The 143,675-nt window shown below is 51.6% G+C and overlaps 1 protein-coding gene across 1 annotated transcript; it reads right to left on the reverse strand.

Annotated features, from left to right (window-relative positions):
- Positions 1-40,943: 40,943 nt before the first annotated feature.
- On the reverse strand, positions 40,944-108,512 carry WNT7A (Wnt family member 7A). The gene is made up of 4 exons (XM_057554042.1): positions 108,190-108,512; positions 103,239-103,465; positions 85,509-85,780; positions 40,944-42,865 (listed from the first exon to the last, which is right to left on the reverse strand). The coding sequence occupies exons 1-4, from the start codon at positions 108,258-108,260 to the stop codon at positions 42,386-42,388; spliced, it is 1,050 nt and encodes a 349-aa protein (XP_057410025.1). The 5' UTR covers positions 108,261-108,512; the 3' UTR covers positions 40,944-42,385.
- Between the last annotated feature and the right edge of the window lie 35,163 nt (positions 108,513-143,675).

The following is a 143,675-nucleotide window of genomic DNA, read 5'->3' on the forward strand; positions in this document are numbered from 1 at the left end:
CACTAAGTAACCTTGGCAACCTGGAAGACCAGCCCCAGGGAGCCAGGTGCCTCTGCCTGTCCTGTCCGCTCCGTATCCCCATGGCCTGCAGCAGGGCTCCCAGGGCAGGCGCTCCTGCTCGTGGAATGAAAGAGGCAAGAAGTACCATGTGGAGAGGCGGGGAGATGGACCAGACCAGGGAGGAGGAGGCCTCGCCCACCATCTAAGGCTTGGCCATCAGAGGCTGGGCAGTCCCTGCAGGGTCGGGGGCCAGGGTGGAGTGGAGGGGCTTCCTGGCAGCCACCCAGCCATCATCGCAGAGGAAGTGGAGGCTACCAAGTCAGAATGCCTGAGGGCAGCCTGGCTTTGGAGCCGTTTATCACCTGCAGCAATTCCAAGAATGCGGAGCCAGAGGAGGGAGGGAGGCTGGGGGAGCGGGGATGCCCCGCCTTTCTCCAAGAAGCAGAGAACCCAGACCCTTGGCATCTGGAGAAGGCAAGTCTCGCCCGAAGACTCAGACTCACAGAGCAGTGGGGGACGCTGGCTTTTAGGGGGTGCCCACCGCATGCCAGGCACTGTCGTGACCCTTACGGCACTAAGTGCTGCCACAAGACCCGAAGGTCACACCCCTGGGGCCTGGCAGAGCCAGGACTCACACCCAGAGCTCACACATTGATGGAGAGTGCTCCGCTGGAACCCAAGCCAGGCAGGGCCTGCTGTCTGCTCAACTCCCTGCATGGCTCCCACCTGCTCAGAGGAGAAGCCAAAGCCCTCACAGTGGCCACGGCGCCCATGTGCTGCCTCAGGGCCTTTGCACTTTCTGGCCCCACTGCCTGGGATGCTCCTCTCCTGTTACCGGCTTGGCTCACTCCCTCTCCTCCAGATCCCTGCTCAGAAATCACCTCCTCCAAGAAGCCTTCCTTGACCACCGTGATGTGACCTGCTCTCAGACAGCAGCCACCAGTTACTTAAAATGTGCGACTCAGAATCCAGGCGTGTCCTGAGTGTCAAATAGGCACCTGATTTCCAAGACCTGGTGTTTAAAAAAAAATGTAAAACAAATCACTAATAATTTTTTGTATTGATTACATATTGCCATGATACTGTTTTGGATCTATTGGATTAAATTAAATATACTATTAGTATTAATTTTGTCTTTCTTTTCACTTTTTTCCAAGTGGCTGTGAGAAAATTGAGAATGACGTGGCGCTGCCTTCACTCTGACCTCTTTTCTCCCAGCGCTCACCCGCCTGCCCGTTACAGGTGCCCCTGCCTGTCTATCTACGATCTGCGCCTTCCAGGAGGAGGACAGATCTGCTCCTGTTCCCTCGGCTGTAGCCCAGCACACGGGGCAGTAGCTGTCGCTGAACGAGGTGCCTGCTCTGTGTCTGGCGTTGCCCTGGGCTTTGTTCCTGAGCATCTGAACTTGGGGTAGGGGTGGAAAGTCACGGGAGGAGGGCTGGGGTCCACAGGGGTGGGGGGACAGAGCACAACGGGGATTGGGGTCCAAGCAGTGCCTCTGGCTCGCTTTGTCCCTCTGCATTTTGCTGTCTGTCCTCTGAGGCCCTCGTTCTGCGCAGAGGTTCTGATGGGCTCCATGGGGTTGTGCCGTGAGCTCCGGTGGGCCAGAGGGGCTGGGGAAGCTGCCGTCTCTGCTGATTTGCACCTGAACCGGGCTGCATGGTTGAGTGAACCGTGCCCCGGGGCACTGCCACCTTTACCGTGGCCCCGCAGCGGGCAGTGGCAATGGAGGAGCCGGCGATTTGGGCAGGAGGTCCCCGCACCTTCTGGGATGGGGGCAGGGGCCAGACAGAGGGGCCTGGGGACACACACAGTGGGACATGGCCTGGTCCTCCTCCTTGACAGGGGTCTCGAGAATTCCAAAGAAGTGAGGCAAGGGCAGGGGGTCCGCAGAGAGGGGCTGCGGGATTCCAGAGGCGAGTGTGGCCTCTGCCTGGCTTGAGCAGAGGATTCCCAGAGGAAGTGACGTTTCCCCTGGGAGGGGAAGGCTGGTGGCACCTGAGGGCAGCTGAGCAAAGCATGGAGGGGCATGGGGTGGGCAAGGAGGTGGTGACACTGGAGCCGCGGCCCCCGGTGGTGGTGGGAGCCCGGCCAGAGGGGTTGTCAGGGGCCCGGGTGCCCTCGAGGGTACCCCGGCCTGCCCTGGGGCTCCGTGGCAGCTGCTGCTCGGGGTCTGCTGAGAGCCGACCAGAGGGCCCAGGCATCCCTGCTGAGAGGGTGCTGGGAAGTCGGCCAGCCCGCAGTTTGTCTCTGGTACCCAGATGCCTGTCCAGCCACAGCTCGCACACCTCCACTCCCTCCAGGGCGGCCCATGGCTGGGAGAAACGTCTCCTCGGGCGTTTTAGGGGGATCTCAGGGGGAGGGGAGAATGCTTAGACTCCGTACAACTTCTCAGTGTCTTGATTTTTAAAGAACCGTTCAAACCCTAGAGTGTTCAGATGCCTTAGACCAGGGTTTTTCAAACGTCTCCTTTGTCTCTACCAGTTTGGTATTGTTCTTTGGTCTTTGGTCATTTATATTTTGTTTTATGTTGTGAAAGAATGCCCATCAGTTATTTTGTTGACGGACCTTCAGCGTGAATCTGTCTGGTGTTTTCTCATGATTAGAAGGAGGTGACGCATTATTGGCAAAGATGCTGCAGACATGCTTCTTGGAGCATCTTATCAGGGGTCTCCACCTCTGCTGTCATTTGTATTTTTATCGAAATGGATCCCCTTTTTAAATTCACTGCCTGACTTAATCTAACCATAAGAAACACTGTCCCCCGAATTATGATGGGTTTGATATGCGATAGCTGTTGAAATGGAAAAGCTTTTTTCCTGTTCCACCTAAAATCAACTCGATGCCCTCCAGGGCGATGTGCACCACTTTTTTAAAGTATTTTTTTTTTAATATTTTATTTATTTATTTATTTATTTATGGCTGTGTTGGGTCTTGGTTTCTGTGTGAGGGCTTTCTCCAGTTGCGGCAAGTGGGGACCATTCTTCATCGCAGTGCGCGGGCCTCTCACTATCGCGGCCTCTCTTGTTGCGGAGCACAGGCTCCAGATGCGCAGGCTCAGTAATTGTGGCTCACGGGCCCAGTCGCTCTGCGGCATGTGGGATCTTCCCAGACCAGGGCTCGAACCCGTGTCCCCTGCATTGGCAGGCAGATTCTCAACCACTGCGCCACCAGGGAAGCCCTGTGCACCACTTTTGACAAATGTTGCTGTAGATTGTGTAGGATCTTTGGAACTGCGCAATGTTGCTCTGGTTTATTTTGTTATTATTGTTTTCAAAGAGTCCTCATAGCCGTCAGAACTTTTGCCTCCTTGGTCCCTCTAAGATTCAGTGTGTTGACTTTTAGGAGTTCAGGCCCGAGTCCTCTGTCTCTGCTCCCACCCGGCCTCCTCAGCTTCCCAGTTGCCTGGAGGGGCGTGGCTTGTTTAAACTGCACATTTCTTGACCCTGAGAAACCTTGGCCAGTGTAGTAGCTTTGAGGTGAGGCCCTGGACTCTTGATCAAGCCCCCACCCACGGGGGTGAGATTCCCACACTGCCCCTTCAGCACCCCGCAGAGGCATTTATCACACCTTGGCTGGTATAGAAATTCCAATCAGGAAAAGCAGAGAAGTCTGGGGAGCTCTGAGGTCTGGCTTCCCAGAGTCAACCACGCACGACCCGGGAGCTTGTCTGGATGTCTGTGGAAGCTGCCACGTGAGCCCAGGCCACGCCAGAGCCATGTCCACTCTGCCACCCTGTCTCATGGGAATTCCGCTCCCAGGAAACTCTTCCTCCAACGGGACGGGGAAGGGACCCTGGGAAACGCTGTTCCCAGGCTGTGTGGGGTGTGAGGCTGGGCGACAGCCATGTTTCGTCCCGTCAGCTTCCCTAGACGTGCGTAACGTGTTCCCTTATGTTTAGCGATGTGACAGCACCATGCTTATACCTACCCTTCCACCAGTGGAAGGCAAAGTGCCCCCCACCCCCAAAGAGGAAGCGTGGCATCTGTCACTGGGTCTCTTCCAGGCGAGCCACGAGTCCTTTGACACTGCGACTTGAATGCTGAGATTCGTGTGCCTTGTATCTCGACAGATGGAGTTGGGGGGGCGGGGAGGAGAAAAATCATGGGTTAATATATACAAGGATATTCATATGAAAGCAAGAAAAATGCACATAAATCCTAGTCCTCGTTTCTGCCATTAGCCCTGTGGCCTCGGCCGCGTCCGGAGCTTCCTTTTGCCCTCGCCGTCCCGTGTCCCGTTGGTTCTCATCTGAGCATGGCTCCTGGCCTCGTGGCTGTGTCCCTGAGGGGGCTGTGCCGTTCGTGCTCCTGCCTGTGCTGGCTGGGCTGCTGTAGTTTCCTCTTAACCACAGGGCACGGGTGTACCTACAGGTGGCCCTGCGTCCAGGGGCCTGCCCTGTCGCTCTGCTGCCAGCACCCCACAAACCTCCGCTTTAGGAGTGCCAGGCTGCCCCCCTGCTGAGCCCCGTGACTAGGAAGGGGGGTTCAGTGGGGAGCAGAAGACGGGGCATGTCCTGGTGGGTGCTGGACAGCAGCCCAGCTGCCCCCCCCCCCCCCGGTGCCAGGTTTGAGCCCAGCTGCTCCAGGCGCTTCAGGAGGTGGCCTGGGGCCTCTGGGGACTCGCTTGGGCCTCTTTTATCTTGCCCTGCCCCTGAGCCCTGCCGTCTGCCACCCAGGAAGCCGGGCCAGTTCTGGGCTTGGAGTGTGGGGAGGGCAGCCTGGCAGGGCCGCCGGAGATGTTCTATCTCTCGGGGATGTGGAAGGATGCACCGTGGGGTTCGGGCGGAGCCAGGGCGCGAGCAGTGCAGGCCGCGGTGGGTTCATAAAGCGCCCTTTCACTGTCTTGTGGCGTGATGGCAACTCGGGGGATCCCTCAGCAGCCTTGGGGTGCGGGGAAGCCAGTTCCCAGGAGACAGCTTGAGGCCCATGTGGCATGACATCTCGGTGGGTGACACTCCTCCAAGATGCGCACACACAGAGCCTGAAGCCCAGGCCTCAGGAAGACTTCCTCTGGGCACCACGTCTGAAACTTCTCACCATCTTCCAGGACATGTTGCATCTTCCTTCCCAGGTTCGTTGTCACTCTTTAGCCTTTTTTTGTGCTCTAACGCACCAGACACCCCAATTACATTACTCATCTTCATGGTTACTGTTTGTCCACAAGGACAGGGGTTTTTTTGTTTGTTTTTTATCCAATACATCCACTGCCATAACTTCAGCAGCTGGTGAGTGCTTTGCACGTAGAAGGTTCTCAGTAAAGACTTACGGAAGGAACACATGCTGTGTGCTTAGAGTAGGGATGTGGGAAGCTGTCTCTGTCCTCAAGGAGCTGACATTCTTGTGGTGACAACAGATGCAGGGACTGGTGACTGCCATCTGGGAGGTGGCAGAGCCTCTGGCTAAAGCCAGCCCAGGGCTCAGAAGAGCTGAAGGGGGCGCTGGGCCCCTGGCTGGCAGGGGAAGGACATCGGAGTCGGGGGAGGAGCAGAACACGGAAATTTAACATTAATACCGCAGGACCTAATTCATGAAAACATCTAATTACAGGATGCCGGTGTTTAATTGTCATTTTGGCAATGACCTGCAACTGCATACAGATTATACGGTAATCAACTCAAACGTGCTTACAGTTGCTGTAAATGCCATTTAATCTAACGTGGGGTGCAGACAAGGGCAGGGTGCTAGGGACGTCCTCCATTTGGCTTGTAACGTCACAGCCAAGGAGGTGACTAGCATGGTGCTGGGCTGCAAATGCCAGCTGCCGTGCATTCCCCCCCTCCCCCGTGCATGAAGAGTGGCCTGCACATAGGCCCCAGTTGAAACTGCAGCGAGAGAGACTTAGGTCAAACCCAGGCTGATCCGGAAGGGCTTGGAGGAAGAGGAGGAAGGTCGGCCTGCTGGTTGGTTTGGGCAGGTGGGAGCCAGGAGACAGGGGCTTGGCCGGGTTGGCTTTTTTCGTACTCGGAAGGGGTGGACCAGTTAGAGGTTGCAAACCAGTGGCCGCGGAGGTGTTTTATTTGGGCTGCGCAGCGTTCTGAAGGAGCGGATCTGAGAGCCTTGGACGGGGCGCCCGCTCTCTTGTAACCGCATCCCATCTTGCCCCCTGTGGTCACCCTGCAGCCCACTGTCTTTCACCCTCACTTGCACCTTTACTGCCTGGGCCCTGGAGGCACTGAATCGCCCACACGCTTCCAGAGGCAGAGACTCTGGTAAGAGGAACATGGGCTTTGGGGCTGGACACCCAACGATTGAAATCCACACTCTGCCCCTTGCCGGCTGAGTGGCATTGGGCAAGGAAAGGGATCTATGAGCCTCTCCGTGTGTGAGAGAGATTATGCACATGTATAAAATGCCCAGCTTTCAGGGTCAGCCAACACGTTCTCCAGCTGCAAGAGGCAGTCTAGCGTCGTGGATAAGAGTGTGGGCTCTGGTGCCGGCTACCCGGGTTCCCATCCCAGCCCTGGCACTTGTGGGCTTTCCAAACTTGCATACCCTTGGACACCCTCATTTCTCTATCTGTAAAATGGGGATGGTTGTAAAGACTGCTGCCTAGCTCAGAGGGTTTATGGAATGAGTTCATGAACAGGAAGGGCTTAAAATAGTGCCTGGCACACAGTAGGCACTCAAGAAATGTTAGCCGTGAATACCTGCCGTGTGCGGGGAGCTGTGGGTAAAGTGGAAGACAGGATAGCTCAAGTTCCTGCACGGGCGCATGAGTCTCCACTCCCTCTCCTTGAAAACTTTCCCTGGCTGATCTGCCTGGAGAACTTTTATTCATCCCTCAACACCCAGCTGTTTTTTCCCTCGTCTGTCCAGTCTTGGCTGCTCCCCTCCTCCTCTGGGGTAATATCTGTTGGATGCTGGCTGCTCTGGTGGCATCCAGTTCAGGGGGCCATTTGCTTGTCTCTGTCTCCGAGTGGAAGTGTTCGGGAGCGTTTTGGCGGCTGGCATCATAACCACACTGGGCGCGACACCCAGGAGAGCTTGCTAAGTGTTGGTTGAACTGGTCCTATTGAATTAGCAAGCAAGGAGGCCCCTCAGAGGACTCAGTGCCAGGGTAGATGCTTTTTTTTTTTTTTTAATTATTTATTTATGGCTGTGTTGGGTCTTTGTTTCTGTGCGAGGGCTTTCTCTAGTTGCGGCAAGCGGGGGCCACTCTTCATCGCGGTGCGCGGGCCTCTCACTATCGCGGCCTCTCTCGTTGCGGAGCACAGGCTCCAGACGCGCAGGCTCAGTAGTTGTGGCTCACGGGCCCAGTTGCTCCGCGGCATGTGGGATCTTCCCAGACCGGGGCTCGAACCCGTGTCCCCTGCATTGGCAGGCGGATTCTCAACCACTGCGCCACCAGGGAAGCCCTAGATGCTTTTTAATTAACTTTTTTTTTTTAAAGGAAACATGTTTGTAAGGAAAAATGTATGTATTAACAGTAACTAATTATATAGGGTAAAAGTAAAACTTCTCAACCTCTTGAATTCTCTAGAGGCGGCCAATGTTTATAGTTTCTAGTACTTCACTGCAGACGTTTTCTATACATCTACACGCCGTGTATATTTCTCTACAAATGGACCCTCAAAACACACGTGTCTGCATCTCCTGTTTCCACTTGCTAATATTTCTTGACCATCCTTCAATTTCAGATTTCACAGACCACCCCCATTTGTTTTAGTGGTGCGTGGAGTTCCAAGGTACGGATGCCTCATGATTTATTTAGCTGGCCCCCTGTTCACAGACATTGGGCTGTTTCTGATTTTTGCTCCCCCAAGCCAGGCTGCACAGGCGTCTCTGTACATACCCCTCGGCATGCGGATCTGCTGGTGGTGAAGCAGTGGACAGTGGTGAGGTCTCCTGACTGGCCCGGGCTGCCCCCCACTGCTCGGCCTTGCCGTTGCTTTCTGTCCTTTGCTGTTTCACGGGTCTTTTAGCGGCTTAGTGCTCATTCTGCACTGCTTTAGAAAGAGCCTTATTCCCGCCACCGTTCAGGAGCTCCGAGGTTCTGATGGGAAACACCCTCGAGGGTGAGAAGATGGACAGACAGGTACATCTCTGCCATCTCCGTCCCCTATCACCACCAGCCAACTGGGGCGACTCTGCTTTGCCCAGTTTTATGTGGATTTTTTTTTACTATAAATGTGGAGTTTCTCAGCTACGGAACCATGTCCAAAGGCTCTTCTCTCTCCATGTTTTAGACCCAGGGAAACTGAGGCCCAGGGAGAGGGGCATGGAGGCTGAGGCCCTGCTCGGGCCTGGGGCGGGGGGGTTAGGGGCCCTTTGCCGGCACAGCCCCCCGTGGGGGCCCTGCAGCCCTGTCCCCCGCCTAATCCCGTTTTCTGCCCAGCTGAACAGCGGAGAGGGCTTATTTCTCATCCCATTTTAATGCAAAGGAGGCTGCCAGGCCTGGCTTGTTCTGAGCTCGGTGACAGTGGCCGTGAATGGGGACCCCAGTAACCGGGACAAAAATGTGACAGGGCCCTCCATCATGGCATTGTCCGACAATCAGGACATTATAGTTGCTCCTGGAACCCTCTCCGGGAAGGGCGGGGGCCTCCGCCTCGTATGCTAAGCAGACAGGGGCCGGCCCGCCTTGGGCCACCCGGCCTTGGCCTGGTCAGTACTTCCATTGTGTCAGGAGCTTGGACCTGAGCAATTCAAAGGGTCCCCCAGCTAGCCCCTCCCTCCCTCCCTCCTCCCGCCACGAGGCCTGGACGTGTGCGTGTGGTGGAGGGGATCCCAGACCGCCACCCCGGAGAGGCTGCGACTCCCCCTGCCCTGCTGCCCGACGGCAGGACAGGTGCTCCCCTCTCTGGGCCTCAGCGACAACAATAACGATCACCACCCAACAGCCAGCGTTTCTGAGTGGCATGGAGGGGCGCGGGAGGCGTGGCTGGGGGGCCCCCAGACTGCGGGGTGCCAAGCGGGGGCAGTGCTGTCCAGCAGAAAAGGGGCCCAGACCACACGTCATCTCAGACTTCCGGGTAGTCACGTTAAAAGAAAGTAAAAAGAAACAGGCAAGATGAATTTTAATAGTATAGTTTATGGAACTCCACCCAAAATAGCATTTCAGCACGTAATCTATATTGAAAATACCGTTAACAAGACATTTCACACAACTTTTTTCATACCGAGCCTTTGAAATCTGGTGGGTATTGGACCCACACTGCACATCTCAGTCCCTTGCAAGTGCCCAGGGTCCACACGTGGCTGCTGGCTGTCGTGCTGGACGGCTCAGCTCTAAAGGGGACCAGCGGGCACGCCCACACTCTGCCAGGGCTGCTCACCTACTCTGTGACCCCGGGCAGGGCGCTCCGCCTCTCTCGGGATCAGTTCCCCCTCTGGAGCTCCCTTCACAGCCGGGTGATAGAGAGGAGCAAGGCCATCCCCGGGGCCCTGGCTCGTGGCACCTCGTGCGTAGGCCCTCTGCCAGGCCCTCTCTGGGCCCCCTGATCATTCTGCAGCCACGCCCCCCCACCACGGGCCTTCCCCCCAGACCCTCTCCTCTCTGGGCACCAGCAGAGCCCACGCAGCTTCTGTCCCACTCCTCTGGGGGGCTGGGGTGGGAGCGCTGGGGTATTGCAGGTTGGGGTGAACTAGATGGGTATCTCCTAAGCCAGGCGGCAGTCCCAAGATGGTTTCTCTTTGCTAAACCTCCCCTTACTGAACCCATTTTGCAGATGTGGAAACAGAGGCCCACTCGCACAGAGACACAGGGGGAGGGCGTGGCTGAGCCACTCTTTGACCTGCCTCTTGCAGACGTTTAGCTAGGACAGCCGTCCCCACTCCAGTTTCTTCAACGATTGGTGAACCTCCTTCACTTACAGATGCAAATGCCACTACTGCCCAGGGTGAAAACCCAGGGTGGGGCAACTGGGAGGGGCCTGCGATCAGGAATCAGGCGGCCTCCAGTGTGTGTGATCAACAACTGTAGGTAAGTCATCGCCCGCCCCACCCGGTTTCCCACGGGCAAGTCCAGGGTCTTTGCATCCAGGGCAGGGGGGGCAACGTTTGCAAGCTGTGATGGGCAGTTCCCACGCCAGGGGTGGGAGGGCAAAGGGAGCAGGTGTGGACACAGCACCTCTCTCTCCTCCCCCACCACCCTCGCCAGACCCCATTGATCGCAGGAGGCTCCTGTCCTCAGAACCACAGGCTCGCCTGCTCTCGGCTCCCTTCCATTTGCGACTGGACAACTTCCAGGGCCGGAGTGGGGCAGGCAGTAATGGACCACAGAGTGAGTTATGCAGCCATGGGGGGGGGGCACCTCGGAGGAGGTGATGGGGGCTGGGGGCACTCAGGTGTGAAATGCCTGCGCCCTCCGCCTCCCTGCCTGGCTCCTCCTCGACGCCCCAGTCTCCTCTGAGCCTCTCGCCCGTCCTCTCCCCCCTCCACCCCAGGTGGGCTGGGCGGCTCCGTTATCCAGAATTGGAGACTGAGGCCTGGAAGAGGGGAGGGGCTTGTCCAAGGTCACAGAATAAGTGACCTCTAGAGTCTGAGGTCCTTTGTCCTGGTGCAGAGGTGCCTGGGGACCCTCCCAGCAGCCTGAGCCGTGAGCCCTCCCCCTACCTGCTCCAGTGGTGCGGGGTCCAGCCTTGAGGCTCCCAAGTCTGCTCTGTCCCTGGCCTTGGATTGGGTCTGCATGCTGGAGGGTGCTGGGCCCACTGCTTCACCTTTACGTGCTGTGCGACATTAACCAAATCACTTCTCACGTGAGTCTTTCCTCATGTGTAAAATGGAGAATGATTTTTACACCTGGTCACAGAGCAATTGGGGACAATGTGAGAAAGCCTATTAGGGCCTCTGCCCTTTGGGGCACGCTTGCCTGAGCCTTGACACTTGGCGTGCTGGATCCTGGAGCCCAGATTCAAGCGGGGGTCCTGACAGCCCTGGGGTAGCCCCGAGAAGGGTGGACCTCTGTCCCCCCTGCCCCCCTGGAGCTTCTGGGGCCCAGACCCTGGAGTTGCCCCCTGACCACAGAGGAGGCCTGGGCTCTGCTGGTGCCTGAAGGGAGGAGAGGATGCCCAGACACAGTCTGGGGGAAAGGCCCCAGATGGGGTGCTGCAGAGTGATCCGGGGTCCCAGGGAAGCCTGCCCAGGGTCACTGAGTGGCTGAGCAGCCCAGGCGGAGCGTGCGTGTGTCCCTAGGTCCTGAAGCTGGTGGTCCGTCACCTGCCTGCAGCGCACGGTGGGCACATGGGGGCCACGCACTCATTCCTGGAGCATTTATTGAGCACTTGCTGTGTACTGAGCACCAGGTGTTGTAGACCAGTCCCAGCCCCCAGGAGCTCCCAGCCCACTGGGGACCCCATCAACCGAGTAGGGACAAAGGAACAAACGAAAACCTGTACCGGTGATGGAGGAAATGAGAAAGTCATCGGTGGGGAGCCGGGGGCTCAAGGAGCGCCCTCCGAGAGGAGACTGGAGCTGAGGCTGGACAGCAGAGCTGGGAGAAGGACATCCTGGGCAGAGGGACCGCACGTGCCAGGGGCCTGAGTGGGAGCAGAGCCCAGGAACAGAAAGGGCCTGTGTGGCTGGGAGCAGGGGGGAGGGGAGGGGCAGGAGTCAGTGCCAGAGACAGGCCACGGTGAGGAGTCACTTTGCTCCCAGTGGGGTGGGGAGCCCTGGGCTGTTGTAAGCAGGGCCATAACCTGGACGAGAGATGATGGTGGTGCGTCCATGTGGCAGTGGACGGGGAGGGAGAAGTAGATGGATTCCAGATCTGTTAGGAGCGGGGAAGGGCAGGCTCAAGGGTCAGACGTGGGAGCTGAGGGAGAAGTGAGGAACAATGCTGAAGTTGGTCTGAGCAGGAAGATCTGGGGGGTAATCAGCATTTCCACACTGGCCTCATCAGGTTGCCTGTGAGACCTTCAAATGGACAGGACACGCAGGCAGTGGGAGGCCTGATCTCACTGGGGTGGGTGTCTCACAGCAGTGGATGAGATCACTTGGAAACAAACACGGAGCGAGCAGGGAGGATGGGCTCTTAGCCGGGCCAACTTGAGCTCGGGTCCCATTAATCAAGGTCTATACCTAGAATGAGGGAGGTGTAGTTGTGCTTTAGGCTGCTCAGACCCCTCCTGGATCCTGTGCCTGGGGCTGGTTGAGAGGAACCAACCAGCTTTGGGAGGAGTCTGCAGGCACCATTCTATGAGTGGGGCTGGGGAGATGCCGAGCTCCGTCTGGAGTCTCTGCCGGCTGCCCCAGGCCGGGGAGGAGGTGGGCCGTGGGCCCAGAGGGCCAAGCTGGGCTCCAGCGGCCAGAGCACAGAGAGTCAGGCTCCAGCTTGGTGTGAAGGAGAGCGTCAGACCAGGCAGACTCAGCAGGGATGGGGCGGGCTGACCAGTAAGGGGTCAGTTCCCTGTTCAGGGAGCCTCACCTGGAGGGTGATGAAAGTGGTCTCCAGCATTGGGTGGGGGCTGGACTCCGGGATCCGCAGGGCCCCTCCTGCCCAAAGATGCGGCCGCCAGCGGGGAACAATGTTCCCAGGAAGCAGCAGGAACCACCACTGATTACAAATTGCCCTGTGATTTTTCTCCCGTTACCAGGGCGACAGCAGGCTGAGCATCTTAAGCAGCAGTGGGATCTTTTAAAGCCATAGATGATTTCTCTTCAGGGTTCTACACCTCCTTTCTCCACTTCCCAGCCTCCCCTTCCCCTTGTACCACCCTGTCTCCTTAACACTGTTCGCTCCCTCCCTCCCTCCCTCCCTCTTTCCCTCTCTCCCTCCCTCTCACCAACCCTGTACTTGGCAGTAGGGATCATACCTGTTCCCTACTCACCTTCTAAATACTGTGCCTTCTCTCTGCAATTCATGCCAAGGCTTCTTGCTCTCAGATTCTCTGGGCCTCAGTTTCTCCATCTTTAGAACGGGAAGGGCATGAGCCTGGGCGACCCTCCCCGTCCCCACATGTGCAAATCAGCTCACCCTGCATATCCAGCGCCAATACTTCCTCCTACAGGAAGTCTCTTGAGTGTCCTAGCCTGAAGCAAACACCCATTCATTCATTCATTCATTCATGTTTGCAGGCATTCATTAGCCTGCACTGTCCAGTGAAGTAGCTACGGGCCACATGTGGCTACTGAGTCCTTAAAATGTGGCTGGTACCATGTTTTGAACTAATATTGAGTTAAATAACATATATTATTAGAGTTACTTGCATTGGTTTCTTTTCACTTTTTATTTTATTTATCTTTTTTAACGTCTTTATTGGAGTATAATTGCTTTACAATGTTGTGTTAGTTTCTGTTGTTTAACAAAGTGAATCAGTTATACGTATACATATGTCCCCATATCCCCTCCCTCTTTTCACTTTTTAGAAAATTTTAAACGAACTATGTGGCTTGCCTTGTATTTCTACTGGAAATGACATTAAACTAACATGTGTGACCACAGAGTAGCAAGGACAGTAGCAGCTGCTGTGGACAGAGCATGGGGACTCATTTCAGCCGACAAAACCCCGTGACATGATGTCTATACCGTTAGTCTGACTGACAGGGAGAAGGAGACTCGGAGGAGGGAGGGGCTTGCTGAAGGCGCCCTGCTGGGTGGTTGTGCTAGGACCCCATCTCGGTGCGGGGGCTCTGGAAAACAAAGCCCCCAGACGCGGGGGTTTAAGGCAGAGACCAGGAGCCGTCAGAGCTGGGTGGAGGCTTCAGAGCTGGGTTGCAGCTTCAGGGCGTTCAGGTTGGTAGCAATGCCAGTGGCCACCCCTGTCTCCAGGATGTCAGGTCGTGGTAAGCCCCAAGGGGGTCCTCACCAAGCTTGGAGCCCCTCCTCAACCTCATCGCCCTGAAACTCTGGCATCATCACCTCATCCGGTTGGATCTAACACCCAGGTCCCACCTGCTGTTCTGTCCTGGCCCCGCACGTGTGCAGCTTTGTAGCAGCTTGTGTGATACCCTCGTCCGTGAGTAAGCTTGGTATATACAAGCTTGTGTATATGCACACATGTACGCACACGCATATACACATACATATATCCAGTGTGTGTGCGCATATATGTACGCACATGTGCATATAATCCTATACATATGTGGTGTATATGTGCACGTATATACATATACACATATGTACACATTCACATAATACGTGTATACATGTATATACATATGTATGTATGTACGTGTATAAAATTTGTAAAAGTCATTTAAAAATGCCATGTAAGTGTCCAGACTGTGCCCTGCAGATGCCAGTTGGATGCCTGGGTGAGCCGGCTTCCATCCTTGGATGGAGGATGGAATGCTTTCTGCCGCCTCCACGGCTTACCTGGTTCACTCTGTGTCCAGCTAGCATCTGGCTCGGTGCCTCCAGTCCCCTGGACAGAAAGGAACGGAGACACCATATTCCTGGGACTTTGCGTCATCTCTGTGGCCAGTGCCAGGGCTGAGCACTGGTGAGGCGAGCTGGGGACCAATGGCAAGCGTGCGTGTGGGCAGGTGCTTGCGCCCTGCGGGGGCCCAAGCTCTGGCCTTCGCCAGCTCTGTGGAGACAGCTGGGCTGGCTATTCCCCATCAGCCCCTCCAGACCCCCTCGCGTCCTGGGGCTGGCCCTGGGGCTGTCCACAGCCTCCCAGCTGCCGGTCAGAGTGTGAGTGGGGCTCCCTGGCCCTCCTGCAGGGCGGCAGGTGGCTGCGTCCACCAAGGCCCGTGGCTCCTGCCCGGCAGCCCACTCCTCTGCTGCCTCTGGTCCCAGGAGCAGCTTTTCTGCGCCTCAGGCCTCGAGGGAACAGCTCCCCGCTGCTGCCAGCCCCCAGGTGCCTCACCATCCCTGCTGATTTCTCTAGCCACTGCCCACGCCTCTGTAACTGTCCCCTGTGTTAATTACCCACTTGACAGTGCTGTCTGTTTCCTGCCAAGACCTTGCCTGGTGCACCGGGCACACCCCTTCCCATAGCTGAGTCTTGTTTTCTGTAAAATGGGAGTGATCACAGGAGCTACACCTGGTTGAACAGGTTAAGTGAGAAAATTCATCCAGCGGCGTGGCCAGCCCATCACCAGTGCACGGTAAATGGCTGTTATTTAACTGGGCTATGGGGGTGGGGAGGGTACAGCAGTGGTCAATAACATGGACTCTGGAGCCAGACGGTCTGGACTCAAATTCCATCTCGGCCATGTCACAGCCGTGTGACCTTGGGCAAATGACTCAGCTTCTCTGCGCCTCACCTGTAAAATGGGGGTGGTAATTATTAGAACACCTATCACATGAGGACTAAGCACGCTTACAAATGGGCTGTGACTGCCATTCCCTAGTGGCCATGGATGCCCATGTGTGCTGGTGAGAGGCTGAGTGCCCGTGGTCTGTGGGGTGCAGTGGGCGCCTGCTTTCATTTACACCGTAGAAGCTGACAAACACGGCACATGGGGCCTCTTCCATTTCCCCAGATTCTCCTCGACTTCCTCTTCCACGCTGATGGTCGGGTGGATGTGGCCATGCGGTCCTGGAGGGTGTGTTCATGTCCTCTCCTCTCTGGGTGAGGGGTCTTGGGTGAGGGCTCTGTGGCCTCGAGGCTCTCCCCCTTCCCTCCCCCGCGTGGATGTGCGGGGCCTCCCGCAGGGCCAGCAGCACCGCGGCCCCTCCTGGGGCGGGCGCCCCCCTCCCCTGTCCCGGCCGTGTAACCGGAGCCGCAGCCCGGGGAGCCAGTCCCGCACCGGATCGCACAGGTATCAGCTGACCACCTGTGTCCCGTTTTCCTTCACATGAGGGCAGCTAACAATGGCTGACAGTCCTCACGGGGGGCCCGGCCCCCCCAGGGAGAGGCCCCTGCGAGCTATCGGGCCACACGATCTCGCCCCTTAGAAGGCCAGCCCTCCCTGCTGACACGGTGCACAAACGGGGCCTTCACCGGCTGCCAGCGCCCGGGGAGCGGCCGGAACCCGGGCCCCCGTGCCAGCCGGGCCCGCACGGCGGCCTCTTCCCCTCCATGTGAACCTGCCTCTCCACACACCTGACCATTCTTCTCCCCTCGGCCTGGATTACACCCCGTGAAAGCCCTTTGTTCCCGGCCCTGGATGAAACAGGGCCCAGCCCGGTGAGGGCCCGCCCTGCCTCTGCCCGTGGAGCCTCCTGCCCCCCGCGGCCCTCGGGCTGTGACCGGCTCGGTGGGACACCAGGCCCAGGCCCAGGAGGCAGGTCGGGGGGCGGCGGTGAGGCAGGGTGCTGCGGTCGCCTCAGGTGGCCCTGATGTTGTCTCTTTCCTGCCCCCAAGATGCTGGGCTCCTTTGCTGGAGGAATTTCTCCGCAGCAGCACCTGGGAGACTGGGATTTGCGATCCAGCGGGGCCCAGCTCTCCTGGATGAACGGGGGAAGCCTCCGGCCCTCGCTGGACCCTCTCTTCTTCACCTACAGGTCGGTGATGATGGCGGCTGCCTGCCTCATGGCTGCAGGCCTGCCTGTTCACGCCCGCGCACAGTAGGCCCTCAGCTCACACTGGCAGCGGCGGCCACAGGCCCGGCAGCCGCACAGTCACGTGTGAGGGTGTTCACACGGGGCAGAGAGAAGGCCAAGCTCAGCTCCAAGCACTGGGCTTGAGACCTTCAAAGCCACACCTTTCAGGGCAGTGGGGAGGGTGGCCTGAAGAGCCCCAGTTTCAGGCCAGGACTGGGGTTTCTTGAGAGAATTCAGCCTAAGCGGTGGTGGCCTGTCCCCGAAACAGGCTCTCAGTCTGTGGGAGAGCCAGGTCCTGGGAGAGCCAGACCATCCAATGCAGGAGCTGCTTGTCACGCGCGGCTACTCACATTTAAGAAAGATAAAATAAAAACTAGTTCCTCACTTGCACTGGCCACATCGCAAGAGCTCAGCAGCCAGGCATGGTTGTCGCTGGCACCCTGGACACTGCAGAACATTCTCTGGGGTGGCGCTGCTTTAGAGCCTGCGGAGAGTGAACCAACACACACTTGCTGGGCACCTGCCGTGTGCCAGGCCCCAGCCAGGCTGTCCGTGAGCTGGCCGGTCACAGGCGCCCTCCAGCCTCGCGGCTGCTCTTCCCACGCGCACGTGTGGGGCACGCACTGTGCTAGCACCGGAGGGAGGGGATGCCGGCTGGGCCCTGGGCAGGCTCGCAGCAGGCAGCGGATGCATGTGGGGTAACATGGCCCTGGGGTGTGATGATCCCTGAGGGAGGTGCCGGCCGAGGGCTGGGGGCCTGGTGGGGAGGAGTCACCCCCACTGGGGCAAAAGGGATGCTTCAGTTTCTCCATCCCGAAATGTGCAGGATGGGCTGAGAGTGAGTTCCAAGGTTTCAGGTCTGAGTTAAGCACCCATGACTCCCACCACCAGGGTTCTGAGTGGGCCTAAGATGTGCTTCCATACCTCCGGGGACGGGGAGATCACTACCTTAACTTTGGCAAGACACAGCCCAACCTAGCTGTGGGAGACAGGATAACGGCCCCCCAAAAACTCCTGTGTCCCAATACCTGGACCCGAATATGTTACCTTGTATGGCAAAAGGACTTTGAATATGTGAATAGATTAAGGGTCTTGAGATGCGGGGGGGTTGACCCTCAACTGCACAGGTGGGCCTGATGTTATCTTAATGGCTTTCTGAGGAAGGCAGGGAGTGATGTGCTCTGAAGACAGAGGAAGGAGCCAGGAGCCAAGAAATGCAAGCGGCCACTAGAAGCTGAAAAAGCAAGGGAATGGATTCTCTTCTCAGAACCTCCAGAAGGAACCAGCCCAGCTGGCGCCTTGCCTTCAGCCCAGTAAAAGTGATTCCAGACTTCTGACCTCCAGAGCTGTAAGGGGGTAAGTCTGTGTTGTTTTAAACCGCTAAGTTTGTGGTCATTTGTTAACAGCAGCAAGAGGAAACTAATACACTAGCATAGTGGTCGGTATCATGGGTTTTGGCGCTGGACAGAAATAGGTTTGAATACAGCTACTACCTTTTTTTTTCTTTTTTAAAAATATTTATTTATTTATTTGGCTGCACTGGGTCTCAGTTGCGGCACGCGGGACCTTCGTTGCGGCACGTGAGATCTTTAGTTGCAGTACGTGGGATCTAGTTCCCTGACCAGGGATCGAACCTGGGCCCCCTGCATTGGGAGCATGGAATCTTAACCGCTGGACCTCCAGGGAAGTCCCCCAGCTACTAAGTGGATACTCTTGGGCAAGTGGCTCCATTTCTCTGTTCCTCAGTTTACTGTAGCTGGAAAATGGGTCTCATAACGATACCCACCTAATAGGGTATCGTGCAAGCAGACTATTCGGAAAATGCCCCCTGTTGGCATCATTCTCATTATCTCTTGAAAGGCAATATGTGGTTTCTTGAGCGTGTAGTGCCCAGAACTGGACCATCTGGGCTGTAAAATTACTCATAAGGATTTCTTTATCTGTAAAATTGCACTGGTGATGGGATGTTATTAAGATTAAATGAGGGACTTCCCTGGTGGCACAGTGGTTAGGAATCCACCTGCCAATGTGGGGGACACGGGTCCGATCCCTGGTCTGGGAAGATCCCACATGCCGTGGAGCAACTAAGCCCGCATGCCACAACTACTGAGCCCGCGTGCCACAACTACTGAAGCCCGTGTGCCTAGAGCCCGTGCTCTGCAACAAGAGAAGCCACCGCAATGAGAAGCCCGTGCACCACAACAAAGACCCAGTGCAGCCAAAAATAAATAAATAAAAATAAATAAACTAAAAAAAAAAAAGATTAAATGAAATACTCTGCATACCTCACTAAGAATAGTGCCTGGCCCCTGGTTAGCATTAAATCAACGCTAATTATTATTATTGATGTTATTGTATTCCCAGCCCCAGCACCCCATCCTGGGGGCTCCGTGGGCGTAGCTGAGCGTGCGGCCAGGAAAGCTGCTGGGCAGTGCCCTGCCCGGCGGACAGGCAGGGTGAGGGTCTGGCCGGGCCTGGCTCTCTGCATCTCTGCTTGCTCTGCCCCGCGCGCCTCAAGCTGTCCAAACACGGGCCGGGCGCCCGAGGAGGACTCCCAAGGAGCAGCCCTGGGAAAGGCTGGCTGTCCACAGTGCACGGCTGGAGGAAGTGGCCCTTGTTTGCTTTCCTGCAGCCCCGGGAGCTTCCTTCCCTCTGCGTGTTTGCTTTACTTCCCAGCAGCTGTCTGCTGTGGAGGGCTGGCCACCCAGTGGACCCGGGCCCTGGAGCCCCAGATGCTTCCAGAGCCGCAGAGGCCGCTCAGGACAGCTCAGCCCCTGGTCTCAGCTCCCAGACTCGGCTCTTGGATTCCTGGCCATTGAGACGAGTTGTAAAGCAGCTGAAGCCAGCATTGCCGAGCACCCACTGTGTGCCAGGCCCCCTTTGCAGCGGTCCACGTAGGTGAGCTCCTTGAACCCTCCCTGGGACACTTTGAGCTGGTACCTTCTGTCCCCATCGACAAGCCAGGAAACCGAGGCATAGAGCCACCAGGCAGAGCACCCAAGTTCTCACCACCCCTGGGAGTTGGATGTGATCTCCAGGAACCTCGACCCAAAGCCGCCCGCTCTGTGTGGCCCCCCTGGAGCTTTCACGTAGACTCAGAGGCTCAGAATGACGTTCTCAGAGCATTTTAAAGCAGTGTCGTAAGATACAGGAATCCGATGATGGAAATCCTCAATGGTATTACAAGATCTTGTAGTAAAATCAGAGATCCTTATTCACAGGCTCCTTACATCTCACTACCGGGAGCCCCTGAGTGTCCTGCGGTCCCCCTCCTGCTCAGTCCCTCCTAGGATGCATTTTCTTGCACGGCCCCACTGTGAGGCTCTCCCACCTCCACAGCCCGCATGTCCTCCTAGCAGCCTCCCTCCCATCTCCCCTTCCTACTTGCCTGCATAAATTAGCACCCCTGCCTCTGAACATCTGGTGACAAACAGTGGCACGGATTCTACAAGGCTGTGCATTTCTTGTGTGGATTTCACAGGGCCGTCCCCGGGGAGGATGGGGGAGTGTCATCCTGAGGCCTGAGGCTTCTCTAGTTCCCTCAGCAGACCCCACCCCCCCTTCAGATCATGGCTGTGAAGGAACCTCATGCAGGTCTCAGCCAGGATCAGCCTGCAGTAGGTTGGTACAAAAATAAAAGCTGCTAGTGGGGACACATGAAAGGTCGTCCAGGGCAACTCAGACGTTGATGGAGGAGGCCCCGGCTGCGGCACCCTGTCGAGTGGCGGTTTAAAAATCCCTTGAATCCCTCCAGCAAAGGAAAGCTCACTACCTCAGGGGCTCTCCAGGGCTGATCCAGGGTCATCAACCCCCTTCCTAGGGGATGATCAACCCCCTTCCTGGGAGGTCCATCAAAATGTAAAAGCCACCACCATTTGACCCAGAAACCCCACTTCTAGGAGGCAGCCTTACAGCAAGGCTCACACCAGCGTAGAAAGGTAAACGTTCAGGGGTCTTTGTCACCGTGTTGTTTGAGATGGTGGAGAAGTGCACCGAGCCCTTTCCCGTGTCCATCATCAGGCAGCTGATGAAATCATTTGGGTCCCTCCGTGCCGTGAGATACTCTACGACTGGTAAAAAGAAGGAGGTAAGTCTACGTACGTGGATGGTGCAGTTAGCGGAACAGCCTGGGAAACGGGCCCGGGGCGGAGATGAGGGTGTGCACGTCCGTGTTCACAGAGACACGGTGCGGTCCTGGGGCTTCCCTCCCGGGAGTAGGATTTTGGAGGAGATATGCATATTTCCACCTTTCACTTTAGACACCTCTGTGGGGTTTTAAACCAGGGGACAAGTATTAACTTTTGTTACTGAAGATGTAAAGAAAGAGGGCGTCCCTCCTGTGCCTGGAGCGAGCACAGGAGAGGGAAGGGCTGCTCGATTCATCCCATCTGTCAGTGCTGTCACCAGACTTAGGGCCAGGCCTCAAGCTGCTGAGATGGACACGGCCCCAGTCCCGCTGTTCCAGCTGGTCATTCCTGCTGCTCTAATAGCGAAACCTCGGCATCTTGGTGGCTTCATGCAGTCGAGGCCAGCCCCTTGCTTTTCCGAAGTCTGCAGAGGGCACATGTTGGGGTGGGTGGGGGGCGCCTCTGGGAACAGGGACCTGGCTGGAGGGGAGGACGGACAGAGTCCCCAGAGTAGGAATGAGCGTGGCAGGTCAAACCCAGCCTGGAAGCCCCGGCTTGGGCCGCCAGCAGGCCGTTCAGGAGAGGTGGGCTGCAGCAGGAGCCAGGTCCCGGGGCCCCTTCGGCCACGGTAAGGAGTTTGAATTTATTCCAGTTGTGGTGGGAAACCAGTGGATGAATGAATGAGGCAGAAGAGCAGACGGGTGAGAAGGCAGCGTGGTCTGTCCCCGGCGGGGAGAGGGCAAGCGCAGGACACCACCCGAGTCCAGAAGCCCCCCAGACATGAGGAGACGACACTGGGGAGTTGGGAGGTTGGCCAGGCCGGGAGCTCAGGAATGTTTGCTCAGGCAGTGGCCCTGGTGGGCAACGAGGCCAAGGGTGTAAGCAAAGCCATTCACGGCAGAGGAGACAGAAAAGGCCCCAAAGCACGTGCAGAGATGGACAAACTCACCAGTCTCACTTTCATCCACTAGACTGGGAAGGGCAGGGCTGGGTGCTGCCAGGTGCGGGCATGGGTGTGGGCGTGGAGGACCCCTGGTGCCCTGCGCGGGAACAGCAGCTCCTGGAGCCAATCACGAGAGCCAGCTCTGGGGCTCATGCAAATGAAGTGCCCCCGTCCTGGGATTCAGCAATTCTGCTCCTGGACACTTGTCCCAAGACTCCCTCACAGGTCCCTATGGCGCCCTGTGGTGCTGTCTGGGCCAGCGGGCATTGCAGGTACCTGAGTGCCCATCACTCGTGACTTGCAGGCACTGTGCTGTGCACTTGACCTCAGGATTCCACTGCAGAAAGAATCTCTGTTGTGCCCATTGTACTGCTGAGGAGACTGAGGCTCAGCAGGTGGGACCCCTGGCCCAAGGCACTGCCATGTCCGGAGCTAAGGTCTGACCCAGAGTCAGCTGTCCCGGTGGCTTCAGCTCCTGACCTGCTCCCCATCACAGGGGCAGCTCCTGCAGGGACGGTGGCTGTGAGGTGGGCAGGAGGTGGTCTTGCGCCCTGGCCACCGTCAGGAGCCTGGTGTGAGTCGTGGCCCTGCTACTCAGCAGCCCCACAACTTCAGACAAGTTGCCCCTTTGCTGGGCATCCTCAGGCTTCCCACCTGTCAGGTGGGCACAGGGGGACCCACCTCAGAGGCCTTAGTGGGTTTCTTTTTTTTTTTTTTTTTTTACTTATTTATTTTGACTTATTTTTTTTTGGCTGTGTTGGGTCTTCGTTGCTGTGCACGGGTTTTCTCTAGTTGTGGGGAGTGGGGGCTACTCTTCGTTGCGGTATGCGGGCTTCTCATTGCAGTGGCTTCTCTTGTTGTGGAGCACGGGCTCTAGGCACGCAGGCTTCAGTAGTTGCGGCACCCAGGCTCAGTAGTTGTGGCGCACGGGCTTAGTTGCTCCGCCACATGTGGGATCTTCCCGGACCAGGAGTTGAACCTGTGTTCCCTGCATTGGCAGACGGATTCTTAAGCACTGTGCCACCAGGGAAGTCCCTTTAGTGGGTTTCTTATATCCAGCCCCTGACACAACTGATGTGTCTTCCCCTTCTCCCCAACTCCCCATGCACACGGGGGAAGTCTCCCATCACCACCCCAAATTTCAATAAGGAAGGCTTCTCAGCCGGGGAATCATAGAAACTGGTTTTGCAGAAGTTGAATCCAGGCTGACTCAGCTGTGAGGCCTTCACTCTCGGGCCTCCATCCCCCCAGTATTAGGCCAGATGGTCCAGGGGAGCTGACACTCTCTGACCCAAGCAATGCTTCCTGTTGGGGGCCAGGAACTCTGGGTGCTCTTGATGAAAGAGCCCGGGGTGGGGAGAGGGAGACTCCCCAAGGGAGTGTGGACTAACCTGCACACCGACGTGGGGGCATGTTGAGGGGTTCACAGCAGCCAGAGGCCCCAGCCGTTTTCTCACCAGCAGAGCCTCACCCACATAACTGCCTTAGCAGAGACCCTTGGACCTGACACCCATTGCACTCTGCCTGGGCCCAAACAGAACAGAGAGGCCAGACACTGAGCTGCCAGCCTTCCTTGGGGGGCAAGCTGGCCACCGGGCTGGGGTGGCTGGAACCTTCAGACCGTCAGGGAAGAAACAGGAAGCAGCGGAGGGTGGCTCACGGTGAAGAGTCCAGGCACTGGGGCCAGACGGCCTGGTTCGCGGCCCGCCCATCTCCCGCGGCTCCCTGGGCAAGTGTGTCGCCTGCCTGTGCCACCACAGGGACAGCAGCGGGGCCTAGTCACTGGGTTGCTGTGACCACGCAGCAGGGCAGTTGTTGCGTTAGGCACACGACACAGGTAAGCCGCTGTCATTGTGATTCTTGCACGTCCACCAAGCCCTCTGGCGAACACGTGGGCCACGGCATCCCATTCATCAGGCCTGTCAGTCAGGAGAGGCTAAGTTATGCTGCGGTAACAAAAGCCCAAATCCCGGGGGCTTAATACAACAAAAGTTTATCTTTCACTCATTCAGCACGCCCCAAATGGCTCAGCTGTGGCTTTGCTCCGTCATCGAGTCAGGCTGACGGGGCAGCCAGCGTCAGGAACACTGCCAATTGCTGCGGCAGAGAGACGGGAGCAGTGGCTGGTGCTGGCTCTTAGAGCGTCTGCCTGGACGTAAGACACATCACTTCTCCTTCAGACTGACCAGTGCAGGTCACATGGCCAGTCCCAAGGGAGGAGCACGGCCCTGGATGCACCTGGAGGATAGAGAGGCAGCTTAGGTATGAGCAGCGCCAGTGACTGCCCGCCCCGCCCACCTCCTGAATCACCGTCATCACTATTAGTCTAAACGTTGGGCTCAGAGGGACCCAGGAGCCGGCCCCAGACCACAGGGCAGTCACCGGCAGAACAAGAGCCGTTCCCTTGGTTGACGATTCTTTATTGAACAGCTACTGTGTGCTAGACCCTGTCTTAGGCATTGGAGAAATCACACAGAACAGGGAGCCAAAAAGCTCTGTGTTTAAGACAAACTTTATTTTTTTCTGGTGGTCGTGGGAACAGAGACATAAGCAGTCAACATAATAAGTGAGTGAGGGATAGCCTCGGTGAGAAGGTGGAAACAAGAGTCAGGGAGGGGAGGTTGGCATCCTGGACGGAAGGAGGCCCTTCAGTTTTAAGTACGGTGGTCAGGCCTCATTGAGAAGGTGACATTTGAGCAAAGACTGAAGAAGGTGTGGGGGTGAACCATGGGGGTGTCTGGGAAGAGCATTCCAGACGCTGGGAGCAGCACGTGCAAAGGCCCATTCTGTCACTCAGTCGACAAGCACTTACTAGGCCCTACTCGGGCTGGGCACGGCACACAAAGCCAAATGAAATAATCCCTAACTCTGAAGACTTCAGAGCCCAGTGGGGAAGAAAGGAAAGGCCTGGTCATTAATGAATTAATCATCCATCCATCCACTAAGCATTTATTTAGTGCCCACAGAGTACCCTGCTCTGTGTGGGGTACGGGGGCTTTGGCACAGGTGTCTGTGCCAGCCTGGCAGGGAAGGCAGTTGCTATCCAGTGTGAGAGAGAAGCACAGAGGTCAGAGCTGCCCAGAGAGGGGCCTGGGGCTTGGAGAGCTCTGAGACCTGGGCCACAGTCCCAGGGAAAGATGACGAAGGCTGACTATAACAGTGGGGCTGGAGGGGAGGGATTTAGGAGGTGGAATCAGCAGGACCTGGTGACTGATTGGATTTGGAGGCTGGGAGAAGGGATAACCCAGGGTGACTTTGCGGGTCCCACCTGGGGTAACTGGGAAGCTTGAGAAGGGAAGATTAAGAACGTGGGATGCAAGATGAACAACACAGTCCTACCGGACAGCACAGGGAACTGTGTTCAATATCCTGTGATAGACCACAGTGGAAAAGAAAAAAAAAAAAAAAAAGGTGGGATGCAGAAACATCTTGGCAGAAAATGATGAGTATAGACTTGACCACATGGTGTCTGGTGGGACGTTGTGCTGCTTCATCAGAGGCCTGCGGGGTTCGAACCTGGGTCTGCCCTTGCCTGGCTGCACGGTCTGGGACAAGTCAGAAGCCAGTCCTTCTCTGAGCCTTATTTTGTCACTTGTAACCTGGGAATGAATATTATGTACTTTGCAAAGTTCTGGCATGGGCGGCGGGGGGTGGGGGGGGGGTGGTGGTGGTTAAGTGATGTCACCTATGTGCCGCATTGGTGGCCCTCAGCCTCAGCTGCTCACAAGAATACCAGGGAGCTCTGAGAAAACCCCACGCCCCAGCGGCTCCCCAGCCCCACTCAATCGCAGGGCGGGGGCGAGGCATTGTCCTTCCAGAGCTTGGCAGATGAGGCCAAGTGCAGCCAAAGTTGGGGACCACTGCGCCACCTGCTCTGCCTGGCACACTGGGGAGCTTTTCATTTTCAGGTTCGATGCTGTTATTTTCTGTACCACTATTTAGGTGGCGACATCCAGAAGGCAGCTGGAGAGCTAACTCTGGAGGGAGGTCCTACCTGGTGCTGCAGACCCTGGTCTCTGGCCATGTGGGTCAGAACACTTCCCAGTGGGAGTCGCTGCCTTGGGCCTTCCTAAAAGGGGACCTTGTGGGGATCGACTTCAAAAAATGGGTAAGAAAGGAAGCTGATTGTGAAAACAGTTCCCACACGCCCATGTAACCGGGAGCTTTATTCCTCTCAAAGTAATTGAAAGTTTTTACACCAAATCGGCATAAAGGAGAATTACAAAATACAGGTAAGGAAAAAGAACACAAAATGCCTAAGTCCACCACCTGGGGGAAAATCACTGTGAATAACCTTACAGGCAAATCACAGGTAAATATATTAATTATACACATATAGATTCATATATATGTATGTATATACAAGTATTCATAACTATAATACTTTTATTTCCACCAAAAATAAAACCAAACCCTTAAGCTTCAAGCAGACCTGGAGTCACACCTGCCTTCACCTGTTAGGCAGGTAACTTAACCTTTCTCTGCCACGTGCTCCTTGTCTAAATGATAACTCCCACAATAGATGCGTCGTTGCTTGTGTTTAAACAGTTATTTTGAAAGACATTTAAATACTGCAAAATATCATCTTTTACATTTCCCCATGGAGTCACCATTTCCAGTGCAATCTGTTCCTTTGTGTAAATCCAAGTTTCCATCTGGTGTCATTTTCCTTCCTCCGAAAAGACTAAATGCTAATTCTTCAGCATTTCTTGTAGTCTTTGTTTGCTGGTGATGAAATAGTTTAGTTTTTGTGTGTCTGAAAAAGTAGCATGTTTTTTTCCTCTGCCTTCTTTTAAGATTTTCTCTTTATCACTGCTTTTGAGCAGTTTGATATGATGTGACTTACTGTGATTGTCTTTGTGTTTCCTTTGCTTGGGGTTGGTTGGGTTCTTAGACCTATTGGTTTATAAATTTTCATGACATTTGGAAAGTTTCCAACCATTACTTCTTCAAGTATTTTTTCTGCCTCCCTCCCCGCCTTCTCCTTCCCAGACTCCAATGACTTGTATGTTAGGTGGCTGAAAGTGGTCTCACAGCTCACAGGTGCACTTTTCAGTTTTTTAAAATTTTTTCTCTGTGTCTCTCATGTCAGATAGTTTCTGATGCTGTGTCTTCCAGTTTCTAATCTTTTCTTCTGCAGCGTCTAATCTGCCTTTATCCCTGTCTAGACCTCATAGTTCTTATCTTGAGAAGGTGTTTTTAATATCTTCCACATTTAAAATTCCTGAACCCGTGACACCCAGTTACAGTAACTATTTTAACATCCTTCTCTGCTAATTCTAGTGTCTATGTCAGTTCTGGTTTGGTTTTGATTAGTTGATTTTTTTCCTCTTCATCATGGTTGTGTTTTCCTGCTTCTTTGCCCCCTGGTGATCTTTGGATGCCAGACATTGTAAATCTGACCTGGTTAGGTGCTGGTATGTTTGTGTCCTGTGAATCTTCTTGAGCTTTATTCAGAGATGCAGTCAAGTCACTTGGAAATGGTTTGGTTCTTTCAGGTCTTGCTTTTATGACGTGGTCGGTGGGTCTGGAGCAAGGCTCAGTCTATGGCTAGTCATGCCCGGCTCCTGAGGCCAGGCCTTCCTGAGTGTTCCACTTACTGCCCTGTGAAATGGGAGACTTTTGGTCTGGCTGGCGGACACAGGCACCATTCCCAGTCCTGTGTGATACCAGGCCACCGTCTCTCTGATCCTTTCAGCTGGCTCTTCCCCGGCCTCAGATAGCATCCTCACACGCCTGCACAGGTTACCTGCGGGTGCTCAAGGGGGCCCCTCCTTGGATCGGCAGGTTCTCCCTCTGGGCACTCTCTCCTCCTGTGCTCTGCCCTTGAACCATGGCTGCTGTAGTCTCCGTGTACCCCAGGAGTTCTCTGAGCCCTGTGAGCTCCCCTTCCCCACGACCCAGCCTGGAAGGTCTCAAGGCAGCAAGGTGGGTAATCATGAGAGCCCACCGTGTTCATTTCCTGTGTTGCAGCGATCATGGTTCTTTGTGGCCTGAAGCCAGTGTCTTGATAATCGCTGAGTCATGTATTTTATCTGTTTGGTTGGTTTGTTTCAGGTGATAAATCGGTCCCTGTGACTCCATCTTGGCCAGAGCAGACAACCCCCAGTGATTCTGGGCCTCTGCACCTGAATTAAACTTGTTTCTTCTCTCTCCTCCCTCTGCCAGCCAAGGCTGATGTGCATCCTGGGTCAGACCTTCTGCCACCCCTGAGGGAGGCCACATGGAGGCCCAGAGAGCCTTGGGCCTGGAGAGGTCCCAGCGCCTGGGGAGAAGGAGGGGTCACAGTCAGCATGGTCCAGGCACCCGGCAACACGTGTCATCCACCCCACCTCTCCCAGGTGAGAAAGCTGAGGCCCAGAGAGGTGGAGCCCCCCCCCAAGGTCACACAGCATGAGAAGTCAGGGCAGGATCTGAACCCAGGCCTGGCAGACCATACTATTAATAGCTAACATTTGTTCAGTACTTACTCTGTGCCAGGCACTGTTTGAAATGCCTTCTGTGGCTCATGATGTTTAATCCCCAGCACAGCCCTGTCAGGCAGAAGTGGTTGGCTCAGTATTGAACCAGCAGTGCCGCTGAGGGTTCGAGAGAGAGAGGGCGTCTGGAATCTGGGTTTGAATCCTGCTTCTAGCTTTTAAAGCATGTGTGATCTTGGACCAGTCACTTAAACTGAGCCTCAGTTTTCTCGCCTGTAGCTAAGTGTTATAGGTTGAATTTCCCCCCCCCCCCAAATTCATATGTTGGCATCCTAGCCCCCAGAACTTCAGAATGTGACCTTATTTGGAATGAGGATCAATGAAGATGTAATTAAACTGGGATGAAGCCATTAGGGTGGGCCCTAATCCAGTATGACTGGAGTCCTTATAAAAAGAGGAAATTTGGGTGCAGAGGCATGCATTGAAGGCAGACAGTGTGCAGATACTCGGGTTGAAGAGTGTCATGTGCGAGCCAAGGAGAGAGGCCTGGAACAGATGCTCCCTCACAGCCCTCACAAGGAACCAGCCTTCTGATGCCTTGATTTTGGATTTCCAGCCTCCAGAACTGTGAGGAAAGAAGTTTCTGTTGTTTAAGCCACCCAGTCTGTGGTACTATGTTACAGCAGCCTTGGTAAACCCATATGTCAAGGCTGATAACAGTACCTATCTCACATGGAGAGGATTATACGAGAGCAGATGTGTGAAAGTGCTTAGAAAAGGGCCTGGCCCACACCAACACGCAATAATTGATGAGGTAGCTTAGGCCCAGAGAGGTTAAGCAATTTGCCCAGGATCACACAGCTCCTGTGCTCCTGATCTCTTGATCACCCTACTGAACTCCAATCTAAGTTCTCTCCAAGTATGCTTTGTGGGGTTCCTGCCACCCTGAGCCTTCTTTGCCTGTAGTTGGTGCTTAACCACACCAATCGATCATCCTTTCAGAGGTCAAAGGAAAAAACTGAAACAGCAGAGAAGGGGGCCAGGCTGGCGGAGGAAGGATCTTACTCAAGGAAGTAATTATATATTAAGTGGAAAAGTCCACCAGTGTGTTCAGTGATTCAGCACTGCCATGTCCCTGTCAGATGTGCAGCCCTGGCTGCCTTCCAGGGACTAGAGCTGTGTCAGAGTGTCTGCTGTAAGTCACCTCTCTGACACCATCCAGGTGTGCTGGCTTGTGGGGGCTGGCAGGTGGGCTGGAGGCTGCTCTGGGCAGAAGTTCCCGTGGAGAGGAGGGCGTGGCGTTTCAGGATGCAGCGGCCTGGCGCCTAATTAAGTGCTAAATCACAGGCCCTGGGAGCCGAGCCTCAGTTTCCTTGTCTGTAAAATGGGTGTCACTGTGATGGGGAAGCCCCAGGACCTGTGGACGTTCAAGAGCCTGTTGCCGGGTGGCACCTCCCCAGCCATGCCCTGCTGGAGGCCAGAGAGAGAGTCAAAGCAAGGCTGCAGAGGACACAGTCCTTCCCAGTCATTCAGGGCTGGGGAGAGGGTGGGAGAGCAGATTGCAGCAGCTGTGGGACAACCTCTCCAAGTAGACCTGACTGGCTATAGCGTGTGGGGTACAGGGGCGGGTGTGTAGGGTGGGTGAGTGGATGTTGTGGACCCTGAATTTTAGGGAAAATGTTACTAGAATGAAATGTGCCCACAATCACCACAACTCTGCTCCCGCCACCCCCTCATCTCTGCTCTGGGGAGAGGGACTATCATGCAGATCAGAGAGGTGGAGGGACTGGCCCTGGGGTGCACAGCCAGAAAGTGGTCAGGTCGTGCTGCTGAGGACAGATGTCCAGAGGGCAGGGGCCCTGAGCACCCAGGGCAGGCCTGGCACAGCTGGGGTCACCAGATTTAGCAAATAAAAATAGAGGACACCAGTTCAATTTGAATTTCAGATAAACAGTGCATTAGTATAAGTATGTCCCATGTAATGCTTGGTACATACTTGTACTAAAGTTTTTTGCTTATCTGAAATTCAAACCTAACTGGGCATCTTGTATCTTATTTGGAATCTTAAGCACAGGGAGGGGTAGAAGATGGTGGGGTTTCGGGTGGGAGACTCTCAAGCCAGACTGCCTGAGTTTCAGTCCTGACTCTGCCACTTACTGGGCCCACGGTCAGTCCCCTCGGGTTACTGGAAGCTCAGCCTGGGTTTCCTCCTCGTCTTCAGGTCACCTTCCTCATAGGACTGGTGTGAGGATTCCCTGAGATGACCCTTCTAAAGCCCTCAGATGGGGCCTGGCCACAGTAAGGACTCAATACATGCTCCCTATTATTCACTGAATTTGGGTGCACAGAGGAACTATAATCAATCATTAGCCCTGTGTCTAAGGCAGCAGGTCTCAAACATTGGGGGTCTTAGGACCCCTTAGCTTTTAAAAAAATTATTGCAGACCCAGAGCTGTTGTGTATGTGTATATCTATCAATATTTACAGTGATAGAAATTAAAGCTGAGAAAAAATATAAATATTTATGCATTCATTTTAAATGACAATGAACCCACTGTGTTTACAGAAATAATACATTTTTAATGAAAAATAGCTCTTTTAAAACCAATGAAATACAATAAAACTTAGCGAAAAGAGTGGCACTGTTTTTCACTTTTGCAAATCTCTTGCACGTGTGGTTAATAGAAGTCAGCTGGATTCTCACAGCAGCCACTGCTTTCCACCTCTCGCGATATCACACCTCACGTAGCCTCTAGAAAACTCCACAGTACGCCTGTGAGTTGTGAGCGTGTGAGTGTGAAAAACCCAAGTATCCGAGTTATTACCATGAAAATAGTTTGAGCTTTTGATCTTCTGATCCCCTGAGAGAGGCGCCAGGACCTGGCTTGGAGAATCACTGTCTGAGGCTCGTTTGGGACAAAGACCCCCCACGCCCCGCCCGCCCGCCCGCACGCACGGCCCCTGAACGCACCCGGCCACAATGGCAGTGGGGCTGAGCCGGGCCTGCGGCATCGAGGTGGCCCGGGCACTGCTGCTGACTGCCCTGCTAGCAACGGGGAGCCCCGCCTGGCATCATCCGTGTACCCCATCTCTCCAGGTAAGAGGGGGCGAGCTGTGCTTGGAACCCTGCGTCTGGGGCTGAGAGCAGGGGCTTGGGGCGGGGGGCACACTGCTCTGTGGGGGGCAGGTCTCAGCCTCAGGGCTTGTCTCTCTTTACACACACACACGCACACACGCTCACACGCTCGCTGCGGGCCTGCTGCACAGCAGGTCCCAGGGACCACAGGTGAATGGCGGGCGAGGTCAGGCCGTGGCCTCCCAGGTGATGCAGGTTGCTTAGTCCGCGTCTGGCTTCTGGGTGGGCGTGCATCTTGTGAGTGACCCTGTGCCCCTTGGGGAGGCCTGTGCGCGTCTCAGGGCCTCTTGCGGGGGTCTGTCTGGGGCTCTGGTCAGGGCGGATGTGTGTCTGCCCTTCCCATGTGGGTGTCTGGCCGCTCCCTGGGCGTGAGGCCCTCTGGGTGTGTGCAGGTCCCTCTGGGTGTCTTGTTCAGTCCGCCTGTGACCGTGGGTCCGTGTGTGCCTGCACGTGAGCCTGTGGTGTGACACTTGCTCTGGGTCAGAGGTGGCTTGCCATCTTGGAGGCTAAGCTGGGGGTGGCTGCAGAGTTCTCCCATTGTCTTCAACACATTCTTCTGGGGCCAGGAGCGTCGTCATGGCAACCAGTGGCCACCTTGTCAATGGAACAGATGTGCTTGTGACCACGTCCAGGGGGCTTGAGCTGTCTCTACACTCCCAGCCACTCCCTGAGCAGGCAGGCAACCCTCGGGACAGGCCACCTCTTGTCCCCCAGCTCCTGGGCTCCAGAAGCCTGCCCGAGCCCACTGCCCCCCAGCCTGGATCTGGGCAGGGGCTGGGCAAGTCTGGGAACAGATCCAGGTCTTCATTCTTTCTTTTTTTTCCCTGTTTTTATTTTTATTAAAAATGTTTTATTTTATTGAGATAAAGCTGATGTACAATATTATATAAGTTACGGATGTACAACACGGTGATTCACAATTTTTAAAGGCTATGGTCCACTTATAGTTATTGTAAAATACTGGCTGTATTCCTTGTGTCTATAGTATAGCCTTGTAGCTCATTTATTTTATACACAATAGTCTGTACCTCTTAATCCGCAACCCCTGTCTTGCCCCTCCCCACTTCCCTCTCCCCACTAGTAACCACTCGTTTGTTCTCTATATCTGTGAGTTTGTTTCCTTTTTGTTATATTCACTAGTTTTATTTTTTAGATTCCACATGTAAGTGATATCATACAGTATTTGTCTTTCTCTGACTTACTTCACTTAGCATAATGCCCTCCAATTCCATCCATGTTGTTGCAAATGGCAAAATTTCATTCCTTTTTATGGCTGAGTAGTATTCCTTTGTGTGTGTGTGTGTGTGTGTGTGTGTGTGTGTGTGTGTGTACACCATACCTTCTTTATCCATTCATCTATTAATGGACACTTAGGTTGCTTCCATATCTTGGCAATTGTAAATAGTGCTGCTATGAACATGGGAGTGCATGTATCTTTTCACATTAGTGTTTTCATTTTTTTAGATATATACCCAGGAGTGGAATTGCTAGGTCATATGGTAGTTCTGTTTTTAGTGTTTTGAGAAACCACCGTACTATTTTCCACAGTGGCTGCACAAATTTACATTCCCACCAACAGTGTACAAGGGTTCCATTTTCTCTGAGGTAATAGGTCATTGTGATTTTTGCATTTCTCTGATGATTAATGATGTTGAGCATCTTTTCATGTGCCTGTTGGCTATCTGTACGTCTTCATTGGAAAAATGTCTGTTCAGGTCTTCTGCCTATTTTTTTAATTGGGTTGTTTGTTTTTTTGATGTTGAGTTGTATGAGCTGTTTATATATTTTGGATATTAACCCCTTATCGGTCATATCATTTGCAAATGTTTTCTCCTATTCAGTAGGTTGTTTTTTCATTTTGTTTCCTTTGCTGTACAAAAGCTTTTAAGTCTAACTAGGTCCCATTTGTTTTATTTTTGCTTTTATTTCCTTTGTTTTAGGAGATGGATCCAAAAAAAATATTGCTACCATTTATATCGAAGAGTGTTCTGCCTATATTTTCTTCTAAGAGTTTTAGTTTTGGTCTTACATTTAAGTCTTTTAATCCATTTTGAGTTTATTTTGTATATTTCATTCTTTTACATGTAGCTGTCCAGTTTTCCCAGTACCACTTGTTGAAGAGACCATCTTTTCTGCATTGTATATTCTTGCCTCCTTTGTCATAGATTAATTGACCATAAGTGTGTGGGTTTATTTCTGGGCTTTCTATTCTGTTCCATTGATCTAGGTGTCTGTTTTTGTGCCAGTACCAGACAATTTTGATTACTGTAGCTTTGTAGTATAGTCTGAAGTCAAGGAGCATGATTCCTCCAGTTCTGTTCTTCTTTCTTAAGATTGTTTTGGCTATTTGTGGTCTTTCGTGTTTCCATACAAATTTTAAAATTGTTTGTTCTAGTTCTGTGAAAAATGCCCTTGGTATTTTGGTAGGGATTGCACTGAATCTGTAGATTGCCTTGAGTAGTATGGTCACTTTGACAATATATTTTTTTAATATTTTAATTTTATCGGAGTATAGTTGATTTACAATGTGTTAATTTCAGGTGTACAGCAAAGTGATTCACTTATACACATATACATTCACTTTTTTTTAGATTCTTTTCCCATATAGGTTATCACAGAATATCGAGTAGAGTTCCCTGTGCTATACAGTAGGTCCTTGTTGGTTATCTATCTTATATATAGTAGTGTGTGTATATTCATCCCAAGCTCCTGATTTATCCCTCCCCCCAACGTTTCCCCTTTGGTAACCATAAGTTTGTTTTCAATATCTGTAAGTCTATTTCTGTTTTGTAAGTAAGTTCATTTGTATCTTTTTTTTAAAGTTAGATTCCACATACGAGTGATATCATATCACACTTTAACAGTATTAATTCTTCCAGTCCATGAACATGGTATATCTTTCCATCTGGTTGTGTCGTCTTCAATTTCTTTCATCAGTGTGTTATAGTTTTCTGAGTACAGGTCTTTTACCTCCTTAGGTAGATTTATTCCTAGGTATTTTATTCTTTTTGATGCAATTGTAAATGGGATTGTTTCCTTAAATTTTTCTGATAGTTTGTTGGTAGTGTTTAGAAATGCAACAGATTCTTGTGTATTAATTTTGTATCCTGCAGCTTTACTGAATTCATTGATAAGCTCTAATAGTTTTCTGGTGGCATCTTTAGGATTTTCTGTGTATACTATCATGTCATCTGCAAACAGTGACAGCTTTACTTCTTAATGGAGCTCTTTTTTTTTTTTCTTCTCTGATTACTGTGTCTAGGACTTCCAAAACTATGTTAAATAAAAGTGGCAAGAGTGGGCATCCTTGTCTTGTCCCTGGTCTTAGAGGAAATGCTTTCAGCTTTTCACCATTGAGTATGATGTTGGCTGTGGATTTGTCGTATATGGCCTTTATTATGTTGAGATCTGCTCCCTCTGAAGAGTTTTTATCATAAATGGATGTTGAATCTTGTCAAAAGCTTTTTCCACATCTATTGAGATGATCATATGATTTTTATTCTTCAGTTTGTTAATGTGATGAATGCATTGATTGATTTACAGATATTGAAAAAGCCTTGCATTCCTGGGATAAATCCTACTTAATAATGGTGTATGATCCTTTTAATGTATTGTTGGATTCGGTTTGCCAATATTTTGTTGAGGATTTTTGCATCTATGTTCATCAGTGATATTGGCCTGTAATTTTCTTTTTTGCAATATCTTTGTCTGGTTTTGGTATCAGGGTGATGCTGGCCTCCTAGAATGAGTTTGGAAGTGTTCCTTCCTCTGCAATTTTTGGGAATAGTTTGAGATGGATAGGTGTTAGCTCTTCTCTAAATGTTTGGTAGAATTCACCTTGAAGCTGTCTGGTCCTGTACTTTTGTTTTTTGGGAGTTTTTAAATTACTGATTCAGTTTCATTACTGGTAATTTGTCTGTTCATATTTTCTATTTCTTCCTGGTTCAGTCTTGGGAGATTGTACATTTCTAGAAATTTATCCATTTCTTCTAGGTTGTCCCTTTTATTGTCATTCATTCTTAGTCAACCAATATTAACCCCCAGCTGTGTGCTGGGCACTGGAGACCCAGTGGCTGCAAAGAGAAACAAAGTCCTGCCCCCAGGAAATTTAAACATGTTAATTAAACCTCACACTTCCTCAGTTCTTATAGTGTACTAGGCACTGTGTTTTGCAATTTACATGTGTTAGTTCATTTAATCACTATGATAATTCTATTACTGGTCCCATTTTACAAATAGGGACATACCGGCACAGAGAGGTTATGTTACTTGCCCTAAACCACACAGCAGTAAATAGCAGAGGCAGACTTGAACATAGAGTATCTGGCTCCAGAGTGCATGCTCTTAACCACCTATACTGCACAACCTCTAGTAAATGAGAGATAACATTTCAGATAGTGGTAAATGCCACAGAGAGACAAAAATAGTGGATGAGGGGTGCTGGAAGCCAGGGTGGTAGAGGTATATACTTGAAGTGTTGGCATTTGAGCTGAGTCTCATTAACCAGAAAGAGCCAGCCATGCAGAGGTCATAGGGGATAGCACATGCAAAGGCCCAGAGGCAGGGTGGAACATGGCATGTTGGAAAAACAGAAGGAAGGCCTCTGAGGCTGGAGCCTAGTGAGGGAGGGGCTCTGTGCTGTCACAGATGAACTCCAAAATCTCAGGGCTCCCCACAACAGACATGTATTTCTTGCCCTTGGGTGTTCCTGATCAGCAGGTGGCTCTCCTCCAGGTGGCCATTCAGGGACCCAGGACTCTTCCTTCTGGGCTCCACTGCCCACACCTCATGGCCCCCTGTGTCAAGCTAGTGGAAGGGAAAGAGTGTGTGGGGTGTCGATGGGCCCAGAGTGGAGCACACCACCCCTACATCACGGTCCAGAACCTAGTCCCATGGCCACTTCCAAGTGCACGGGAGATGGGAAGTGTGGTCCAGCAGTGTCACCTGGAGGAAGAGGGCCTGTGTGGCGGGAATTCAGCCAGATCCAGCCACACCAGTGGATGATGGGTTTGCAGACAGAGAGTAGTCCTGTGGGATTTGCTGATGGCTGGGGGAGCGGAGGAAGACAAAACCCATGACTGACTCTAGGACCAAGCAGCTGGTGGAGGTGGCTGAGGCTCTGGGGTGGGAGTGGGGGTCCATCAAACAGAGTGGCTGTGTCCCTGCCACATGGTCAGTGCTAAGACTGTCTTCTGCTCAGGACAGCATGTGCCAGTGTCTTCACAGGGGTCCTGTCTCAAGTCCCCTCCCGGTGCCACACCCATTGTTGTGTGGCTGGGCAGCTGCTCTCATTAAGAGACAGAGTCTCCTTCCCAACGCCTGGAACCTGGGCTGGCCCTGTGGCTTGCTTTGGCGCTTAGCATGTAGCGGAATTAACGCAGTGCCAGTGTTGGGCCTGGCCTCAAGGAGCCTGGCCACTTCTGCTCCTGTTTCTGGAATCCTTCTTCTCTGATGTGAATGAGGCCTGCTGGAGGATGAGATCATGTGGAAGAGGACCCAGCCATCCTAGCTAAAGTTCTAGATCAGCCTATAGCCGCCAAGTCTGAAATACAGATTCTCACCTGTACGTGGGAGTGAACAGCCTCCTAGGGGCTCAGGAAACATGTCACGGACTTGCCTGAAGCTGGCAGGGGACGGCTGCACCTCAGGTGGAGAAAACTTTGTCCCAGGACTCTCCTGACCTGGGTCTTGCTGAGGGAGTCCCTTGAGTGGAGGGGCATGGGGCAGGGAGCGTGGGAAGATTGGGGGGGGGTGGTCCCAGGCCTTCTGCCGGGGCACCCCCTGCTGAGTGGTGCAGGGCACAGCCCATCCCTGCGGGGCCGTGGGAAGGCTCAGATCCCTCCCTGGGGAGCCTTGAGCTGATTTTAAACTTTAGTCCAGGGGGCATGTGAGAGTGTGCACACGCACACGTACTCACATATGTATGTCTGAACAACAGATTGGCCTTGGTCATCCCTCTACTGTGCTTGCTGTGTGGTCTGGGGTAGAATCCTGCCTCACTCTGGGCCTCAGTTTCTCTGTCTCTAAAACAAGAGATTTGGTCCGAGTCTGAGGCTGCATGCCGCCGACACAAATGCCAAGTTCAGCTTGCAGTCATGTTTTGCTCCAGCCTCATGGTGTTTGTCAACATACAGAAAAAGTAGATTTTACTTTAGAAACCTGAACGTTCAGCCCTTCTTGAAAAACTCAACTGCGGGCTCACTTCCCGCCGTTTTGTGACACCTGGGCCCCGGCATCTGAGTGTTCAGCACCACAGTCCTGGGGGGCTTTCTAATTTTTGATTCAGCCTCTTATGATTTTGGCCTTTTTAAAGTCAGTTTTCTTGAAAAGCCACTTTAGGAATAAACCAAAGAGGGGAAAAATACCTTTGCCCAACACAGAGCCAAATATTTATTACCATAAGCCATGTTTGAAGAATCTCATCATTATGGGAAGAATATAGTAACAGTAGTAGTGATAATTAATAATACTAATATTTAGCATTGATCCATTGCTCCGCCACTCAAAGGGCCGTGCAGTCATTGCCGGGAGGGAGGACCCTCACAACAGCCCTGCGAGGGAGAGATTATTCTCCCCCTTTGCAGATGGAGAAGCTGAGTCTCAGAGCACAGCTGAGCTGGGCACCTTGAGAGAGAAGGCAGGCCCCAGGCTTGGGAACAAACAGTATTCTAAGGGGCCATGGGAAGCCTGGCAGCGACCTGGTCATTCTTCTCAAAGGCCTGGGTTGCCCTCATGCCACGCTCGCTCCTCACCCAGATTGAAGGGGAATCATGGGGTGATTTCTGATATCATGTTATGTGATTAGCATTAAATGGTCATCTGGGGAATCTGGTCAGAAACTCCCCCATTCTCAGGGGCCATGAGACCAGGAGCGGAAGGACCACAGGATTGGGAAGTCTCTGCTCATGGCAGACACTGTAGGTTTTCCAAGGCAGAGGTAAACTGAGATATGGGGTGGGGGGCTTCAAGAAACTTCTGTATGTTTTCTCCTCCCTTATCAATCCACCCATCCACCGACCCACCCACCTACCCACCCACCCATCCTTTATCCATCCATCTATCCATCAACTTATCCATCCACCCATCAACTCATCCATCTATCCACCTACCCATTCATCCATCCACCCATCCACCCATCCAACCACTTATCCACCAACCCACCCACCTACCCACACACCTAGCCACCCATCCATTATCCATCCATCCACTTATCTATCCATCCATCCATCCACCCACCCACCCATCCATCCATCCACCCACCCACCCATCCATCCATCCACCCACCCACCCATCCATCCACCTACCCATTCATCCATCCATCCATCCATCCATATACCCACCCCAATCATCCATCCATCCATCTACCCATCCACCAACTCACCCACTTACCCACCCGTTATCCATCCATCCATCCATCTACCCACCCATTCATCCATCCATCCATCCATCCACCCACCCACCCATTCATCCATCCATCCATCCATCTACCCATCCACCAACCCACCCACTTACCCACCCATCCATTATCCATCCATCTATCCATCCACTTATCTATCCACCCATCCACTCACTTATCCATCCATCCATCCATCCATCCACCCATCCATCCACCCACCCATTCATCCATCCATCTACCCATCCACCGACCCACCCACTTACCCACCCATCCATTATCCATCCATCAGTCCATCTACCCACCCATTCATCCATCCATCCATCCACCCATCCACCCACCCATTCATCCGTCCATCCATCTACCCATCCACCGACCCACCCACTTACCCACCCATCCATTATCCATCCATCCATCCATCTACCCACCCATTCATCCATCCATCTACCCATCCACCGACCCACCCACCTACCCACCCATCCATTATCCATCCATCTATCCATCCATTTATCTATCCACCCATCCACTCACTTTTCCATCCATCCATCCATCCATCCATCTACCCATTCACTGACCCACCCACTTACCCACCCATCCATTATCCATCCATCTACCCACCCACTCATTCATCCATCCATCCATCTACCCACCCATTCATCCATCCATCTACCCATCCACCGACCCACCCACCTACCCACCCATCCATTATCCATCCATCTACCGACTCATTCATCCATCCATCCATCTACCCACCCATTCATCCATCCATCTACCCATCCACTGACCCACCCATTATCCATCCATCCACTGACCCATCCACTGACCCATCCACTTACCCACCCATTCATTATCCATCCATCCACTCACTCATCCATCCATCCATCTACCCACCCACCCATCCATCCATCCACCATCCACTGACCCACCCACTTACCCACTCATCCATTATCCATCCATCCATCCACTTATCTATCCACCCATCCACTCACTCATCCATCCATCCAGCCACCCATCCATCCGTCCATCCATCCATCCATCCATCTATCCATCTATCCATCCATCTACCCACCCATTCATCCATCTATCCATCTACCCATCCACCGACTCACCCACCTACCCACCCATCCATCTACCCATCCAGCAACCCATCCACTTACCCACCCATTAATTATCCATCCATCCATTCACGCACCCATTCATCCATCCATCCATCTACCCAACCACTGACCTACCCACCTACCCACCCATCCTTTATCCATCAAATTATCCATCCACCCATCAACTCATCCATCCATCCACCTATCCATTCATCCATCCACACATCCATCTACCCATCTACCAACCCACCCACTTACCCATCCATCCATTATCCAACCATCTATCTATCCACTTATCCATCCATGCTCTCATCCATGTATCCATCCATCCATCCATCCATCTACCATCCACTGACCCACGCACTTACCCACTCATGCATTACCCATCCATCTATCCAACCACCCATCCACTAACTCATCCATCCATCTACCTATCCATTCATCCATCAACCCATCCACTTGCCCACCCATTCATTATCCATCCATCCATCCACCCATCCATTCATCCACCCACCCATTCATCCACCCACCCATTCATCCACCCACCCATTCATCCATCCACTGACCCACACACCTACCTACCCATCCATAATCCATCCACTATCCATCCACTTACCCATCCACCATCTACTCACTCGTCCATCCATCCGTCTACCCACGCACCCATCCATCCATCTATCTACCCATCCACTGACTCATCCACTTACCCACCCATTCATTATCCATCCATTGACCCACACACCTACCCACCCATCCATTATCCATCCACTCACTCATCTGTCCACTCATCCATCCACTCACTCATCCATCCATCCATCCGTCCGTCCGTCCATCCGTCCATCCGTCCATCCATCCATCCATCCATCCATCCACCGACCCACCCGTCATTATCCATCCATCCATCCACTCACTCATTCATCCATCCACTCATCCCTTTACATGCCTACCCATCCTGACATCCATGTAAAGAAGGAAAAAATGGTCCAAGGCAAGTAGTCAACCAACTGTCCAGCCATTTTATTTGTCCATGCTGTGATCCAGGCCCAGTGCTAACATTGGGGAGTCCAACACAGCTTAGACACTGAGGGGCTCCCAGTGTGTGGGGCCATGGGGCTGTGGTCTCAGGTATCTGAGTTTCATCAGTGTCTATGGGCACGTAGTTCAGAGGTGCCATCTCTTGGTGGCTCAACACAATCACCAGAGGTCCCCGCTGTCTGTTCACACCACAAGCCCTCAACCGCAAGCAGAGACAACCCGGGACCAGCAGATGCACGGGCACACAGCAACCTCAATCTCCCAGGCACATGGAGAGAGATACACAGGTAGCTGTGTACATGCAGGAGCACGCAAGACGTACACACATCAGCACCCGGGAGGTGCTCGAGGGTGCCGTCACGTGGCAACCCCGAGGATCCTTAAAGTCTCTCTCTCACACACACACGCGCGCGCACGCGCACACACACACACACACACACACACACACACACACACACACAGGGAAATGCAAACGGACACACATTAGGACACCACACCCTCCTGGAGGAGAGCTTTCCAGATTGAGAGGCACTGGATGTAGTTGGACCCAGTGTAGAGAGGCCTCATCCACACCTCTCTCTGCCCTGGAACCGTGACACCAACCACCCATCCACTAACTCACTGCTGCTCGAGGGACCCCTCACCCCAGCTCTGCTGCCCCATAACTGAGGATACACGGCAAAGGCAGGGCATCCTGGTGAGGAGCTGGCTTCTGCTGAGTGACGATGACCTGTCCCTGTGGTGGTCACGTGATACCGAGGGCAGGAGCCTGCCGCTACATGGCTCAACTCGAGGCCACCGCTCAGGGGCCCTGCTCGAAAGGCCTGAGCTCAACAGGCTGTGGCCAGGGGCCTGCTTCCTTCCTGGGGGTACCGATGACACTGCAGCCCAGGCATCTGGGGCCGCTTCTGCCCACGTGGCCAACAGAACTTGAGAACCCGGCCATGTGAGGGTCCCCGTGGGGCTGACCCCACACCCAGGCCTCGCCCCCCTCACCCCAAAGCGAGTACTGGAATTAAGAAGAAGCACAAGCCGTGGAATGATACAGGCAGACTCAATATAAATAAAATATTCATATAAAAATAGTCTCTTACAAAATATTCTCTCTTATCCAGTGGCTCACTTTCCAAAAGATGGAAACTGCTGGGAGTTTTAGTATTACCTTTCCTCTCTCTATATATTCCAAACTGGACTTTTCTAATGGTGACGTTTGAGCTGGGGAGGACTACAGGATGGGAAACGTATCCTGGAAAACGTCTCCATTTCTGGACCAGCTTAAATCTCTGGAGAATTAGCAGCAAACAGCAAAAAAATATGTGTGTGTGTATATGTCTACATAGGTATACAGGATGTCTGCCCTTGCACTTAAACATCTAGTGCGGCAAGGGGGTACTTGCGAAATCAACTAGTAGAAGTATCTGCAGAAAGAATCATTATGTACAGTTCTACTCAGCTCCTTGTCCTAGCGACAGAATTATCCCACAGGAAAGCAAGCGGTCCACTTTGATTGCAGAAACGGATCCCGACGAGGTGGAAGGGTTCTTTTTAATTAAATAAATTAATATTATTTTTTATCAGAATAAATTGTTAAATATTGCTCTCTTGAGGCCCCGGAGTCCAGAGTTCCTGGTGCGAAGGCTCTGCTCCGGCCGAGGAGGCCCCAGGCGGCGTCTGGGGCCGAGGGAGCGGCGCTGGGTGTGGCGTGGACAACTCGGGGCCTTGGAGGGGTCCCCCGCAGGGGACCCCACAGCAGACAAGACAAGCTCAGCGCGGCTGCAGAGGTCTGGGCCGTGCCCGCGGCGTGGAGAGCGTCCGGTCCTCGCCGCCCCGCGTGCGGCCCGTGGGGCCGCCGCCCCGCCGCTCACTTGCACGTGTAGACCTCGGTGCGCTCGCTGCACGTGTTGCACTTGACGTAGCAGCACCAGTGGAACTTGCAGTTGCACTGCCACACGCGGGCGTACTGGTGGGTGTTGTAGCCGCGGCCGCAGCACATGAGGTCGCAGCCGCTGGCCTGGGGGGCCGTCTTGTTGCAGGCACGGCCCTGCGTGCCCACGCTGCCCGTCACCGGGTCCTCCTCGCAGTAGTTGGGCGACTTCTCGATGTACACCAGGTCGGTGTCCATGGGCTTGCGGTAGGACAGCGGCTTCTTGATCTTCAGGAAGGTGGGCCGCTTGTTGCGGCTGGCGCGCACGGGCTCCACGTGAACAGCCTCGTTGTACTTGTCCTTGAGCACGTAGCCCAGCTCGCGGAACTGCGGCAGCGTCGTCCAGCAGGTCTTGGTGGTGCATGAGCCCGACACGCCGTGGCACTTACACTCCAGCTTCATGTTCTCCTCCAGGATCTGCGGGGGTGGCAGGGAGAGTACAGCGCGTTACTGCGTGGCCGGCCGAATGGGGCCCCTGGCCCGCCCGCCCCCTGCCCCGCCTGGCTGGGTTTGGCGTGTGTTTTTCTTTCTGGTGCAGGAAACTGAGACCTGGATTCGAACCGCTCTCACCTGCAGCCTGTGTGCTGTGCCTTCCCCAGGACTCGCCTCCCCTCCCTGCCAGCCCACCCTGAGTGGCCCTCATGCCGGCGCGTAGATCAGTTCAGGCCAGTCCAGACCACACATAGGTTCTCTCGGGGCTGCACAGGCTTAAAATCATTTTTGAACCAACATTTAAAAACCAGGAGACTTTCAAAGACAGACTGCCAGGTTTGTTGGCAAACAGAAAGGGCATCTGGCAACTCTGGAGTGATACTCAAATTATTTCATAACCAGTGCAGCTGGGCACTGACCTGCTGGCCACAGAGGCCAGCACGGCAGTCCTGCTGCTTCTGGCCCTCCTCAGCCAGCGTCATCGCATGGCATGATACCTGGAGTTTTATCAGCACCTGCCTCCCTCACGGGTCGGCATCCCTCAACTCGCCACAGTCCTTACCACTCCCTATCGCTTCCCTGACCGCCAGCTATGCTTTTTCAGAAGTCATCTGCTTTGATCACTTGTGACAGCTGCCAGGCCCTATGGACATCTGAGTCTGGGAACCCTGACTCTGATTTCACCTTCCCTGACTCCCAGCCTGGATGATGTTTTCCTTCCTCTAAGTTCCCAGCACCTCTCAGGCATCATCACAGCATGAGGGCCAGCATTGTACAGGGAGTGAAAAGCAGAGATGTGGACCCTGGGTTTAAATCCCAGATCTAACATGAACCTGCTGTGTGCCCTCAGGCAACTTGCTTCAGCAGAGCTGCAGTTTCCCCACGTGCAGAACGGGGAGGATGATAGTACTTCATTATAATCATACAATGAGATGCTGGACAGAAATGAGGATGAACTTCTAATACCCATAAGAAGCTCCGATGTCTAAGATGTAATGTTGCATGAGAGAAGTTGGAAGCAAAAGAGAACATACTGTGTGATTCCACTGATAGGAAGTTCAAGGACAGGCAAAGCTAATGACTGGTTTTCACTTAATCTTTATTTACATGTATAGGCAGTGGGCCAGAGATGGTCCACGTGCTGGATTTTGCTGGCCCCTGCTTTGGAATATCCCAGCAATAAAAGAAGACACCATTTACCAAACCCCCCATAGTACAAAATATTTATATTGCTTTCAGGTTTGTTTTTTTTTTTTTTCCAATTTTTCTCTTCCCTCCTTTCTTTCTGTTTTTTTAAAAACTATATGTAATGTGTAAGGTGGCACTTTTGGAACTAAAGCTTCTCCTACTTCCTCCTCATCTTCAGCCTGATTTCACCCTAATGGACACTTGCTGTTGTGTGCCAGGCACTGGGATGGGGATGTATTAGTGAACATGGTTTCTGGGTCATTTTCCTGGTTCTTCATCCAGACTGCCAAATTGCCTTTGCCTGTTACATAGTGAAAGAATAAGTGAATGAGTGAGTAAATGACTAGACATCTATTTGTCACCTGTGCACACCACACACTGGGTCCATGCTTTTATACGTGGCGTCTCATTTAACTCCATGGAGTTAGTGTGACTCCAATCAAGGCAAAAACCGAGGCTCGGCTAACTCCTAGAGCTGGTCTATGAGGTGTTCGGGAACGAGGGTCTTACTGCCAAGGGGTGCGAATCAAGTGCTTGATGGCTGCTTACTTGCTGTGTGACCTTGAGATTGTCACACCCCCTCTCTGGGCCTCAGCTGCCTTCAGTGAACACGGAGTGAAGGCAATTCCATCTTTTCTGACAAAAGTTAGAGGGCTGGAACAAAATCAGATATCCCCAAAATAGCCATTAGTTCTGCCTGTGGGTCTGGGCCTATGCTGGTGCTGGGGACACAGAGGTGACAAGATAAGATTCCCATCTCCAAGGATGGGCCCATGTCCAGGGTCCTCCCAACCCTAGATGCTCAGCTTCCAGGAGGAGGTGACCAGTGCTGGTCAGTATACTCAACAGAAGGGTAGACCACAGTGTCTGCACTCAAACAAGCCAGCGAGGCCGGGGCATCCAGAGTGTTCGGGGACAGGGATGGATTCTGGTCGGCTGAATGTCTGGTTCCAGGACACCTAGAGCGACAGAGCACGTACTGTCCTGCAACCTCCGCACACGTGCAGCTGGTGGTGGGTGAGCAGCCCCCAAATCACACAGATGTCCCTTTTGGTCATCAGTGAGGAGATAGTTCCCAAATGTCACCTTTCCGTGTTGGCCTAGAAAGCGTGGGGAAGAGCGAGATGCAGAGGTGTGGTGTGTGCTGGGGGCAGAGTTGGGCAGGCGTTTCTGAGGCCTCCCGGCCTGGCTGGTAGATCTTAGCGCGTCAGAGACTCCAACGCGGATGCCTGGAGGCAGGGGGCATTGAGAACAGATTCTGACACTGAGTGTGGGTGAGGCCACAGAGCACCTGGAAAGCTGAGACGCACAGAGCTGTGACTCGGAAGTGTCCCTTCCGAGATGTATGCCCTAGAGGATCATATGCTTGTGTGCACAGGAAACAGGTCCAAGGGTGTTCAGAGCGTCAGCGTTCATTGTGGCTCCAACCTGGGCGTGATCTGACGTCCGTCCACAGTAAAATGGACAAGTGAGGGGTGTGGGCTCGACGGGACGTGCGAGGGCAGTGACCATGACCGGCCACGGTGGCAGAGGTCAACCTCAGAAATACAGTGGGGAGGGAAAGAGGCAATCGTGGACGATTTCCACAGAACGATTTCATGTGTATCAAGTTCAAAGGCGGCAAAACTGGACTGTGTTGTTTAGGGGCACATACAGAGGCGGTGAGTGCAATGGAGAGTAAAGAAATGAGGGTCATAAATATCAAGGCAGTGGTTGTCCGTCGGGTAGGAGGTGAGGGGCTGTGGTGGGTGAGGATCACCCAGGGGGCTCCTGGGGTCCTGGCAATATTCTGTTCCTTGATATGAGTGCTTTATAATTATTTTTTTAAATCCAAATGGATGATCTGAGCGCTTTTTTGCATGTAAGCTATACTTGCAATTTATAAAAATGCAGTGGGTACAGTAGCCCATGAGCACATGAAAAGATGCTCAACATCATTAGCTCCAGGGAAATGCAAATCGGCACCACAATGAGACACCAGTTCACACCCACTGGGATGGCTACAAGAGGAAATACAGGTAGAACAGTTGTTAGCGAGGATGTGGAGAAAAGGGAAAGAACCCTCAAACACTGCTGGTGGGAATGTGAAATGGTGCAGCCCCTGTGGAAGTGGCCTGGCAGTTCCTCAAAGTGTTAAACCTACAGTTACCAAATGACCCAGGATTATGGTCGCAATGTCTGGGTCTCCCCCTCCCCACCCCTCAACTCATACATTGAAATCCTAACCCCCAAAGTGATGGTATTTGGTGGGGCCTTTGGGAGGTTCTTAAATCACAAGGGTGAAGCCCTCATGAATGGGATTAGTGCCTCATAAAAGAGGCTCCAGAGAGACCCCAGCCCCTTCCAACTCGTGAGGACCAAGTGAGAAGGCCCCAGTTATGAACCAGGAAGTGGGTCCTCATCAGGACTCAACCCTCATCTCAGGCTCCCAGCCTCCAGAACTGGGAGAAATCAATTTCTGTTGTTTCTCTGCCACCCAGTCTGGGGCATTTTGTTGTAGCCACTCGGGCACACTAAGACACCCAGCAGTTCCACTCCTGGCCATATACCCAGGGGAAATGAAAACACACATCCACATAAAAAACTGATAAAACAAAGTTTATAGCAGCATTCTTTAAAAGAGCCCCAAAGTGGAAACAACCCAAATGACCACTGATGAACAGATCAATGAAGTCCATCCATTTAGCAGAATATTATTCAGCCATAAAAAGGGATGAAGTGCCGACACCTGCTACACCATGGATGGACCTTGAAAACATGCTGCTCAGGGAAAGAAGCCAGACACACAAGACCACGTATTGTATAACTGCATTTATAGGCAATGTCCAGAAGAGGCAAATCTGTGGAGACAGAAGGTAGACTAGTGGGCTGGGAGGAGGTTGGAGAAATGGGGAGAGATGGCTGAAGAGGGTGTAGGTCTCTTTTTGAGGTAAATTGATTGTGGTGATGGTTGCGCATATCTGTGACTATATTAGTGTTGAACTGTACACTTTGAGTGAGGGCATGGTACAGTATATGAATTAGACTAATTAAGTTGGCTTTTTTAAAAAAAGTCCCTGGTAGGATGTCGTGAAGAAGCGTTGGGTTGTATTTGTGCGTCTGTGATGCTGAATGTGTCCTCGGTGGTGGCCCCTGGGTAACGAGCCCCAGAGCCAGGGCCAGGTGCCCGAGCTGGGCAGGCAGCTGCCTTCCTCTTCCTCTGTGGCCACCCATGACCTGAGGCCGTGGTGGCATTTGTGTGGGCCCCTAATCAGACGACACGCAGCCCCTTAACGCTGCAAACTCTGCATTTTGAGAGCCTCAGTGATCGCATTATGTCCGCGTTAAGCTGGGCATAATCACAGCCGCCCTGGCCAGGGCTGGTCACGCAGACGGGCACCGAGCCCTTTGCCCAAAGCAGGGGACAACAGCAGAGGAGGTGTGTGGGACAAAGCCACGCTGTGCTCCCACCGTGAGGCCAGCCTGGCTCCCAGCTTCCAAGCTGCCCAGGGGGACTTCCGGGGCACCCCCCTTACACTTGAAGAGCTTGGGTTGTGATTCTGTGTCAGGCGGTTGAGGGTTTGCAGGTTCTGAGAGGACACGGCTCCGTGCACCTTCCCAGGTGCCGGGCACATGGCGGGTGCTCTCAGGAAATGCCCAGAGAGAAATCAGCAATGGAGTGCCTTCAAACCCTGGCACAACTGATACCTCCAGCCCAAGCATCCAGCCTGAATGTCCAGGGTCCTGGAAGCCCTGCCTGGCTGAGCAGCGGCCCTGCATTGCCGGATGGAGGGCAAGTCGGAGGACCTGGGGAGGGGCTGCGCGGGGAGAGGGGCAATGGGGGGCTTGGAGCCGCTGGTGTGGACCGATGTCAGTGGTTGCACCGGTGGGTCCTGGCTTAAAGACTGGGCACCTGGGACTGCTCGGGCGCTGCTGTTTCACCATCCTTGATGCAAAGGAGCCTCAGTGCAAAAGGAAAGCCAATGAGAAAACAGATGGTGAGGCCGGGAGCCGGCATCTGGCCTCGGTACACACCCAGTTCTCCTTCCGCCTCTCGCCTCCATCTGTCGCTGCTGGTTGGTCACGGCAGGGCAGGGAACTGGCCTCCACAGGAGCCAGGGACACGCCGAGCACCTCCTGTGTGCCAGCACCGTGCAAGGACTGCGGTCTCGGTAAAGTTAAGGCCACGAAGCTGCCGCCCGTGTAAAGAAGACACGCTGCGGGGAGAGGGGAGCAGGCGGCCACTTCAGATAACAGAGTAAGTGAGAATAAGGAGAAGGTGGGACAGGATCTGGGCTGGAGAGCGCGGGAGGAGGCAGGGGCAGCTACGCGACACTGACGGGAGGGGGACACCCGAGCGGAGGGCAGCACAGACCTGTTCCCTCGTTTCCTCTCCACTTGAAAGACGGACTGAGGCAGGGCCAAGGGCCTGAGGGCAAAGGGCCCGAGGCTTCTGCACAGTAGGGCCAAGGCCTTGCGGTGGCCGGGCTACAGTGCAGGTACCCAGGTGGCACAGGTAGGGGGGCCCATCCCAGAGGCTCTACCAACCATGTTAAGGAGGTACGATTTTTTTATTATTCAGTGTTTTTTTATTGAACTTGTTTTTAGTTTTACATTTACGGAAAAATTGTGAAAATAGTACAGAGGATTCCCATGCATCCTGTATGCGGTTTTGCCTATGACTAACATCTGACATTAGTGTGGTAAATTAATTAATTAGCTAATATTAATTTATTATTATGAACTGAAGTCCATACTTTATTCAGATTCCCTTGGTTGATACCTTATGTCCCCTTTCTGTTCCGGGATCCCATCCAGGCCACCACATGGCATTTAGTCATCCTGTCTCCTTGGGCCAGGAGATGGGATTTTAGTGTGTGTGTGTGTGTGTGTGTGTGTGTGTGTGTGTGTGTGTGTGTGTGTGTGTGTGTGTGTGTGTGTGTGTGTGTGTGTGTGTGTGTGTGTGTGTGTGTGTGTGTGTGTGTGTAGGGTAATATAGGAAAGCTCTCTACCTTCTCCTCAATTTTGCTGTGAACCTAAAACTTTTCTGAAAAAATAGTCATTTAAAAAAAAAATCCTAAGAGAGGAGGGAGTTTTTCTGGAGTCAAGATTTGGCTGTTTCTGCAGCTGCCCGGCTGGATGTCCTCGCTGGGCCTGGGTTTCCCCATTTTGAACTCAAGGGTTTGAACTAAATGATTTCCGAGGCTGCTTCTGACTCTCTCCGAGAATCCTGACCTCGTATCCACACTGCTTTTTAACCCAGACAAAGCGTTTTCAGAGCTCTGATGGCATCTGGTAGTCTGACACCTGCTGAGAGATGGGCATATCCATCCCATTTCACAGGTGAGGAAACTGAGTCTCAGAGAAAGGAAGGGACTTACTTAAGACCACAGAGCGGGCTGGATCTCCTCCATACGTCTCTCCAGAGCACTCCCCACCCTTCCCCAGGAGGCTGGACCAGAGGGTGGCACCCCTGAGCTTGATCTAGTTCCCTGACGGTTATCGGTGAGTGGCCTGGCCCAGGGCACACCGGCCGAATGCAGCCGCGCCCCTTCCAGGTGGGTCTGGCCAGTGGAAGGCGCTGGCGGGAGCCCTGAGGGCAGAGCAGAGTCCTGGTTGGTATTCCTCCCTGCTGGCCCGCAGGGTGGCTGCGTTCCTCTAGCAGAGGTCACGGCTCCCACATGCTCTCTGTGAGTCCCCCTGGGTTCTAGCAGCCCGACCTCCCTAAGGAGTAACGGGACCCCTGGTACCAGCCCCAGGGTGCTGCACCATCCCCCTTGGTTCCTTTAACTTTGTCCTTTGTTTTATTAGCAACCTCTCCTTTACAAAACAGCTTGGTTGCAATATAATTCACATACCATACGATTCACTGTCCTAAAGTACACGATTCAGTGGTTTTTAGTATATGCAGAGCTGTGCAACCATCACCACTAAGTGTAGAACATTTTCATCACCCCAAAAGAAACCCCATGCCCATCAGTAGTCGCTCCTGTTTCTCCCTTCCTCTCAGTCCCTGGCAACCACTAATCTACTTCCTGTCTTTAGAGATTTGCCTGTTCTAGACGTTTCATATAAATGGACTCATACAATATGTGGCCTATTGTGTGTCCAGTTTCCTTCACTCAGCATCATGCTTTCAAAGCTCATCCATGGTGTAGCAGGTGTCAGCACTTCATTCCTTTTTATGGCTGAATAATATTCCATTGTAGGGGTATGCTGCACTCTATCCACCCATTCATCAGTTGTTGGCCTGCAGTCTCTGTTTAAAACTCTCCCGAATTTCCTAGTCTGAATGTGCCCGTTGCGTGGGCCCTGACCCCGGCGCTGCACACCATTCCTCGTGGCAGAGCCAAGCACGAGCCCACCCCGGGACTCCCAGCCTGTCCTCTTTCCCCTTCGTCCACCTCTGGGCTCTGCACCTGCCGGCCCTTATCTGGAAGGCCAATCTTTACTGCCATTATAGAGGCTCAACCCAACAATTCCACCACAGAATATGTACCCTCCGGGGAGGCTCATGCATGTGTAAAATGACAGCCTCAGAGAGGCATTATCTGAAATATCAAAAGGCCGAAAGGATCTAAAGGTCCACCAATGGGGACTGGTTCTACAAATCATGGTGCACCGATAAACTGGAATGTCCTGCAGCTGCCAGAGAGAATGAGGCGGCCCTGTACTTTCTAGTGAGGTACATGGTGGAGGGAACAGAGGTGCAGGAAAGTATGCAGAGCAGGAGCTGTTTGTACGAGACAGAAAAGACCTGTGCGTGCGTGTTCCTAAGAACACAGAAAAACATCCCTGGAGGAATACGTGAGACACCGGCAGGAGTAGCTGCCTCCGGGGAGGATGCCAGGTATCAGGGGCCTTACTTTTCATAGGATTGTTCTTTGTACCATTTGAATATTCTACGCTGTCAGAAAAAAAGTCACCTCCTCCACAAAGCCTTCCCTGATTGCCAGGTTAGTCGTTGAATCCCTCATGGTTTCCATAACTGTCCTGGGCTGTTGGGTAATTTTCACTTTGTTCCTGTAATGACTATCTACCTGTTAGCTTCCCCCATCAGGCCAGCAGCTCTCTGTGGTGGACATGGAGATATACCACCCAAACCCCCTTCAAGGGAGGTCTTGCTTCACAGCTACATGTAGAAATGTGCTGGTGAACAGGCTCTCAAAAAAAAAAAAAAAAAAAAGCCCTGTTTTGTAGTGTTTGCCAATTCCTGTGGGATAAATGCTCCCACCATGGCCAATTTTAAGCTACCGGTGGTTTCCCAATCAGCTTGCAAATCTCTAATATTTAATACTGGGTCTTGCGAGTGATAAGCCCCGGCACCAGCACACCACGGGACAGGGCAGCCTCCAGCTGTCAGATCCTGCAGGGTCTGTCCCAGCTCCAGATCCCTGCAGCCCTCCCGGCAGCCCGGGACAGAGAGAGGTGGGGGTCCCAAGGTCCGGCCACTCCCACCGCGGCTCCAGAGCTCCCACCGCGGCTTTGCAGGCCAGCATCACAGCTGCACTTCTGCTCTGTCCTGCTCCGTCCTGCTCCTCCCGCCCTCTTCACTGACCCCTAATAAACAGCTTAGACCGAACTCCATCTCAGCCTCTCCTCCTGGAGAACCCTACCTGTGACACTCCTGGGGGGCTGGGGCCAGGACATTCCCCTCCACCTCCTAGCCTCGGGCACAGGGCCTGGCGTGGAACAGGTGCCGGCCAGCTGCGAGGGGAAAGAAGGACCTACTGTGTGTCTGCTCTGATGTGGATTCATTCAGTCGCTCACTCATTTTGCATTGAGCACCTACTGTGTGCTGCTGGCATCACTCCTGCTGTGGAGGCCCTGGGAGGGCCATGATACAAGCAGATGCTGCCCCTGCCTTCTCTGAGCCTGCAGACCCACACCAGAAGCAGCCATGGAATTAATGCTCCCCCCAAATCTAATTACAAGTTGGTGAGTGCTGTGAAGGAGTGACACACAGAGCAAAGAAAACTTGACCCAGGGGGAGCTGCGCTGTTTGCAGCAAGGGCCAGATACCAGGAAGGACACGTTAGAATCAGCCAAACTCAAGACCATACAATGGAGAAAAGACAGTCTCTTCAATAAACGGTGCTGGGAAAACTGGACGGCTACATGTGAAAGAATGAAATTAGAACACTCTTTAACACCATGCACAAAAGTAAACTCACAATGGATTAAAGATGTAAATGTAAGACTGGATACTATAAAACTCTTAGAGGAAAACATAGGCAGAACACTCTAGGACATAAATCCCAGCAAGATCCTTTTTGACCCACCTTCTAGAGAAATGGAAATAAAAACAAAAATAAACAAATGGGACCTAATTAAACTCAAAAGCTCTTGCACAGCAAAGGAAACCATAAACAAGACGAAAAGACAACCCACAGAATGGAAGAAAATATTTGCAAACGATGTGACCGACAATGGATTAATCTCCAAAATTTATAAACAGCTTATGCGGCTCAATATCAAAAAAAAAACCTAATCGGGCTTCCCTGGTGGCGCAGTGGTTGAGAATCTGCCTGCCAATGCAGGGGACACGGGTTCGAGCCCTGGTCTGGGAAGATCCCACATGCCGCGGGGCAACTAGGCCCGTGAGCCACAACTACTGAGCCTGCGCGACTGGAGCCTGTGCTCCGCAACAAGAGAGGCCGCAATAGTGAGAGGCCCGCGCACCGCGATGAAGAGTGGCCGCCACTTGCTGCAACTAGAGAAAGCCCTCGCACAGAAACGAAGACCCAACACAGCCATAAATAAATAAATAAATAAATAAATAAAATTTAAAAAAAAAAAAAAAAACCTAATCAAAAAATGGGCAGAAGACCTAAATAGACATTTCACCAAAGAAGACATACAGATGGCCAAGAAGCACATGAAAAGATGCTCAACATCACTAATTATTAGAGAAATGCAAATCAAAACTCCAGTGAGTTATCACCTCACACCAGTCAGAATGGGCATCATTAAAAAGTCTACAAACAAATGCTGGAGAGGGGGTGGAGAAAAGGGAACCCTCTTGCACTGTTAGTGGGAATGTAAACTGGTGTAGCCGGTATGGAGAACAGTATGGAGGTTCCTTAAAAAACTAAAAATAGACCTACCACATGATCCAGCAGTTCCGCTCCTGGGCATATATCCGTAGAAAAACATGGTTCGAAAGGATACATGCACCCCAAAGTTCACAGCAACACTATTTACAATAGCCAAGACCTGGAAGCAACCTAAATGCCCATCGACAGATGAATGGATAAACAAGATGTGGTACGTATATACGATGGAATATTAGCCATAAAAAAGAATGAAATAATGCCATTTGCAGCAACATGGATGGACCTGGAGATTATCATACTAAGTGAAATAAGTCAGACAAAGACAAATATCATATGATATCACTTATATCTGGAATCTAAAATGATACAAATGAACTTACAAAACAGCAACAGACTCACAGATTAGAGAATGAATTTATGGTTACCAGGGGGTAAGGCAGTGGGGAAGGATAGATTGGGATTTTGGGATTGACATGTACACACTGCTATATTTAAAATAGATAATCAACAAGGACCTACTGTACAGCACAGGGAACTCTGCTCAATATTCTGTAATAACGTAAATGGGAAAAGAATTTGAAAAAGAACAGATACATGTATATGTATAACTGAATCACTTTGCTGTACACCTGAAACTAACACAACATTGTTAATCAACTATACTCCAATATAAAATAAAAAATTTTTTTTAAATTCGAACTTGGAGTAATATTTTTAAAAAAATTTCTATGGAACCTGAGGAAAGTGAATAAACGTAAAAATATAAAGGAAAAGAAACTAAAATCTTTCTAAATAAATACCTGACATTAAAAAAATAAAATAAAATAGATAACCAACAAGGACCTACTGTATAGCACAGGGAACTCTGCTCAATATTCTGTAATAACCTAAGTGGGAAGAGAGTTTGAAAAAGGATACATGTACATGTATACGTATAACTGAACCACTTTGCTGAAACTAATGCAACATTATTAATCAACTATACTCCAGTATAAAATAAAAATTAAAAAAAAAAGAAAGAACCAGCCAAACTTGGGATGGGGCAACGGCAATTCAAACCAGGAAAGAGCACACGCCAAGGCCCAGAGGCGGGAGGGATGCAGCCCGACCCCGAGAGGAACGGAGGAGACACGGCTGGGGCCGCGTGAAAAGAAATGGAGCAGGGAGGCGGCGGGGCTGGATGCTCAGGGCAGGGATGCACCTGGAGTACCTGTGAGCCAAGGGGCTTTCGTGCAGGGAGTGATGAGGTCTGACTGACACTTCGAAAGATCATGCCAAAGAGAGTGGAAATGAGGTCAGAGAGTCAGAGTGGCAGGATGGAGATCCAGAGGGAATGTCCCCATCACCCAGGCCAGAGATGATGGCAGCTCCGACGAAGAGGGTGCAGTGGAGGGAAGAGAAGGCAGTACTCGGTGGGGGAGGATTGTGGGGCCCAGGGGTGACTCATGGGCCTCTGATGGACACGGAGGCCGTGCACTGAGACAAGGGACCGGAGGAGGGGCCAGGCTTGGGGAAGGGCATGTGTTGAGGGTGTGAGGAGAAAATTTGGGGCACAGTGAGTGGCCAGGAAGAGGGGCCTCTTGGGGAGCGGAAGGGTCTTTTGGTGCCACTGAAATCTGGCCCCAGCCAGCTTGGGTGTCCACAGTGGATAATCCCAGTCAGGATTCAGTCACTTCCAAAGACTAAATAAAACGTGTGGTTGAAAACAGCCAAAAGCAGGACGAACACCTATAATTTTTGGTATTAAAAAAACAAGATTGCAGAAGCACAAGATAGGAGAGACTGAGAAAGATGGAAAGCTTTAGCTGACCACCAGAGCACTATGAACTAAGAGGCTGCTAAAACGCCAACCATCTGAAGCCGTATTAACAGAGGCCTGGCGCTCACAATTCGAGAGGAGATGGTCTTGCTCTATCATTTTCAGAACTGGGCTACGCCCCAGCAGATGGACAGAACCAGAGTGCACGTGGAGAGGAAGGGGCTGGAGAGCCCAGGCTAAAGGAGCTGGAGCTGCCCCGCCTAGAGAAGGCAGTTTCTGGGGTCCTGGTCACCGCCCCATACATTCTGCAGGCCTGTCCTGGGGCAGGGTGAATGGGAGGGACTGGGTGTCTGTCCCGAGGACAGGACTGGGACCCCAGCTGGAGGGGAGTCATAGGCAACAGATCCCAGCTCAGTGAGATGCCAGCCATCCCCACTAGGCTGACCAGCACTGGAGGGGCCGCCGGGGGGTGGGGGGGTGAGCACCTGTCCTGGGAGGGTGTGGGGTCTGCAGTGGGGATTCCTGAACCAGGTGGGGCAGGGCTGCTCTCACCCTGCTTCTCCGTCCCCCAGCCCAGCCCCAAACCTGTCTGGAGCAGTAGGAAGGATTTTCTGCACCGCTGGAGGGAAGAAAATCAATCTCCTTCTGACAGGTCCCCCAGGAAGTGCCAACAATGTACCAGGTGCTGCCCAGAGCCCAGAATTACCAGGGCGGGGCTCCCAGGCCTGGGAGAGGCCTCCGGAGAAACTTGGCTCCAGAAAGATTCCTGATTCATTACACCCAACAGATACCATCAAGGTTGGCCTCCCGGGCTGTCCAAACTCTCGGGGCTGCCCAGACGATCTAGGGGTGAACTTCCTGGAGGAGGAGGGGTTCTCGGGGGAGGGAGGTCAGACAGTGACCTCTGGCTCCCACACGTCCCCGCCACACGGCGCTCCTGGGACCAGGAGCCTCTGTCACCCGCCAGAGCATTCTGAAAGGCCTCTTGAGTATTAAAGCCAAAGCGGTCTGCCAGTGTTGAATTCCACTGCCCCCCTTCACCTCCCCACCAAACTGCAGTCCCCAGGAAAAACACAGCCCAGGAGGATTTCCCCACCTCGGGGCAACCGGTCCTCCTACCTGCCCTCCTCCAGGAACGCACCTCCATTCATCCCGGCATGGGCCGGGCCATCGCAGCCTTTCCAGGGCCCCGGCAAATGCCACCTCTTCCACCTCTTCCTCAGAGTGCCCTGCCCGCGCCCCGTCCAGCCCCAGCAGGACTCCTCCAGCACGGACCTCTCCCGACCTCTCCCACCCTGACACCCTTCTCTTTGTGCCTTGTTTTACAGCGAGTGCAGTGTGGCCTCCGAGCTCTGCAAACTCTGACTCCTCGGTGAGCCTTTCCCCAGCCGCGGACGCTAAAGCAGTCCCACGGGTCATCACTCCCAGATCCCACCAATCATCACCCCCAGATCTCACTGGTCATCACCACCAGTTCCCACCAGTCATCACTCCCAGTTCCCACCAATCATCACCATATCACTGGTCATCACCACCAGTTCCCACCAGTCATCACTCCCAGTTCCCACCAATCATCACTCCCAGATCTCACTGGTCATCACCCCCAGTTCCCACTGGTCATCACTCCCAGTTTCCACCAATCATCACTCCCAGATCTCACTGGTCATCACCCCCAGTTCCCACCGGTCCTCACCCCCAGATCCCACAGGTCATCACTCCCAGATCCCATGGGTCATCACCACCAGTTCCCACAGGTCATCACTCCCAGTTCCCACCGATCATCACTCCTAGAGCCCACGGGTCATCACCACCAGTTCCCACTGGTCCTCACCCCCAGAGCCCACGGGTCATCACCCCCAGAGCCCACGGGTCATCACCACCAGTTCCCACTGGTCCTCACCCCCAGATCCCACGGGTCATCACCCCCAGAGCCCACGGGTCATCACCACCAGTTCCCACAGGTCATCACTCCCAGTTCCCACCGATCATCACTCCCAGATCTCACTGGTCATCACCACCAGTTCCCACGGGTCATCACCCCCAGATCCCACCGGTCATCACCCCGAGAGCCCACCCATCATCACTCCCAGATCCCACAGGTCACCACCCCCAGAGCCCAAGGGTCATCACTTCCAGATCCCAGGGGTCATCACCCCCAGATCTCACGGGTCATCACCCCCAGATCCCACCGGTCATCACCCCCAGTTCCCACCGATCATCACTCCCAGATCTCACTGGTCATCACCACCAGTTCCCACAGGTCATCACTCCCAGTTCCCACCGATCATCACTCCCAGATCTCACTGGTCATCACCACCAGTTCCCACTGGTCCTCACCCCCAGAGCCCACGGGTCATCACCCCCAGTTCCCACAGGTCATCACTCCCAGATCCCACGGGTCATCACCCCCAGTTCCCACGGGTCACCACTCCCAGTTCCCACCCATCATCACTCCTAGAGCCCACGGGTCATCACCCCCGGATCCCACCGGTCATCACTTCCAGATCCCACTGGGCATCAATCCCAGTTCCCTCTGGTCATCACTCTCAGTTCCCTCTGGTCATTGCTAGGTATGGGCTGGTGACTCAGGCAAGTCAGGACCAATCAGAGTGAGTCCTGGGGATTCGGTGTGAAGAGAAGACGAGAGCTATTGGTAATTTCGTGCCAGAGGAACAGGATGGGATACAGAGGGCAGAGCCGTGGACAGCTATGGACAGGCATCTCGCAACCATGTGGGTCTAACTAAGAAAGCAGAGCTGAGAAATAGAGTATGAGGGGTGTGTGGACTTGGTTCCTGGGAGTATCATTTGTACCCTGGATCAAGCTGGCCCTGAATCCATTACCTCAGGACCATTTGGTTCCATGAACTAACGAATTTCCTTTGTTTTTAAGCTGGCTTGAGTTGGGTTTCTGTCCTTTATGGATTAAAATGTCCTAACTGTCCCAGAGGTCCTTTCGTCTGTGCAGTAAGATGTTTTACATAGACCCAATAGACAGTCCTTAGTTCATGGGTTTGAAGTCACAGCAGGAAGCAGATCTGAGGGCCTTGGGGAGGCCAGGCCCTGAAGGTGGAGGCTGCGGGTTAGCTGGGCATCTGCTGCTCTGTCCGTCTGACCCCCCACTGTTGGCCAGCCTGACTCTTCTGCAGGGAGAGGTCAGTTCTGGGCCGTGTGCACCCCAGCTGGTGAGCAGTGACCCAGGCAGTCAGAATCAGTCTCAACATGGCAGCACACTGTGACAAAAAGCAGCCTGAAGCAGGGGAGAAGGTACCAGTGTCAGAGCCAGGTAGCCCAAGAACGTGCTTCGAATCCCACCTCTGGCCACCACATGCTGGTGATGGCAGAAATAGCCAGAGGGAACAGGGCACACTCCCTGTCTGGCCCTCCACGGCCTAACCACAGCTTGCCTGCTGCTGACCACAGAGGCTGAAAACACAGGAAACTACCTGATAAAAAGAGAGACCTGAGAGAGCAACTTCTTGTTTTCCGTCTTTGTATGCTGTGGTGTGAAAGTGTGATTCTGGGAGCTTAGGCAGCCATCTTGTGACCCCGAGGCAAGAGAACCAGAGGGCAACAAGGTGACAATCTGCAGACGGAAGGATGGAAACAGCTTGGGCCTTGAAGAGATTGTTGAACGTCTGAAAGAAACTACATCCAGATTTTCATTTTGCAAGAAAAAGCCAGCTCCTATCAATCAATGAAGCCACATCTGGTTAAGCATTCTGTTACTTGGCACCCATGCATCTTCAGCGATCTGCTCCTTGTTGTAAAGTAGGAGCAGCTCTTTCCTCAGAGGAAATGGTGGGGATTAAGGAGAGAAGGGCTATCAGGGCCTGGTGTGGTGCGTCTCACACTACAGGCCCCTAACCCGTGAGTTCTCGTTTCCGCACAACGAATGCTGGGGATGCCGGGGTGAGCCTGGTGCGGTGCTGGAGGGGCAGGGGGCAGGGTTGTGGGGTGGAAGGAGCCGGCAGGCGCTGGTCCTGCTTCTGCCTCCACATTGCTGTGTGGCTGCGAGCAAACCCCTTTTCTTCTCTGGGCCCCGGTTTCCCCGCCTGTACAATGAAGGCGCCAGAGGGGGATTTCCAAGAGAGAAGACAGTGACACGGAGGGACAAGGAGGGCACATTCTCCCAGACGTTGCCGGGTGGGAGTCGACCTCTGGGTAGTGCGGTAGTGCAGAGACACGAGGGAGTGACCATCCCCCCGGGGCCACCGTGAGTGGCCAGTGGGCCCCCTGAGGCAGCTCGGCCCGTCGCCCTGCCTCCTGCCTCCTCCCACATTGCAGACGCCTGCCCTGTCGTAACCCGCACCCCCAGCTCCTGCGGCGCGTCTGCGCTGCTGCCACCTGCACAGGAGAGCCTCCACGGTCACCACCTCCTCCCTCACCCCATCTGCCCCACTCCCTGCGGCATCCTTTCCCGTCCGTGTTGCCGCTGTGCCTTCTCCCGCTCTCAGCTACCAGCCACCCTCCCCCAGCAGGAGACCCGGCTCCCGAACCTTCTCCAAACCCACTCCCACCCCGACCGGAGGCAGCCGGGCCACCTGGGAGGGGCGGCACCGTCGGGGAGAACAGAGAGCAGGGGGCACAGCTGCTGGGCGCCGAGGCCTCCTCCTCCGGGGCTGTGTGCTTTCCACAGAAGGCCCTGCCTGGCCTAGACTCGGGGGACGTGGGCAGGAGGATGGTCCCCGAGTCCTGCTGGTTTCCTCTTCCGGGGCTCCAGGCCCCAGCTGCCCGTGTTTCTCGTCTCCAAGCTGCACATGACCCAAACCACCTGCAACAACAGAGGCCAGCACCGCTCCTTCATCCTCTGTGTGTGACAGAAGGTGTCCCTCACTGTGCACGTGCTACGGCCGTACCCTGTGCTGGGCCCCTCATGCCACCTGCCTAAGGAGCCCCACAAGGGGGGGGCCGTGCTGGAGTCAAGGCTGAGGGCCTGGGTGTGCTGGGCACCTCTGCGCCCCCTCCTCCGGCCCTGGAGGCTCACCTGTGTACCCTGCGCCCACAGGCTCCCTGTCTCCAGCGTCTGGTCAGGCCCAGCCGGCAGTGGGGAGCAGGGAGTGGGGAGTCCTGCAAGAGACTGGACGGCAGGAGGAGAAAGAGGCAGGGACATCTCTTCCCCGGATCCCCTCTCTGTAGGGCCACGTGGTGGCCGTCACCCCGTTCCTCTACCTGGGGCCACGGCTCCCGCCAAGCGGCCCCTCTCCTCCAGTCTACAGCTCCCCCCTCTGCCCCGCAGGCCCCGGGCAGTACGAGCTCCCCACGGCCGCCAGCCCCAGGTGCTGCAGCACCCCTCTGAGGAGAGCCTGCATGCTACGTATGCCCTGTAAGTAACCCCTTCGTTCAAGTTCCTTCCGTGACCCCAACAGACCCCGGCTGGGACACCGGGTGAGCGCCACCCCTCCACCGGCCTCGGTCGTGTCTCCTTGTTCAACAGAACACATCCAGTGGCGACAGCATCAGGACCCAGTGACCAGAGGTGTGGTGCCCGGCCGGAGGAGCCCTCAGGAAGGGCAGCTGTGTTATTATGGTGGTTAGATTACTGACGGCGCCGCATGAACTCCCTGTGTTCCTCCTGGATAAGAGTAGGGACAGCTGCTCACACAGAGCCCCATGCTTGCTCCACGCCAAACTGCCCTGTGTCATAACTTCCTGTCTGCACACCCATCCCTCCCGCCAGGCTGTGAGCCCCACGAGGGCAGGAACCGTGCCCAACTCCAATAAAAGCCACTGACAGCATCAGCTGGCGTTCCAAGCCCTTAACAGACAGCAACTCGCTGAATCTGCACGGTAACCCTATGAGGCAGATTTATCCTCATCATCCCCATTCTACAGGTGAGGAAGCTGAGGCACCAGGGGCCACAGATGGGAAGTGCTGGGCTGGTATGTGAACCCGGGTAGTCTGGCTGTAGCACTACGGGGTGCAGCTGGACAGAAGGAAGGCGGGGGTGCCGGGATGGCGTTGCTCCCCCAGGCCACGGTCACAGGACTGGATAGTGCAGTGGACACCATGGTGCCCCCCCAGGTCCTCCTCCGGGACCATGCACTCGCTGCCTGGCTGCCCGGAGTGTCAGCCGCTGACACCCTCAGCCGCATCCCTCCTGGAATTGTCCTCCCGTCACGGGAGCTGCCTCACCCGCGGTCACGGCCCCGCGTCAGGGCGGCCCCAGCCGATGACTGATTGATGCTGGGGACAACTCTAAAGGGCCATTGCAGCTCAGAGCCACTCATGGGACCAGCTGAAGCCTCTGTAGCTGCTGCATCACAGCCCAGCTTCGCTCCCGCTTCCTGGGAAATGCCCTGCATGCAGGGGTCCGTTCCAAGGACGGTGACCTAAGACAACGTGGAAGCCAGCGGGCAGGCAGCCGTGGACACTGCCCTCACAAAACATACACAGGAGACCCCAGGCGTGAGCGCTGCCCTGGGAGGGGGGCTGCAGGCTGGGGGCCCAGAGCTGACACCACCACCCCTGCCCCTCCCGCTCCCCCCTCCTGCCCCTCTTCCTCCTCCACCTCCCCTCCTCCTGCACGTCCATCCATCATGAGCAGAAAGCTTCATTTCTTTCAGCTGCAGCTGTATTCCTCTGGGCAACTCACATGAAAGAGGGGAGAAGACAGCTTTTTTTTTTTTTTTTTTTTTTTTAGTAAACATTTGGAGTATTTTCTTCTTGGTCACATTCTTTGAGTCACATTGGATGCACCGACTTCAAGCAAGTATTCCTGTCTGCCTCGGGTGGGGATGGCAGGGTAGGCTGCGTTCCACAGAACAAGGCCGCTGGAATGCAGCTGGGTTAGCCCGACGGCACGGGAGGCGTGGACTCCGGCCAGGGCCTCAGGAAAAGGGGTGTCAACCCCATCCCGAGGGACAAGCTTCCTGGTTTAGATTGGGACCTCCTGTAAGGAGTGTTCGCCGGATTACGGCTGCTCAAACACTGTCTCTGGCTCCCAGTCATCCTGGGGTTGAAGCCCGGAGTCCGTGGCCTGGCTCTCAAGGCCTCCACGAACTGGCCTCTGCCAGCTGTGGGGTCTCGGAGGAACCGTTTCTCGGGGACCGACACCCCTCACCCCCAGACTTGTGTCTTTCTTGACGTGGCTCTCACAGTCACCACCCCCCACACAAGCTCACACACAGATTCCTGGATGGTGGAAGCCAGCAGGGGGGTCCCCGCGCTGCCCGCCAGGGCCCGGGCAGCCTCCGCCGCGCTCGCCTGTACCCGGGGCCAGCACGGCCCACTGTCGACGGGGAACACACAAGCCCCGCGGGCAACCCTGCCCCAGCCCAGCCCTGCCACCGCTCTGGCTGCTGCTCTCTCACCTGGGGGTGGCCTCGGACGGGGTCTGCCGCCCTAGAGTGTGGACTGTGGACTGAGTGAGGCAGTCAGGGACCCCAGCTATCGCCGGAGGAGCAGGGAGGCCAGCGGGAGTGGGTGGAGCCAACAAACACACGTTCCTCCCCACCTCTGACGCATCAGTGGATTGGCCTTGGCATTCATTCATTCATTCACTCACTAATTCATTTTTCTACCACATGTTAATTTAATCCCTGCCCTGGGCGGGCCTGAGGTTGGTGGCCAGGTGGCAGAAAGAGGCCAGGCCCCTGCTCTCCGGAAGCTTACGCTCTTGGGGGGTAAGGCGGCCATGCATCCAACTGTCACATGGGCACGAGGCCAATGCCAGCCTCCACCATCGGCGGCTCTGAAGGGAAGTGCGTACCTGCCCCTCCTGTGGTCCCAGTCCCCCAGCGGTCCCCCGCTCCACAGCCCAGCTGGAAAATGTTTCTAAGACAACGGAAGAATCTGAGTTAGGTGGGGTGTTACACAGCACTGAGGGATTGTTCACGTGGCTCCGAGTAATAGCGCTGCCACTGTTATGTTCTTAAAATCCTTATTGATTAGAAATACACAGTAGGTGAAATAACATCTTGTTGGATTCGCCCCATACCGTTCCAGTTTGTGGGAGCTTGGGGGTGGAGACTAGAACAATGCTGATGGCTGATGGCCAATGCTGGGGTTCTGTGCTGGGTCCGTGGGGTCCCGTACACTGTTCCCTCTCCACCTACACCCGGTGGTCCCGTACACGGTTCTAACTCCACCTACACCCGGTGGTCCCTCACACCGTTCTCTCTCCACCTACACCCCGTGGTCCCTCACACCGTCCCTCTCCACCTACACCCCGTGGTCCCTCACACTGTTCTCTCTCCACCTACACCCCGTGGTCCCTCACACCGTTCTCTCTCCACCTACACCCCGTGGTCCCTCACACCGTTCTCTCTCCACCTACACCCCGTGGTCCCGTACACCGTTCTCTCTCCACCTACACCCCGTGGTCCCTCACACCGTTCTCTCTCCACCTACACCCCGTGGTCCCGTACACCGTTCTCTCTCCACCTACACCCCGTGGTCCCGTACACCGTTCTCGCTCCACCTACACCCCGTGGTCCCTCACACTGTTCTCTCTCCACCTACACCCCGTGGTCCCTGCTACCTCTTTGGCCTCATCCCCTACACCTTTGTTCTCTCCACCCTAATCGCCATGGGCTCCTTGCTGCTCCTCCAACACACCAGGCATGCTCCTGCCTCAGGGCCTTTGCACAGCTCTCCCTCTACCTGGAACACTCTTCCCCACCCTCTCCATGGCTCCCGCCCTCATTTCCCAGGGGCCTTTGCTGAAATCTCACCTTTGCAGGGACTCTCCCTGACCCCCGCCCTGGTTCGTTTTGCTCCCCACGGGCATTAGTATCTGACATAGCACACATTTCTGCCTTCGGTTTCTCTTGTCTCCCACCAGAATGCCAACTGCCCAAGGGCAGGGACTCGGTTTGTCTGCTCCTGCCGTGGCCCCAGCACTCCGAGTGGTGTCCAGAGCACAGCCAGTGCTCAGTGAATACTTGCTGAGTGAATGGCTGAGAGCGGGAACAAAGGGGCCTGACTGGAATGAGGAGGTGAGGAAATAACCCCTGAGCTGAGACAGGACCTGAGGAGGGCCAGGCTGGACAGAAAGCAGGAAAGGGCAGGCCGGGCAGAGGGAACGGCATGGGTGAAGGGCAGTGCGGAAGGGAGCAGGGGGAGCCCAGAAATGGGAAGGAAGCCAGCCGTCAGGGTGGAGGGCCGACCCACCGCCGGACAGGACAGGGTACTTGGCACTGGAGAGGCTCCCTCAGGCAGCCACGTGGGGGACAGACCAGAGGCCTGAGCGGGTGCGGGAAGAAATAGGACAGTGGCTCAGCCAGGCAGAACCACAGATGGGGAGCAAGGAAGCACAGAAGCCGGAGGCCTGCTCGCTGCTTTCCAGGGGCAGCGCCCGCGAACCAGCTGACGGAAGCCGAGCCAGTGCCCACGGCACCTGCTGGGCTGCGGGGCTCCGGCCAGCCCCACGGGGATGCAGAGCCAGAGTACCCAGGGCGCAGGTCCTGCCTGCGTCTCTCCAGCCCCTCCTCCTCTCTTGACCCAGAGACATGGGCTTTTTCAGAGACAGCCCTGAAGAGGATGGACTTCAAGGGTGTGTGGTACTGACCACAGCGCAGTACAACTATCAGACCAGAAACACGCGTCCAGAAACACACAAAACTTGTCCATGCGTGTTCACAGCAGCACTATTCAAACAGCCAAAAGGCGAAACAACCCAAATGTCCATCAACGGATGAACAGAGAAACAAAATGTGGTCTATCCATACAGGGGAGTATTATTCAGCCATAAAAAGGAATGAAGTGCCAACACCTGCTACACCATGGATGGACCTTGAAAACATGATGCTCAGTGAAAGAAGCCAGACCCCTAAAGTCATATATTGTACAATTCTGTTTACACACGATGTCCAGAATGGGTAAACCCACAGACACAGCAGATTACTGGTTGCCCAGCGCTGGGGGAAAGGGGGATGGGGAGTCACTGCTAACAGGTGCGGGGGTTCCTTTTGGGGCAATGGAAAGTTCTAGAATTGCTTGTGTTGATGGCTGTGCAGCTCTGTGAATCCCTCTCTGCACACTTAATGCCAGGTCCTTCTGAACCACTCCAAGCCCCCAGGGCTTCTGCACCTGCTGTCCCCTCTGCCTGTGACACCCTTCTTCCGGTTCCTCATCTGTCTCGTTCAGGAGGCACCAAGACGAGGCTGAGATGTTCAGCAAGCATTTGCCGAATGAACGAATGAGTGAATGAATGAATTCACCCTGGCTCAGGAGTCTGGATGGCCATTTCCTTCACGGTGGGGTCTGGTAGAAGAGGCCCTGACTTAGTCCACAGAAGATCAAGCTGAAGCCCCCAGGGAGGGGCTTTGGGACAGAGGACATAGGAGCGGATGCCCCAGAGCACAGAGGCATCTGCCCTCTGGCTGACCACCCTCTGTGCCCCTGGCCACCCCCAGATGAATTGCCCTGACCTCAGCAAGGCCCTGCCGGGTGACCAGGTACCACTGAAGCCCTCTGAAGCCCCCATGCCAGAGCAGAAGCTCCTTTTGTGTTGGTGTCCAGGAGGGTGGCTGGCCTGGCCCGCAGTTCCATGCTGCCCTGCAGCCAGGCCTGAGGACACGGGCACAGGGCCACCTCCCCTGAGATAGCCTCTTTCCTGCCCCCAGTGGAGTCAGGTTTTTTTCCAGGCCGGCGACTGGGAAAAACACCCTGGGTTATCTCTGTCCCAGGGCAGTTTCCAGCCGAGATGGTGGGGGCTCTCCCCCGGGCGGGGGGTGGGCATGGTGGGGGGACGAGCTGGCTTCTTACTGCTCTGCGGCAACAAGGAGCTGACACAGGAGCTGAGCCCCGGGGCCATGTGGCTTCTGATGCCCACCCTCCCGGCCAGCTCTGCGGCTCCGTCAGGCCAGGTGGGCCGGCCCGTGTGCCTGGAGGAGCTCGAGTGGGCCAGGAAGATCCGCCGAAACTGTGTCATGAAGGACCTGGAGCCTCTTACAGCAGAGGGAGGAGAGGTCTCAATGGCCTTACTTGGAGCCCTAGCTCTGCCACCTCCTGGCCGGGTGATCGGGGGAACAGCACTGAAACTCCCTGACCCCGGTTCTTCAACAAGAAAGAACAACAACGACAGAGACCATGGCTGAGGCAGAGCGTGTGAGGGGCCCGCTCACAGGAGGGAGGTGGAGGGGAGGGCTTCGAGGCGCCCTCCGCATTTTTGCAGGACTAGATGCCAACCAGCTCAGGGACCCGGGGAGTGAAGCTGGCTCTTCCCAGTTGGCCTGGGGGCAAATCCCAACTAAGAGCCTGTGGGGATGGAGTGAACGTCCCAGGAGGGAGGGAGCTCCCTGTCACCAGAGGCTTTCAAGCCAGATTGAGATGTGTGCCGTCCAGGAGGGGAGCCAGCAGCCACACGAGCGCCTCAACTGTGGCTAGTCTGAATGGAGATGCGCTCTAAGTGTAAAGCAATTGCCAGATTTCAAAGACTTATTATGGAAAAAAGAAAAGAACGTAAACCATCTCAGTATTTTCATATCGATTACCTAGGGAAATGACAATATTTTGGACCTATTAGATTGAATAAAAGATATTATTAAGTTTACTGTCATCCTTTTCACCTTTTTGACGCGGCTACTAGAAAATTTAAATTACCTGTGTGGCTCGTATTAATTTCTACTGGGCAGCGCTGATCAAAATCCGTGTGCTCCAAGAGTGGTCCCAGGGCATCACCCGGGAGCTTGTTGGAAATGCAGACTCTCAGGCCTCATCCCAGACCTGCAGAATCAGAAGCTGCATTTTCACACTCCTCAGGTGATTCGTGTGCAAGTTAAAATCTGAGACGCCCTGCAGATGCCTTGGCTGGGGGTCTGAGGGACCCCGCTTTAGGGGTCAGTGAGAGCAAATGGCCTGAAGTCCAGCCGTATTCTGTGAAATATTAAGGAATGGATACCTTCGCCCCCTGAGTCACACACTCGGTCCAGCTCGCTCTCACCAGAAAGCAAACACAAACTTTCAAGAGAAAAGGGCAGCTTAGCGGAGACGAGGCTCTCTTAGAAACGAACAATGTCCCGGAATACACCATTAGTTGGCATCCTGCAACTTTTTTAAAGGCTGGGCAATAATCTCAGAAAACAACTGAAAAATGGATCTACGTGTTAAAAAAAAAAAAAAAAAAAGTAACCAACTCCCCCTGAATTCCTCCTCCTTTTTCTTTCTGAAAACTTGGCCTAGAGGCATTAAACAGCACTAAATATAGAAATGGTGAGCAAGTAAATCACTCCGAGGTGCCACCCGTGGCCCAGGGCCTGTTTCACCGTTGAGCTGTAAACCATTGAGAGCTGGGAGCTGTACTCAAAATGCTGACAGCCTCCCAGCTGTGAACAGGCCAGGAGGAAGCAGGGCTGGGACCCCCACCGAGGGAAGCAGGGAAGGGGGGGGGTGCCTTTCCAAACACAAATCAGCCCAGGTTCAAAGTCTGCCATTGGTTTTCCGAGACATAACCAAACCCCCACACACTCCTCATAGGGCCCAGAAGGTGATCTGCCCATATCTCCCACCCGGACCCCAGACGCCAAACACACCGTCCGGGACCTCATCTCCTCTCTCCCTCACTCAGTGAGTGACACTGGCCTCCTTGCCTCTGGCTCTTACATTTGCTGTTCCCTCTGTCTCAAATGCTATTCCCCAGACGACACACTTCCTCACTTCCTGTTCAGAACTCGCCTTCTCAAAGAGGTCTCTCCTGACTCCTTAATATAAAATGCTCCCTCCATCATCTTTGCCCTCTCGACCTGCTTTACTTTTTCATCATAGTATTTATTACTCTCTGACAGCAGATTCTATATATATTTGATTATTTGTTTGTCCTCTGCTTTCTCTCTGGAATGTCAGCTCCATAAAGGCAAGTACCATCTAATTCCAGAGCCTAAAATGGTACCAGACACATAAAGAGGTGCTTAATAAACATTTGCTGAAAGAATGAATGCATGGATTTCCATCCCTTTCTTTCAGCTCTTCTGGTGATCTCATTGGGATAATGTCCAACTTGCCAGCAATGAGCTCAGCTTTTTACCCATCCATTCACCAAAGCATGCTTTCAAATAACTATCCATTCATCCATCTATCTATCCATCCATCCAACTGTCAATCCATATAACCATTCATCCAACCATCCTTCCAAACACTTTCTTTCTATCTATCTACCTACCCTTCCGAATACCTATCCATCCATCCATCCATATATCCATCCATCCAACCATTTTCTAACATCTATCCACCTAATCATAAATTTGTTCATCCATCCATATAACCATTCATCTAACCATCCTTCAAAATACTGTCTATCATCTATTTATCCATCCAACTATCCACATATCCATCTGCCCAACCACTCAGCCATCCACCCATCCAAACCAACCCCCAGATGGTTAGACCTCCTATCCCGGGGTCCCAGAGTCCCCTACCTTCTCCTTTACCCTATTCAGCTCATGCTGTCATGATTACATGCAGTAATTCACACTTTCCCTCTGTTATTACAATGTAAGCACCTTGAAAGCAGAAACTGTGTCTTATCTCTGATTTCCAGTGCCTAACAGAGGGCTGACATTTAGTAGATGTCAGTGAATGTTTGCTGAATGAATATATTTTTCCATTCCCCTTATTTATTTGTTTTGCATTTCCTACTAGACTGTGAGCTCCCTGATAGCAGAGACCTTTTTTTTTTGAATTTTTGAATTTTATTTTATTTTTTTTATACAGCAGTTTCTTATTAGTTATCCATTTTATACATATCAGTGTATACATGTCAATCCCAATCTCCCAATTCATCCCACCACCACCTCCCGCCACTTTCCCCCCTTGGTGTCCATGTGTTTGTTCTCTACATCTGTGTCTCTATTTCTGCCCTGCAAACCGGTTCATCTGTACCATTTTTCTAGGTTCCACAAATATGCGTTAATATACGATATTTGTTTTTCTCTTTCTGACTTACTTCACTCTGTATGACAGTCTCTAGATCCATCCATGTCTCTAAAAATGACCCAATTTCAGTCCTTTTTATGGCTGAGTAATATTCCATTGTATATCTATACCACATCTTCTTTATCCATTCGTCTGTCTATGGGCGTTTAGGTTGCTTCCATGACCTGGCTATTGTAAATAGGGCTGCAGTGAACATTGGGGTGCATGTGTCTTTTTGAATTATGGTTTTCTCTGGGTATATGCCCAGTAGTGGGATTGCTGGGTCATATGGTAATTCTATTTTTAGTTTTTTAAGGAACCTCCATACTATTCTCCATAGTGGCTGTATCAATTTACATTCCCACCAACAGTGCAGGAGGATTCCCTTTTCTCCACACCCTCTCCAGCATTTGTTGTTTGTAGATTTTCTGATGATGCCCATTCTAACTGGTGTGAGGTGGCAGATACCATTTTTTAGTCATCTGCTGGTCTCTAAAATCTTGTGCCAGACACAAAGTAGGTATGTTATAAATATTTAGTGAATGAGTGAGTGAATGAATGCACACAAGAGAAGAACTATAGCAAGAGTAGAGACTCTGGAGCCAGCCTGCCTGGATTCAGATCCTGGCTATTTTTTTAGCTGTGTGACCTTGGGTGAGTTAGTGAACCTCTCTGTGCCTCAGTGTCCTCATTTGTAAAAGTGAGATAATACTACTTACATCGTAAGTCAGAAGGAGAAAGACAAATACCGTATGATATCACTTATATGTGGAATCTAAAATACAACACAAATGAACCTATCTACGAAACAGAAACAGACTCACAAACATAGAAAACAGACTTGTGGTTGCCAAGGGGAAGGGGGGGTGGGGGAGGGAAGGATTGGGAGTTTGGGATTAGCAGATGCAAGCTATTATATATAGGATGGATAAACAAAAAGGTCCTACTGTATAGCACAGGGAACTATAGTCAATGTCCTGTGATAAGCCATGATGGAAAAGAACATGAAATAGAATATATATATATATATTTATAACTGCGTCACTTTGCTGTACAGCAGAAATTAACACAACATTGTAAATCAACTATACTTCAAAAAAAATTTTTTTTAATAGTACTTACTTCACTAGGTTCTTATCAGAATTTTATGAGTTAATATATATGAAGTACTTAGAATAGTGCCTGGAGTAAGATAAGGGGACATAGGTATTTAAAAATAAAATCTCTATTTACTACCGGCCCCCTGGAACAAATACTGAAGACACAGGTGAGAGGAAAGCTTCTGTCTGAGCCTGTACAGTTCCCACAGAAGCCTCCTACAGCACTTCTTCCCCAGCCACGCTGGGATCATTTGGCGACTTACCAATATTATGTCAGGTGGTCATAAGTGCCATGTAGAAAAAGAAAACATGACAGCGGAAAGGAAGTGGTGAGGCAGATGGGGGGCAATTTCAAATAGGGTGGTCAGGAAAGGCCTCCTTAAGTAGGTGATATTTGAGCAAAGACTTGAGGAGGGGAGGGGGGTGGATGTCCGGATGGCAAACGTTCCAGGCAGGGGGAACGGCAAGTGCAAAGGCCCTGAGGTAGGGACACACTCGGTGTGTTTAAGGAACAATGTAGGTGGAATGGAGTGAGTAAAGGGGAAGTAGGAGATGAGGTCAGAGGGTCCCAGGGGTCCAGGTCATGAAGAGCCTTGTTGGCCTTTGTGAAGACTTTGGCTTCTCCTCTGATTGAGTTGGGAGCCACTGTGAGGTTATGAGTGGAGAGGAGACGATTTAACTTACATTTGAAGAGGCTGCCGGGGCCAAGGTGGAAGCAGGGAGACGGGTTAGGAGGCTGTTGTGCTGCTCCAGGTGGGAGATGATGGGGGCAGGGGTGCGGGCTGTGAGATGGGGAAGGTCCTGGACAGATGTTTTAGGCAGAGCCAACATGCTGGATGTGGAGTGTGAAAGGAGTCAGGATGAAGCCAAGGTTTGGGGCCCAGACAACCGGGAGGACAGGGCTGCTGTTTCCTGAGCTGGCAGGGGATGGAAGGCAGGAGCATGGCTGTGGGAGAAGGACCAGCAGCGAGGTTTGGAACAGGTGGGTTCCGGGCTAGCAGACATCCAGGAGCGGGGGGCGGGGGGCAGCTGGATGCACGAGGTTTGAGTTTGGAAGGAGGTCTGGGCTGGAGACTGGACTTTACAGACAACTCTGCAGGTCCCGGAGTGTGGCACGGGCTTGGGTGGGCTCTCTCCACAGGGAGCAGCTCAGATACCCCCGAGAGACCCAGATGGACTTCACCTGTCACAAAGTGAGGAGGGCCAATGTGGTATTGCAACAGCTTTGTCCCCAGCGACCCCCTCTTTTCAGTGAAGTGACAAATCTCCATGGATTCCCAGACATCTCCTCCCCAAGTCCTCTTAGCAGGCTACACAAATGGTACGTGGGAAACATGGAGCTTTAGAGCTAGAAAGATCCTGCGGAACGGAATATAGGAATTAAAACCTAACTGTGGCTTTAAAATGACTACTGCTGCTACCAGCACTAATAATAGTAATAACAATATTCATAACAACAGCTACTGTCTTCCGAGCACTCATCACCCGAGAGTGTGGGACTCGGTACTTCCAGGGCATCATCTCATTCACTCAGCATGATGGCTCTGAGAAGTGCAGGTTATCACGGCCTTTCTGCCACTGAGGGAACCAAGGCTGCGGGAGACTACCCAAGGGCACGCAGCAAACAAATTGCAAAGTCAGGGTTTTTCTGGCCACTTTTCTCAGCCGTGTCATTCCTGCTAGGAGCCCCCAGCCTCCCCCTCGACCCAGAACTCTATGCCCCGCAGAGCCACCCACCCTGCAGGCTGAGCAGTGCCCGGCCTGAGCCTCAAGTATGTCGCCTGAAAAACGGGCACAGTTACACCACTTGCTTGGAGGAAAGCTGTGAGGCTTGGCCAAAGAAAAGTGTTAGAAAAGGTTTTGCAAATTATAAAGTGTTTTTACAAACGTTGTTAGAATCATTATTTCAAAATACTACCAATCCTTCCAGGTCTAAACTAGACACACACACACAATTGAGGGCTAAGAAGAGACCCAGAGAGGACGGGCAGAGCGTGGGCTACAGAAGCAGGATGGCTGGGAGGGAATCCTGGCTCGATGTTTTCTACCTGGGCCACCTCAGTAAAACCACTCTACTTCCACTCTCCTCATCTGTAAAATGGGACTAACCACACCTTCCCTGGGGGATCACTTATGGAGAGCACTAGGAGTGGGGCAGCACATGGTGCATCAGGCCTTGGGAGAGGCGCGAAGAGCAGCTGAGGGCTGGCCTCACCCTGCCCACCCCCAGCCGGCCCTGGGCCTGCCCCCTCCACACGACGTCCTGGGGAGGTCCTGAGATCAGGTGAGCCCTTGATCTACTGCAGCGGGGGCTGCCCTGGGACGCTGCTCAAGTCCCTGCCTGGGCCTCAGCTGCCCATCTGTGAAATGGAGTTCACAAGGACCCCCAAGGTGGTCGGGCCAGTGAAATGGATTCACTCGTGTAGACAGAGCACGGGATTAGTGTCTCGAAGGCACACTGCAGGGTGAAGACTTGAAGAAAGCCCTGTGTCAGGTAAGGGGTCCTTTTTCGGGACATAATAGTACCTGGATTTCTCCTCAAAGGACACACAAATGTGCAAGATTAGGGCAAGTGACGCTGCCGCCTGGGTGCCAATTCCTCCGCACCCCCCACCCCGCCCCTGCCTACCCTCCACCACTTGGCTCCCCGTCCCCTGTCTGGGCAGATTTGATAACACCCGAGAGTCCCACTCCCCCTGCAGAGGACAAAGGCGGTAATTGTCCCCGGTGGGCGCCTTTTGACTTGGTCTCACCGCGGTGTAACCGAGCCCCCTTGGCTGCACCTCACCTGGGAGGCCTCCCGGGGCCTCGCCACGCCGCCCCCTCCCATCTCAGCCGGTTTCAAATGTGCCCCCTCTGAAGGGCCAACAGCCATGGTGGGGATTCCTTCCAAGAGAAGTGACACGGCCACTACTGGAGACCCCGCCTTGGGCTGGCAGGGGCCCAGGGAGGTGAAAGGATTGCTCCCCTCGCTGCTGAGACCTTTCCGGGTCCCCTTAGTAGTGACACCGAAGCCTGAGCCCAGCGCCCACCGCTCCAAGCCGGCCCGTCCACTGGACCTTCCTGCAAGTCACGAGCAACGTGGCTACCTAGCGCCGGACATGTGGACTGAGGGGTTGAACGCTCAATCTTATTCATTTGTGATTAATTTACATTTAAATAGCCACACATGGCCTGTGGCCACCATATAGGACAGCAGAGCTGCAAGCACTTTAAATGCATTTAATCTTTTAACCCTCACAATACTCTACAAAGCCATCATTGTCCCTGTTTTACAGATGGAGAAACTGTGGCACAGAGAGGCAAGTGAACATGCCCAAGGCCACATAGCTGAGAAGCAGGGAAGCCGGGAATGGTCTCTGGAGGCCACCTCCCACACCGGGACAAGCCATCCTCAGTCCATCCCCATCCGCTGCACAGCCGTGCCCAGGAAGGCAGAGGACAGGCACTCCCAACCCCCAGGGCTGCCAATCCTCTAAGTCCCCTTCTGGATGCCGGCCTTGCACTCACGTCACGCCACGTCGCTGAGAGCACCCACTGGGTGCCAGGCTCCAGGCTGGGCTCTGGGAGATGGCGAGGTGTCTCTCACCCCTGCCCGGAAGGATGAGAGGATCCCGCAGGGGGACAGGATGTGGGTCCCCCACTGCCTTCCCTAGGCTGAGCCAGCCCAGAAACCCCGTGACAGCAGGAGGTGTGCCGGGTCTCTGCACAGGTGTGGGCACTCCTGGGCACCCCCCATGGCGGTCCAGGCCCCCTCTCCTGCTGGGGAGGAACAACGCGCAGAATCTTCTTCTCCACGTGGCCAAGCTCCCTCCTGGCCTGGAAGAGTCCTCTCTCAGCCAGACGACAGCGGCCCAAGGACTGTCCCAGGGCCGCAGTGACCAGGAGGGGGGAGCACAAACAGTGCCAGAATAATCTACAGTCCCCAAACCACCAGACACTGGGGCCTTTTGGGGGCTGGGGACCCCAGAGTCTCCAAGTTGCCCCAAACAGGGGATTGGAGAATCTTAGGACAACATTTTGGAATGGCAGGATGTGAGAACTGGGTCTGGGGATAAACATATCTGAGTCCAAGAAGCCCCAGGGCTGGTGAAACAGTTCAGAGGTTAAGAACTGGGTCTGGAGCCAGACTACTTGGATTCAGACCCTAGGGCAGCACCTGCCAGCTGTGTGGCCTTGGGCAAATTTCTTTACCTCTCTGGGCCTCCATTTTCCCATTTGTAAAATGGAGAGAACAACGGAGAACGTCAACCTCACAGGACTCATGGAGGTGAAGTCAGCATGTACCCCATCATCTACATTCTCCCAGCAAACAGGCACCTGCCCTCCGGCCTATCCCATTTTCTCATCAGAGCTGCAACCTGCATCTTCCCACACTCCTCTACTCCATAGTCCTGGTCCTGCCTGCCGCCTTCCCACCGCCCCCGCCCCCAGCCCTTCACTGACTGCAGGACAGTGACAGCCCCCCGAGGTGGCCCACTCCGGGCTGAGCTCCCGAGCCCCTCCCAGGCTGGTGTGTCCAGCCACCTCCTCTGGGCCTGCCCCGGGCCGCTCACACCCACCCAGACTGGGGTGGGGAGGGGGTCTCAGGAGCCCAGAGCAAAGTGGGGTGCTGAGGACCAGGCCTCACGGAGCTGGGGGCCCACAGACATTTCCCTTCTCTGTGGGAAGGGCCGCTCCTGCCCCGCCCCTGCTCCCCACCCCCGTCCCCCCCATCTCATCCCCTCCCTTCCCCAGCACCATCCACTGCTATCACTGCAGCGTCACCCACCGGACCTGGCTGGGCCCTGCCCTCGCTGTGTCATCGGAGAAAACTGGAAAAAAACCCTCAGGCCTCGTGGGCGTCCTCCACCCGGGACCGAGTTGGTTCCCCTCCAGCCCCTCCTCAGTGGCTTCCGCTCCGGACCTGTCTGACTCTTTCCTCCGGGCCTGCACATCCCGGCCTGGTCATCCCAGTGGGCATTCCCCAGTGGACATGTCAGCCCCGCCCAGCCCCACTTGCCCCGACCAGTCATGGGGGGAGGAGGGGGCAGGAGGAGCTGGGAGTCGGGCCCTGGGTGTGAATCCTGCTTCGCCCCCCCTTGCTGTGTGTGGCCTTGGCAGGGCCCCCGTGGTGGTGTCAGTCTCTGATCTATTAAATGGGCCCAAGGAAGGGAGTCTGGTTCTGAAACGATTTTTCTCAGTACTCTCTGGAGACCAGCCTCCTCCACGGGGCAGCAGGGGCTGGGTGGGGTTGCCAGGCTGAGAACATAAACAGACAAAACGATAACCCTGACCTAATATATGCACCTTATATAAAAGTTAATTCAAAATGGATCATGGAACCTTGAAGACATTATGCTCAGTGAAATAAACCAGCCACAAAAGGACAGACATTGTAAGATCCTACTCATATGAGGCCCCTAGAGCAGTCAGATTCATAGACACAGAAAGTGGACGGTGGGGGCCAGGGGCTGGGGAGGGGGGAGGAGAGTTAGTGGTTAATGGCGACAGAGTTTCAGTTTGGGAAGATGAAAAGTTCTGGGGATGGATGGTGGTGACGGTTGCACAACAGTGTGAATATACTTAATGCCACTGAACCAGACACTTAAAAATGGTTGGAATGGTAAGTTTTATGTTATGGGTATTTTACTATAATAAAAAATAAATACATTTAAAAAATCAATTTTCAGGGGCTTCCCTGGTGGTCCAATGGTTAGAACTCTGCACTTCCACCGCAGGGGGCATGGGTTCGATCCCTGGTCAGGAAAGTTCTGCATGCTATGAGGTGCGGCCAAAGAAAAAAAGAAAAAAAAAATCAAATTTGCAAACTAAAAAAATCAATTTAAAAAAGAAACAAACCTTAGTTGATTTAAAATTAATTAATTTTAAAAAACAGACAGACTTAAATGTAAAATGTAAAACTACAAAGCTTTTAGAAAAAAACACAGGGCAAAATCTTCAGGACCTAGGGCTCAGCAAACAGTTCTTAGCACAAAAGCACTATCTGTAAAAGGAAGAACTGATAAATTGGACCTTATCAAAGTTAAAAACTTTTGCTCTGCAAAAGAGCCTATGAAGAGGAGGAAAAGACAAGTTATAAATTGGGAGGAAAAAACTGCAAACCATGTGTCTGACAGAAGACTAGGATCCAGAACATACAAAGAAGTCTCAAAACTCAACAGTAAAAACCTAATCTAATTAGAAAATGGGCATAAGACACAAACAGACATTCCACTGAAGAGGATGTACAGACAGCAAATATGCACGTGGAAGGATAGTCTACATCACTAGCTGTTAGGGAAACAGTCATTAAAACCACAGTGAGAGGGCTTCCCTGGTGGTGCAGTGGTTGAGAATTTGCCTGCCAATGCAGGGGACACGGGTTCGAGCCCTGGTCTGGGAAGATCCCACATGCCGCGGAGCAACTAGGCCTGTGAGCCACAACTACTGAGCCTGTGCGTCTGGAGCCTGTGCTCCGCAACAAGAGAGACCACGACAGTGAGAGGCCCGCGCACCGCGATGAAGAGTGGCCCCCGCTCGCCGCAACTAGAGAAAGCCCTCACACAGAAACGAAGACCCAACCATAAATAAATAAATAATTAAATAATTTAAAAAAAAAGAAAAACCACAGTGAGATATTGCACTCACCTCTCAGAACGGCAAAACCAAAAAACAGTGACGACCGTCAATGCTGGAGGGGATGCAGCAAAACAGGATCCCTTGCACATTGCTGGTGGTAATGTAAGATGGTTCAGCCACTCTGGAAAAGTTTAGCCCTTTCTTACAAAGCTAAACATACAACTACCATACGATCCAGCAGTTACACTCTTGGGCATCTACCCCAGGGAAATGGAACCCTGCGTTCACACCAAAACCTGTCTACAAATGTTCACAGCAGCCTATTTGTCATAGCCCCAAACTGGAAACAACCCAGGCGGCCTTTAACAGATGAACGGTTCCATACTGTGAAACACCACTCGGCAATAAAAAGGAACAAACTACTCATAAATGCAACAAGTTGAATGAATCTTGAGGGGCTTATGCTGAGTGAAAAAAGCCAATCCCAACAGATTACACACTGTACCATTCCATTTATATAACAATCTTGAAATGATAAAACTGTAGAAATGGAGAACAGATTAGTGGCTGCCAGGGATTAGGAGGGGATAAAGGAGGGAGGAAAGTAGATCTGGCTCCAAAAGGGTAGCACAGGAATCCTCACGGTGGAATGTTCTGTGTCGTGACTACACTGATATCAATACCCGGTTGGGATACCATATAATTTTACAAGCTGTTGGGGAAAACCGGGTAAAGGGCACATAGGATCTTTCTGAATTCTTGCAACTGCACATGAGTTGACAATATCTCAACATAAAAATTTGAATTTAAAAATGCAAGAAACCCACTTAAGTTTTAATTTGAGATAAATAATAAAGTTTTGCTATAAGTATGTTCCACACAATATTTGGGACATACTTGTACTAAAAAATATTTGTTATCTCAAATTTAACTGGGAGTCCTGTTTTTTATCTGGCAACCCTACTCCTGGGAAATTCCCCCAGGTAAGAGGAGATACCTGTCATGTCATTCATTCACTCAACAAATATTTCTTGAACACTTACTATGTGCCAGGCACTGTTCTAGGCACAGGGGATACAGCTGTAAACTCAGGGCACCCCTACCCTCATGGTGCTGACATTGTAGTGGGAGGAGAGAGGGAATAAAGACATAAAGAACTGTGCAAATAAAATCATTTCATATGGTGGTAAGTGTTACAGAGAAAATAAAGCAAGACAGTGTACAGACAGAGCCGAGGTGGAGAAAGGGGAGGAAGGTCAGAAAGTCAGAGAGGGTTTCCCCGGGAGGGGGACATCTGAGCAGAGACTTGAAGGAACAGCAGGAACTAGTTATGCAAACATCTGAGGGAAGGGCCTTCCAGGCAGGGGAAACAGCATGTGCAAAGGCCCTGAGGCAGGAACAAGCTTGGCGGACTCCAGGAGCGTGTGGCTGGAGACATGGTTGGCGTCCAGTGGTCCTAAGAACCCTGTATTCCCCACCGCCCCATGTCAGAACTAGAAGACCCTTCTGAGACACGAGGTCCCACCATGGCAGAAACTGAGGCCCTGGAGGGCCAGGATCTGCCCAAGGCCACCCCTGGTCCAAGTCCCTCAAGTTCCAGCTGGAAGCCTTTGCATCTGGGAAGGGAAGAACCCACATCTGCACCAGATCTGGAGCAGGAAGGGAGGGCACGGAGGCCTGCGGAGGCCTCCTCACAGCCCGGCCTGGTCAGCTGGCTTCAGGCCAGGCAGGGCTTGGCTCCTCGGGCCCTCAACGTGCCACCACTGACCATTCTATCCGGTCAAATATGCAAGTGGCCCTCGGGACAGCAGAGGAGAGCATAGCTGAGCAAGCCTTATCGGGGCCCCGCCCCAGCTGCCAGAGGCCAGGTCCCTGGTGTCCCCTGACTCACAGGCCTGCCTGCAGCCAGGGCAGGGTGGGAATCCAGCTCCCAGGAGCACCCAGACCAGACAGGGCAGGGCAGGAAGGGACAAGACCAGCACCCTCCTCGCGCAGAGGCTGGGCAGGGACTGGGAGGTGACTCTCATTTGGGTGGAATTCCATCCCCCTGAGCTCACCTCCCTTGGAGCACATTCCAGCAGGGGCCAGCCCCGTCCCAGCTGGGCCCCCATCCCCAGGGCTGCCTCTCTTGGGCTCAGTCACCACGCTCCCAGGAAGGGGTTGTGGAGGCCCCCTCCCTCCCTGGGGCCCCCAGAGCTCCCAGCACACTTTGCCCTCAGTGGCCGGCAAGGCCTCGATGGCCCCCCCGGCCCGGTGCAGTAGCATCACCGAGGCGCGGAGAGCCCGGACCCCCCGGCCCCGCAGCCCAGCTTCCAGAGCCAGGATGCAGCAGAAGCTGGCTCTGAGCTCAGTGCTCGGGGATGCATCCACAGGGACCCACCCCCCTGTCTGCTCTTCTGTGTCCCATAGCCCTCCTGCCCCAGTGCCCATTTCCTCAGGGCTGTGCCCGGCTCTGGGCTTTCCCACTACAATCTTCCTGCTGGCCAATCCTGCCAAACGCCAGGGCTTCAGCAACTGCCTCGCGTTGGTGGCTGCCAGGAATTGGCTCCAACCAAGACCTCTCTCCAGGCACCAGTGGCCCCTGGGCATCCCCATCTGAGGCCCACAGGCTCTCCCACTCACATGCCCAAAAGCACCCTAATAATCATCTCCCCTCAAGTCCAGTCTCCGCACGCCCCAGTGCCTGACCCCAGTGAGGAAGAGCGCCCACCCATCCACCTCAAGTGCAACCCAAGGTGGGTCCTGCCTATTCTGCTCCAAAACAGCTGTCCCTCCTGCCTACCCGTGGTCCCTGCTGGGTTGGGGCACCAGCTGCCACCCTGCCCCCTTCACTCTGTTCTCCGCTTTGTCCCAGAGAGGGCCAGAAACCTGAACACGGCACTCCTCCTGCAAAGTCTCCTCAGGAACTTCCAGCCTAAGGGGGAAGCCTGCTCCTGGACCCAGCAGGCAAGGCCCTGCACTTGACCCCAGCTGCCTCTGCAGTCTCATCACCCATCAGCCCCTCTCCCCAGATACACGCAGTCCGCCCCCACCTGACCATGCTTTTTCAGGACTTCATGCTTTTATAGATGCTGTCACTTCTCCCTGAACTGCCCTCCCTCCCACCTGCCTTGTCCACCTGGAGGACTCCTACTTATCCTTCAAAGCCCTAATAAAGGGTCTCTTCTTCTTGCCCCAAAAGTGTCCAGACTCCTCCAAGAAGAAACTGTTTCCCCCTCTGAGCTCTTATGCACCTTCTGTGTTGCATTTCTCCTGTGGTGTTTAGCCCTGAATCATCATTTTTGCTCCTCTTAACCGCCTCTGTCACCAGACAGAGCACCTTGAGGGCAAGAAGTGCGGTGAGTTCATATCCTCACTGCCCCAAAGGTGGTAAAGAAAAGATTCAAAGCCACAAAGATTCCGCCATCCAAAGATTTCAACCCGGGGCTTCCCTGGTGGCGCAGAGGTTAAGAATCCACCTGCCAATGCAGGGGACACGGGTTTGAGCCCTGGTCCGGGAAGATCCCACATCCCACGGAGCAACTAAGCCCGTGCGCCACAACTACTGAGCCTGCACTCTAGAGCCTGCGAGCCACAACTACTGAGCCCGTGTGCTGCAACTACTGAAGCCCACGCACCTAGAGCCCATGCTCCGCAACAAGAGAAGCCACCGCAATGAGAAGCCCGTGCACCGTAACAAAGAGTAGCCCCCGCTCGCCGCAACTAGAGAAAGCCCGCGCACAGCAACCAAGACCCAACGCAGCCAAAAATAAATAAAATTTTTTTAAAAACCAAAGATTTCAAACAGCAATTTAAAGTTTTCTTATTGGCTCCTTCGGACTACCACCCACTATGAGCTATACCTTCAACCATTAATAAGAAATACAATTCAAAGTTCGTCCAGTGCAAATTTCTTGTGAATCATTTTTTGTTTGCTTTTTAAATTGCAGTGTAATTACTCAAGTTAATCTTTAAAAAATGACTTCATTAAAATGTAGCTATACTTTAAAAAAAACCAAAGATTTCAACCCATCGTTTCTGACGCCTCTCTCCCTCCCAACCAAAGATCCTGATTCCAAGCCCCCTGTGTGAGGGTGTAAACCTAACATTCTACAGTCCCAACCTGAACCGTCTGTGATTTCAATGTCAAAATACTATGGCCCTAAAATTCCAATAGAGAGAGACTCTGATTCAAAAATCACGTCCCCAAAGGATCTGTTGGCTTCCCCCATTCTTGTCTTCTACTGTGACCCCTCTGATTCAACCCTGCAGACCACACAATTGCACAAGACAGTGGAGGGGAGGCAGGGCACAGACACCCCCAGCCCTGCGTCCACATCTGCAGGTGAAACCCTGGCTCTGCCTGGGCTGGACCCAAACCGGAGACCTGTGAGGGCAGGTGCCCCCCGCGGCATTATTCCTCTTGATCTGCCAGCTGAGTCGGGGGCACCCTGCCACCTCAAGGGCCGCCCGGAGGACAAGCCCTGAGTCTCCGCTCACTCAGCCAGCCACCACCTCGGCTCTGGGACACACACCCCTTCCCCCCCACCCCTTTTCTCTCACACCAGCTGCCAACAAGCCCCAGAGCCTGTGGTCAGGTTGAGTCTTGTCTTCTCACAGCAGGAGGAGGGAGCCCGTGATAAACACATCTGTGATCCTTCCCAAGACGCTCAGCCAGGAGCGGCTGCAGGCTGGCCCCTCTCCTCCTGCCGGTTCCAGCTCCACTGTGCATGGGGCCCACGGAAGCCTGCTGTGGGCAGAGTTTCTGGAACGGGGTCCCGCACCTTTGAATAAATGGCAGGCTGCAGGATCCTGGGGGGTCTCCAGTGTGTGCCCTCGCCTGGCCCTGACTGGCACCTGGGATCCAGAACAAATCGAGGATCATAGTGCCATTTGACAGATGAGGAAACTGAGGCCCCCAGAAGGGATGGAACCCAGAGCTGATACACACTGAGCCTTACCTTCCCCAGGCTAGACGGCTGCCCTGCTCGTGGCCGCTCGGATCTGTGTCTGGGCCCTTGGGGTGCCCCATGGCTGGGAGTGAGGGGCTAGGCTGGAAGACCACCTTCCTGCTGTGCCCTGGCCGAGGGGTGTGGCCACTGCCCTGCGTAGCTGAGGGCCAGTCGGGATCCTTTCTGGGCCTCTGTTTGCTTCCCCCCAAATCACAAAGGGGCTCGACTGGTGGTTAATCAGGCCTTTCCTGTGTACACTGGGGAGTCCCAGATTCTACCTCTCGGCTCTGGAAAACATACAGTGCCTGGCTGAACTGCCCTTCCAGGAGGTGACCCTCAAGCGTCCTCCTGAACCAGAGTGGAGCTAGGCAGCAGGGGATGGTGGGAGTGCAGGGGGCACCCTGAGCTGGGAAAACCATTCCTGCTCAGAAGTGTCAAGTGAGGCCCAACCCGTGCACCCCACCAAGGATGCCCACACCCCGTTCCTGACCCCGCCCAAGGCCTCACTCTGCTGCCCTGGAGTCAGTCTCTGTGACTTCTGACCCCCTGCTCCAGTACCATCAGTGGCTCCCCAGTGACCACAGGGGACTCAACCATTCACTCCATACGTACATAGAGCGCCTCTGTACACCAGGCCCTGGGGTGCAGCTGTGAATGTGATGCACGAGGTCTCTGTCCTTATCAAGCTTATGATCTGGGGAGGGGAGAAGGCCTCGGAACAAGGCACTGCCCGGGGAAAGGCTAGGAAGGGGTTGAGAGGGAAGCCTCTCTGCAGAGGGGATATCGGAGCTGGAACTCAAGCAGTAAGGACAGGGCAGCCCTGAGGGGAGAACCCACGGCTCTCACTCCCTGGCCTGGAAGGTGACCTTGCAGCCCTCTGGCTGCAGCTACCGCTTCAGGGACTCACAGACCAGCCAGTCTGGGCCCCTGAACTGGCCCCAAGCCCCTCCTCTGGGCCTTTGGCCACTACCTGGGTTGCCTCCACCTCTCTTCTCTGCCGAGCCAAACCTCACTCATTTTCTGGGGCCCACCTACTCCAAGAAGGCCCCTGAGGTTGACCTTACAACGTATGACGGTCCCATCATCTGCATCACCCGAGAGCTGCCCTGAACAGCAAGCACAGCCCTCATGCCTGCTGGAGCTGGTGACTCAGGAAACTCTCTCCCATGTGGAGAGAAGGGAACCCTCCTACACTGTTGGTGGGAATGTAAATCGGTGCAGCCACTATGGAGAACAGTATGGAGGTTCCTTAAAAAAAAAAATAGAACTACCAGGGCTTCCTTGGTGGCGCAGTTGTTGAGGATCCGCCTGCCAAGGCAGGGGACACAGGTTCGAACCCTGGTCCGGGGAGATCCCACATGCCACGGAGCAAAGAAGCCCGAGCGCCGCAACTACTGAGCCTGCGCTCTAGAGCCCGCAAGCCACAACTACTGAGCCTGAGGGCCACAACTACTGAAGCCCACATACCTAGAGCCATGTTCCACAACAAGAGAAGCCACCACAATGAGAAGCCTGCGCACCGCAACGAAGAGTAGCCCCCGCTCGCCGCAACTACAGAAAGCCTGTGCACAGCAATGAAGACCCAACACAGCCAAAAATAAAATTAAATAAATAAATAAATAGAACTACCATATGACCCAGCAATGCCACTCCTGGGCATATACCCGGAGAAAACCATAATTCAAAAAGACACATGCACCCCAATGTTCACTGCAGCACTATTTACAATAGCCAGGACATGGAAGCAACCTAAATGTCCATGAACAGAAGAATGGATAAAGAAGATGCAGTACATATATACAATGGAATATTACTCAGCCATAAAAAGGAATGAAATTGGGTCATCTGCAGAGACGTGGATGGACCTAGAGACCGTCATACAGAGTGAAGTAAGTCAGAAAGAGAAAAACAAATACCGTATGATATCGCTTATATGTGGAATCTAGAAAAATGGTACAGATGAACTTATTTGCAAGGCGGAAATAGACACACAGATGTAGAGGACAAATGTATGGACACCAAGGGGGGAAGGGGGGTGGGATGAATTGGGAGATTGGGATTCACATATATCCACTACTATGTATAAAATAGATAACTAATGAGAACCTGCTGTATAGCACAGGGAACTCTACTCAGTGCTCTGAGGTGACCTAAATGGGAAGGAAATCCAAAAAAGAAACCCTCTCCCGCCTGATGTGCGTGGGACCTTCCTTCCCCCAGCTAAGAGCTCTCTCCCTTCATTCTCACTGTGGCCGGACCAGGTAGCCACACAGGAGGAAACAGGGGGAGAGGGAAGCCACTTGCCCCTCTCCTGTCCACTCCCAGGGATGGGAGCTTCAAGGCCAGGAGGGACCCCATGACCTATGACCTCAGCCCTAGGAAGTGATCTGAGCGTAGAAATCGGGAGGAATGAAGAGCTGAGAACCCTGGAGGAATGTGCCGCCCTGAGCAGGAGCTCCCGGCGCAGGGCAGGGCCTTGCAATCTACCCCGGCCATCATCCTAGGACAGACCAGGTGAGCAGCCTGCTGCGTGACTCACCGTGGCCGCCTGGGAGGCTCTGACACACCGGATGTGGCCGGAGACTGCAGAGGAGGGAGGGAGGGAGGGAATCCCAAGGCAGGAGGAAGGGCTGCTGGTGCCTCCCATTCGTCTGTACACGGGTGGGCAAGGCACCCCCCAACACCGCTTACCAGACAGCTCCTTCCCTCGGTCTGGGGTCACACCCACCCCGTGCTGAGGACCAGCTGTGTGCCAGCCCTGGGGAAGGGCTCTCCTGCCTTCTCCCCACGAGGACACTCCTGCCAGCTCTGCTTCCTTCCCGCGGAGAAGCGAGCGACAGAGCTCGGATCTGAACCCAGGCAGCCCACTGCCAGCCCGCACTGTGCAAAGGACACCAACCCGAGAACCAGACGCCAGGCTTCACATCCTGGCTTTGCTCCCGATTAGCACGTGACAATCCCTCTGTGCCTCAGTCTCTTCACCTGCAAGATGGGATAACGATGCTACCGTTCACAGGGACGCCGTGAGGACGGAGCGAGAAGACTGCTGGCCCACGGACATGTTCTAGCAAAACCAGGTCAGCTGGCACCCAAATGGGCAGCTCGAGGCCCACCCTTAGCCAGCATGTGTGTGTTTGAGCTCCTATAGTAATCGTCTTTCTTTTTCCCTTTTTCTACATTTTTTAAAAGTCACTGGTGACTACCAGTTTTAAATGCCAACGCCTAAAAAAATGAAGTGTTTGTGCATGAAAATCTGGGTCTAAAACCAGAGGATGAGGCCACCCTGGGCCGGCTTTCCCACACAGCCTCCACGGGCTGGAGCCAAGCCGGGGGCCCCACGGACGGGGTCTGTGTTCCTTGGTTCCTACAGCCCTGGGCACGGTTTCCCCCATTCTCGTCACTGCTGCTCCTGCCTGGCCCCCCCAGTGGTGCCCACACACACCCTGTCACTGCAGCGGTCCAGCCTCCACCCCGGCGGTGGAGCCCTCCCTCCCTGTCTGGCCTGGCCCATCAGAGCCCCTCCTTGCCCAGTACCTCCGGGGCCGGCGGGTCCTCACAGAGGCAGGACCCGCCCTCCTGTGACAGCCCCACCCCATAGGCCCTCACTGTACTCTGCCGGCAAACCCGTCTGCTCCCTTGCCTCACGGGATGGGGTGTCCATCCCCTTTGTAAGCGAGCCACCTCCATCAGAAGCATCCTGAGACAGCCTGGACTCTCTTCTAAGCTGAGCCCAGAATCTAGGAGGATCTGAGGAGGCGGTGAAGAGGGAATGGTCACCTCCATTATTTTGAGCTCCAGATCTTGGTTAAGGCGACCAAGGATACACCACCAACCCTGGCATCTGCCCCACAGCAGAAGTCACCTACTGAAGTCACCTCAACTCCTCCCCACAATCAGAGTTTTGTACAGCTGATTCTGTGGGCCCGAGGATGAGAGTTCACATCCATCCCTCTTTCCATCTTGCTGAGTTACATCCAATGTTTAAACAGAGATTCGATTATTCAACCTTGTCGGTAACTGACAAGCATCATGCCACACAGAGAGCCTGACCAGCAGCAAATCGACCACAGATGCAAGCAGAACGAGGCTACGGGCAGAGCCCTGTGGCCCATCGCCAGAGACCCAACACCAGTTGTCATGAATAAGCCATTTTGCAGCATCTCTGCAAGAGCCGCCCGGCTCCCCTCCCTAGCTGCCTACCTTTCGGCCCGCCTCGTTATTGTGTAAGTTCATGAGAGTCCGGGCATTCTGCTTGATCTCCCGGGCATCCACAAAGACCTTGGCGAAGCCGATGCCGTAGCGGATGTCGGCAGAGCAGCCACCCCACTTCCAGCCCTCGTCCCGGTGGTACTGGCCTTGCTTCTCCTTGTCGCAGCCGCAGTCGCTCAGGTTGCCCTGGGTGCAGGCAGCAGTGATGGCGTGGGCCACGCCGGCTGCGATGATGGCGTAGGTGAAGGCGGCCTCCCGGCTCCCTGCGGGGACAAGAGCGGAAAGGCTGGGCTCAGGTCCAGGGCGTCCTGGGATGGGAAGGGAGGCTGAGCTCACTGTCGGGGCTCCACAGAGACTGACGGAGCGCCCGTCCCTCACTCCGAGAAAGCTCCGTCCCAGGCACCCCCATCACGCCATCCCCGTTCAATCCCCAGTCACTGAACGCCCTTGGGGAGTCGACGGGGCCGCGGAGGAGGGAGGCTGGAGGCCAGAAGAGGGACTCCTCTGCGGATGACCACCCACTCCCCCCAGGCTGACGTGGCCATGCCCGCCGCACACACGCACAGCACTCGTGGCACCCGGTGACAGACTGTGAAGCGGCACTCTGACCACCACAGTGTACCCAGGCTCTGGAGCCAGAGGCCTAGGCTGAAACCCCAGAACATCGGTCTGCAGTTCTGTCACCTTCAGCCGCCACCACCCCCTCCCTGGGTCTCAGTCTCGTCGCTGGAAAGTGGGGACACAGCAAGAGTCCCTTTCTCACGGGGATGACAAGAGAGTAGAGTTTGTCCATGTGAAGCTCTCAGCGCCCTGCCTGGCTCGTGGCACCTGCCTGACACAGCAGCTCCTGTGCTCGTGGCCTTGCTATCGCCGCTGTGTCACCTGCCGTTTAGAGGTCTGGACCCCCGTGGCCCCCTCACTCGACTGTGAGCATCTCCAGAGAAGGCTGGGACCTGCATCCTCAGGATTCTGACTGACACAGGAGACCAGGGCTGGGGGAGGGGAGAGGGACGGCTCGCGGGCAGGTGGGAGGGACAGGACAGCAATGGAAAGGGTCAGTGGGGGCCTGGGGAGCTGCTGAGGTGTCACTTCCCCGCAGGGCTTCCCAGCTACGTGGAGGTGGAGACGGCCCTGCTGGGGGGCTGGGAGCCACACGTTAAGAATTTACAAGGGCCCTGCAGGGCGGTGCTGGGCTGTTGAGTGGGGTGGAAGGGTCCTGAGTAGCTGGGGTGCAGGAGTGGGGGGCGGTCACTTAGGTCTGGTGCAGATATGCCCTGCCACCCAGCCTCCCGGCCTCCCTGGGTCCCAGAACGGCACCTCCTGCTGGGATGGAGATGAACCCAGACCCCGTGCCTAGTGTGGGCGCTCAGCGCGTTTACTCTTGGAGCCAGGGTGGGTGGGGGTCAGGGAAGGACCCCGGAGGAAGAGGCCCCGGAGGTGGAGAAGTGTCTCAGGATGCCGTCACCCCGACTCAGATGGACCTTCTCACCCGCCCCTCCTTCACTTCGCAGCCCCCTCACCCAGGCTGCTAGGATGCCAGCAACCTGCACGCCGACCCCCGGCCACCGCTTCCCCACCCTGCAGACACGTAGGCCTGTCCACCTGCTGGACCGACGTCCTCAGTGTGCCGACGCCTGGCCCTGACATTCCACGGCAGCCCTGTTAATACAGGGGTGCTGGAGCCCATACGCCCGGATTCAATCCCAGCTCTGCCACTGACTGACCGTGACTTGGACCAGTTCCTCCTCTGCCTGAGCCTCAGTCTCCAGGCACCAGCTCACACTACTGAGAATCAAACCCATGAGAAAAGGATACACTGGAGGAACCAGGCGACAGCGAGATTAAATCCTCACAGACATCAGAGAAAGAATCATCAGATGGAGAGTATACAGAGAATAAGACGAGGGGAGGAAATCTCTGTTCCACCACTTTCTAGCTGTGTGACCTTGGGTGAGTCACCTAACTGCTCTGTGCTCCAGTTCCTCCTCTACAAAATAGGATGACAACCACTCACTTTAATTAGGGAGGTTGAGAGAACTAGAAAGAATTAACAAAGGTAAAGCATTTAGCAAAGGGCCTGGCATGAGACAGTGACCCCAAATATTAGATTTATTACGATTTCTATTGATGATGGTAATAACATTCCCTTATAAGAAGGCTGTGAGGTAAGGAGTAGGAGTTTTCATTTGTTGAAGAAACTGAGGCCAAGAGAAAAGTCTGGTTCACCCAGGCCACCCAACTGGTGGGCAGCAGAGCTGAGCTGCAGTCGTGGCCTCCGGACACCCTGTTCAGACCAAGAACTTTCCCCAGGGAGCAAATGACTGCAAAGTGCAGCGGCCCCGCTGGCAGCCTCCGGCAGCTAAAGGGAAACTGTATCCCCTTTATCAGACTCAGAACAGAGCAGCAGATTGAGGAGGGGTCGGAGCCTGGCCCGCCACCTGAGACTTGCCCTTCCCCCAGGCTCTTCCCTGGGGGTGGGGCTGGGGACAAGTGTGTGGGGTTCTACCACGCAGCAGGTGGAGGTCCCAGGTATCTCTGAGCCCTCTGAACAGCGCATGCAATGCAGATGGCTTCTGCTCCTACCCGGGATCCCCCAGCACATCCCAAGGTGGGTGGGAGAAGGGCAGCTGCACCCTGCACACACACAACTCCCCTGAGTTCAAGGTGCACTCCTAGACCAGAGTGAAGTCCATCATGGGCCATGGCCTTCCCTCCCCACCAAGCTGGCCCGCACCCACGGCCCCCGAGAAACAGAGGGACCGTTATTCTTAGTTTCCGAGCTCCCCGGGACCCAGGTACTGGCTGTTGCAGACCAATGCTTCCAGATGCTAAAGGGTCACTGCTGACTCCTGCCATTGACCTTGACCTGGGCCTTGCCCACGAGTGTTAGACTAGGACTGCCCAGTCCCCATACTTCCCCCTCCTCACTGACCACCGGGAAAGCTGTCCTGGGCAGTGGGCTAGCCGTGTAACTATGTCAGGCCTGTCAACCTGTCTAAGCCTCTGTTGCTTCCGCCATGAAATGGGCTTAACAGCATCACGGGTTGGTGAGTGGACTGAATCACAGAGCCCAGCATGGGGTACGTGTTCCGTAAACACTAGCCGCTGCTGCTGTGATTACGATTACCACCAAGTCCGTTTTGCCTCGTTGAGCTCCATGATGCCCTGAAGGACACGACAGCCTCATGCAGAGGCCAGTGTGTGGGGCTGACCCAGCCTCCGGCTGCCCAGCCAGACTTGGGGTGTCCCGAGGGAGCAGGGCCCATGTCTGTCTGTCTCCCGCTGTTTACAGCCCCCACGACAGTGTGTGACGGATCAATGAGTGAGCAGACCTCACTGCCAACCCCACCCCGCCAGAAGCTGGGTGACCCTGGGCAAGTCACTGGGCCTCTCTGATCCTCCATTTCCGTATCTGTGAATCTCACCCAGCTGGCACCCAGCGGGTGGGGGTCCCAGGTATCTCTGAGCCCTGGGACCAGTGCATGAATAAATGGTAGTGAGTATTATAATAATTACAATGGATGGAATTACAGGTCCCCTGAGAGGTACAGAGAGAAACTCCCCCGCTTCAGTTTTCTCCACGGCCCTCCTGCCATTTTAGACTTATTTGTTTGTCGTCCGTTCCTCACACCACAGCCACCACTCCTGCTGCCCCTACGGCATAATGTCCTTGAAGGCAGCGCTTTGTCATGTGCCTTTCGTGTCCCCAGGGCCTGACATGTAGGAGGTGCTCAGTACGTATCTGTTAGATGAATAGATGGATGGATGGATGAATGAATGAATGAATGTTCCAAGCAGTGGCCAAAAACCAGGTGAGCTTCATTTAGTGCTTATTACTGGCCAGGCTCCGCGCTAGGTGCTTTGGGAAAGTGTTCTGGTCACCTATTTATAGGGAAACCAGCTGACTGAGGTTCAGAGAGGCTCTGACCAGGCAGGTGCGGAGCAGCGATGGGCTCCACCCATTCGGCATGACCTCCCCCAGGGCGTCGGGACAGAGTCTGCCCAAGGCCTGGGGTTTCGGGGCTTTTCAGGGCAGGGAGAGGGTAGAAGGAAAGTAACCTTTGTTAAGCACCTGCTATGTGCCAGACCCACCCTTGCGGGTGTTTCCCAACAGCCCCGTTCGGTGGCCACCACTCTCCACAATGTTACCGATGAGGAAACCGGGGCTCTGAGAAGTAAACTGATTCACTGAGGCCGCCAACCCAGAAACCAGCCAGAACTGGGATTCCAGGCCCAAGCTGGCAGTGTCCTCCCTCAGGCCCTGCTCCAACCACCCTTCCAGCTCCTCGCTGCGTGGCAAAGCCCACGGTTGAGAGAGATTCCTTTGCCTTAAGGCAGCAACCCTGATCAAAATGCCTTTATTTCTGCCATTCATTTGTTACCAGTTAAAACATCAATAAATAATTTATAGGACCCATTCAAACGGGATGGCCTCCTGAGAACAGGGTTTGATGGCAGAAGGAAGGTAGACGAGGATCCCAGAATCTTACCATCCCAGATTCCCTGCGTGAGAGGCCACCTTAACCTCCATCCATCCATGCCTCCTTCGCACACCCCAGGTAAGCAGCAGTTCCTTATTGTGTCTGTGGGCAACTGAGGCTCGAGGAGGTGACTTACAGAGGCAGAGCCAGGATGCAAACCTAGGGGTCACAGGCCTCCAACTGCTGCGGAGGACACCCCCGACCCTGACCCACGCTTGGAGCTCCGGGACAACCCCACTCTCAGCCTGGGGAAGCCCCTCCAGTTGGGCAATTTCCCGAAGCTGTCTATCTGTCTCTTACTGGGTGTCTGCAAGGACAGCTCTAAGGTGAGTCTTATTGCTGCAGAAGCAGAATGAGGTGATGGTCCCAATGGCACACGGTTCATAAGAAGAACAGCAAAGTCATAAAATGCTTACCATTTGCCAGTCTCCTTCCTAAGCACTCAGTACAGATCAATTCGCTTCCTTCTGGCAACAACACTGTGAGGTGTGGAGCATTTGTATCTCCATTTTACAGAGGTGGAAACTGAGGCCCAGAGAGGCGTGTACTCTGACCAGGACTCAACCCTGCTCAGCCTGGCTCCAGAGTCTGACCCTCTCTCCTGCCTTAAGGGTACGACACCCACCCCAGTCCTACTGACTCCTGGCCCAGGCTCTTTCCCGACTCTTCCACGTGGGGCCAGTAAGCAGAGGACACTGGGCTTGGCTTACTGCCCATCACTGACCATTGCCTCTCCAAGAACAGACCTAGCCCCCTCCTGCCTTGACCACCTACCTCTCCCTCCCGTGCACGAGCAGAGAAAGAACCTCCATCACACCTTGCCTCTCCTCGGCCCCCCTGACCGAGCCATGTGCTCTGTTCCTTCACTCAACAGATATTGCTTGAGCACCTACTATGTGCCAGGCACTGTGCTGGGGGCTGGGGAAACTGAGAGGGATTCAGACATGGCCTTGGCTTCTGAGGGGACAGAGAGCGAGATCCTATCACTCACTCAGCGGCAGCCGAGGACTCTGCAGACGCAGGACAGGGAGGTGCCGGGAGCAGGGACCACCTGGGGTGGGGGCTTTTGAGCCGGGAGGAGCCAGCCATGAGGCTCTCTGAGGGGAAGGGGGCTCCCGGCTGACGGGCAGCCCCTGCGGTGGCCCTGACCCGGCCTGGGCAGCGGCGGGAGCAGGTGAGCCCGCGGGGGTGGGAGGAAGTGGGGCTGCTGGGGCAGAGGCAGGTCCTGCCGGCCCTACCATCCTGCCCTGGCACAGGGCCCTCTGTGCCCGGAACAAGAGAAAAGTCTCCCAGAGCCACAGACATAAGGCCCGTGGGTTCATCCTGGAACGAGAGGTTCACAGAGGCCGGGAAACTTGCCCAGGCTCATCAATGACTCAGCAGCGAGACCTGGGGGATTAGGACCAGGGTCTCCTGGCTCCCAGCGTGGAGTCCTGCCCTCACGTCCACCACGGCTTCTTTCACTCTCAGTCCACCGGCATCTCCAGGTAACCTTCCACGCAGAAGCTCAGGTGGCCTCTGCTCAGAACCTGGGTAAGATGGAGCCTATTAGTCCCTCTGCCCTGCTCCTTACTCAGGGCGGGGTGACCCTGAGCAAGAACGCTGGCTCCCCGGCCTCAGCTTCCCCACCTGTGAAATGGGATCCACCAGGAGGACACTGCCAAGCTGCCCTGAAGACGAAACAAAACCTCTGTGTACAGAGAGGCCCCATTCCCCAGAAGGTGCTTAGTAAAGACCGTTGTTATCACCGAGATGAACCCGGGGAGCCCGGCTGACGCCCTCCCCGCATTCCAGCTCCGTAACGACCCCGGCGGGTACAGAGGAAATAAACTGATGTCCAAGCCTGCCTGAAAGATTCCATTCCACCGCCCTGTGCAGCCACTGCAAATGGTTTGCACCGGAATATTATCTGGGTGTATTTACGGTATCTTACTGGAAACCACAAAGTGCATTGTATTTTTTTCTATTTTGCTATTTAAAGCCAATGGGTCAGAGGGTGAGCAATCTGCAGTGACACCAGCTGAAATATATGATGAATTGGAAAATACACAGATGGAAAAAGGTTGCCTTTGCCAGCCCCATGGCATGACACTCACAGCCCTTCTGGGCTCAGAATACCACATCTGGCTGTCTTCGAGCAGAGGAGCTAGGGGGCCTCTGGATGAAGAGACAGAAGAACGGGGGCTGCAGGGGGCACGTGTCTGGGCGGGGCCTGGCTGATGTAACAGGCCCACAGAGATGGACTCTGGTCTCCCAGCCCCCGCCCTTCTCTCACTCCTCCGTTCTATCCAAGCATATCTTCCCAGCAAGGAAGGCCAGAGCGCACTGCTGCCACCCGCCAAGGGTCAACAACCAACTTACAGAAGATTATTCAAATACCTGAGTTTTTTTTTAATACTTGTACAGACGAGTAAATAGGACCATGAGTGTATTAAAATGTAAGTCAAAGTAGCCATATGATTGACTGATATCATGTAAACTGTATCTTTCTTTCTCTGATTTAATAAACAAAATACTTTTACAAAAAAAAAATGCTCACGGCATTCCTTCCTTCCTCCAAGCCGTCCCGCCTCCAAGCCTTTCCACACGCTGCTCCCTCAGTCGGCAAATGCCCTTCCTCTCCCACAGGCTTGGTGAGAGGCCATGTAGCTCAGTGGTTTCAGAGCAGGGCCCTGGGGGGCCAATCAAGCTGGGTTGACACCCTGGCTCCACTTCCCTGGGGTGAAGGACCAGGGGTGAGTTGACTGACCTCTCAAAGCCTCGGTTTCCTCCTTTGTAAAATGGGAATAATAAAGCACCTGCCTCCTAAAGTCGTTAGGAAGATGAAACAAGCCAAGGCACCAGCCACCAAGCCAAGACCACACCTGGAAGGGATCAGTACGCAGCAGCTCTTACTAGATGTGGCATTGGTTAACTGTCTCCATCAAGACACAGCTCGGGGTCCCCTCTCCGAGGGCCTTCCTGACATCCCCTCCTCGGCTTTTGGCTCAGCACCTTCGCCATCCTTACTCTGTGTTGAATTGAAAGATCAGTCTCTCCCCACAAGGTTGTGAGGACCCAGATTATTCATCTGCGAAGCCTCGACAGTTGAATGAATGAATGACTGTGCATGTAAAGGCGTGGGAGTGTGTGAGTGTGTGTCTGTCTACCATAAGAAAGCTGGCAAGAGAACATTCTAACAAAAGACTCATCTCAAAGAATGGTGTCAGGAGAGCTAAAACCCAGGATGAACTGAGGCTTGCAAAAAAAAAAAAAAAAATGCACGCGAGACAAAAAGTCCTTTGTTAGCTGCGTTCTAAGCAAGAATAGGGAAAGAATAGGTCTTTTGCTCCGGCAAGATGGCGTATTGTTAAGAAATGGCAGAGAGAAAGTGGAGCTGGCCTGCCCCTTGCTTCTGTGTCTCTCACCGGAAAGGTCTTCAAATTATCCCTCCAAGCAGCCATCGGCTCACCAGACATGTGCTCCATCCACCCACCCAGCCCGAGACGGGTGAAAAGACAGAGCCACTGTGCGAGGCATACGGATTCTCAGACCTGGGATCCAGGGCCCAGCCGGTCACCCGAGGGAGAGGGGCGAGCTGCTGAAGTGACCACTCGGGAGGAGAAGCGGTGAAACGGGACAGGAGCAGAAGCCCAGAAATGCATCCAAGTTCCCCAGTTGGTAGACAGAGGAGGGTGGCCCATAGGGCCTGAATCCTAGGTCATCTGTGCCCTTCCCTGGAAAAATTCCACAGGGGAGTACCAAACAGGAGGTCGTGAGTATTTGAAAAAGAATGCAGCCGTCCCCAGGAGCACACATCAGGAAATCACCATTTCTTTGTTGATAATAATGCTGGACTCATAGCAAATTTCTATATGTGCTAAGAATTTGATCATCTTCCCACATCCTGTCTCTCCCCGGAGACAGGGGAGAGAGATTCTTCGGAGAGCTCCCCTCCCAGGCAAACCCTGCGGCATGAATTTGTCTCCACTACTCTCTCCAGCCTCTTTCTGCCCTCCCTGCCCCCCTGCCTGGAGCCAGTGCCCGGATCACTCTGGATCCCTGGCTCTGGCTGGGTCACACCTGCAAGCCTGCTGCAGCTGCCCATCCCCACCACACCCTTCCTCTCCTGGGCTGTGGCGGCCCATTTTAGGTGACCCTGCAGGCAGCCTTCCACGCTCCAGTCCAGTGCCACCCGGCCGGTGCCCTCCGCTCTTCTACCAGACCCCTCAGAGCACATTCAGCCCTGACTCTGCGTCTGTCCCCAACAGACGGTGAGCGCCCCGAGGGCAGACCCTGTGGCCGATTCATCAGCCATTTACCACGCTGAAGATTCTAGTAAACATCTGTGGGACCAATGAATGAATGAATGAATGAATGGGTGGACACACTGTGGGTGGCGGGGGGGGTGTCCCACGAGCACTTAACTTACATGAATTCAACCAAATGCACCCAGGGAAAAGTAAATTTAACATACTGTATGTGTGGGAATGTAAATCGGTGCAGCCATTATGGAAAAAGAATATGGAGAGTCCTCAAAAAATTAAAAATAGAATGAGCATACAGCAATTCTACTTCTGGGTATTTAGCCAAAGAAAACGAAAATGCTAACTCAAAAATATATTTGCATCCTCACGTTCACCACAGCACTATTCACAATAGCCAAGACATGGAAACAACCTGAGCCCATCGACAGATGCATGGAGAAAGATGATGTGATACACACACACACACACACACAAGCATATGTGTATATATATGTATATACATACAATGGAATATTATTCACCCATAAAAAAGAAGGAAATCCTGCCATTTGTGACAACATGGATGGACCTTGAGGGCATTATGCTAAGTGAGATAAGCCAGACACAGAAAGACAAATACTGTATAATCTCATGTATATGTGGAATCTTTAAAAAAAAAAAATTGAACTAAAAAAAACAGTGTATGAATATTTTGGATGGGGTGCATCTTCATTCTATATATTTGGTGCATTACTGTATATACGTTATACACACATGTGAATGTTTTCCTGTACTTGTATAGAAAACCAGGTATTCTGAATTTTGTGGCTGATTTCAGGGACTTTGCAGAGTGACGCTGACTCGTGTAGATCTCATCGTCCACGTCCATATCAGATACTGGAACGTGCCTCTGCTGTGCGCTTGGGGAAGGATGTCACACTTGGGGGTGGGTGAATATACTTTTGGTGGATCCCTGGTTAGTCCAAAAGCCACAGTACGAGCATGGCCAATCTGTGAGGGTCTCCAGAGCAGTGTTTCCTGGTGTGGGTGCCTTGGAAGAGCAGCTCCACCATATGGTCAGTGAGTCTGAGGTCAGAGGAGCGTGGACCTCCAGGGAAGCCTCCTCAAGCTGCTCTCTTGTCTGCAGGACTTTTCAGAGCTTTTAATACACTGGCTCTCTCTCAAGCAGGGAGTATAGCATGCTGAGTTCCCAAATTTATCATCCAGGGAGCCCTCCTTTTTACCCCAGAGCAGCGGGTGGGGCTGGAGAGGGGTAGAGACCAGTGTTCCGCTGAACAGACTGGGGAACAGGTCCTCTTGAGTCACGCCATGGAGGGGGGATCTCCCCTAGGCCTTGACCTAGTCAACATTTGATCCCATTTGAAGCCAACGCAAATGTGGGAGGAGAGCTAACAGAATGCTGGCCTGACATGGATCAAAATGATCACATGCAGGAATGAACGATCAGTCTTGTATTTTGGGTCAGAAATGAAAAACATTCACTCAACAAAAAGAACAGAGCGCTTCCCATGTGTGCGGTGCACCCAGACCTGGGGCCAGAAGACTAACAAGACCCTGGAGGGCTCAGAGCAGCTGGGCGTGTAGGGTAGAGAGGAGCTGGCCTGCCGGGGGGCGAGCATCTCTCCATGTGTTTCCTGAGCATCTACTGTGTGCCAGGCCATGGGCCAGGTGCTGGGGGTCACAGAGAGAAGACGACTGACAGGTCCGGGCTCCATGGACTTCCCCACAGCCGGGGACCGATGGCAGACACACACAGCCTTGAAAAAGTATGCAAAGTCACTTCTGGAAGTGGTAAGTGCTATAAAGACAACAGCACAGCATGACCTACGGGGGAGGCTGTCTCAGCCAGATGGTCAAAGGAGGCCTCCTGGAGAAGGTGGCATCTGGGTGGAGGCCTGCATAAGGCTGGGGTCTGCAGGTTACCCACCATCGCTCAGCAGCTTCTCCCTGTGGCCCTTCTGCTCTGACCTCTGCTCCAGAAGGAGCTGGGGCGGGGGTCCGCACCAGTACCCGGGGGTGCACCACATCTACTGAGCCCTTCTGGCTGGAGAGACACAAGAATAACATAGCTGTGATTTATGAAGCACGTCCTGGGTGCCTCGTGGGGTGTAAGTAATCTCAGCTGCCCACACCTGCAAGATGGGTATATTATCATTGCCTTTTGGTCCTGGTCCACAGCCAGGCAATGGGGAAGCTGGGAAGAGAACCGGCAGGTAACTGCAGGGCTGAACTGTTATTCTGGGTGGCACAAATGAGCAAATAAATAGAGACTGTGCCCTGGAGTAGTAAGTGATGAGGAGAAAAACATGGAAGGTGAGGGGTAGCTGGAGAATGGATGGTCTACACTACACAGGCGGTCCTGGTGAGGGGCTGCCATGTGAGCCGAGGGTGGAAGGACGGGAGAGCATCCAGGCAGAGAGACCAGCTGGGCCAAAGGCCCTGAGGTGGGAAGGACTTAGTCACGTGTGAGGGTGGGAAGAGGGTGGCAGAGCTGGGGTGGAGATGGGGTCGGGATGCAGGTCATGGAGGTCAGCAAAGCACCAGGGGACCTGTTGGCATTTTATTCTCAGAGCAAGAGGAAGGGTTTTACACAGGGAGACACCGTGGTCACAGCGACCGTGGGGAGATTCTTTGCTGGGTGCCAGGTGGTAGGGGGGTGGGTGGGTACATTAGGGGGCTGATGGAGTTGGGTGACAACTCTCTGAAGATGAGATTTGAACCAGGAGGCGATGGGGGAGGTGGTGAGAAGTGGACAGATTGGGGGATACACTTTGTAGAATCAAAATGATGAGCTCAGATTAGAAATGGGACCAACAGCTTCTCCCCTTTCTACTCCGTATCTTCCTGTCCTGCTGCACCAGGAATAAAATCCAGAGCATCCCCAGTTCCTTGAGTTCCTCTTCATAGGAGACAGGCACGTGGGCCTCCTGGAGGGGTGAAGGGACATCCTCTTAGGGCCCTAACCCACCAGGTGCTAGGGTCTTACGTCCTGTGAATGCTGCTGCCACCCGACAAGGTGGGCTGCGTGACTCGGAGGCCAGCGCTCGCGTGGCTGCCTCAGGACCCACCAACAAAACGAGGTTGTCCAACACACGGCGGCCTCAAGAACCTCACGTCTGGCAGGACCACACAAACAAGAACCCCTCCAGCAGCAGGGAACTCGCCGGCCATCTCCGTCTTTGCCACAGAACACCCACGTGACTTGGTCAGCCTCCACCTGGCTCTGAGCTGAGCTGAGCTGAGCTGTAGGTGGACGTACCTCCTTTCGGGGATAGAGAAGACCCATGAAGTGACGGATGAGGAAGGGCCGCCTCTGCTCTTGGCCCCCACCCAGCGATCCTCCACGAAAAGATGAAAGACAGGGGTGTGAAGCCCCACGTGACCCACCCTCCCTGGGGTCCCGCCTGATGCAGCCCTCGCTCTTCTACCCGTGACACGACCACACACAACCAGATGGAAAAACGGGCAACAAGCACGAATAGGCAACTCACGGAAGAGTAAACCTGCACGGCCAGTAAACACAGGAAGGGATTTCAACCACTCGACTTCTCAGGGAAATGTAAATCAAGAGGACAGTGACAAAGCATTTTACACCCATCCCCCAGGCAAAAATGAAGACGTCTGGGCAGTCCCGTGTGGTTAGAGAGGCCATAGGTCAACACTGCCGGCTGGGGGAGTGGCACGTGGCACGGTCACTGCAGAAATCAGGTCCGTCCTCATACCCTGCGACCAGCAATTCCATTCCTCAGCATATACCCCAGAGAAGCACACACGTGGGCCCCGGGAGACGCGCACAGGGAGGCCCGCGGTGGCACTGTGAGAGCAGGTGCTCAGAGACAACCCAGACGCCCCTCAACCAAGGCGTGGGTGCACAGATGAGGTCTATTCACCACAGCTGAAATGAATCAACAACAGCTAAGAGAAACAACACAGATGAGCTTTGTTAATAGTGTGGGGAAAGAAGTAAATTCCAAAAGACTGCCTATAGTGGGATGCCTTTCCCCTGTAAAATTAAACACAACTCAAACTAAATAATGTACTTCTGGAGAATATATCAGTAGGATAAATTAGACATCAAGATTCAGGATAGAGAAAGTGTGACTTGGGAGGCGGAAGCAGGAGTTGCCTGAGGGATGTTCACAAGGGGTGCAAGCTACTGGTCCTTATTCTAATTGTCATGCTGGTGGTGGATTCAAGGGGGAGTTCATTGTTTTATTTAAGAAAAGGAAAAACCTGGAGTGTGGTGAACGCCTTCTTGGGTCCCCGAGGGCCACACTGAGTCTGGTTAGCAGTTGATAAACTTGTCGTGGGGTCACATAATCCCTGGCATTTAAGACCCTCGAGAGCCGGCCTGTCACCTCACCTGAGGCTGCAGACCCCTGCTCCCCATCCGCTTAGCAATCACACGTCGTCTTTGCCCTGATGTACCCTCTGCCTGGGATCCCATTCACTGACCCATGAAATTCTTCCCACCCTTCAAGACCCAGACCAAGGCCATCTCCACTGGTCCAATCTGCTCTTTCCACCTGGGAATCTCACCTCCGAGCACCCACCACACCCCATATGCTTTTCCCTAAAGTGCAGACCATGCTGCTCTCTGGCTTCTTGTTATGGGCTGAATTGTGCGCCACCCCCCCCTCGAATTCATATGCCCAGCCCTAACCCTCAGTACCTCAGAATGTGTCTGTATTTGGAGGTATGACCTTTAAAGAGGTGATTAAGTTAAAATGAGGCCATTCGGGTGAGCCCTCTTCCAACCTGACTGGTGTCCTTAGAAGAGGAGATTAGGACACACAGAGACATCAGGGCACATGCACAGAGGAAAGACCAAATGAAGACACAGGAAGAAGGCGACCCTCTACACACCAAGCATAGGGGCCTCAGAAGAAGCCAACCCTGCCAGCGCCTTGATCTTGGACTTCAGCCCCCAGGACTGTGTGTGGAAGTCACCCAGCCTGCGGTCGGTCCTCATTCCGGCCGCCCGAGCTGCCTGAAAGCCCCACAAATAGTCCCCCTCCCTGGGAGATGGTGCAGGTGTGGCTCCCAGGCCTGGACAACAACAGCCCTATTGTCAGTGGTCCCTGTGATGGTTTGGGATGGACACACGCCCAGAAGTCAGGCCCCAGATCCAATCAGAGTGAGCTCCAGGGCTCTTGCAGGCGCTTCCACAGAAAGGTCAGGCTCTTTCCTGCAGGACCTGAGCCTGCAGGTTGACCCCCCCGACAGACACCTTTCTGCCCCAGAGGAAGCTGATGCCAGCTCACGTCCCAGGGCTCCCCAAGTCGGCACCCCGACCTTCAGTTCCTGAGGATGCACAATTCCCCTTCCCGCCTGAGGCAGCTTGAGTTGGGTTTCGGTTTCCAGCATCCACTAGGACCTTGCCTGGTCCTGCCCTGGGGCCCTCTCCTCAGATCTAAGCAGTAAAATCGAGGACATTCAGGAGGGGAGACAGAAACATAGGCAGAGCAGGGACCGGACTGGGCGTGAGGAGGCGGAGAAGGGTGAGCCTTTGGGTCTCAGCACGGGATGCAGAACCCATGAAGGGCTGCTGCCTCCCCCCAGTGTCAATCTCCTCCTTCCTTCTCCGTCACAGACCCTTAGCTTATCTCACAGCTGCTCGGAATTAAAAAAAAAGACTACATTTCCCAGCTTCCCTTGCAGCTAGGTGTGTCATGTGACTAGGTCCTGGCCAATGGGAAGTAGGCAGAAGTGTGGGGTGGAGCTTCTGGGAAGTCTCTGCAAAGGCCGGTGATGTGTCCTGCGTCCAGAGTGTCGACCTGATGGCCCGAGTGCCCAAAGACTACACTCCTGATCCCTCACCCCTACGAGGCAGCCCTAGTTGGCTGGTCATTCCCAGAAAGAGGCAATCCCGTGAGGGCAAAGCAGTGTTGAAGAGCCTGGAAAGCATAAATCTGAGGCTTGCTTCTTGCTGTCCTAGAGCAGGATGCCTGTTGACACACAAGGAAACCAAGGCTCAGAGGGGAAGTGACTCCTCAGACTCGCAGGGGTCTCATCTTGACCTCCCCTTCCTCTGCTCCCACTGCCACCACCTGAGAAGCTCAGACCAGGGTAACTCCTTCCTAACCAGCCTCCAGATTGTCAGTCTCTCTCTATCCTGGCAGCTCACGGCCAAAGCGGGTCTCCACTGCTACCACTTTGCCACCTCCTGCCTGGAAGACTGGACCAGACTCCACAATCCCACACTTGCCCCTCCACTCACCAGAGGAAAATCCAAACCCCGGACTTGGCCTGACAGGTGCCACACTGTCTGCCTCCTGGCTCCTTCTCTGACCTCTGAGTCTCTCTGTACTCCAGCCATGCCGGCCTCCGTGCTGTTTGTCAAACCACCAAGCACATTCCTGCCTCAGGGCCTTTGCACCTGCCGTCTCCTTTGTCTTCCCCCAGACACCTCCCTCACAAATCCAGAGGCCTTCCCTGACCACAGAGGCTGAAAGTGCAGCCTCCAGCTACAGCGAGCACTCAAGAAATTTTTGGTGAACGCATGAGTGAGTGAATGAATGAATTCTGTACCCACTCTTTAATGACTTTTCCAGAATTCCCATTAGATTGAATCATATTTAGTGGGCCTAAAACCACTGACTTGTGGCAATTTCATACGGTGCAACCTTACTTTGGCAGTCATGCCCCTGCTCAAAGTTCCCCAATATCTCCTACCACCTAGAAATCGAAACTGCGAGCCCTGACCCCACACACCTCCAGGCTCTGGCTCCCACTCCCTTCCAGGTCCCGCAGGCCTGCTGCTCTAGCATCGCAATCCCAGGGGTTTTCTTGGCGCCTCTGTTTGCTTAAATCCCCTGAGGCCACCCTACCCAAGTCCTGCTCTTAAAGAATGCTCCTTGCCCCAGGCCTCTGCTCCTGCTTGGTGTATACTGGTATTATAAACTGGTGGGGGCTTCCCTGGTGGCGCAGTGGTTAAGAATCCACCTGTCAATGCAGGGGACACGGGCTCGAGCCCTGGTCTGGGAAGATCCCACATGCCGTGGAGCAGCTAAGCCCGAGCGCCGCAACTACTGAGCCTGCCCTCTAGAGCCCACGAACCACAACTACTGAGCCCACGAGCCACAACTACTGAAGCCCATGTGCCTAGAGCCCGTGCTCTGCAACAAGAGAAGCCACGACAATGAGAAGCCCACGCACTGAAACGACAAGTAGCCCCTGCTCGCTGCAACTAGAGAAAGCCCACGCGCAGCAACAAAGACCCAACGCAGCCAAAAATAAATCAATTAAATAAATCAATTAAAAAAATTTTTTTTAAATAAATAAATAAACTGGTGGTGCATACTGGCAGTATTCCCCCGCCTCAGCCTGCAACGGATCCCTCAATCCTACAACTCTGGGCAGCTGGGGGCTTCTGGACAGCAGGGACTCTTTCATCCCAGGGCTCCCTGCACTGGAGCCCTCCTGTTGCACCTTGGCAGGCATTATTACAATGCCACCAACGGGCTAGCTACTCCAAGACTGCGAGTGATACTGGGATCAGCCCAGTCCTAGGAGACCCTGCCACTCACTTTTTGCTGACCTTGGGCAAGTCCCCCTGAGCCTCAGTTTCCCCATATGTAACATCTCATATGTCAGCAAAGACACACCTCAAAATAATGCCAGAGCCCAGGCCTGGGTCCCAGAAACAGGGGGCATGGGTGTGAGCAGGAGAAGGCAGGAAAACCATAGCGACCACAAGGGAAGGGGCGCAGGATGGTGGGAGATGATACCAGGCAGAAGGAATGCGTGGAGCCAAGGCCCCCAAGCAGGACCCAGTGCTGTGTGCTTGGGAAACAGGATGAGGCTGGGTGGGCAAGGGGGTCAGGAAGATGGGAGCGGATGAGGACAGAGGGCAGCGGCGGGCCAGTGAGCAGTTGGGATTTCATTCTGAGGCCAGGGGGAGCCTCCCAAGGAGGTTAACAGGGAAATGACAGGATCTGATTTCCATTTACAAAGGACAACCCTGCCCGCAGGAGGGTTTGCAGGATGGCCGGGGGCAGATGGAGGCTGGGAGGTGCCACCTGTGTGACCCGAGGGGGAGGGAGTGAGGGCATGGACCAGTGGCCAGACTTGGGGTGGACCTTTTCAACATGAACTGGATTTGCTGATGTCGGGGCTGAAGGAGACAGAGAACCCGGGGGTGCCCTGTGAGCAGTCGAGCAGGCTGGGTGAACCACTGCAGCCGAGGGACCTGAGGCTGACCCGACTTTCAGGGAAGTTCACTGCTCGGTTCAGCAGTGAGGCTGCAGGGTTCCCGGACCCCCAGTCCAGACGCACACAAGCGAGAAGACACACAACATGGCCTTCCCCACATCGACCGGGGCCTCCTGGCAACCAACATTGTTCCCGTGCCCTTTCCACCAGGCTTTTCTCACAATTGCTTTGGAAACCAAACGTGTGGCCCAACACTCTGTGTGCGTGTCTGTATGTGTATATGTGCACGACACACCGTTCCCATAAAACAGGGGCTGGAAATTCAAATGCCCACAGTGGCCAGGCAAGTCATGTAAGGGTATTGGGTGGCAATGCAGAAGGGTGGGGACTGTGGCAGTGAATGGGCTGCCCAGGCTCCACCTAAAGGGCGCTGTGTTCTCAGCTGCAGCCCATTATTAACTAAGTGGGCACAGGTGTAAGCTATCCGTAGATCTGCCAATTTTTCCAAAGAAGCCAGAAGTCCATATTTTTAGGTGAAACAGATAGTTTTTAAATTTGGGCTTCAATTTAAAAAACAGTATCAGTGCTGTATCAGCCAGTTAGCATTTGAGCCACTGGCTGCTGGTGTGCAACTCTACTGGGAACAGTTGGTGGTGGATTCCAATCGGAGAGCTGACCCTCATCAGCAGACCTAAATTCAAGTTGTGGCACCTGCAGGATCCCATATCTAGGCCGTTCCAGCCTGCGGCAGAGAACGGGGTCCCAGAGCACTCCCGAGGCATTTTGGTCTCCCCATAGTTTATAAGACCCCCGCTTGGGGTGTCTGGGTGAGCACATACCCACTTTGAGCTCCTTTCCGAAGACGGTGCGCTCCCCCAGCGCCGAGCAGTTCCAGCGGCCATTGCGGAACTGAAACTGACACTCGTCCAGGCCCATTTGCGAGCCTTCTCCTATGACGATGATGGCGTCGGGCCGGCTCTGGCAGATCGCCCGCTGTCTGGGAGCCAGGCCTGGGATCTTGTTACAGATGATGCTCGCGCCCAGAGCTACCACCGAGGAGAAGCCACTGGAGCAGGGGACACAGAGAGACGGAGCGTTAGGCCAGCAAGGTGGGGGGCACACCTACAGGCCCTCCCTAGGTGTCCAGCCCTGCCCTCCCCCTGTCACTGCTCCCAGCACGGGTCTCTCAACTTTTTTGATACTGCATCCCCAATCCACGTTCACTCATTTATAATTCCCATCGGTACTTGTACCATGTGTATATTCAATATTAATGAGGCGTAATTTCTTTTTTAGCCACAAAGAAAGATGATGCGTGTCACAAACATACTGTCAAATGAACTAAGCCAGTTGCCTTTGCATCTATGGGAGAATTCAATTGAGATGAAGTTTAAAATCATGCAAAATGGAACTGCACTGTTTAGGGGTCATCTCTGTGTGGTAACACTGCGAAGGTAACCACCAAGTTTCACGTAGCGGTTGCCTCTGAAAGAGGGATGGGTGCACAGATGTTGATTAAAGAAAAAGAACTCTTCAGACATGTTATATATGTACAACATAATGTATGTATGTATATGTTTTATTTTTTAAAAATCTTTAAAAAGCAACTGTGAACAAAAGTTGTAGTATTTCCTTCCAGCATGCCAATGGAATATGTGTACCCCACTCCAGGCATAACTGGCCTAGAGGACGCTTATGACTATCGCACCGAGGTTCCTGTCTTCCCAACTCATTCACAGGTACATACTAGGCACCTGTCAGGGCACCAGGCTCCCGGGCTCCATGCTGGGAGACAGGCAAGGCCCTGCCTTCTAGGGACTATGGAGGGAGACCATGCGAATGTCTCAAATGAACACAACACAACATTCAGTGACATGCACTACAAAGAAAATAAATGAAGATGCTGTGATAACAAGTAGTGGTGGGTCTGGGAGGGAAGGGAGAGGGGCCGCTTTAGCATGAGTGGTCAAGGAGGGCCTCCCTGAGGAGGTAACAGTGCAGCAGAGACCTGAATGGTCAGGAACCAGCCATGGGAAGGTCTGGGGAAGAGTATTCTGGGCAGAGGGAACAGAAGATGCAAAGTCCTGGGAAGGGAACAAGCTTGGGATCGCCAAGGAACAGAAAGAACCCACAGACCCCAACGCAGAACCAGGGCTCGGTGGGGGCGGGGGGTTCTGGGGAGAGGAGACGGCTCAGGGCTGATCTTTCTCGGTACATCAAGAAGCACTGAAGGGCTGGAAGCAGGTTACTGACAGGATCCCATCCCTCCAGCCCCAGGGGGGGAGAGGACTGCGGGGCTCCAGAACAAGAGCAGGGAGAGTGGGCAGGCCAGAGGTGGCTTGGCCTTCGTGGCCGTAGTGGGGGTGGCTGCAGATGGAGGTGACCCAGCTCGCTGATGGATGAGGTGGAGCCGATGGGAGGGCTGGGGAAGGGTACAAGGGAAAGAGAGGCGTCAGTGTGACTCGTGGGTATCTGGCCTGAGGGTGGGCCCATTTCCTAATATCAAGATAACCCCAAGAGGCTCCAGTGGTAGCCCTGACAATGCAGCTAGCCCTCCCTTTACACAAAGATGGTCCACTTGTCTGGAGCTTCCTTTTGTATAATCCTTTAAAGGTCATCAAGCATCCTTTGAAAGAGAAGACCTCACTCTGGTTATAATAATGAGTTCCCATTTACATGGGCCATGGTCAGCCGCTGGGCTAAGTGCCTCGTCTTTCCAGTCCAGGCTCAGCTGTGGAAAGTTGTTCTGGAATTGGGATTTCTCAAGGCAAGGGTCCCCTGCCCAACACCACAAGAGCTGAGGTGACCCCACTCTTCTCGAAGCACATAACTGCCGCTGCTGCCACACACCAGCCCTCTTCCTGCCTCGGGCCCTCGATCCTTGCTGGTCCCTCTCCCTGGAAGCTCTCTCACCCCCTGACCTTCACACGGTTGGCTTCTTGCCATCGTCCAAGTGACCTCAAGGGTCACCTCCCTGACCATCCCACCTAAGGGAACCTGCCTCTCCACCCCATCCCTCCTAACTTTCCATCACAATCTCTGTTTTGTTTACTTAATACTCTTGATTACTCATGGTCTTCTGAAATGTTTTAATGTATGTGTTTGTTTTTAACCTGTGTGCTTATCACCTGTCTTTCTCATTAGACCATCAGCTCCTTGAGGACAGGGAGGCTGTCTGCTGGCTCACTAAATGGATTGTGGAGCTTCAAAAATGTCACTCAGGGTGTGTGCCTATTACACAGCAGGTGCCCCCAGTTATGCCTTGAATGCATCCGGGAACTTCTGCAGCATCCCTATTATATGCAAAGGCAGTATGGCAGGTGCTGCCACTAACTCTAGACCACTCAGCCTTTCTAAACAGCCCTATTGGGCAGGAATCACCATCTCCATTTCACATATCCACTTTGCGTAGCTGAGAACCGAGGCTCACCGAGGTTGAGGCCTGGAGGCTAGAAGGTGTTGGAACTAAAACAGGACCCTAGCAAGAGCTCTCGGTCATTCGTCTCAGCCACTCAAAGAGAGTCTAACATGGAGCTAGGATGTTTGAAATGTTTCAGGAAGATGCAGCACAGAAAGAGGTCAAGTGGAGATGTTCTGGCCACAAGTCAGGAGGAACCTCTCGACACGTAGTTGACCACCAGGAAATCCCTACACTGGCAGAGAGTGAAACTATATATTGGGGTAAAAAATGCACGGGCACCATAGTCTCGCAGCTAAGAGCTCAGGTCTAGGGTGCCATCTAAGCTTCCTTCAGCCTAGTAGCTGTGTGACCTTGGGCAAGTTACATCCCCTCTCTGTACTTCAGTTTTCCCATCGCTAAAATGAGGATATTAACTGGACCTCACCTCATAGGGCTGCTGAAAAATTAAATGTGTGAAAACATGGGAAGTGCTCCGAAGGTGTCAGGCACACAGTGAGTACTCAATACATGAACTGCTGTGGTAGTTATTATTATTGCATCTGATTGTTACAAAAAGGCTAGTGCTTGAGTCACTTGAACTATCCAAATAAAATAAGAATACCACAGGTGCCCCGCCATCCATCCGAGGACCCGAAAGGCCTCCCATGCCCATTTTACAGATGGATAACACGAGGTACAGAGAGCAGCAGCAGGGCCTGGCCCCAAACCACCCTGCAACCCCTCCCGACCTGGCCCTCTCCCCACCCCAAAGGGCGGCAGCGGGGCGGAAGGCCGGCGCCCTCCCTCCGGGCAGCTGGGCCCCTGCGGGGACTATGAGGTCTCGGCGCCGCCGGCGGGAGGTCGGGCGGGCGGGGCGGCCAGGGGAGGTTATTTTCTGTTGTTTTCCCTTTCTCTCTCCCCTCCCGGGCCCCTCCGCCCCGTTTCTAATTAAAAAGGAGATAAAGCTGCACGCGGCAAGCGCCAATCAGCCCGACCGGCTTCCTGGATGCTGGATGCGCGCGGGACGGCGGGGCGCGGGCCAAGATGAAGATTAAAGCAGGGGAAAAAAAGAAAAGCCACCCAGATGCGGGCGAATCAATAACACTTAAAACACACCGGCAGGCAGGCAGCGCGCGCGCCTCGCAGCCGCCTCTCCGCCCGCGGTCAGGGCTGGCAGCCGCTTGGTCCGCTCTGTGCGCACCTGCTGGCCGCCACGGCCGGTCAACTTGAGAAATCCCCGCGCCAGAGCCGCGGGGTGGGGAAGCGGGGGAGTGGTAGTGACAAAACACAAAGGATCCACCACACACACACCATCGCCGCCGCCCCTGCAGTCCGACCTCTCCCCGAGCGGAGCTGGGGGAGCAGGTTGCGTGAAACCTGCCAAGGTGGCCCTTGAGCGTCAGAACCTCTACCCATCCCTAAAGCCCCCGCCCCCACCTCCTGTGCTTCACGCGCATTATCTCCGAAGTACAAAGGGTAACTAGCCGTGCAAATGCAGCTCCAAGACGCGTCCCGAGCCGCCCCCTCCCACCTTCCAGCCAGCGCGCCGCCCCGGCCCCGCCTCCTAGAAAGGCTGGGGTGAGACTGGGAGGGCTGCTTCGCGGGCGAGCCGGCCGCCTCGGGTGCCCAGTTCTAGGGGGCGGGATGTCCCGCCTCTCTCTGGCGCTGGCTCTGCGAGCTTGTCTCCCTGAGTGTCTCGGGCCATCTCTAGTTCTACCTTTGTGTGCGTCTGTTAGGGTGGTTGGCGCTGTCCCCTTCGCCTGGGATGGGGCTCCGGGAGTCTGAGGGTCCTTGGAAACCGGGTGGTGCCAAGGCTCTGAGCAGCGGTTTGTGTTTTTGCCAGCGAACGTCCCTCCCTCCGGGTACCTGTTCCCTGTTCACGGACCGGCCCCGCCTGCCGCCCGGGGACTGCCCTGTACTAGGAGCGGCTGTGCCCGCGCCTCTGTGTACAGAGTTCCTTTCGGGCTCTGGGGGCTGAGCTCCCTGCGAGCGGCTGTGGTCCTGGCTGGGTGTTCCCGCTGGACCTGCTGTTCCCATCCCTGGTCTGAAGGGACCCTGGGAGACGCTGACCTTTGCAGCGGCTAGCCCTCTTCAGAGTCCCCCAAGCTGGAGCGTCCCTACTGGCTGTCCTTGGTTTGGGGGGCTTCCAGCCTCAGGCGTTCTCAGGACGGCCGGTCCCCCTGCCCGTGTCTCTGGAGCCGTGCGCGCCCCTGGGGCTCCCGCCCGAGGGGTGTCTTTGTGCGCCCACCGCTCCCGCACCGCGCCCACCCGGCCTCTCTGAGGAGCCAAGGAAGTTGGCGGCCGGCGGCGGCTCGCGGGCGGCGCAACCCCTCCCCGAGCCACGCCAACTTTGCCGGGACGCGCGTGCAGGAGGTGCGAGCGGCCCTTACCCGATCCGGAGGTAGACCATGCCCAGGCTGAGAAAGAGGTGGCCCAGGCAGCGCCGCGCTTTCCGGTTCATAGTCCCCGCTGGCCGCCGGGGCCGCGGGCCGGGCTGTGCTGATCCCGCGGGCCGGCCCTGGCGGGGCAATCAACATAGCCCGCCCGGGAGGCGCGGGCCGAGGCTTCCCGGGGCCGTCTGTCGTGCGCCCGTCCGCGCGCTCGGCGCTTGAGCCTCGCCGGGAGCGCGGGAGCCACGGAGCGGGAGGAGGGAGGGAGGAGCGAGCGCGGCACGGGGCGACGCCGGGCTGCGCGCGAGCGGCCGGTGCAAGTGTGCGAGGCGCGGAGAGTGCGGGGGCGCTGCAGCCGCCCGCCCCCGCCCCTCCCTCCTTTCTCCCGTCCCTCCCCCGCCCCTCCCCCACCCGCCTCCCCGGAGCGCCCGCCCCGCGCCCCCGCGCCCGCGGGACAGGACCGCCTGCTCCAAGCGCGCTCGCGCTTGCCCCACGCGCTCCCGCGGCGCCCCCACCCGGCTCCGGGGCGCCGAGCTGGGTCCGGGGCAGTGGGAGTCCGGAGGGGCCCCACCCGACGCTAACTCGTAAATTTGCTGGGCGAGCGGACGCGCAGGGACTGCCCTCGGGTTGGCGGGAATCGGGGCTCAGCCGAGAACCCTCTAGCCCTGGCCTGCCTCCCCGTCCCCGAGGCCCGGCCGAGCGCTCGGAGCTGGGGGGTATTAGGGCGCACCCAGGTTCCTCCCTCCCTTTGGCTTCCAGCCCAGCTTCAGGGGAGGGCGCCCCCTTCCGCAGGGCTACTGGCGGAGCGGGGACGACTGGCTCAGAGTATTCCTCCCCGCCCCCGTCTATTCGAGGCGGGGAGGCAGGTGGGTGCCCAGGTGAGACAGCCTCCTCTGGAATCCCGCTCCTAGGGGAAAGTCGGAGTCGGGCTGAGGCCTGGATGCCCCGCACGCAACCCAGACGTGGGGCGCCCGAGCAGCCGTGGGGCTCCGGGCGCAGCCGGCTGCTCAGCGCGCTCTCGCGGCGACACCTGGCGGGCGCGGCGGGCGGTGCAGCTCCGCCTCGCTCCCGGGGACAGCGTCCAGGCTGACCAGAGGTCCTGATCCCTTCCTGTGATATACACCCCAGTCCAGTGAGCTAGGGGACGGTTGGACTCAAGTTTCAGCTGAAGAAATCGAGGCTCAGGGACGCAAAGGTGTTTTCCCACAGTCACCAGCTGGTGAATGGCAGCGCCAGATTGGAAACAAGGCGTGCCTGACTCTAGTTAACAAACCCCTCCCCAGGGCTATTACTTCTGAATTGCTTTTCTAAATTACACACATGTGGGGACTTCCCTGGCGGTCCAGTGGTTAGGACTCCGCGCTTCCACTGCTGGGGGCTCGGGTTCGATCCCTGGTTGGGGGAACTAAAATCCCGCAGTCTGGGGAACTAAGATCCTACAACTGCATGGCACAGCCGGAAAAAAAAAAAATCATACACGTTCCCTGAAAACCACTATTCTTGCCTTCATTCCCATTCCACAGATCTCTGTGCCAGGCACCAGGGTGGGCACCGTGGATACTATGAGGAACAAGGACAACGTCCTGCTCTCGGAGCTGGTGGAAGAAGCAGACCAGAAGTAAACAAATGTATCATTTGAGACATCACAGGGGCAAGTGCAGACAATAAAGCAGAGTGATGGGAGAGGCACTACTGGGGCTGGAGGGTTGATTTTAGACGTGAGGAGGTGGCCTGAAGGACACGGGAGCCAAGGGCCCAGCAGCTCAGGAAGGAGGAGGCAGTGCAATGGCTCAGAGGTGGGCGGGGCCCCAAGAGGGCCAGGGGCTGTTCCAGAAAGAGAAGGAAGGGCAGCCGGCCCGAGGGAGGAGATGGGGGCGTGCGGATCCCACAGAGTTGTGTGGGCACGTGCGGAGCTCAGCTTTCAGCACAGAGTTTGGCGGGAAGACGTTGGAGGGGTCAGAGAAAGGGGGACTCATGTGACTTGTGTGTTCAAAGGCTGCCCTGTGGAGAGTCCACGGGGGGCATGGGGAGGGCTGGGCGAAGTGGGACAGAGCAGAGAGGAGGCTACACTGTGGTCCAGGTACCAGACATGGGTGGCTTCACTTTGTGTGGCCCCTCAGTGAGATGTGGGTCCTCCATGTCTCCCTGCTTGAGTCTGGGCGAGCCAGTGAGAGCTTGGCCCAGTAAGGTGACAGAGTGACACCACAACGCCCCCTCTGTCTTGTTGCCTGGAACACTGCTCTGCAGCCCTGAGCCACCAGGGGAAGAATCTGCGGGCTGCCATGTTGTGAGGAAGCCCAGGCACATGCAGAGGCCCTGGGGGGCGTTCCAGTCCACCGTCCCCGTTGAGGTTCGCATTGGAATTACCCCGGCCCAGGCGCCAGACGTGTGGGTGAAGGAGCCTCTAGAAGAGCCCAGCCGCCAGCCATCGTGTCTTCCCATCTTCCTGGCCGAGACACTGTGGACAGTGGCTTCTGTGGTCATCCCAGTGCGCCCTGCCCAAGCTCCAAGCCCCATAACCTGGGAGTATAATGAAATGGTTATTTTATGCCACTGTGTCTTGGGGTCCCTTGTTGCATAGCAAGTGTAACTGGAACAACTAGGGTGGACATGGGGTGCAGACAGGAGGGAGGAGGCTGGCACATGAGCAGCTCTGATGGGACTTGGAAGGAGTCAGTGGGGAGGGGCAGAGGGAGAGAGAAGCGAGGAAGCAGCAATGTCCCCCATGCTGGCTGGGGTGCCTGCGTGGAGAGAGGCGGCAGTGAGTGACTGGGGCGGGGACGGAGCCACCCAGGATTTGGAGAAAAAGTCACAGGTCTGTCCTGGCCATCTTCTTCCTCCTGTCTTTCTCCCAGCCCTGAGCAGCATGCCTCCAGAACATCACTCACACGTGCTCTTTCTTTTCTACATGCGCTGTCATTCTTACACCAAAGATGCGCTCATGTCACAAATGTTAGAGGATGTTCATGACCAGGACGTTGGGGCAGGTGCTGGAGACATAACAGTGGATCGAATAAATTCAGGGTCCGCCCTCCAGAAGCAACTAGTTTGAGGACCAATTTAATGATCAGTCACATAGGTAGCACGTGCTACGTGCCAAGTGCTGTCATTAAGATCGTCAATGTATTAACTCATTTAGTCCTCTAACAATACTATGAGATAGGTGTTATTCTTCTAGCTAATACAATGATTGTCAGAATTATCATCATTTTACAGTATGGGAAAAAGGATTCGTGGAGGGATTGAATATACTCCCAAACTCCCATAGCCAGTACATGGCCCAGCTGGGATTTGAACCTAGCGAGTTTTCAGCTTTGGCGTCTGCTCTTAGCCCCTCAATTATGCCACCCACCTCCTGGAGAAGAGAGACTTGGGCCATTGCAATAGAAACGGTGTCAGGCCTCAAGATGGGGGACACACAGAGAACTGTGGGAGCACAGAGAAGGGGGCTCCAAATCCAGCATGGGGGGGTCAGGGAAGGCTTCCTGGAGGAGGTATACCTAGACTGGGATCCGGAAGAGATGTGTTGGTGTGAACCAGGTAGAGTTTTTGGAGCCAGGGGAAGCAGGCCTGGAGAACGGAGGAACGGAGTCGGGGAGGGATGCAGAGATGAGGCCCAAGAGAGGGTCTGGGGATACATTCAGAGCGTATTCATAAGTTTGGGCCTTCTCAGAAAGGGACGCAGGCAGGTGACAGCATCTGGTTTGTGTTTCAGAAGGCTCATGGCGGCTGTTATGGGACCAGTAGAAGGGGGCAGAAGTGAGGCAGAAGGTCTTAACAGTTATCCAGGGAGAAAAGGCCCAGCCCGGACAAGAGTCAAGGAGAGAAGTGGGTGGACCGGAGGTGGTCTGAAGGCAGGGTAGACAGGATGAGGACGCCCCAGGACAGGATCCTGTCCTGGGAGACAGTGTGGCTGATGAGGACAACCCAGGAGAAGCTGGTCTGAGGCCCCTGAACTTGGTTTTGGAGGTGCCGAGTTGGGTGTGTCTGGGGGTCACGGAAGGGACATGTGGATGTGCGTGCCGGGCACGCAGGAGGGAGGGTGCCCGGGGTCTCCGCAGCTAGAAGTGGGCAGTCGTCAAGCCGAGGCGGGGATGGCGTGCTGGGCGGGAGCCACAGGGGCTGAGCCTGGTGTAAAGAGGAAGCTGGGAGCAGGAGCTTCGGGAACCGGTTGGGAGCCGCTGAGAGAACCAGAGGAGGAGCAGGGAGCTTGCAGGGTCAGACCCTGCAGGGGAGGCCAGGTCTGAGAAGCGGCCACGCTCAGCTCCCGGGCGTTCAAAGATCCGCTCTTCAGCTGCTTTCCCTTTCAGCCACACCTAGCGGGCCCGGGGCAGGGCTGGGGGCTGGGGGCTTTGGTGCCCCCTGCTGGACACAGAGAGCGGCTGCTTGGATCCCAAGGCTGGCGTTAGCAGGTATTAACACACTGGGTCGGCTGCTTGCCAGACACTGCTCCAAGTGTGGGCTCTAAGCTGGGTCCACGTTTATCTCTGTGATCTTGGGAGAGCTCCTTACATGTCTCCTTGCCTCGTCTGTAAACTGGGGGTGGTAACAGATTCTACCTCCGAGGGTGGTTGTGAGGTTTGAGATGCTAAGGTAAAGTGCTTAGAAGGCTGCCTGGAGCACGGTGAGGGCCGTGGATGCATTTGGGACATTAAATTAATGGGGAGGCCACAGCCACCCCTTGGTGACACCACCGATCAGGAAAGGACATCGTGTTTAAGACAGTCTCTGCCTTCATTTGTGCTTATAGGAAAATGTCAGCAACCCAAATCAGAGGGGAGGCTTGCATCGTTGCAGTATTTGGAGAAGCTGGGAGCAGGGGGTAGCGCATGGAGATTCCTGAGAGCCAGGCCCCCAGCGACCTGCTGCCTGGGGCAGCCTGTCGTGGAAGTGCGGGCCTTTCCAGAGTGAAGGAACACAGGGCCGTGGGGTGTGGGGCAGAGCTCTCGTGTGGGAGCCAAGGGAGTGACATTCTCCTTTGTCACTACTCTGCATGGCTTCAAGGGAGTCGCTACATGTCACCTCCTCAGAGCCACCTGCCCAGGCCACTCAACCTCAAGTGGCCTCCTCACCAGCCTCCTTCTATCCCTCTGCCCGTCCTGCTCCTTCACAGCGCTGGCTGCTGCAGGGGCCCTGCCTTCCTTTCTGGGCCCCTTGTTTCTTCCTCGTCCATGTCACCTGTATGTGAGCCGGGAGGGCAGTGACAGTCCCATGTGGGTTTTCCGAGCAAGCGAGCCTCCGTTAGTTTGTGGCTGCCTGGCACCTGGCCCCCTTGGGACTGACACAGCAGTCTCCGCTGGGGGAGCCCCCGCTGTGGGTCAGACCGGTGGGTGTGGTGCAGCCCCTCCCATGGAAGCTCTTCCTCCCTCTTCTCCTGTCTCAGGGCTGTGGATTCCACCCCAGGTCCTCTCTCCCAGGACGCAAGCACATGGGACGAGAAGGGGGCCTGCAGGCCACACTCCCACAGCTGGGGGCAGCAGCAACAGAGATGGGCCAGCTGGTAGAATAAGGAGCCGCCCCTCCCTCAGAGCTAGGCCAGCACCATTTACCGAGCCCCTGCCATGTGCCAGGCCCCCCAGCGGACCCTTTCTGTTTCTTTGCCCCCTGGAAACACTCTTCTCCCAGATAGTTTTATCAGCGGTCACTCCATCCAACTAGTCCCCGAGCATCCATCCTGCCCCTCACGGCACTTTCTAGACACCTCCTACCCTGGCTTTATTTCTCTTCCTAGCATTCATTGTCACCACCCCCAACTTTACATGGTATGTTTATTTGTTGACTTATTTTTGTCTGTTTTCCCCTGCACTACTGGCCCTGTGAGGTAGGCACATTTGTCACTTCACTGCTGCATTTCCTAGAACGATGGCTGGCACGTGGTCAGACCTCAGTGGATGATCACTGGAAAATCAGTAATTGAGAGGATCTCATTTACTCCTTATAACACCCTCATTTTCCAGAAGAGAAAACCGAGCTGCTGAGTGGCTCAGTCCCTTGCCCAGCACACAGTCAGTGCCTAACAGTTAACCGTCAATTCCCTTTCTGTCTCCCCCTCCCCATCTCCCCACCCCTACCAGGAATGGGGGCCTCCACGCTGTGTTCATCACATCCCAGCCCTCCCACTCTCCAGTGAGTGAGTCAGTGCTGAACACGGGGGTCCAGGACGGTAGGGCAGAAGCATCCTGACCAGGAGGAGTTGGAAACGTGGGCATCAGGCCTGGAAAAGCAGCGCCTCACTCCTGCTGCCAAAGTCCTGTTGACTGCCCACCTAGGCAGAAAACCCAAAAGGCCTGTTTGCAGATTTGGGACAGAGATCGTGGAGCACAAAGGATGCACAGAGACTGTCCATTCCATGCTTGAGGAGACTGAATCCTGAAGCCGCTACAGGAGGCTCCGAAGACACATGGCCAGCTTGAGGCAGGGTCAGATGTGAAACGCTGCTGAGGGCGTTGGGGCAGCAGGCCCAGCCTTGAGTCCTGGCTCAGCCACTTGCTGTGTGACCTTAGGAAAGTGATTAACCTCCGTCAGCCTCAGCTTCCTCCTCCGTAAACGGGGGTGATGTTAATAAGGCTACCTCATGACTTACATGCAGTCACATGGGTGAAGCATTTAGTGGAGTGTCTGTTATATACCACGCATGCGACATATGGTAGCTACTTGACGATGATAATGATGGTAACAATGCAGGTGAAGAAGATGATGATGATTTCGGTGATAACATGTATATTGGAATCCAGCCCTTAAGGACCTTCAGGAATCTTAAAGGTCATCTAAGTCAGTATTTCTCAAACTTCCGTGGCATCAGAATAACTTGGTTACAAAAAAAAAAAGATGCCCAGGTCCCCCTCCTGGACTTCCTGACAGAGGTTGTCACCTCTCTGCTTATAACCAGCTCCCCAGGTGCCAGCCACGTCTGGGGAGCTAGGCCTTTGGGGAACCCTGCTGGGCCCAGGCCTAACGCAGCGCCCATCCTCCCTCAGTGCCATCCCTACTGAGTGGTGGCCACCGTGCTCAGACCTCTCTCAGGGAGCGCAGCTTACTTCACTGCAGGTGAGCCCCTGGCATTCGAGGACAGCGGTGGCAGATTCACGGTTCTTCGTCAAACCAACGGGAAAGCGGCTGATGGGGGTCAGAGGGATCAGGGAAGGGAAGAGTGGGTCCCCACCTTCTCTGGGCCTTGATTTCTCCAGCTTACACATGGGGCCAGGCATGGCTGCCCTAAGTCTGCATCTCCCCGAAAGGGACTTCTGCAGACCCTTAGTTTTCCAGAGACAGGCTCAAGGCTCCAAGAGTGAGAATTTTAAAATTGTCGTTTCAATTCAATGTGAATCTAACATCCACGTATCTTGGACTATCGGGATGACAGCTTTCTGACTGAGGGCCACCCTCCGCTGAGTTCCCTGCTTGAGTTTGTCTCTGTGTTGATTGTAGTTGTCTATATTTAATCTGGAACTTGATGATTTTAGAAGAGCCTATACTTAGTTTTATGATAGTGTATATTAAACAATGGAATACAGGCAGACTTGAGTTATTGTGGGTTCGGTTCCAGACCACCGAAAATCCAGACAGTAACGCAAATATAGCAATAAAGCGAGTCACAAGAATTTTTTGGTTTCCCAGTGCATATAAAAGCTACGTTTACACTATACTATAGTCTGTTAAGTGTACAATAGCATTATGTCTAAAAAAAGTACACACCTTAATTTAAAAATACTTAACTGCTGAAAAATGCTAACCATCAACCGAGACTTCAGTGAGTCATGATCTTTTTGCAACCATAACACCGATGATCACGCACCGGAGATTACCTTAACAAATATAATAATAAAGTTGAAATATTTCGAGAATTACCAAAATGTAGCACAGAGACACAAAGTGAGCAAATGTTGTTGGAAAATTGGCGCTGACAGATTTGCTCAACGCATGGTTGCCACAGACCTTCAATTTGTAAAAACAAAACAAAAAAAACAATATCTGCGAAGCATAATAAAACGAGTTATGCCTGTAATAAAAATTGGTCAAACCACCATTTGGTGCAGGGGAGGAGCACACAGACAGCTTTCGCAAATTCAAGAAACACTGTCCCTGTTGGTTTCTAAGGACCGTCATGGTTTGTGAGCCTGTAGGTGGGCCATCACATGGGATTTTCCACTGAACTTGGGGTTAGAGTCATTACAAGGCCATTTTACACTAACTAACTATAGTGTGGGTGGGGGAATGGGGAGCTTGGAGTTCAGTGGCATCAGAATCCCCTTTGCCCCCTCTGGACTCCACCCTTCCTATTTGGACGTCAAGGGCTTTGGACAAGTCTAGTGCCTCTTCTAGAAGCAAGCATAAGACTCGAGGCCTGGTTTGCCATGAGGAGTCTAGAGCCTGTGGTTTTATTTGTGAGACTTCACATCCAGGCCGGGAGCGGCGGGAACGGGAGGCCAGGAGCTCCCTGCTTTGGGGGGAGCTGGCGGCAACAGATAGGCAGACTCCCACTTCAGATCCCATCTCTGCCCATGTGACCTTGAACGAGTGACTTATCCCCAAGTCTCTGTTTTTTTTTTTTTTTTTCCTCATCTCGAAAGTGGAAGTGTTCATCCTCATGGCATAAGGTCACCGAGAAGCCTCTTCTGGAAAGCACCTGGAATTATTCTTAGACACAGCTGAGTGCTCGAGCCACAAGTGGCCTCACTGATCACTGGCGGCTGACGTGGGCTCTGGTCACCTTGGGAGGAGGGTGCTTATCACAATTCCACCCCCAAGGTCTTCCTCAGGATAATCTGTCCCTGGTGATTCATCTCGTGGGCTGGGCCCTTCCTCTCAGGCCTGAAATATCTCCCTCCCTCCACCGTTCCTGGGTCAGGCCTGCGACCCCCACCATGTGACTTCCTCCGGGGACTGGCCCTGGGCCCCTGCCCGCCTGCCAGCCCTCCAGCCCCTTGCTTAGGGACCCATTCTGGGCCTGACATATCAGGCAGGGCTCAGCTGGGGAGGAGGAAACCCACAGCTTGTTGTGCTGGGGAAAAAGTGCATCCCCACGTCCGGCCCCGACCTGGGCCCAGCCACACCTCTGCCTTCAGCGGGCTGGGCTTCCGCTGCACATCCTGGCCTGGCCCGGCCCTTTATCACCCGGCTGCCACGTGGTGCCCTGCCCCTCGGGCACACACATTCCCAGGGAGGTTTCTGGGTTGGCTGGGGCAGAGGGGTTGGCCAGTGTACCCCCCAACTTTATGGAAGCGATCTTCTTCTGGAGCCAAGGACAGCTCTTTGGAGAAGGTAAAGAGATGTGGATACACATCCCACTTCCACCGTGAACTTGCTGTGTGACTTTGGGCAAGTGAGTCTACCTCTCTGGATCTTAGTTTCCCCAATTTTAAACAGAGAGAAAAATACCATCTCCAGTTGCTGTGAGGGCTAAATAAGGTAATACAAGTACACTGATGCCCAGGCTCTACCCCTCCAACCAATTAAGTCAGCATTTCTGAGGGGCAGGTCCCAGGCACTGGGCATAGCAAGGAATGGAAAAATTGTAAAGCGCCGAAGTTTTAAAGTAAACCAACATGGGTTTGAATTCTGACTCTGTTATGTAATTACAGAGCCTTGAATAGATCATTAACCTTTCAGAGACTCCGTTTACTTGTCCATAAGATGGGAAAAATAGTGCTTACTTCCCAGTGCTGTTAGGAGAATTAAAGGGAGGAATCACTATCAGGTGCTTGGCACATAGCACCCAAGTGACCCGTGGGAGGACAGACCCTTGTCTAGTCACCACTATACACCCAACAGCTGGCTCTGTGCCTGACCCATGGCTGGCACTTCAAACAAACATCTGTGAGTGAATAAATGCAGTTGTTGTCGTTACTGTATATTAAAAAGTGATGATGAAATATCAGTTATCAGGAAGATGAAGCTTCTGCCTTTTGACCTAAAAACCTACATTTCCCAGCATCCTCTGCAGGCCTCTGCTCTGGCCAATGAGACTCAGGTGCAAGTCTCTGGGCTCCTAGTCCCTGGGGTTCCCCCTTCCTCCCTGACCTCTGGCCGCCATCTTGAGAAGGAGGGCAGAATGGAAAACAAGAAGGATCTGGGGACATGGCCGAGCTGCCACAGCAGCCCAGACTGCCCACCTCTGGGCTTTATTTTTTTTCCCCCCAAGTGAAAGAAACTTGTCATTGTTTAGACCCCTGGTTGGGAATTTTTGTTTCTAGTGGAAGGAAAACAGATGCTTTGAACTTCCTCATTGTCCTACTTTCTGTCTACAGTCCTCAGCCTCCAGATAAATGTAGGACAAGATCAGCAGCCGGTGTCACTAATTCCCTCCTCAGACCCCTGGGGCTGGGTTAGGAAACCTGCCCTGCCCCCAAATCTGACCCCTTGGGCAGAGTCAGCCCTGTGTCCTGTCCAGACTCCTCTGGCCTCCCAGAAGGTTCAGGAAGAGAGAGTGACTGTCTCATTCCCCAGAGGCCAACCTCATACCAAAAGCTCCCATCTCCTGAGCAGTCTCTGGAGTCAGGAAAATCTAGCTCAGACTCTTGAATCCTGCACTGGATTGACTCCTGCACTCATCTGCCATGGGCAAAGTGTCTTTGAACAAATCGCAATGCTCGCATTTGTCAATTGAGGCTATGGCCACCAAGAGATAAATCTAAACACGGAACTCAGAGAGGGAAAAGCCAAGGTAACAGGGCTAGAGGTGAGTAATGCTTCCAAATAAACCCAGAACTAGGACTAAACATCCCAGGGAAGGGAGGTGGCAGAGTAAATGTAGATATTGAAGACCTTGGCATTATGAAAACAATAGCCCAACAGCAGAGTGTTGGGCGTGGGCACGGAAGAGAGTGTGAGGGACTTACTTTTCTCATCCTCCACAGTAGGGAAAAATTGAGCCAAGAGCGAAACATGTAATTTAAGAAAATAAATGACCCCCAACCTCTTAATGTTCTTCATAATCTTGGGGGAGCCTTGTAGGAAATAACATGTCATGGTAATAAACAATAAGTAAAATTAGCAACTGCTTTTATTGCATTTAAATTCTTTTTATTTTGTTAAATTCAAGTATAAATATGCTCCATATATTTTAAAATTTAGCAAATAGAGTGTGATCCCACTTTATAGAATTCTTTCTTTTCCTTGCTTCCTTTTACTCTCCCTCCCTTCCTTCCACCCAACCTTCCTCCTTTCTTCTCTCCTCCTTGCCTCCTCTCATATACGTGCCTAGAAAGATATCTGGAATGATGTTGCTAATATTAATACTGGATATTTGGGGTACTAATATTCACAGTGATTCCCCACCCCCCATTTTTGCAGCATTTTGCTGTAAAACTTGAAAGCATTTAGCAATTTTATAAAGAAAATAAAATCATTTTCCCCAAAATTAATAGCACCTATTTTTGTAGGGTTTTGTGAGCACTGAACAAGAGGGCCAGGAAAGCATCTGGCATAGTGTGGCAAGCAGAATTCTGCGATGGCCCCAAGATCCCTGCCCTCTCATGGACATGCCCTGGACCTGCTTCTCCTACCTGGAAGGCCTTCCCTCTCCCTTTGGCAAATTTCTATTATCCTTCAAAAGCTACTCCAGTGTGAAGAATTTCCTGACACCACATTAATCAGATCCACTCTCTGGACACATAGTCTGAGGAGTGGTAGCCCAGTGTCCAGGGGTGACTGTTCAGAGGTTTTGGGTACTGAGACCACCTGGGGCAGCCCAGCTACTGCCTTGTTGACGCTTGTCTTCAGGGCTCCCTTAATTCCTTCACTATCTTCACTATCCTTTCAACAATTGTTTTCATTTAAATTCCTAAGCTCAGTTTCTGCAGCTTGCAATTCAAGTACCTAACTGTTGCCCTGTCTCCCCAACATTGAGTTCCAGGCTATTAAAGGTTTGTGGGTGAACCTCAGTCACAGTGAAGTCATTGTAAGAGGCTATCCTTCCCTCAACCCAACTTCTGAAGGACGACGAATGGGATTGACACCTGTGCAGCCTCATTCTGCAATGTCTGGGGCTGGAGGCAGGGCGTGCACAGATAGTTCTTGCTTGCCCAGGAGTTAGGCCTTTACTGAGAGGAAACTGGGCTCAGTGCGTCTGAGCAACGTGCTCGAAGCCACACAGCTATGGACAGGCAGAGAGGGCCAGGCCTCTCGCCCTCTTGTCCCAGGCTCTCCCCTGCGTCCACTCTCGGCCTGGCACACCGACAGCGCGCAACACGCACTCACTGCTCCCCAGCCCCGCCACGAGCCCCGCCACGAGCCCCGGGAGAGCGGGGTTATCAGCAGCTTCAATTTGCATAAGGAGAAACGGAGATTCAGAGGCCCCAGGGTCATCCAGTTACTTTGTGGGTCGAGTCCGCGATGGTCCAGAACCCAGGGCCGCCCCTCAGCCCGCGCGGCCTCAGCGACGATGGAAACCCGGAGGAACCCTGCGGGTCGTGTGCGACGGGCTCCCCCAGAGGGGCCGGGTCGGTGACTGGTGGGAAGGTGCCGGGGGGCTTCTCAGGTGACTGGAGAAGGGGGCGAGGCTGCGGGTGGAGGCGGCTGTGCGGGACACAACCCGAGGGGGGCCGAAGAGGGCCGAGCCGGACCCAGCCACGACCGTAAAGCCCAAGCGTGCAAATCCAATTTGTTCTACGGTTGGAGAGCAGCAGAGCAGCTGGGCCGAGCAGGTGGGCCGAGTTGAGCCGAGCAAGTGGACGGAGCCTGTCGGGCAGAGCCGAGCGGGGCCGAGTGGAGCCGAGCGGAGGCGAGCGGGGCCGAGCGGGGCTGAGTGGAGCCGAGCGGAGGCGAGCGGGGCCGAGCGGGGCCGAGGTCGTCCCGCGGAGCAGAGCTGGTGACCGCCAGGAGGCTGAGAGGGTCCCGCCTAGCGGAGGCGGCGGGAGTTGGTAGAGGTGAGGCTGCTCTGGAAGTCCTGTGGTCCTTCGCATTTAGACCCCGTCTTTTCAGGCTAAACAGGGAAAGCAGGGCACTTCGTTCGCCAAGCCCGCGAGGTAACGTCAGAGGAGTCTTTTCCTGTGGGGGCCTCAGTTTCCCCGTTTGCATAGCTGAGGCCGTGGAGGGGGGCGGAAGCCGCTGGGGGCTCAGCCTCTCTCCGACTCACGGGATGGTGTAGACCTTTCGCATTTTCTGGTGGGACTGGCTGTCACCTCTCTCGGTGGGGTCCCTCGGGTCCAGTTAAGCTGGGAAGGGTTCTGGGGGATGTCGCTTAGAAGACTCTGCTTCTCTGGGGCTGAAATTCTCCGTCACGTTGTTCGGAGAGCGTGTCCTTGCCTCGTCGTGCGGTGGGTACTGTCCCCGGTCCGGAGGGGGAGTGGGACACAGCCGACACCAGCTGAGCCTGGGCTGCGCCTAAAGGCCGGCGTTTTGACGTGAAGCAGGGGACTCTCCCTGGGGTCTGGGCGGTGAAAGAGTCCCAGGTGTGGGCAACCGCCCCGAGCCTCAGTTTTCGCCTGCAAGGTGGGGAGACACCCCTGCCTCTCAGGCTGGTGTGCAGCCCGGAGCTAACTTCGGAATTTTCAGAAAGGAGCTTTGGGGATGGTGGGGATAGGGGATCAGGATTTTGACAGTATTATCCTGTGGTCTTTTATATAGTAAAATACCACCCCTTTTAGTTTTTAATAAAAACTCTTATGTACCAGGCACTGTTCTAAGCAGTGGGGACACAGACGCGAACAAACAAGTCAGTAATCCCTGCTTGTATCCTGGTAGGAGGCAACTATTCCTGTGGTCTGGCTCCCAAATTCAGGCAGAAGCATAGTCTTGGATACGCTGTCCCCATAGGCATCTGATCCCTTCTCGCAGTCCCAGCCTGTATTCCTACAGCTGAATTGTTCTAAAACACACATCTGATCATGTCACTTAGGTGCTAAGAGCCCATCAGTGCTATGGGATAAAGGCCTCCCTCAGGGCTCCCCCAGCCTACCTCTCCCGTGGCACCTCCTTTCCCTCCCCAAATTTTCAGGAACGCTTCGCTACATCCCTTTGCTCTGGGTTGTTTGTTTGTTTTTTCTTGTTTAGAAGTGCTGAGCTCAATACTGACACGAGATGGCGCCAGAACTGTACTCAAGGCTTTCTCTAGTGGCCGTTGAGCATGGGCTTCCTGGAAACTGACTTGGTTGTTGGACCTTTTAGGCAGCCACTTAAAACTTGTTTTATTAGCAGCTTATATATTTTTAGCACAGCTGTCAATGAATTTTATGTATCTAATTAATTTTCCAGAGGTAAACAGAGATGGGAGTATTATACAGCTTACCTGCCCGCGCTGTTTCAGTACCATCACCAAGCCCTCGGAGAGCGGGCCATGTAATTGTACTCAGAACCTGGCCCAAAGTCCGAACTCACAACCTCTTCCTGCAACTTCCGTTTCCAGGATGATTTAGCGAACTTGGACCAAGGTTGGGGACATTCCCTTCTCTTTGTCCAGCTCTGTTTTTCATAAGCCAGGAAACAAGTTCAATCAGAAGGATTCCCCCCATCCCCCGACCCCATTTATCTTCCACCCACGCTAGTATTAGGTAAAAATCAGATATTACTTGCGCTGCTTTCTCAGCAAAATTTCTTTCATTTCAAATGTGTGAACATGCAGGCCCCTCCCTATCTTAGGAGGGACCACAAAATGGAATTTCATCTGAAATTCAGAAGTGGTCCTGACCCAGCCTCTGCTGCCAGCTCATGAGGAAACATGCCATCCTTTTTGAGGTGTTTTTTCTCCAAAGAGAAATTGTCCTGTGGAAGGAAGATTGAGGGGGACATTTTAGGGGCCAGGTTAGAGGCAGTTGATGCTACTTCCTTCCCTGGATTCCAGCAGCCTGAACTCAGTCATATGGTCTAAAGTAATAGCAAGAGAGACTGGGAATGAAATCTGGGCGGTGGGGGGGATTTGTGAGCATCCAGCAGATCTCGCCAGAATAGTCCTGGGTATCAATAGAATATATATTGTATTCTGTGACGGCATGACTAGCTGAGAGCAGAATAAGAGTGGTTGGATCTGGGATATAGATTATTTTGGCTCTAGATTAGGCAGGGTTTGCTGAGAGATGGATGTGACCAATAAGGGATAAGAGAAACTAAAGTTGATTCCTGAGTTTTTGGTTTGCGCAACACAGGTGGTTCATGCCACCTGATACTGGACAGAGAGGGGAGGAGACTCGGGGCAGGAAAAATATTATTGGTTTTTCCTGGGGTTGGAGAGTTCTGTGTTTGCACTGTGAAGTTTGAGATACTATTAGATATCTGTGTGGCGAGGACTGCAGGTCAGCGGGGTGGCGGGAAGTCACGGGCATTGGATAATATTTACAGTTGACCCTAGAACAACACAGGTTTGAACCATATGGGCCCACTTCTACTTGGATTGTTTGCATAGTAAATTCTGCAGTACTGCATGATCCCTGGTTGGTTGAATCCCCAGAGGCTGAATGTCAAATAGGGAGGAACCACTTATAGGGAGGGCCGACTATTAAATTACATGTGGATTTTCGACTATGTGGATGGTCGGTACCCCTAACCCCCTGCATTGTTCAAGGGTCAACTGTAATACATGAGACAGGGTGACCAATTAGAGAAGCTTGGGGAGCCTCGCCCTGAGTCCTGGAGCACAGGACACTTAGAGACAGAGAAGTCTCCGAAAGAGACAGAGAACGGACATTCGGTCAGTAGGTGGCACACCAGGTGAGCGTAATGACATGGATTTCAGAGAAGAGATGATTTCAGGAAGACAGGCGGGGCCACCTCAAGCCAAGGACCACTGGGAGCGAGCAGAGGGAGATCCAGAGGAGACCATTAGATTTGGCACCAACGAGGTTACAGATGCTCTCGATGGAACCAGTGTCCTTCAGGTGTTGGGAGCAGAAGCCAGTTGGGTGAGTTGATGGGAGAATGCGGGTGGAGGACATGAAGGCAACACGTGATATTTTTCTGATTAAGGAGAATGAGATAAAAGGATACCTGCCCAGGGTGTTAACATTGTTGATCTTGGAGCTGTGGGATTCGCGTAATTTTGTAAAATCTGCATTTTTTTTCTCATTTGTGGCCACTGAAATCTCTGCTGTGTTAGCATATTGGTCAGCTCATAGCTGGAGAGAGATTTGCTTAAAAACACGGAGCTAATAAGTCTTGTAGGTTAGACGCGCTCTGTGTGTTGGGGCATGCCTTCAACGTGGTGAGGCAGTTTATAACTCTTAGTCTTTGCTTCCTGCTTGTGCAAAATGTCTTTTCTAGCATACCTACAGCCCTGAGTACGCTCACTACCGTGTGTGTGCTTGTGGCCTTTTATATCCCTCGGGAATTCAAAGCCCCCTAGGGACAGCTCATTCTCCAGATTTTGCTTTTTGAAAGTTTTTGGTTAGCTTGTTTTTTACCCTGTTATCACCACCTCAGCTAGCTCAATTGCTGCTGATTTTTTTTGACAGATGCACCTGGAGAAAATGCTTTTCACAGTGGGTGATTCTGAGTAAGGTAAAATAAGAGAAGGCCGTTGAGTGGGGTTATCTCAGGAACTTCCAGACAGGTGAAATAATAACAGTTCTCTTGGAATGGGGCTTTGAATGTATTCCAGCCCAGTCCTTCCCCTTCAGTGGCTGCTGGACTGTAGATTTTCACCCTGATTGCTGGCTCTTGATTTTCAAAGATACCCACAGGTGGAGTAAAGGGAGTATAAATAGAGCTATTTATTTATTTTAAAATTTATTTATTTATTAGTTTTTATTTTTGGCTGTGTTGGGTCTTCATTGCTGTGCATGGGCTTTCTCTAGTTGCGGCGAGTGGGGGCTACTCTTCATTGTGGTGCTCGGGCTTCTCATTGCGGTGGCTTCTCTTGTTGCAGAGCACGGGCTCTAGGTGCACGGGCTTCAGTAGTTGTGGCACACAGGCTCAGTAGTTGTGACTTGCGGGCTCTAGAGCGCAGGCTCAGTAGTTGTGGCGCACAGGCTTAGTTGCTCTGCGACATGTGGGATCTTCCCGGACCAGGGCTCGAACCTATGTCTCCTGCATTGGCAGGCGGATTCTCAACCACTGCGCCACCAGGGAAGCCCAAGATCATATAGTATTTGTATAGTCCTTCTCTGTCTTATTTCACTTAACATAATGCTGTCAAGGTCCATCCATGTCACAAATGACAAGATTTCATTCCTTTTTATGGCTGAATAATATTTCATTACATATATATTTCATATATATATATATATATATATCTCACATTTTTAAAATCCATTCATCCATCGATGGATACAGGTTTTTTCCGTATCTTGGCTATTGTAAATAATGCTGCAGTGGACATAAGGGTACAGATGTCTTTTCAAATTAGTATTTTTGTTTTCTTTGGATGAATACCCAGAAGTGGAATTGCTGGATCATATGGTAGTTCTATTTTTAATTTTTTGAGGAACCTCCATACTGTTTTCCATAGTGGCTGCACCAATTTACACTGCTCTTACTAATGTAATAAATTCATCAGAATGTGTGAAAGTTCCTAAGTTCCTTACCATGCAAGAACTCATACATGTGAATAAAAAATACGTGAGACACATGTAGGTGGAAAACCAATCTGGGAAAATCATCTGGAAATGAAACCTCTTTGTATATCACTAAATTTCTCTTGAATGCAAACCTAATTGTTTTATTAATTTGGAAAATGTGAAACTTATATAAACGTATTCAAAATTGATATTATTTGATACCAAACTAAAGATAAAAACTTATAAGACCATGAGTCTTCAGTATAAGTTTGTAATTTTTTCCATGTTAAATTAAATAATTCAGGTAGCAGAGTAAAAATTCCATACGTTCGAATGGAATAGCAATATAATAGGATATAACTAACAGTTACTATTTTCTTAATATCTTACTTTTCTTTTAAACAACAAATTAAGAAAGACATTTTTATGAGGGTCATGCACCACATATTATCAAATCAGAATTGCTACAAATTATAAAATGTAACACTATTTTATGTACCACTAAGACTTTTTAAAAAAATTCCCTATTAAACTATGTCATTTCAATGATTATAAAATGCATCATGATACAGAGATGTTGAGATGTGGGTCATAAGTGCATTGTAGAGTCTCCCACCTACATGGTAATTCAGTAATATTTCATTAGGTATAAAGAGAGAAAGAGCATTGGATTTGAGCCCTAATTCACAAAATGAAGTCTTTCTGCCTCTACCAAAAATCTTGTGCAGAAATAGTGAATTGGACTTCTATCTGTGATTTTGTGCTTTTCATTAAGTTCATTTTTGAAGTCTGACCTGATAACAAATGTCTAATATTTTCAGCATCTGTATGGTATAGGTTTGGCATCTGTTGATGATGTTTATCCCTTAAAATTGGTCACATTTTCCTGATTCTTTGTATATTGAATTATTTTAAATTATATTTAAACTTTTTGGATGTTATGTTCTCAGTCCTGTTCCCTACCTCTTGAGGTTTTGTTTTGCTGTAGAAGGCAATCAGCCTGGTTTGGTTCAGCCTGTGTGTCTAGTTCAGCTTCTGTGTGTTGGGTCAAATAGCTCTGTTGCTTCGGGTGTGAGCCATATGTGTTCAGAGGTTAGGCTGAGACACCTGCAGAGACATAGATGGATTAGGACCCTTTGCAGGTTTTCCCCTCTGGAATTCCTTCCCACACTCTCTGGCCCTCAAAGGCACCTCTTCTGTATTCTCCGGCCAGATAGATATGGTTTCTGTTACTACTGCCAGGCCAATTCATGGGTGAAAAAAATCCATGAGAGAAAAGAAATGGAAACCTTGCCCTCATACATATATATCTGGTTTATTTTTAAAGTCTTTAGATCTTTGCTCATGTTTTAATTCCCATATTTATTTCTTTAATGTTTTTCACGCTTATCTTACATATGTGGTACTTACAGGATCTGGACTTTTGGAGTTGTTTCCTCTTTAATTTCAACGGAAATTTGATTTTTCAATGTATTGAAAATTTAGATTTTTCACTCATATATAGCTGATCTTACTCTTGAGAATATTTTATGAATGGTTTGTTATTTTCTTCTTTCTTGCTCTTGAGGACTAACAACTAGAGAACGTATATTCTTTATCACACACATTTGTTAATTTGAAGTCCAAACTAACAAGAAGGAAAACTTTCCTTACTATCAGATCCATATGAAAATTCTAGAAGTAAAATGAAAAATTAAAAAATTGAAATGAAAATACAATGGAAAAGTTTCAATTCTGCTATGGTAAAACCCATTGCTCTTGCCAATTACAGATAAAGTCTTTGGGCAAAATATAAAAGACAGCTATCTGAGGGCTCTGAAAAGTAAACAAATGCAGGCCAGTTATGGAGGGAGCCCATTGGAGATGCATCCTGCATGAGAGTGGGTTTCCCATTTCTTTTCTCTCGTGAAGTAATAACAGAAACCATATTGTTCTGGCAAAGAGGGAAAAAGAGAAGGGGCCTCTGAGAGTCAGAAGGGAATTCTGACTCATGAGGATAAGCCTTGAGGACAGTGTGCTCAGTGAAATAAGCCAGTCACAAGATGACAAATACTGAATGATTCCACTTATATGAGGTCCTAATGTAGTGAGATTCATAGAGACAGAAAGTAGGTGGTGGGTGCCAGGGGCTGGAGGAGAGGTTTGGGGAGTTGTGTTTAATGGGGACAGAGCTTCAATTATTTAAAGTGCAAAGAGTTCTGGAGCTGCATGGTGCTTATGGTTGCACAACAGTGTGAATGTACTTAATGCCTCTATACTGTGCATTTTAAAATGGTGAAGATGTTAAATTTTTTTTAATGTATTGTATCCCAATCTTTAAAAAGTAAATGCTTTGACTCTATGTCTATATTACCTGACATTAAAAAGAGACTTCTTGTGCTCATTCTTTACATGGCATCTCTCTCACTCTGTATGTAAAGTGTTCTGGGACTTCCCTGGCAGTCCAGTGGTTGGGACTTCGCCTTCTAGTGTAGGGGGTGCAGGTTCTATCTCTGGTCGGGGAGCTGAGATCCCACATGCCTCGTGGCAAAAATACCAAGACATAAAACATAAGCAATGTTGTAACAAATTCAATAAAGACTTTAAAATTGGTCTACATCAAAAAAAAATCTTTAAATAAAATAATAAAATAAACTGTTCCTATTTTAGAATACATATAATATGGACTTTCAAAGATCATTCTCCACCTTTGCATGCACTTGGATTCTTTAGAGTATTAACATTTTATATACTTATGGATACAGTTGGATTGAGATCTATCATTTTCTTATGTGTTTTCTATTTGTCTCCTCTGTTTTTTATTCTTCTTCCCTCCTCCTGCTTTCTTTTGAATTATTTGAGTAATATTAATATTCTATTATCAAGTGGCATTTTGGCACACAGGTCCTTGAACATTTTTATTTGTTGTAGCCCTGGGGATTACAATATACATATTTAATTTTTCACAATCACAAATCTAACATCTATGTTAGAATTAGCATAGTACCTACTTCATGTAAATTCTCAAAACCTCAACACCATATGGGTTTGTTACAGCACCACTGCCCTCACATGTATTACACATAGTGAAACTCTCACTAGTCTGTGTTACACATTTTCCTTTAAACAGGTCTGTGTATTTTAATGAAAATCTAAGAGGAAATAAAGGTAATCTTTCCTAGGCACCCAGCTATTTACCATTTCTCTGCTCTCCTTTAATTCCTGAGGTACCATGTTTCCCTCTGGATCATTTCCCTTCAGCATGAAATACTCCAGCCTTCCTTCCAGAGCAGATTGGCTGGCAAATAATTCTCTCAATTGTACTTTGAGAATTAATTCATTTTACCTTTATTCCTGAAGGATATTGTTTCTGGATGTAGAACAGGGTTTTTTTGTCTTTTTTTCCTTGCAGCTCTTAAAAATATTTTCCATGGTCTTTTGATATCTGTTATTGCTGATGAGAAATCTATGGTCATTCGAATCATTGTTTCCCAATATATAATGTATCTTTTATCATTATCTTTTATCTTTATCATTAGTTTCATTATGATCTGCCTAGGGATGGTTTTCTTTGAATTTTTCTTGTTTAAAGTTTGCTGAAATTACATATCTTTAATCACATTTAGGTAGTTTTATGACCATTGTCTACTTAATTTTAAAACTATAATAAGGGTAAGTTATTTATTATGTTTACTGTTTACATTTTGGAAGTCTTACAGAATCTTTCTTCTTCCAGTTTTATTGAGATATAATTGACACACAACACTGTATAAGTTTCAGGTGTACAGTATAATGATTGGACTTAAATGCATCGTGAAATGATGACCACAATGACTTTAGTGAACATCCATCATCTCATACAGATATAAAATTAAAGAAATGGAAAAAAGTTTTTCCTTGTGACGAGAACTCTTCTTTTTTACTCTCTTAACAGCTTTCATCTATAACACACAGCAGCGTTAATCATATTTATCATGTTGTATGCTACATCTTAGTACTTACTTATAACTGAGATTTTATACATTTTAACTGCCTTCATCCCATTCACACTTCCCCTCCCCACACCCACCTCTGGTAACCACAGATCTCATCTCTTGTTCTGTGAGTCTGTCCATTTTTGAAGTACAATCGACCTATGACACTATGTTAGTTCCAGGTGCACACCATAGTGATTTGCTATTTCTGTACGTTTCAAAATGACCACCACAATAAGTCTAGTTACCATCTGTCACCATAACAGGCTATTACATAATTATTGATTATAATCTCTACACTGTACATTTCATCCCTGTGACTTATTTATTTTGTAACTGAAAGCTTGTACCTCTTTATCTCCCTCAACTATTTCTCTCTTCCCCCCCACCCCCTCCCCTCTAGCAAGCACCTGTTTGTTCTCTGTGTCTATGACTCTGTTTTGTTATGTTTGTTCATCTGTTTTGTTTTTTAGATTCCACATATAAGTGAAATCATACAGTATTTGTCTTTGTCTGACTTACTTCACTTAGCATAGTACCCTCTAGGAACAACCATGTCACTGCAAATGGCAAGGTTTTTTACAGCTGAGTAATACTCTATTGTGTGTATATAAACCACATCTTCTTTATCAGTTTGTCTACCTGTGGACTTTTAGGTTGCTTCCATATCTTGGTTATTGTAAATAGTGCTGCAATGAACATAGACTGCATGTATCTTTTCTAATTAGTGTTTGCGTTTTCTTTGGATAAATATCTAGGAGAGAATTGCTGGGTCATATGGCAGTTCTCTTTTTAATTTTTTGAGGAAACTCCATACTGTTTTCCACAGTGGCTGCAGCAATTTACATTCCCACCAGCAGTGCATGATGGTTCCCTTTTCTCCACATCATCACCAACACTTGTTCGGTTTTTTTTTTGTCATTTTGATAATAGCCAGGTGTGAGGTGATATCTCATTATGGTTTTGATTTGCATTTGCCTGATGATGAGGGATGTTGAGCATCCTTTCATGTGCCTGTTGGCCATCTGTATGTTTTCTTTGGAAAAATGTCTATTCAGGTCCTCTGCCCATTTCTTAATTGGGTTGTTTATTTTTTGATGTTGAGTTTTATGAGTTTTTTGTATATTTTGGATATTAACCTCTTATCTGATATATCATTTGCAAATATCTTCTCCTATTCCGTAGATGTCCTTTTTGGTTTTTTTGTGCACAAGATTTTTAATTTGATTGGTCCCATTTGTTTATTTTTGCTTTTGTTTCCCTTGCCTGAGGAGACATATCAAAAAAATTTTTTTTGCTAAGACCAAAATCAAAGAGCATACTGCTATGTTTTCTTCTAGAAGTTTTATGGTTTCAGGTCTTATATTTAAGTCTTTAATCCATTTTGAGTTTATCTCTCTATATAGTGTAAGAAAGTAGTCCAGTTCTATTCCTTTGAGTGTAGCTGTCCAGGTTTTCTCAAAACCACTTATTGAAGATGCTGTCTTCTCCCCATTGTATATTCTTGCCTCCTTTCTTGTAGATTAATTGACCGTATAAGTGTGGATTCATTTCTGGGCTCTTTATTGATCTATGTTTCTGTTTTTGTGCCAGTACCATGCTGTTTTGATTATTGTAGCTTTGTAGTATAGTTTGAAATCAGGGGCCTTGACACCTCTAGCTTTGTTCTTCTTTCTCAAGATTGTTTAGGCTACTTGAGGTCTTTTGTGTTCCTATACAAATTTTAGGATTACTTGTTGTAGTTCTGTGGAAAATGCCATTGGTATTTTAATAGGGATTGCATTGAATCTGCAGATTGCCTTGTGTAATATGGTGATTTAAACAATATTAATTCTTCCAGTCCTTGACCACGGTATATCTTTCCATTTTTTTGTGTCATCTTCAGTTTCTTTCATCAGTCTTATACTTTTCTGAGTGTAGGTCTTTTAATTTCTGAGATTTATTCCTAGTTTGTTAGTATTTTATTCTTTTTGATGCAATTGTAAATGGGATTTTTTCTAAATTTATCTTTTTATTAGTTCGTTGTTAGTGTATAGAAGTGCAGCAGATTTCTGTATATTTATTTTGTATCCTGCAACTTTACTCAATTAATTTATTAGTTCTAATAGGGTTTTTTGGTGACATCTTTAGAATTTTCTATGTATAGTATCATACCATCTGCAAACAGTAACTTCTTCCTTTCTAATTTGGATTCCTTTGTTTCTTTTTCTTGTCTAATTGCTGTGGCTAGGACTTCCAATACTATGTTGAATAAAAGTGACAAGAGTGGACAACCTTTTCTTGTTCCTGATCTTAGAGGAAAAGCTTTCAGCTTTTCACTGTTGAGTATGATGTTGGCTGTGGGTTTGTCGTTCATGACCTTTATTATGTTGATGTATGTTCCCTCAGTGCCCACTTTATTGAGAGTTTTTAACCATAAATGGATGTTGAATTTTGTCAAAAGCTTTTTCTGCATTATTGAGATGATCAAATGATTTTTATTCTTCAATTTGTTAATGTGGTGTATCACATAGATTGATTTGTGGATGTTAAACCATCCTTGCTTCCTGGAATAAATCCCAGTTCATCATAGTGTATGATCCTTTTAATGTATTGTTGGATTCATTTTGCCAGTATTTTGTTGAGGATTTTTGCATCTGTATTCATCAGAGATACTGGCCTGTAATTTCTTTTTTGGTGGTATCTTTGTCTGAATTAGGTATCAGGGTGATGCTGGCCTCAAAAAGTAAGTTTGGAAGTGTTACTTCCTTTGAAGTTTTTTGGAATAGTTTGAGAAGAAGAGCTGTTAACTCTTCTTTAAATGTTTGGTAGAAACATTGTTCTACCAATGTTGTAGGGTTTTTTTTGATATTCAATTGTATGAGCTGTTTATATATTTTGGATATTATCAGTTGTATCATTTGCAAATATTTTCTCCCATTCAGTAGGTTGTCTTTTCATAATTGTTGATGGTTTCCTTTGCTATGTAAAAGCTTTTAAGCTTAATTAAGTCCCATTTGTTTATTTTTGCTCTTGTTTCCTTTGCCTTAGGAAACAGTTCCAAAAAATATTGCTACTATTTATGTCAAACAGTGTTCTGCCTCTTTTTTCTTCTAGGATTTTTATGGTTTCCAGTCTTACATAGAGGTCTTTAATCCATTTTGAGTTTATTTTTGTATATAGTGTGAGAAAATGTTCTAATTTCATTCTTTTACATGTAGCTGTCCAGTTTTCCCAGCACCACTTATTGAAGAGACTGTCTTTTCCCCATTGGGTATTCTTGCCTCCTTTGTCATAAGTTAATTGACCATAGGTGTGTGGGTTTATTTCTGTGGACTCTATTCTGTTGCATTGATCTCTGTGTCTGTTTTTGTGCCAGTACTAGGCAGTTTTGATTACTGTAGCTTTGTAGTATAGTCTGAAGTCAGGGAGCATGATATCTCCAGCTTATTTCTTTTTTATCAAGATTCCTCTGGCTATTTTGGGTCTTTTGTGGTTCTATATACATTAAAATCCTGAAGGTTTGCTTGTTCTAATTCTGTGAAAAATATCATGGGTATTTTGATAAGAATGGCACTAAATCTGTAGATTCTTTTGGGTAGTATGGACATGTTAACAATATTATTTCTTCCAATCCATGAACACAGGATATCTTTCTATTTCTTTGTATCATCTTCAGTTTCCTTCATCAGTGTTTTATAGTTGTCATAGTATAGGTATTTCACCTCCTTGGTGAAATTTTATTCTTTCTGATGCAATTTTAAACAGAATTGTTTTCTTGCTTTCTCTTCCTGTAGTTCATTATTAGTGTATAGAAAAACAACAGATTTCTATATATTAATCTTTATCCTGCAATTTTACCAAATTCATTTATTAGTTCTAATAGTTTTTTTTTTATATAAATTTATTTATTTATTTATTTTTGGCTGCATTGGGTCTTTGTTGCTATGAGCAGGCTTTCTCTAGTTGTGGCGAGCAGGGGCTACTCTTTGTTGCGGTGCACGAGCTTCTCATTGTGGTGGCTTCTCTTGTTGCGGAGCACGGGCTCTAGGCGTGCGGGCTTCAGTAGTTGTGCCTCGCGGGCTCTAGGGCGCAGGCTCAGTAGTTGTGGCGCACGGGCTTAGTTGTTCCACGGCATGTGGGATCCTCCCAGACCAGGGCTCGAACCCGTGTCCCCTGCATTGGCAGGTGAATTCTTAACCACTGCACCACCAGGGAAGCCCCTAATAGTTTTTTGATGGAAACTTTAGGGTGTTCTATAGGTAGTAGTATCATGTCATCAGCAAATAGTGACTGTTTTACTTCTTCCCTTCCAATTTGGATGCCTTTTGTTTCTTTTTTTTTGTCTGATTGCTGTGGCTAGGACTTCCAATACTTTGTTAAATAGAAGTGGCAGGTGTGGGCATCCTTGCCTTGTTCCCGATTTTAGAGAAAAGATTTCAGCTTTTCACCACTGAGTATGATGTTAGCTGTGGGTTTGTCATAAATGGCCTTTTTTTTTTGTTGAGGTGTGTTCCCTCTCTACCCACTTTGATGATAGTTTTTATTATGAATAGATGTTGGATTTTGTCAAATGCTTTCTCTGCATCTATTGAGATGATTGTGTGATTTTTTCCCTTCCTTTTGTTAATGTGGTGTATCACATTAATTGACTTCTGGATATTGAACCATCCTTGCATCCCTGGAAAAAGTCCCAGTTGATCATGGTATATGATCCTTTTTATATAATGTTGAATTAGGTATGCTAATATTCTGTTAAGGATTTTTGCATCTATATTTATCAGAGATATTGGCCTGTAATTTTCTTATTTTGTAATCCCTTTGTCTGCTTTTGGTATCAGGGTAATAATGGTGGCCTTGTAGAATGAATTTAGGAGTGTTCCCTACTCTTCAATATTTTGGAATAGTTTTGAATAGTTCCCTACTCTTCAATATTAGCTCCTTTTTAAAAGTTTGATGGAAGTTCCCTGTGGAGCTGCCCAGTCTTGAACATTGTTTGCTGGGAGTTTTTTGATTACTAATTCAATTTCACTGTTAGTGATCAGTTTTTTCAGATTGTCTATTTCTTCCTGATTCAGTGTTGGAAGATTGTATGTTTCTAGGAGTCTATCTGTTCCTTCTTGGTTGTACAATTTATTGGCATATGAGTATTCATAGTATTGTTATTATTGTTTGTGTTTCCCTGATATTGGTTGTAATTTTTCCTTTGTCATTTATTATTCCATTTATTTGGCTTCTCTCTTTTTTTCTTAATGAGGGTGGCTAAAGACTTACCAATTTTATTTATCTTTTCAAAAAAAAAAGCTTTTGGTTTCATTGATCTTTTCTCTCTCTCTCTCTCTCTTTTTTTTTTTTTTTTTTGGTCACTATTTCTGCTCTGATCTTTATGACTTCCTTCCTTCTGCTGACTTTGGTCTTTGTCTGTTCTTCTTTGTTTTTTAACACCTTATTTGAATTATCTGATATATAGTAAACTGTACATATTTAAAGCATACCAATGGATTCTTTTCAACATATATAAGACATGTGAAACAATTACCACAGTCATTCCCCAAATTTTCTTCATGCCATTTATAAATCTTAATTTCTGCTTTTCTTTTTCCCCTCATGCATTCCCAGATAATCATTGATATCCTTTCCATCTCTTTACAGTTTGTTACTGGGTAAGGGGTTCAATTCTTAAGACTGTGATTTGAATGAGACCCATGAATTATCTCAAATAGATATGTTGTTAAATGATCTGCTATGTACTTGTGAGCCACATGTATCAAAGTAAAGAGGCTTAACGGAAGAAGCCTAAGTCCACATATTTCAGTTAACCCAGAGAGCACAGGATGTATACCATGATTACTCATTTTGAAGTCAGTGCCTTAAATCATCTTTTAAATGAGTCATTCATTGCAGAATAATTACACGCTTAATGTCATTTCACCCATATGTATTTTAAGACCTCAGTTATTCATTTTTCAGTACTGATTAGCACCAAAGGACTGATCCTTGCATAGCCATTTCCCACAAGCATCTGGACACACATGTACAGGGTCGTTATTCCACAACAGTCTTGAGAACGAAGAGACAATTATATCTGAAAAGTACATGACCACAAAGAAACTCATGAGCAGCCGAATGGTCTGGGTGGCCCTTTTTCTGGGGATGCTTTTGGAGAAAGCTTGGTGCTGTGAAGGTGCTGAGTCTGCCTCTTATGCCTGTACAAGAGAATCAGCATGTATCCGAGTGGGCCATGAGCCCCAACAGGGAGACATCTTGGAATGTCACCAGTACAAAATATATGTACCTAAGGAAGTAAATCTTGGGCCAAAGTGAGCAGGATTCAGTGAGAAATAGAAGATGGGTTGAGGTCACATTGGTGGTGGCAATAGTGGACAATAAGAAGTGACCACTAATGGACATATTAAAGACCCCCAGGAAGAGAATGCAATACAGGTTGTGATGTGATGATTTGTGTTTGAACTTTGCCAAACAGGAGTTTCTGGGGCTGAGGGTGATGGCCTGGAAGACCCTCAGCAGGCAGGTGGTACAAATGGAGAGGCCCCTTGTCAACCTGTGTAAGTAAAGAACCGATTTACATTTGATGTCATCCCAAATTTTCTGAGACCCAAAGATGTCTGTAGCCATAAACACAGTGGTTAGTAGCATGACTATGTGGATTAGGGCCAAGTGACCAATGGTCAGATTGGTGGGCTTGGGTCTGTGCTCAAGAAGGAAATTGTGGACGTGGAAGAGAAGAAGGATGGTATTGGCTGAGATCCCAATGCCAACTTTAGAGAAAAAGGCATTTCTTATGCCAGTGAAACTGAAAAGTCTGTTATTTTCATTCATCTTTATGGGGGAAAATAAGCATGTAGTAAATACCTGAGGAGAAACTCAAGAAAAACACTTTATCACAAATATGACCAATGTCAACAACCTCAACCAGCACTATTGCCATCATCTAAATAGGTGGGTTGATCCCAATGCATTCTCTTCTACTCTTCAGTGCATAAGACTACTTTACCCCCACCGCCTGCCCTGCCAAATGCCATCCCCAATATTTCCCTAGTTTCACCGCTTACCAATCTTCACTGGATTGTGTTTCCCATTGCCAGGCTTGCATAGTATCTAAGATTTCCTCTATAGTAAATACAGCCAATTTGCCTTGTATCTACAGAAACCTGATATAATGCTAGATATATAATAAGAGCTCTGTAATTTTTGTTGAATTAGAGTGAGGAGAAATGCATAAAAGTGGAAATCAAATCCTCTTAAACAAAGGGTGTCAACTAGATGGCCACACACAGAGCTATATTATCTCAGTTCTATCTTTATTCTAATTTATTTATTGTCAGACCAAATATACAAAGACTAAATGTTGAGAAGTATGGTCCCTGAAGTCAGGCAGCTTGAAATTAAATGTGTGATTGGACATTTAGCACAAGTGTGACTCTGAGCAGCCACTTTAACACATCTGAGCCTCAGTTAGTTATCTCACATGTAGAACTCGGTAAACCACATTACCTCTATCCTAAAGACTAAGTAAATGTGCCAAACAGAGAAGAGTGTGTGATGCATGGGGGTCTCTATAGAAATGTTAGGTATTGTTTTTATTATTATCTAGTTCCTCATACATGTGACTTGGGAGAGTTGATGCAGTTCTCTTAATAATTTCCTAGCTCTGCTCCTGCCTCAAGAGAGAGGGGAAATCACTACCAAAATTGTAGACCATTTTAACAATCTCTGTTCATAGGGCTCTGATGGAATTTTGCTCTTTTCTTGGAATCCTCCAAGATAACTTCACATCCTACATATTTTTCATTATCTAACCAGAAAACACTACTTTAGTGGGCAGAGTCAAGTTATTAATCATTAGCAGGAACACTTTTTCAAGTTTCTTTTCTCTCTATTCTTTGGAATGTGGTACCAGGGTGGTAAATATAACAACAATTTAAATAGATTCTGGGTTATTTACTTTAAAGGTTTTAGTTAGAAAACTGCTGTTCACCCCACCCTGAAAGATGTTTCTTTCATAGGAGTTCAATACAGGGGTTCAAGCACGCAGGTTTCCTTCAAGCAAGCACTGGTATCTTGCTAGTCATGAGGACCAAACATAAAGTTTATACCAGAGAATTTGGTGATAGCCAAGTGGGATATTTTCCCTGTGCAAAGCAAGTATTTACTTTAATTCAAGCCTTATAAATATGAGGTACATAACATCATAAAATGGCTTTAGACTTTTTCACCGATTTGTTATCTGTAAATCAAGAATGTAAGGCTAAAATATTTTCACAGATACTTAGCAAGGAGTTCTATGATGTTTAGTTGTTCTGAACATGAGATAGCATTAAAAATTCAGATCCAAGGTTGGTACTTGTTCTATAGCCTTTGAGAATTTTTGATTTTCTAAAATAGAAATTTCATAATGGTATTAGAAAAAGTTAATCTTTTTCCAAAGTATTGAATAACTGGTATAGTTTTCTCTATTCACACATTCATCAAATTAGGGTTTGCTCCTGTGACATGCCCAGAAGAAATAACAGAAAAATATTAATTTAATACCCAGCTGTCTCTGAGCTTTATGGGTCACAAGCCATCATTAAACACAGTCCTAAATGGTCTTCTGTCTTTTATGTTCTTATGAAATATGTATATTTCCTGTAAATCTGTTTCATATAAGCATTGGAATATATACTTATAATATTTTTAAAGAATAACGCTAATTAGATATATAATATTTAATATTTAAGTAATAAAAAAAATTTAAATTGTATAAAATAAATTACAATGAAAACTGTAAACTTCTCTTGTGTAATTTCTGTGAAATACAAGCTTTGCTTTGACTTAGTTTGAAAATACAGAATTTTACAAGTATTACTTTGATTTTGCAAAGTGAAAGGATTGTAAAGTACACCTCAGGTGCTCACTTGAACTTCAGTATTTTCAGTATCAGTATTTTTCATCTATCTTGAGAAGAATCATGAGAAGAGTAATTATTTTTTCAAATTAAAGTGTTACAGGGAAGAACCAAATCTGACTACATGTTGGATCCGTTTCTTTTTTTTTTTAGGATTAGTTATAGCCTATCTTATTTATTTATTTTATTTTTGTCTGTGTTGGGTCTTCGTTTCTGCGCGAGGGCTTTCTCTAGTTGCGGCGAGCGGGGGCCACTCTTCATCGCAGTGCGCGGACCTCTCACTATCATGGCCTCTCTTGTTGCGGAGCACAGGCTCCAGACACGCAGGCTCAGTAGTTGTGGCTCACGGGCCCAGTTGCTCCGCGGCATGTGGGATCTTCCCAGACCAGGGCTCGAACCCGTGTCCCCTGAATTGGCAGGCAGATTCTCAACCACTGCGCCACCAGGGAAGCCCGGATCTGTTTCTTTTACTTTAACCTTTGCTTCTGGTTGCTTCTGTTCACTAGTAGGTTACTTACTATCTATACATAAGGGCCTGCCTCGGGGAACCCTGCCCCTCTGCCTGGATGTTAAACCACAGTGCCTTTGTTCAGGGAAACATCTGGACCCTGTCCACCTGTGGATGGCTGCAAGAAAGGAGAAATTAACCCATCCCCTCCCCGAGGCTGGCCATTCCAGGGGATATTTGCAAAACTTATGGCCTTTTTACTTTACTTCCTCATCTTCCCCCCTTCCCTGTTCTATAAAAGAAACTGGCATCCAAACCCCGATAAGATGGTTATTTCGAGACTTTAGTCTGCCATCTTCTCGGTCTGCCGGCTTTCCAAATAAAGTCATATTCCTTGCCTCAACACCTCGTCTCCTGTCGTGTGGTGAGCATATCGAGCTTGGACTCGGTAACAAAAGGAACATTAAAACCTCAGAGACACTACATATCACAAATCTTTGTGGAATTAAAACTGGGGACAACAAAGGTTTTCATGAGAAAATACTGGTAGATATTTTGTAGTAATATGAGGCAAAACACTCTTTATGAAGCATTTTTTTGAACAAAGAACCTTATTTCCTAATAAAGAATCTAAATTTTTAAAATTATACAAACTACAAAAGACACTTTATATAAAGGTTTAGTTGATTCATGGAGAGAAGTAAATTGAGTATATTTAATTAAAAACCACAGCTAAAACCTAACCTTTCATGATGAGTATAAATATGAATTGGTAAAGCTTTAGTCTAAAATGAGTAGATAATATAATAATATGTAAGTTGAGAACTGATATAGTAAATAAATGAAAGTCATTTTATTCAGAGAAATGAATGGGTACCTAAAAATAATTGACTACTCATATGAGAATCAAGTAATTGTTACGAGTCATCAAATTAAAGGATAAGTACATTTAAAGATGTTCATATTGCCTTATAGAGAAAGCAATCCTCTGAGCTGTGGGAGATGGTTAGCTGGATGGCTCATCTGAGGCTACCAAAAAGCCTCACTATTAGACCTAAATTCCTCCTTCCACGACCTGCCTTGAAGTCTGCCCGCGCACTGATTCTACGTATGTGGAATAAAGAGGCACTTACCCAGATGGCTGCGTGGGGTGATCTGTGCATGTCAGAAGAACCCGCACAGTTTTAAGGTAAGGGTGTCATTAGCTCATTTCTCTGCAGGCCTGTAGTTTTAGTGTCTGTAGAAAGGTGACAAGATCCGGCTGGGGACAACAAAACCAATGGCATCCCCAGTGGAACATTTTACTTGTCTCTTTATTCTCTCTTGGAAAATAACAAGCTGGGAAAAGCTGAGCTCAAAACTTTTCCACCGGTTCCCTTGCCAAGTCTGTGTGGAGGGACAGAAGGGTCACAGTACCAAGTCCTCTCATTTTGATCCTGAGATCAAATTAGTACAATTCCATTTCAGACTTCATAATGTCACGCTCTGGGGTGAGAGATTTCTGGCGCCTCACATGAGTTCACAGTGGCTCTGGGTGTGCTCTCCCCACACGTGTGATGGACACCCCCATCCCCAGGTTGATTCTCAGGTGGAGCACATGGTTTCTGGGTATTACTGTCCTTGTATTCCATGATTTCTATTCTGTCAGTTTCAGATTAAATAAGATATAGAAGCATCCCTGTGGCTATAGTTGAAAGCAGCAAAAACCCTCTGGAGCCAATTTCTTTTCATTTTCCAGGATTTCCTAAAGTAGCCCCGAATGTGATATAAATATCCATCCCTTGTATGTTAATGATCCCAGACCCTTTCTGAGATGGAATACACATTTCTGAAAAGAGCTAGGAACATTTTGCATTCTGTGGCTGAGGCACTGGGAAATCCAGTTCCTGATCCCTCTGGGGCAACAAACGAGAAATATATCATTATGGTCCAGTGGATTTTCTGGCAGTAGAGGTATCCCAGGATTCAATGAAATAGTCCATAAAAGCAAAAATCCTACACAATTTAATCTTGAGTGACTCTTAACTTTTCTTTTTCAATTAAATTCATTAGGAAGGGAGCCAGAAACAAGAAAAAAACTTCTGCCTATTTAAAGAAGTTAAAAGAGAAAATTAAAATGCTCAGGAAAAAAATTACTACGTACCTACCTAGACTGAATACATACCACTGATACTTAATACACTGAGTCTTCATAAAAAAGAGCCATAAGCCGTCACCTGTCTTTCAGTGGTGTGGGCTAACCCAGACCATGACATGGGGTGGGGGGGAGGGTCCATCACCTAGGGCTGTACTTGCTGCCTCTGATCAGAAATGTGGAAGCTTTATCTGTGGTTGCTAATCAGACATACTGAGCAACAAGGGGAAGCCATGGGAAGGGGGCGGTAACCACACATCAACAGCAAAGTTCTCTCCCCGAACAGTGTCAGCCAGGCACCATCTAGTAGACACGTCAGTCAGCTAAGTTTGGCTTTTCCTCATGCACCTGTCTGTAAGGAAGTAATTAAAATCATGAGAAGTCTAGTTTTGCTTATTTTCCAAGGTTAGACAAAAAAATCTTTTTTATCACTCTCTGACATTGACCAAGACAATTCCAAAGATCTGACCTGGAAATGAAAAAAATCATTCTTGGTTTTCCCTTTATTATTCTTGCATTCCAGTCTTGATGTTATTTTAACAATGTATTACAGAAAATTTTAAACATAAAAACTACAGAATAATTTAATGAATGCTTATTTACCCATTTCCAAGCCTTGACAATTATACTCTTCCTGTCATTTGCATCTTCATCCAGTGCACACCACCCCATCATTCACCATCGTCATCACCATCACCATTTTACAGTTCATTTAGAGGTTTAAATTTATTGTTTAAGCGTACAGACCTTATCCATACAATTTTGACAAATGGAAGCACTTGTGAAACCTACAAGCCAATCGCAATATAGAATATTTCCACTTCCCCAGAAAATTTATTTATGTCCCTGCACAGTCAACCCCTCCACCTCCTAGAGACTCCACTCTTGTGATTTCATTTTCACCTTAGACTGACTCTGACTTCACTAGAACATACGACATCAGGCAGTATTTGCTCTGGTGTGTCTGGCTTCTTTTGCTCCGCATAACAATGTCTGTGAAAATCATCCAAGTAATTGTGTGTAGAAGTAGTTCTGTCACTTTGATTGTTGAGCGGTATCCCATTGAAGTAAAATAACACAATTTGTTCATGCATTCACTTCTTAAAGGACATTTGTGTTGTTTCCAATTGTTGTCTACCATGAATGCACAAGTCTTTTTTGTGGATGTGTTTCCATTTTTCTGGGATAGATACATATGTGGAATTGCTGAGCAAAAGGGTAGCTGTATGTTTGACTCAATAAGAAACTGCCACGGGCTTCCCTGGTGGCGCAGTGGTTGGGAGTCTGCCTGCCAATGCAGGGGACACGGGTTCGAGCCCTGGTCTGGGAGGATCCCACATGCCGCGGAGCAACTAGGCCCGTGAGCCACAATTACTGAGCCTGCGCGTCTGGAGCCTGTGCTCCGCAACAAGAGAGGCCTCGATAATGAGGCCCGCGCACCGTGATGAAGAGTGGCCCCCGCTTGCCACAACTAGAGAAAGCCCTCACACAGAAACGAAGACCCAACACAGCCATAAATAAATAAATAAATAAAATTAAAAAAAAAAAAATTAAATTAAAAAAAAAAAAAAGTCAATGACTCAGCTACTTGCCTTTAAAAAAAAAAAAAAAAAAGAAACTGCCACAACCTTCCAAAGTCATTGTATCATTTTACACTCCCACCAGCGATATGTGAGACTTCTAGTTGATTAACATCCTTGCCACATTTTTGTTGTTTGGTCTATGATTTCATATATTCTACTGAATGTGTAATAGAGTATTATTATCTTACCTTGTTTCTGATCTTAGGAGGAAGACATCTAGTTTCTCACCTTTAAGTATGATGTTAGAGGTGCATGTTTTGTAGCTGTTCTTTATCACGATGAGGAAGTCCCCCTGTAGTGTTAGTTTGTTGAGTTTTTGTTTTTTTGTTTTTATGATGAATGGGTGTTGAGTTTTGTCAAATGATTTTTCTGCATCTATTGATATAATTATATGATGTTTTCTTTTTCCCCGTTGATATGATGGGTTATGTTCATTGATTTTCAAATGTTGAGCCATCTTTACACACCCGGAACGAATCCCACTTGGTCCTGCTGTTTATATCTTTTTATGTATTGTTGGATTTGATTTGCTAATATTTTATTGAGGATTTTTGCATCTATATTCATAAGAGATATTGTTCTGTAGTTTTCCTTTCTTGTAATGTCTTCATCTGGTTTTGATATTAGGGTAATTCTGCCTCATAGAATGAGTTAGAAAGTTTTCCCTCTGCTTTTATTTTCTGGAAGATATTGTAAATAATTGGTATAATTTCTTTCTTAAATGTTTGGTAGAATTCACCAGTGAAACCATCTGGGCTTGTTGCTTCTTTTTTGTGAAACATTTTAATTATTGATTTAATGTCTTTAATAGATGTAGGCGCATTCAGATTATCTGTTCCTCTTTGTGTGACTATTGATAGTTTGTGTCTTTTAAGGAAGTAGTCCATTTTATGTACGTTATCAAACTTATGGGTTTAGGGTTATTCATAATGTTCTTTTATTATGCTTTGCATGTCTGTAGGATCAGTAGTGTTTACTTCTCTTTCATTCCTGGTTAGAGTTTTATCAATTCAAAGAACCAGATTTTGGTTTTATTAATTTTCTCTATTGATTTT

This window comes from Balaenoptera acutorostrata, chromosome 10 (assembly GCF_949987535.1).
Source record: "Balaenoptera acutorostrata chromosome 10, mBalAcu1.1, whole genome shotgun sequence".
Lineage (NCBI taxonomy): Eukaryota > Metazoa > Chordata > Mammalia > Artiodactyla > Balaenopteridae > Balaenoptera > Balaenoptera acutorostrata.

Bases quoted from the DNA above. Each gene is read 5' to 3' on its own strand.
- WNT7A (XM_057554042.1), bottom strand. From the start codon at position 108,260: ATGAACCGGAAAGCGCGGCGCTGCCTGGGCCACCTCTTTCTCAGCCTG. The intron at 103,466-108,189 runs GTAAGGGCCGCT...CCCCTGCTCCAG, and splicing joins ATGGTCTACCTCCGGATCGG to TGGCTTCTCCTCGGTGGTAG. The intron at 42,866-85,508 runs GTAGGCAGCTAG...CCACCCCCGCAG, and splicing joins ATAACGAGGCGGGCCGAAAG to ATCCTGGAGGAGAACATGAA.